The sequence below is a fragment of the Harmonia axyridis genome, chromosome 2 (assembly GCF_914767665.1).
Source record: "Harmonia axyridis chromosome 2, icHarAxyr1.1, whole genome shotgun sequence".
Classification (NCBI taxonomy): domain Eukaryota; kingdom Metazoa; phylum Arthropoda; class Insecta; order Coleoptera; family Coccinellidae; genus Harmonia; species Harmonia axyridis.
The window spans coordinates 9,887,502-10,000,000 of NC_059502.1; the positions used below are offsets into that span (position 1 = coordinate 9,887,502).

General features: G+C 32.2%; 18 protein-coding genes and 1 long non-coding RNA gene across 25 annotated transcripts in view; 7 read left to right on the plus strand and 12 right to left on the minus strand.

Annotated features, from left to right (window-relative positions):
* Window positions 1-353: 353 nt before the first annotated feature.
* LOC123674097 (ubiquitin carboxyl-terminal hydrolase 35) lies at window positions 354-14,909 on the minus strand. 2 transcript variants are annotated; one of them, XM_045608964.1, is made up of 8 exons: window positions 14,712-14,909; window positions 14,423-14,483; window positions 8,338-8,656; window positions 5,086-5,277; window positions 4,267-5,014; window positions 2,515-2,878; window positions 1,281-1,499; window positions 354-872 (listed from the first exon to the last, which is right to left on the minus strand). In XM_045608964.1, exons 3-8 carry the CDS (start codon window positions 8,644-8,646, stop codon window positions 650-652), a joined length of 2,055 nt encoding a protein of 684 aa, XP_045464920.1. In that variant the 5' UTR covers window positions 8,647-8,656; window positions 14,423-14,483; window positions 14,712-14,909; the 3' UTR covers window positions 354-649. The 2 variants fall into 2 exon arrangements, with proteins under 2 accessions (XP_045464920.1, XP_045464921.1); XM_045608965.1 differs by lacking the exon at window positions 14,423-14,483.
* A 155-nt stretch (window positions 14,910-15,064) lies between these two features.
* LOC123674101 (short/branched chain specific acyl-CoA dehydrogenase, mitochondrial) lies at window positions 15,065-18,275 on the plus strand. Of its 2 annotated transcripts, XM_045608970.1 has the most exons (8): window positions 15,065-15,253; window positions 15,325-15,477; window positions 15,833-15,986; window positions 16,039-16,139; window positions 16,198-16,404; window positions 16,488-16,658; window positions 16,751-17,059; window positions 17,370-18,275. In XM_045608970.1, exons 2-8 carry the CDS (start codon window positions 15,442-15,444, stop codon window positions 17,682-17,684), a joined length of 1,293 nt encoding a protein of 430 aa, XP_045464926.1. In that variant the 5' UTR covers window positions 15,065-15,253; window positions 15,325-15,441; the 3' UTR covers window positions 17,685-18,275. The 2 variants fall into 2 exon arrangements, with proteins under 2 accessions (XP_045464926.1, XP_045464927.1); XM_045608971.1 differs by lacking the exon at window positions 15,065-15,253 and having other exon boundaries at window positions 15,280-15,477.
* LOC123674106 (lipopolysaccharide-induced tumor necrosis factor-alpha factor homolog) lies at window positions 18,255-36,729 on the minus strand. The gene is made up of 3 exons (XM_045608976.1): window positions 36,269-36,729; window positions 25,522-25,678; window positions 18,255-18,651 (listed from the first exon to the last, which is right to left on the minus strand). The coding sequence occupies exons 1-3, from the start codon at window positions 36,393-36,395 to the stop codon at window positions 18,525-18,527; spliced, it is 411 nt and encodes a 136-aa protein (XP_045464932.1). The 5' UTR covers window positions 36,396-36,729; the 3' UTR covers window positions 18,255-18,524.
* A 3,508-nt stretch (window positions 36,730-40,237) lies between these two features.
* Window positions 40,238-41,648, minus strand: LOC123674102 (DNA/RNA-binding protein KIN17). Its single transcript, XM_045608972.1, has one exon. The coding sequence runs from the start codon at window positions 41,478-41,480 to the stop codon at window positions 40,326-40,328; it is 1,155 nt and encodes a 384-aa protein (XP_045464928.1). The 5' UTR covers window positions 41,481-41,648; the 3' UTR covers window positions 40,238-40,325.
* Window positions 41,649-41,746: 98 nt separating this feature from the next.
* On the plus strand, window positions 41,747-44,573 carry LOC123674100 (differentially expressed in FDCP 8 homolog). 2 transcript variants are annotated; one of them, XM_045608968.1, is made up of 6 exons: window positions 41,747-41,901; window positions 41,972-42,199; window positions 42,256-42,413; window positions 42,466-42,588; window positions 42,662-42,858; window positions 43,854-44,573. In XM_045608968.1, the coding sequence occupies exons 2-6, from the start codon at window positions 42,041-42,043 to the stop codon at window positions 44,528-44,530; spliced, it is 1,314 nt and encodes a 437-aa protein (XP_045464924.1). In that variant the 5' UTR covers window positions 41,747-41,901; window positions 41,972-42,040; the 3' UTR covers window positions 44,531-44,573. The 2 variants fall into 2 exon arrangements, with proteins under 2 accessions (XP_045464924.1, XP_045464923.1); XM_045608967.1 differs by having other exon boundaries at window positions 41,753-42,199.
* Window positions 44,574-45,034: 461 nt separating this feature from the next.
* Window positions 45,035-46,782, minus strand: LOC123674104 (inositol monophosphatase 1). Its single transcript, XM_045608974.1, has 3 exons — window positions 46,477-46,782; window positions 45,921-46,423; window positions 45,035-45,828 (listed from the first exon to the last, which is right to left on the minus strand). The coding sequence occupies exons 1-3, from the start codon at window positions 46,537-46,539 to the stop codon at window positions 45,567-45,569; spliced, it is 828 nt and encodes a 275-aa protein (XP_045464930.1). The 5' UTR covers window positions 46,540-46,782; the 3' UTR covers window positions 45,035-45,566.
* A 141-nt stretch (window positions 46,783-46,923) lies between these two features.
* Window positions 46,924-48,799, plus strand: LOC123674105. The gene is made up of 4 exons (XM_045608975.1): window positions 46,924-47,911; window positions 47,968-48,115; window positions 48,393-48,634; window positions 48,696-48,799. Exons 1-4 carry the CDS (start codon window positions 47,869-47,871, stop codon window positions 48,785-48,787), a joined length of 525 nt encoding a protein of 174 aa, XP_045464931.1. The 5' UTR covers window positions 46,924-47,868; the 3' UTR covers window positions 48,788-48,799.
* A 309-nt stretch (window positions 48,800-49,108) lies between these two features.
* LOC123674099 (polycomb protein SUZ12) lies at window positions 49,109-51,651 on the plus strand. Its single transcript, XM_045608966.1, has one exon. It carries the CDS (start codon window positions 49,432-49,434, stop codon window positions 51,445-51,447), a length of 2,016 nt encoding a protein of 671 aa, XP_045464922.1. The 5' UTR covers window positions 49,109-49,431; the 3' UTR covers window positions 51,448-51,651.
* A 632-nt stretch (window positions 51,652-52,283) lies between these two features.
* On the minus strand, window positions 52,284-53,369 carry LOC123674103 (distal membrane-arm assembly complex protein 2). The gene has a single exon (XM_045608973.1). The coding sequence runs from the start codon at window positions 53,250-53,252 to the stop codon at window positions 52,386-52,388; it is 867 nt and encodes a 288-aa protein (XP_045464929.1). The 5' UTR covers window positions 53,253-53,369; the 3' UTR covers window positions 52,284-52,385.
* Window positions 53,370-53,470: 101 nt separating this feature from the next.
* Window positions 53,471-58,203, plus strand: LOC123674096 (structure-specific endonuclease subunit SLX4). 2 transcript variants are annotated; one of them, XM_045608962.1, is made up of 4 exons: window positions 53,471-53,965; window positions 54,025-56,990; window positions 57,060-57,246; window positions 58,003-58,203. In XM_045608962.1, exons 1-4 carry the CDS (start codon window positions 53,576-53,578, stop codon window positions 58,075-58,077), a joined length of 3,618 nt encoding a protein of 1,205 aa, XP_045464918.1. In that variant the 5' UTR covers window positions 53,471-53,575; the 3' UTR covers window positions 58,078-58,203. The 2 variants fall into 2 exon arrangements, with proteins under 2 accessions (XP_045464918.1, XP_045464919.1); XM_045608963.1 differs by lacking the exon at window positions 53,471-53,965 and having other exon boundaries at window positions 54,073-54,212; window positions 54,281-56,990.
* Window positions 58,204-63,014: 4,811 nt separating this feature from the next.
* On the plus strand, window positions 63,015-69,140 carry LOC123674107 (leukocyte receptor cluster member 8 homolog). Of its 2 annotated transcripts, none has more exons than XM_045608978.1 (6): window positions 63,015-63,258; window positions 63,557-64,567; window positions 64,654-65,170; window positions 65,230-65,428; window positions 66,285-66,492; window positions 68,510-69,140. In XM_045608978.1, the coding sequence occupies exons 2-6, from the start codon at window positions 63,558-63,560 to the stop codon at window positions 68,670-68,672; spliced, it is 2,097 nt and encodes a 698-aa protein (XP_045464934.1). In that variant the 5' UTR covers window positions 63,015-63,258; window position 63,557; the 3' UTR covers window positions 68,673-69,140. The 2 variants fall into 2 exon arrangements, with proteins under 2 accessions (XP_045464934.1, XP_045464935.1); XM_045608979.1 differs by lacking the exon at window positions 63,015-63,258 and adding an exon at window positions 63,281-63,411.
* Window positions 69,141-70,339: 1,199 nt separating this feature from the next.
* LOC123674108 (mitochondrial import receptor subunit TOM20 homolog) lies at window positions 70,340-71,230 on the plus strand. Its single transcript, XM_045608980.1, has 2 exons — window positions 70,340-70,706; window positions 70,762-71,230. Exons 1-2 carry the CDS (start codon window positions 70,574-70,576, stop codon window positions 71,088-71,090), a joined length of 462 nt encoding a protein of 153 aa, XP_045464936.1. The 5' UTR covers window positions 70,340-70,573; the 3' UTR covers window positions 71,091-71,230.
* An 831-nt stretch (window positions 71,231-72,061) lies between these two features.
* Window positions 72,062-74,341, minus strand: LOC123674111 (cofilin/actin-depolymerizing factor homolog). The gene is made up of 3 exons (XM_045608983.1): window positions 73,971-74,341; window positions 72,450-72,772; window positions 72,062-72,289 (listed from the first exon to the last, which is right to left on the minus strand). The coding sequence occupies exons 1-3, from the start codon at window positions 73,971-73,973 to the stop codon at window positions 72,169-72,171; spliced, it is 447 nt and encodes a 148-aa protein (XP_045464939.1). The 5' UTR covers window positions 73,974-74,341; the 3' UTR covers window positions 72,062-72,168.
* A 1,366-nt stretch (window positions 74,342-75,707) lies between these two features.
* On the minus strand, window positions 75,708-79,998 carry LOC123674109 (RNA polymerase-associated protein Rtf1). Its single transcript, XM_045608981.1, has 8 exons — window positions 79,845-79,998; window positions 79,631-79,756; window positions 79,226-79,557; window positions 78,382-79,138; window positions 78,058-78,270; window positions 77,672-77,956; window positions 76,813-77,026; window positions 75,708-76,064 (listed from the first exon to the last, which is right to left on the minus strand). Exons 2-8 carry the CDS (start codon window positions 79,700-79,702, stop codon window positions 75,964-75,966), a joined length of 1,974 nt encoding a protein of 657 aa, XP_045464937.1. The 5' UTR covers window positions 79,703-79,756; window positions 79,845-79,998; the 3' UTR covers window positions 75,708-75,963.
* A 443-nt stretch (window positions 79,999-80,441) lies between these two features.
* On the minus strand, window positions 80,442-83,511 carry LOC123674110 (peptidyl-prolyl cis-trans isomerase E-like). Its single transcript, XM_045608982.1, has 6 exons — window positions 83,287-83,511; window positions 82,822-82,983; window positions 82,422-82,544; window positions 82,097-82,263; window positions 81,254-81,525; window positions 80,442-80,722 (listed from the first exon to the last, which is right to left on the minus strand). The coding sequence occupies exons 1-6, from the start codon at window positions 83,437-83,439 to the stop codon at window positions 80,469-80,471; spliced, it is 1,131 nt and encodes a 376-aa protein (XP_045464938.1). The 5' UTR covers window positions 83,440-83,511; the 3' UTR covers window positions 80,442-80,468.
* A 323-nt stretch (window positions 83,512-83,834) lies between these two features.
* LOC123674112 (TBC1 domain family member 14-like) lies at window positions 83,835-89,443 on the minus strand. Its single transcript, XM_045608984.1, has 5 exons — window positions 88,353-89,443; window positions 86,772-86,912; window positions 85,909-86,115; window positions 84,737-85,410; window positions 83,835-84,086 (listed from the first exon to the last, which is right to left on the minus strand). The coding sequence occupies exons 1-5, from the start codon at window positions 89,120-89,122 to the stop codon at window positions 83,884-83,886; spliced, it is 1,995 nt and encodes a 664-aa protein (XP_045464940.1). The 5' UTR covers window positions 89,123-89,443; the 3' UTR covers window positions 83,835-83,883.
* Window positions 89,444-89,746: 303 nt separating this feature from the next.
* Window positions 89,747-93,266, minus strand: LOC123674113 (actin-related protein 2). Of its 2 annotated transcripts, XM_045608985.1 has the most exons (8): window positions 93,105-93,266; window positions 92,941-93,051; window positions 92,865-92,879; window positions 92,217-92,375; window positions 91,588-91,716; window positions 91,120-91,308; window positions 90,248-90,472; window positions 89,747-90,186 (listed from the first exon to the last, which is right to left on the minus strand). In XM_045608985.1, the coding sequence occupies exons 1-8, from the start codon at window positions 93,150-93,152 to the stop codon at window positions 89,863-89,865; spliced, it is 1,200 nt and encodes a 399-aa protein (XP_045464941.1). In that variant the 5' UTR covers window positions 93,153-93,266; the 3' UTR covers window positions 89,747-89,862. The 2 variants fall into 2 exon arrangements, with proteins under 2 accessions (XP_045464941.1, XP_045464942.1); XM_045608986.1 differs by lacking the exon at window positions 92,865-92,879.
* A 325-nt stretch (window positions 93,267-93,591) lies between these two features.
* LOC123674114 lies at window positions 93,592-94,880 on the minus strand. The gene is made up of 3 exons (XR_006746577.1): window positions 94,460-94,880; window positions 94,095-94,236; window positions 93,592-93,770 (listed from the first exon to the last, which is right to left on the minus strand). It is a non-coding gene; the product is annotated as an uncharacterized LOC123674114 (long non-coding RNA).
* Window positions 94,881-98,379: 3,499 nt separating this feature from the next.
* The window catches only part of LOC123674115 (discoidin domain-containing receptor tyrosine kinase B-like), a 408,546-nt gene continuing 394,426 nt past the window's right edge, over window positions 98,380-112,499 (minus strand). The window contains exons 14-16 of the mRNA XM_045608987.1: window positions 100,762-100,854; window positions 100,275-100,416; window positions 98,380-100,119 (exon numbers count right to left, since the gene is read on the minus strand). Coding sequence (XP_045464943.1) covers window positions 99,817-100,119; window positions 100,275-100,416; window positions 100,762-100,854 — 538 coding nt within the window. The 3' untranslated portion in view covers window positions 98,380-99,816. The remainder of the gene's footprint in view (window positions 100,120-100,274; window positions 100,417-100,761; window positions 100,855-112,499) is intronic.

The following is a 112,499-nucleotide window of genomic DNA, read 5'->3' on the forward strand; positions in this document are numbered from 1 at the left end:
TAAAATGAGTTTAAAATTGATCACAATAACTTTGAAAATTTTATCCTATTGTGTAAAAATGTAACTAAGTGAGTACCACCAGGTGGAAGAGAATCAAATGACGTCAATAGACTGAACACTGATACAATCCGACAAACATTTAAATTGAGAACACATTTATTGGTTTTCAAGAACACTAATGAGTTAATTGAAGTCATGTATATTATATACTTTCACAATTGAATAATTTGGTTACATCTTTATAATAACAAAGATACAATCAACATTTGATGACTTGCCATTTTTTCAAAACAATTAAGCAAATATCACTGCTCCAAAAATAATTATTCAGATTTAGGAATAAATAAAGCAGATTAATATGTACAATTTTAATAATAAATATCGAAATTTTATAATAAGCGAATCCTTCAATCAAAATGAAAAATAAAAAAAACAATCAAAATTCTATTATTTTTGAAAATACAACGAAAATTTCATGTCCCATAACGAATACGTCCAAAACACAGTTACAAGCCACCTGGTATCCGTGGTGAACATAAAACAATCGAGAGGGAGTACCCCAAAGGACCCGCAACTCACTAAAAGTGTACCTACTTTTATATTACAATAAAACATTTACAAATATTACACGTTGTGCCACAGTCCCACCTCAAAACACGAACATGTTTGAAGACGAATCGGAAAAGCCATCTCCACTACCGGGTGGCGTCGAATCGTCATTATTTTTATTTTGCCTAGTGTTGTAAAAGTAGGTTGGTCTGCTCCTTTTATCATCTTCCTCTTTCTCTTCCATGTCCTTCTGAACTATGTCTTGTAACCTCACTGGTAAACCCGATTCTTCAATACTTTGGGGTTCTTCTGATTCTTGACTTCTGAAAAATCCATGAACGATTAATAAGAGAGAATTATCGATTCTTCTCAAGAGTGTCAATAGTTTTTGAACGTTATAAATCTCATGTATGAATTGTAATACAACACCTATACGTTGTCATTCTTTCAAACGGAAGAATCCACATTCCAAATAACTAGACGCCCTCTGATGGATAAATATCGCCCTAAGAAAACAAGTATCACAAAGAAGTGAACTGTCGTCAGCAACTTGGGCGTCAGCTCAACCGGAGAAAGAATTTATTTTCTGATTATCTTTTTTTTTATAACTGACTTGAATTACGAATTCAGTTTCTAGTTGATTCTGAATGAAAAAGCTAATAAGCATGTGGTGTGAGATTTATGAAAAGTGTATGATTACAAAATCAAATAGTATGTTTTAAAAAAATTACCTGTAGAATAAGATGTAGGGAGTTTCTGGTGGCTTCAAGTCGTAAATGTGGGACTGACTAAGTTTCTTAACTATATTGTCGTTGAATTTATACCATTGTTCGTCTTCCTTAGCAAGGGAATAATAATGTCCGTGATCAGCGTTGGTTCCATGGTGCACAACTGCGGCATATAACTCATATCCAACACCATTCAGTTGAATATACTCTTCCAATTTCACTCTGAAAATAAAACCATATGAATAAAGAGTTAAAAAAACAAGCACTGACTTGTTTGAAAAATGGATAAAAACGTGTTATGACCTTGAGACCCTCGAAAGACGTCCGATTTTGTACGTCAAATGGGCAGCTACGTTGGTATTTGAAGTATATCATAGAAAATAGAAATATTTTACGATTTCCCGCCATCGATCGTAACCTATATATTATCTAAAGTTTGAATCTTAGTTTGAATTCGAATTGAAACAATCAGAAATTACATTTTATTGTAGTAAAGTGCGTGTAGTGAACTGATTTACTTGTGGAAGTGATCCAATCATATAATTTGTAAACATAGCATGAAAATATGGAATTGTTGATGCAAGGACAATTCGATGGGCACTAAAAGATTTTCCCTTCACCTAAAAAATTTCTAAGTAGAGATAATTCGAGTTTATGATTCCAATACCAAACCTTCAAGACGACATCACACAAACGCCCCTGTCTTCTAATCTCCTCCATGCAGGGAAAAGCAAAAGGAAATTAATTGTTTTGTTGAAAAACCAATTTTTTTTCCCAGAAAAACGTTTTCAATGTATCCAAACTATATGCTGTTTCTAAATAAAATATATTATTTAATTTCTATTGTTTTAATAAACAAACATATCATTGTCCACTGTGGCCTCTGGCCAACTCAGTTGAAGTAAGTAGGAATCCCCAATTAAACTTCATTTCTATGATACTAAACGCTTTTTACAATCTGGCAACATAGCTGGCATTTTGACATAACAGATTCGAGAGTCTCAAGGTCATATACCTATTCGGCAGGATTACCCAGAAAAGATATTGAAAAGTTAGAGTAGTGTTGGAGTAGATGTATCACTCTTGGCTAAGTTGACGAATAAAGCCGAAATATCAAGAAAAAACGTATTTCTACCAGTTGAGCCAGGGTGAAGTAACAGCTCGAATAATTTCTCATCTCGACCTAAAGTCCACCACACACGACAACATTTATCGACATCGCCCGAACAAATCTCACCTGTGTAAAAGTTTAGTCTTCCTCTGCATCCTGAAGTCGTATTTGAAGTGTTTTAGGGTCATTATCAATCTGCGGGGCGCCTGTATGATTCTCGTCACCTTCTCGCCGTCCATCAAACCGCACTTGTCGCAATGGTACTGGTTCTGACCGCACAGCTTCTCCGGTCGCAGGTACAGGTCCAACAGGGCGGATACCGAATGCTTCTCTGCGTAACCGTCATCCTCCTCGTCGGGGAAACACAGCGGCAGCTCTCGAAAGTTGTCGATTTTCTCGCTGTGCGAGCTGCACTCGCCACAAGTAAACACAGTCATGGTCCTGCCACCGAACGATTGTTGGACTATCGTGTTCGGTAGTATGTTGGATTCTACGAGAGAAAAAAAAGAGATTTTAATATTCGACTCAACCACATGAAGACATAGGCGATAAGCTATGTATTATTATTGTATAAAGAGTAAGACAAAGATTGAATTCTATTCATCAGCGGCATCTACAAAGAAATAGCTATCTAAGAAAGTAAAGGGATGTACTGAAACAAATCTAATGTATGGCTATTTACTAGGGTAGGGTTACTATGGTTAGTAAGTTGGTGGTCCGTATATATCAAATTCCTCAAAAACCGGTGATTATTTCCTCAAACTTCAGAGTTATCTGTCACCAAAGCAACCGTACTTTTATTCTGGTTAGGTTTGGTAACCACGCCCACTCGGCTCGACAGTTGTCATTTTAATTTTCAGATTAATGTTTATGAACATTTTATATGAGATCTAACACTCAAAACTTTATTATTTTAATTATGAAACAAATACCCTTCAGAGCCATTAAGAACATTTAGTTGTTTACAAATCAAAAGAGATCAACTATTTATAACCTCCAAAATTCTGTCAAAGAAAAATTTGGTTGACCAATGACAAGTATCAAGCAGTCCGTAAATACGAAGCAGGTTACTTGAAACATTGAAAACCACTAGTAACCGCTCCGAAATTCTCGGCGATATACGGACCATACCCCTAGTGAGTTTGAGGAAATGATAACTATGAAACTAGAAAATAGGTTTTCCGAAAAACTTGTAAACTTGGTAAAGTTAATGAAATGTTTACAATAAAGTTGCGCCTTTCACTTTTACTTTAATTATCTAAGTTGATATCAATGAGTTCTACTACTGGGTAACAAGTTTAATGCTTTTTATCGAATGATAACGGTAGAAAAATGGGAATCCCAGTTGCTCTATAGCAGCTGATAAATGCATGACTTGGAAAAATTGAAAATCAGGTGAAAAGAATTCTATTCAGTTGAACTGAAGGCGTATTAATTAATTACCTGCATTAGAATACCACATGAAATTTTATATTGCCGTACTAATTTGAGAACCGTTTTGGTGAAACTATCTGAGCTTGTTTTTAATAACCTCAATACCTTGATGCCATGAATAGAAAACTGCAAAACGAATACTAAGTTTCGACATTCTTGAATTCTTCTTTTGCCACTATAAGGCAGGGCATTCCCATGTATCATTCCGCTATTCAAATTTTTTCAAGGTGCTACTTTATTAGAGGTTCAACTTTTAGATGAAACCCATTCAAAAAAGGAAATTATTACAGAAACATCAAGCATTGCATCAATTCTGTTAGACATTCATGTTAAAATGTCAACCTTTGTTGAGTTTATAGCCACAAATTCGTTATATTTTATCCCATTTGAAAAATAGGTGACCGAATTTTCAGTCCATTATTATCTTATATTATTAGTTCTTACCACTCGAGGTTGTGGCTTCATTCGTCTTTTCCTTCAATTCCTCCACTTCCTGCTCATGCAGAATGTCCAACAGGTGTAGTAAAAACTCGGAACTGTCATGTTGAAAACCTACTTGGAACCCAGCAGGTCTGGCTATACTCACAATGCTATTTGGTGAAAGCGTCATCCTATTCGAATACTGCAACAGCACAAACAAATCTTGAACGTTGTGGAACAAAGGCATGCCGTTATGATCGAGCATCAGTACGTTGTTCCTGAACAGTTTAGTCATGTACAAAGCCTGTATAACGCTGTTCAAATAGCATGTATTTCCGAGATTATTAAGTCCCACTTTGAAACCAGGTTTCCTGGAGATCTTCTTGACCTTTGGACCCCAAGTTTTATCAGCCACTATCACAGTTTTACATTCTGTGATTTCGGGTGTACTAAGAAATATTTCAAGTCTCTGGTAAGCACCCTGATAAGCTGGATAGTGGTCTCTGAGGTCGGAGCAGAGTTTTGCTATTTTTTTAAGGTACAAGTGACTATCTTCGGTGTTTTCCTTATCTAAGAAGGTAGCTACTTCATCTATTAGCGGAAATATTTTTTGGTACACCTCCATCGTGTTGTGTGCTTTCCCCAACATATGGAAGACAACAGGGCCAACGTTTTTCCTGAAATCCGGAAGGATCAGGAGTTTGAATAAAGGTTCTATGGTGACTAGAGTAACATCGATGAGTATGTTCACATGTTGTTCTTCTTCCAAAGCCTAAAATAAGAATTGATGTCAATATATGATGACTAAAAATATAACTATCATTGAGCAATTGAGCTACGTACCTCCATGAATGAAACAACCAGAGGACTAAGATTTGGAGTATATGTCCACTTGGTAAGCCACAGGCAAAGGTTGAGAAGCGCTCTCTCTAGTTTCACCTCCTTGTAACCAGAATTGAGGATCCACTTGACTGCGTCAGAAATCATTTCAGATGAGATCAACCGAAGGACAATAGACATGGCTGGAGACAAGTTCTATTGGAAGAAAATATTAGGTTAGAAATAATGAATATCATGCGAACGACACACCTTTCACAAATATAAAAGAGGAAACAGAATTCTTCGCTTTCCACATGCATATTTTTCTATAAAAGTTTTGTTCTAGTATTAATTTTGAAACCAATGAAAATGTTGTCAGCTAGTTTACTATTGCACTGAAAAACCACCAAAATAATGTCTGAATTATTATTTTTTAAATTGGAAATTCATAGTTATTAAGAAACAGGGTGTTGAAGTTGCTTCTAAAATTAATTTTTTCTGATATTTGAAGAAACTTTTTTTCATTCCTTTGAAATTTTGAAGGTATGCCTACAGGCAAATAGTTTCACTAGATTTGTAATTTTTGAAGTCCGGTGGCTTCCAAGGAGTACCTTAAATTAATTTTTTTCAATTTTTATAATTCATTTAGATGGAACAATTGATACAAGTTTTTTGAGTTATAATTCAAACCTATTATAATTTTTTACCTTTATAAAGATGATTTTACGTAATAAGTTGACATGCCATAAATGCTTTTCTAATTTTTGTGTAGCAAATGAAGCAAGATATGAAAAAACTCAGAAAACAAATAACCTGTATTTTAAATTGTTTTATATAAAAAATAATGAAAACTGAAGAAAAAAATCAATAAAAAAATTACCTGCCAAATCTCATCTTCGAATATAGGCAAGTTTTTTGTAATCACCCTGTATATTTCACTAACCGCCATGTCGAGAAAAATTATAAATCCAAATTAATTACTACTCAATAAAAATTTTGGTGAAACGGTAATAACAAAAATGTCCAGGTGAAAAAAACAACAGATTAGACCAATTCATGCATTTCAAACGCTGCTCTTTTCACTCTTGTACCTAATTACGTAGAAATTAGGCCATCAAAACAAAAAAATTGAAAAATAATGCTTCTTAGAAATCTTCAAATGATGTGGAAGTATTTAGGAAACAATTAAAACTTTCAGTAGGGCATCAAGTCGGTAAATCTAGTTCACTTCAACAAATAACAAACTTTGCAATGACTAAATAATAATTAGGAAGAATCAATCAACTTCGATAAAATATAATACGTCCAAATGTATAACATTACTGCAATGTCAATGTGATGTTTTCAGATTTTGTACATCTGTTTGTTTGAAAATCTGCCTTCTAAAATAGTTAACTAATTAATTCAACATTTCTTTCGAAATAATTGTTATTTTCGGATCAAATAATAATGGTATTTGCTTCGAAATCCGATGATTAATAATTTAACTATTCAAATCGATTATTCGCTTGAAAATTGAATAATCAAATCAATTTTGGCTGATCAAGAGACTTTTGAAAACTGATGAATTGGTAATTTAGATGAGTTTATATCTTCTTCGAATTCAGTTAATTAATCAATGTGATGAAAAGCTGAATAAGTTATGAAAATATTCGCTTCAAAATCAGTTATAATAAATAAATAAATAAGTTTATTGAAGCAAAAAAAAATTATAGAGTTAATCAATTACTTCAGTTAATAATTCGCTTGAATATGATCTGAAAAAGTATGATTTCAATCAAGTTACTGATTCAATATGCGCTTCGAAATTAGTTGGTTATATGTTAATTTTATTATTTATTTACAAATTACCGACCATCGATATAAATTCATTTTGGTTAGAGTGATTCAAATATGCAATAATTTCTATTTGTTGAGTGAACTAAGATATAGAAGAGAAAAAATACAGATAAAAAACATAACCATCTCACTCTGAACTATATGTACTGAATATAAAAATGAAACAAAAATTTAGTTAAAACAATATTCGCCTTTTTATTTTGAAATAAGGTTAGTAGTTGATAGGTGAGTTCGGTTATATATTAATTTTATTATTTATTTACAAATTACCGACCATCGATATAAATTCATTTTGGTTAGAGTGACTCAAATATGCAATAATTTCTATTTGTTGAGTGAACTAAAATATAAAAGAGAAAAAAATACAGATAAAAAACATAACCATCTCACTCTGAACTATATGTACTGAATATAAAAATGAAACAAAAATTTAGTTAAAACAATATTCGCCTTTTTATTTTAAAATAAGGTTAGTAGTTGATAGGTGAGTATTTGTTCAAAAAATAAAATATCACATAAAAATGAATATTGGTTTAAAAAGTTTACCAATCAAAAAATTTCAGAAAGAAATATCATATAAAAAAGAAAAAAGATCCCTGTGTAACCTAACCACCACAAAAGAAGAAAGGCTTAACACATATTTCATCTCGAAAGAAAAATGATACCTACAAAATGGTCTTCAGTCAGAATTAATTCTGTTAGAGTGATGCGAAAAATTCCTATTTGTTTCATTGATTGAGATATAGAAAAAAAGTCATGAAATGTCAGAAGTCAGAAATGAATAAATAAAATGGAATTAATCTTACTATAAACTACAGTAACTACACTACAATAACCTGTACAAATGAATGATCACCGGCAACCAAGAGTTGAGTTGAGTAAATTTCTATTTAAAAATAAGGTTTTTTTTTGAAAAACATGAAAGAAAGAACACCACGAAATAAAGAAACGTATGAGAGAAAAATATACCTATCTATCCTATCCATTGCGAAAAAAGCTACACAAAAAATCTAACTGTCCCAAAAAAAAGGACATCATTAAGAATAAAATTTGGTAGTGTGGCCTTATACCCACAATGTAATTATATCTATTTAGATAACTGAAATATATAACAAAAAAAGTGTTTGGTGAAAAACTAAAAAGTAAACAAGTAATAAATATAACTATCATTATATAAAATAGAAAAGTAAAACAAAAACTTTAACAAATCAATAAATGCTTCGGATTAACCTGATCAAGTTGATGACCTTAGAAAAAATGACCAGCGGGTTGATTAGATGAGCCACTTTCTATGTTAAAATAACTTTATTCTTCCAATTGGTCAATACCGAAAGTGTTGAAAAAAAAAGGGAAAAAAAGATACGTAGGGAAAGAAAGAAAAATTCAACATACTCGAAGCATACCTATTCAAATTAAAAAAAAGAAAACGGTACCAACCTTGTTGTTGTCCGAAATCTCGTTGTACAAAGCCCTCAGGGTGGCGTAGAGAAGGTCCAAATTGGAGCACTCCTGCCTCAGCAGGTCCTCCACCTTGTGCAGATCGGTGATGAACTTCTTGAAGCTGGCCGCTTCAGTAGGCACCGAACAGGTACCAAGACCGATCACCATGCTGATGCAGATCTCGTCCCTGCGGTGGCCATTCCTGCTGGCTATCTCGTGCTGGCGCAGCAGCAGCTGAAGGCGGGCGTCGGTACCGGCGGCGTCCGTGGCCGCGCCGTGATCAACCAACATCTGCTTCACGGCCATCCTGATCTTCCTGTGAATTTTCATCTTGGTCAGATCGGGAGCGTTAGACGGTGAAGGGGTGAAATAGAACAAGATGTAACTAGCCACGCGACGAACTAACTTGCTCTTGCGCGTCCTATGGTACAGACGTACCGCAAAACTGTCCGGCATTTGTTCGAGTCGAAATTTCGAAAATAAACCGACACAAAATGACGAGGCACAACATTTACTACCAGAGCACTTACGGACGCATTAACTTTATGCCTTTATCGACTAAACCCCCCCTGTAACTTTTCGAACTGAACCCCCCCACCCTTTTCATCTCGAAATACGCCCCTTTTCTAAATTTTTCATTGTGAAGAGAAAGACGAATTTTGAAAAAAAATAAAAAACGCAAAACAAAAAATAAATTTATGAAACGACATAAATATCGAATTATACACTACTCTTCGGTGACAAAATTCGATTTTTGAACGAAAAAATTCGAAATTGTATCGAAAAAATATATCGATAAAAGCCGGACAACAAGAGTTTCTTGAACTATTTCAACATCAAATTAATAAAGGTGTGGATGTTGACGAATTGTAACAACAATTTTGAAAAGATCATCGAATAAATGTTCGACAATCAAGGAATATACACAATATAATAGGAATGAATATTAAAACACATTTTGAATTTTCTTTTTTCATATCAAAACTATAAGTTATAAATTCGCAAAAAGGGTATAACGCGATGCTGATAAGTAAACTTTTTCAACTGAATTATAAAATTTCATCAATCAAAATGAAAACAAAAAATCAATCCAAAAAATGAGACAAACTAATAAAATTAAATTACTAAAATCATTTAATTCATAAAAAAAATCTAAATAAGAAAATAAAAACGATTTCATGAAATATTCACATTAATTTGGGAAAATCCCACCCTTTCCAGAAATAATAGTCAATCCCAAAATCTTAATTAAAACAAGAAAGTTGTGAGTTAAAGCAATTCAAAAGATTTTATAGATGAAAAACAAGAACCAACAAAAATTAAAAAGTACTTCAAGAATTTGCAACTAATAAGGCAAAAACAGAAATAATAATGACACGATCATTAAAAGTGTGTGAATAAACCAAATTAAATGACTTTCAGAAAAAAATTAAAGCCAAAGTAATGGTGTATTTATAGTTAGATATGCTGCACAATTTATATTCCATCTCCTTCCTGCTATGAGTGATATTTTGTAGATTTGAATACTAACAAAAATTAATTAATGAACTAAAATAAAAAAACGTATATTTCCAAAAATTCGATTAATTGCTTCAACATCCATCAAACTGACAGAAAATTGTATACCATATAGGTAATGAAGCAGTAGAAACATTTTGTCATAAAATGAATAAATTCATCCATAAATGAGTTTTTCAGCTTTTTATTTGCGGTTTTCAAAGGCAGATTAATATCAGTTCTGAACAACTTTATTTCATTTAATTTTTATTGGTGAAAGTGAAAAGGATAACGTAATTTGAAAATAGTATTTCACGAGGACAGTGGTGACCCTAGGGCGGAGGCAGGGGGTCCCAGGCCCCCCTAAAATTCTGCTGGGCCCCCCTAAATTTGACATACTAAGGCTAAAAAATTAGCAGAACTATAATTACGCTTTATTTGCCACGCCCCCAAAAAAAAATCCGCCCCCCTCTTGGCCACCCCTGGCGTTGCCACTGCACGAGGACAAAAATATTTAGCAACATAAAATACGTTGCCCTCAGAAACCGATGTCAATTGAGGTAGAAATTGTCGGGGGTACAATCCAGCTTAAAGAAGAATTCTACCATAAAAAAGAGATTACCAAAAACTGAAAACAATAAATATACGAATATACTTGTTGAAGATGGAAAAACCAAATGTCAGTCAATCGATGACTTGTTGACTAAGGTAATAAATCAATCAAGATCTGAACCGTAAACCCGTAGACCTGACCCACAAAAGAATCCTTTCAAAAAGCTTTCTTTAAATTTTCGAAATTTTAAATACACCAGTTCTTACTAAACTAATAAAAAATTTACATATTACTAATGATGGTAATTAAGAAACGCATTATTCTGCCGCAGGTAAGAATTGAAAGTCAGTTACCTGTCATTGTGGTTTATTATTGCTTTGGCACTGTTCGGGGCGAACAAAATTTTAACCCCCTAAACATTTTCAATTTGAAATGAGTGGAATCTAAATGTATATACAGGTGATTCAACAGATCATAACTTTATGAAGTAATATGTCTAGTTAAAATAAGAAGTTCTTTAAAATAAAAATCTCGAATGCTTTCGGATATGAACTAGTATTTTTCATGCTTAACTTAATTCTTTTATGCTGTATCACTCGAAAGTATTATTTCCAGAAGTCAATTGATTTCGATATTATTCTTGAATATTCAATTTTTTAATTCTGATGACTCGATCAAAATAAAATTTTTCATAAAGAGTAAAAATTGTTATTTTATATTTACTTACAAAAAAAGATTTGTTTTTACGGATTATTAGATCTTTTTTTCGGTACTCTTCTCGACTTTTCTATGGAAGCAATCTACCTTGAATATACCTTGAAACTATTTTTCAATATGAACATATGAAATATGGAAATTCAGATCTTCGATATTCTTCTTGAATTTCTATGACTGATGATGATGTTTACAGCTTGAAACTCTACAAGGAGCTTGAAATTATCATTTAATATAAACTCTCGAAATCTCAATACTGTCTGGCTTCTGGTCACGGAAAAATTTGGTAATTTTTTTCGATGTTTTCTTCAATTTTATACGGTTATGTTTACGCCATCAATACAAAATTTCGCATGAAGCTTTAAATAATTATTTTATGAAAACACGCAAATTCTGAACCCAATCGGATCATTCTGTAGACACGGAAATTTCTAGAATTTTTTTTTTTTCTTCAATAATTTTTTTGAATTTTCTATGGTTATGATGTGATCTACTTTAAATGCAGCACGAAACTTGAAATTGGTATTTCATATCAACACCCATGAAAATATTGGGTAATTTGGTAAATAAATCATTTGCTGCACCGCATTGATCGTTTTAGTTCGAGAATACAATCCATTAAAAGAAAATAATAGGATCAAATTTCGAAAATTTCTTATGTGATTAAAGAAATTTCAGATATATATTTTAATAGTTCAATCTTTTTAATTTTTCAATTTTTGGCGGTTTTGGAATGTGAAGAATTTACAAGCCATATATATCTTTCAAGAAAAGCACTGAATTAGTGACAGGGGCTCTTGAGCTCTCGCTCATTCATGCGCCCTTGAAGACAACAGAACTTTATATGGGTATATATGAGGAGTGATTTATTATAAGGCCATTATTGTCGATTATTTCATATAGATTTATTATGATCTCCTTTTTTTCTTTTAGTTCCTCTAGACCAGACGCTCTGAAGATACAATCCTTCTGAAATTTGGAATTCATGATGATTTTACAAGTATTAACTAAATTTCAACCTATTCCGATCATTTTGTTGTCACGAAAGTATTGATCTTTTTTTCCGATTTTCTGCTTGAATTTTCTATGGTTGTAATCTTAGAATATAGATAGAAGGAACTAGTCCGGGAGCCAGTAACAGATATACATGACCAAGTTCCTCTCAAACGGTAATTAGTAGAATGCATCAGATAATAGTAATAAAAAGCCTCGTGAACGTCAGCTGCGACTCTGTTGGGGGGAGAGCGGCGGCAGCCCCCCAAACACGAAGAAAAAAAAAATTCAGTCATTTCCTCCCAACTGAAAATTTGTCAAATTGAAGCTAACCCAATATCTAGACGAAAAAATACAATCAGCTGGCTTTAGCATGGTGGATTATACGTCAGCTGGTGCCTCAAACATGAACAAAAATATATATTTTTAATGACAGCTCTAACAGCGACTCTGATAATGAATCAGACAGTGCCACACTCGCGAGAAAAGGACTTTCTCCACATGTTGCACAGTAATATTTAGTTACTTCCACTCTCTGACTCAGTATCACAGTCGCTGTCAGAGCTGTCATTGAAAATATAATTTTTTTTTCATGTTTGAGGCACCAGCTGACGTATAATCCACCATGCTATAGCCAGCTGATTGTATTTTTTCATCTAGATATTGGGTTAGCTACAATTCGACAAATTTTCAGTTGGGAGGAAATGACTGAATTTATAATTTTTTTCTTCGTGTTTGGGGGGCTGCCGCCGCTCTTCCCCCCAGCAGAGTCGCAGCTGACGTTCACGAGGCTTCTTATTACTATTATCTGATGCATCTCACCAAGTATCTCTCGAGAGGAAATAATCAACCAAATTTGCACCTGGCTCCCGGACTAAACGGAAAGTAAACATTTTGGTGCTTTCCCGAATACAAGTGAGATGGAAGTTTAGTGTCGCCAATCACAATCATGCTAGCCGATAGCAGTTAGCACGCATAGGCTTGCAGATTTGATTGTTGAATGTTTTATCAGGAATCCTTTTTTCATAATGTCACAATAGCTAAATCATCAAACTGAGAAAAACATTGATCTTTTAGAAGTACAAAAGAATTTTCATAAATTAATCACATTGTAAACTATTTTTGAGCCTCAATTGACAATTTCGAAATGAATCAAATTATGTTATGCTACTGCTATAGTGTCCTGTCAAAAAAAGAACGGAGATTGTTAGAATCATAACAAATGCATCAGTTACAAGGCGATTACCGTTCCTCTTACGTTCTAAGGTTGTAATAGAGCAATCAACACAAAATTCTGAACAAACCTAGAAATATTACACGCAAAATCTGAATTTAATTCCATCGAAATATTGTTTTTTTTTTTCCAAAATTCTATTGAATTTCCTTTTGTTCTGGTGATGCAATCAACATGAAATTTCATATGACGCTTGAAATTGAATTAAAAATTTCGTCACCAACAAATTCCTAGTTTTAAATAATCAATTTTAAACGACCATATTTACGAAACCTCTAGTTGTATTTTTCAATTTGCTCCTTAATTTTTGTCCAATTGAATTCATGGGTCAATTCCTAGGATGACTGTGTTATAACAATCGGTGTTCAAAAACTGATTCAATCAGCAATAGTTTTCAAGAAATTGTCTCGACTGTGTTTTCAGAATAAGAAGCCAAAAATAGGTTCAACTTTCGAACAACTTAGAATCTTGAAATTTTCAGTTTTGGATCTCAAATGCTGCGGTTAGTTGGTTAATGGATAACCAACTAACCGCAGCATTTGAGATCCAAAACAGAAAATTTCAAGATGTTCTTCGTTAATTGGATTAATTAAAAAGATTTAACCTCAAATTATGTTAATTGGTTATTAGTTTTTTCTAATAATTCAGAAAATGTAGCATTGTACCAAGAGAAAATGATTGAGTGCATTTAAACAAACATCAAAGAGGAAAAAATACCTAGCTTTAGTTCCTTTTTCTTTTTGACAATAACTCATAGAGCTCTATTTTTATTTCTTTTTTTTTTTCAACCATGAGAAAAGATTTGAAATTGAAGGGTTTATAGACAGTCAATACTAATAAAGCTAATTTAAAAGCTAAATCATAGTATTTATCATTTGAAAATAGAACAATAGTAAAACAAGATCTATTGTTTACAAATAAGACATAAATTTACCAATTTCAACTTCCTGAATGAATATTTATTGCATTAATGTATTGTTTTTTAATTTTGTGTAGTATTTCTTAGTGATTATGATAAAAACGAAGAACAACTGAGCAGAGTTCTGAATAGACACCACCTAAAAATTATCTGATAAGACTATAACACTCACTTATTTCTTTAGGAGTTCAAAATGTATGTAGCCTTTATAATAGTTACACTTTCTCTGACACCTGAAACAAAACCAATTTGAAGGTTTCTAGATATGAATAAACCTGATACCATTTTGACATTTCAGAATCATTTGTTTATAAATGACTCAGGAATACATATTATAATCGTCGTACTCTATAAATACTTCTGCAATATGAATAGGGGTAATTTAAAAATAGACAATACATTTGTAATTGATTGAGATTTTACCAATGCATAACACAGATTTGAATAATAATGGTACTAACCTTGTATATTTATGAGATATTTATAATTTATGGTAGAACTTATCAAACATCAATAGAAAGGTACTGAAATAAGAGTATGGAATCCACAATCATTAAAGGCAGGTACTTGGGTATTCTGAAGATATCTGATGCATTTTTTATAATGAAAATAATTACTATTGAGTTCTAATAAACTGTCAAGATTTAAGCATGAATTAACAGAGAAATTTTATTGTCAGTTGTCAGTGTCAGATTTTTTACGATGACATTGACGTTCAACATTGCCAATGAACTAAAAATTAATTGGTGTGAATAATCCCAACTTAATTTTATAACTTTACGTATTAATATCACAGCTTAATTTAAAAAAATGTCTTGCGATTTGTTTCAAAATTCTAAGTTATCTAATTTTTGCAAAAATTTAGTTTGTTGGAAGAACTTTGCAATTTATTATCATCAACCAAAAATATCTCGAAAATTGAATATCTATTGAGTAATAAATTTAATTACTGATGATAATTTTATCACCGCAAAATGGAGTTATCGAAATATGAATGATGAAGGTAAACAACAATAGTTGTTTTTGATATCAGCATTTCGAAATATTTTTCCCAAGGAGAATGTTTGTTTTCAGAATGAAATAAAAAAAAGCATGCGCAAGTTCTGAACTTTTGAACTTTTAAATTTCAATGCAGTGGAAAAGAGGAGAGGATTCAATTCAGTAGTGAACAGTATTCTTTAGTATCTCATAATGATCTCCAACAAAATTTTGAATATATGCCAGCAGGTTTGTATATAAAGAATTTCTACCTATTTTTTTTTAGCTCCCTATAGATATCAATATTTTTATTTTTCTAATAAATAAATTAACTTTATTTATTCATATTAATAAATTTTGAGTTTAAACTTAGTTGTGGCCAGTGCTCTGAATACAATACAATACAATTTATTTGCATAAGTTACATGAAGAATCTCACAATTTTTTTAACTTAAGCAGAAAGATACGCAAAAGCGGACTGTGTAGCGACTACATAAGCCACCAAATAGATCGAAGAAAAGTTACAACCATCTTCATTTTTTTATTTTCATATTATTGTAATACTTTTTTGTATATTCAATAAACTTTGAATTATAATTTTCAGGTGTCTAGAAGGAATAACATTCCAGTAACGCAATTATTTAGACAATTTTCAAATCATCCAAATTTTAAAACTGAGGTCTGTTCAACATTGGATTCCATGAATCGATTACCCCTTACTGAACTAACAGAAAATGAAGTTGTCATGAAAGAAACTGGTTTGTAATAATAGAAATACAATTTTACATATTATTATTCTATAAATTTCAGTACAGAAATTGTCTAAGGAGCAGATTGGACCTTATGTTCGAGAAATGGAAGAAAAAGGAAGATTCAATGATTCTGTTATGGAAATGTTATTCCAAAATGGGGTATAATATCAGACATATTAACTATTATTAATTTCCTTCTTACTTCATCCTATTTTAGTTGCTTGGTATTGAAATAGAAGAATGTTATGGTGGGGCAGGTTGCAATTTCATGACAACAATTCTAACTGTTGAGGAAATATCTAAAGTTGATCCCTCCGTTTCTGCTTTAGTGGATATACACAACACCCTAGTCAATTCAATATTGATCAAGCTGGGTACACCAGAACAAAAACAGAATTACTTGCCTAAATTGGCTCAAAATATGGTGGGTAAATATGGAAATATTTCTTCATTGATGCTTCTTTTTGAGTCAAAAGGGTAATGTTATCAACTTTATTTCTTTTGAAGGTTGGTAGTTTTGCAATAACTGAACCTTCCTCAGGATCAGATGCTTTTGCATTAAAAACAACTGCAAAAAAAGATGGTTCTGATTATATTATAAATGGATCAAAAATGTGGATATCCAACGCCGATTTTGCTGGACTTTTCGTATTGTTTGCTAATGCAAATCCAATTGCAGTAAGTTGTACACAAATAGAAAGTCTAAAAATGAGGAATGATAAAGATTTTGAATAGTATCCAGTATTCACATTGTACTCTGTTTTATATAGGGATACAAAGGCATTACTTGTTTCCTTGTAGACCGGAACTTACCAGGAGTCTCTGTTGGAAAACCAGAAAAAAAACTAGGAATCTGCGCATCTGGAACTTGTATGGTTTCTTTCGATAATGTTCGAGTACCCGAAAGTGCAATTTTGGGAGAATTAGGGCAAGGGTACAAATACGCAGCAGGATTTCTGAATGAAAGCCGTATTGGCATTGCTGCTCAGCAACTTGGATTAGCACAAGGTTGCCTTGATGCCACCATCCCATATACTTTAGAAAGAAAGCAGTTTGGTCAACCAATATTTGAATTTCAAGTAAGTTATGTCAGGTTGAAAGAGGTCAAATACTCAAATAAAACATTTATTCAAAAATGAAAAGTCGAGAGGTTTTGAGCGCATGTGGATTTTTGATTCAATATACTTAATTCAGTATTCTGAACACAAATCTGAAGTCGAAACTTTTTGGTCTGTGATATGCATGAAATGATAGAAAAACGTGATATTTACTGCACAATGTCACAATGGAATAACTGTAAAATCTCTCCCTAATTATATTCATCTAAAGTGCACTTCTTAGTGTTGCCATTTCGTAATAATATTAATTCCAACATTTTCTTTTCCAAAGTCCATGCAACATCAAATAGCTCGAATTGCTACCCAAATCGAGAGTGCCAGACTGTTGGTATACAATGCATCTCGTATGGTGGAAGCTAAACTACCCTTTGCCAAGCAGGCAGCAATGGCCAAATTTTACGCTTCGGAGGTAGCTCAGGAGACCTGTCTGAAATGTATAGACTGGATGGGAGGTGTAGGTTTCAGTAAAGATTATATTCAAGAAAAATTTTATAGAGATTGTAAGATAGGTAGTATATATGAGGGAACTACAAATATGCAGTTGAATACCATAGCTAAACATATCAAAAAAGAATATCAAAATTAGTTTGGTGCTGTGTAATTTTTTTTTTCAATTTGTTTTCTATAGATTCATTTTTATATTTAATTAATGGATATTATTTTATAATTATTTTTATATGATCTTTATAGCTTTATAAAAAATGACAAATATCGCAAAGACTTGGAGCTATGCCATTCCATAACTAAAAATCAAGCTGTGGTGTTTTTAAAGACTTGCTTTTATATGTTATTTTGACTTTATTTTTATACAACTGAGTTAATAATTTGATATGAACTATGCTTTAAAATTCAATAAAGAATATTCTATATATTGTCACACAAATTTTGTATACTTGAGTATAGAAATTTCAGTTTCTAACAAGTGTAAGAGACTTCAAATTCAAAGTTGATTCAGAAACTCCCTGATTAAATCATAAACAGCAATTGAGTACTGAAAATGCTAGGAATATTGAAGTTGTTTACTGTTTTTGTGAGCTCTACTATTTTATTTTTTTATTGACTGACTTGTTAGCTATGGGTTTTTCCATTTTATTGAATTTAATATTTTTCTTCAATCTCAAAGATCATAATTTATTCTAACAATTTTGTTTCGATATTCAATAAAATACTGAATTTATTTCTGTTTTTTTTTAATTTCTTATACATTTTTTCACATATACTTTATTACCTATTATTTTGTTAATTCGAATTGGTAAAAATAATCAAAATGATGTATAAATGTGATAACAGATAATATAATAAAATAAAAGGATAGATAAACTTCCCTTTCTTGCATTGGCAAGAAGTGTTAATATAGATACTAATCAAATACAAGTGAATATAATAAAAATTTACATAATCACGAAATATTATTTCTGATTTTTATTTAAATGCTCAATGAGATATTGTTTCTCATAAAACCTCCCAAATAAGCGTCGCAGTTTGGACAATTGTGATGAATATCTCTGCACCTCTTCAGACAGCACGGTATAAGGCAACATCCAAGTGGACATCTGAAAAAAAAAAAGACGAAAAATAAATGTGTTGTTTGAAGGATGGACACTTTTCTAGTATTCACAGAATATATAAAAAAATGGGAAAGTGTAGACGTGAAGTCGAGAGCTTTTGAGCGGCCGTTCATTCTTGCGCAAAATAATAATAGGTACATATATAAGTTGTAATTGATAAATCAAATCTCATATACAATTCTGCGATCTCAAAAGCGCATGAATGACGAGTGCTCGAAAGCTCCGGATTTCATTTTAGTCCTTTTCTTATTTTTTCTATACAGGGTGATTCACCGTGTTTGCCACGTCTAATAAAACGATTATAGAAAACTAATCATAATAATGTGCTGAAAATTTGCGTATTGGGTTTTCTCCCTAAAATATTTAAAGATCTCTACAAATTCTGGTTATACCGGAAACAGACTACTACTTCCTCATTTCAAATGACACACCCAGTATATTATTGCATCATTAGATAGCATATTCGAACAGTGGCGTACCCAAGGGGAGGGATAAGGGGGATATATCCCCCCCCCCCCCAGAAGGAATATCCATTATATGTAACAACCTTATATATCACAATCTTATTATGAGTAAGTAAAATTCTTTGGAAAACTTCTTCAAAAGAAGGAAAATTTGAAATTGTTTTTTCTTTATCCCCCCCAAGGCTTATGTATGGGTACGCCACTGTATTTGAAGACAATTTCAGTAAGATGTCATGACTTGGTTATAAACCCAACGTTCCATGAGTTAATGGGATTCTTATGAAACAAATTGTGACATCGAGGACTCACATTTTTGTGAATATTTCTGCAGACAAGGTTTTCTTTAAAAGTTTTGACGAAAACTTTTTCATTTACGATTCTGCCAATATGTATTATTATAGGACTGTTTGCAGTATGGACCAAAGATGTACAGGGTGTTTATGAGAAGATCATGATCTTGGACAACTCAAATTCATCAAAACTCTAGATTTTAAAATTAAAACCTGTATTTTTTATTTTTTTGAACGAGCGTTCAAAAAGGTCAAAATGTAAGCAATCCTTAGAAGTCTTATTTGTTAAAAATATGTGTGAACGTTCTTTTTTAGCGCTGTTTCGAGCTTCAAACTTCTGTTATAGAACCGGCCCATATTGATAGCTGAGTTGAGTGTCTGATTAAATATGTATATATTAATTATAATTAAAGGTAATTATCTGGAAAGTTTTTAAGTAATGGTATTCACACAAAGTGGAAATGGTTTTCAAAGTATGATAACTACGTAAAAATTGTTTCATTAAAATGATTATTATTCTCATTTGGTGTTTTTCGGAATACACCAGGTATACAAACACGTCTTTTTCGAATTTACGGAGTTATTATTCATAGACTAGTGTTATTCAAAAGAAGATATTCGACTCGCATTACATTCAAATTAGATTTTTAAAAGAATAATTTTCATCGGGTTTGATTTTATTGCTAAAATTATTTTTTTTTTGGAAATAAATAATCTATTTCTGCATTACAGGAAAGTATTGTAAAATCGCTCTTCTTGCAAAATGACACTTTTTGAAATCACAAGGTTTATGACAACCTGCCCATCATTAGACCAAAGCTGTAGGACCTAAGTGATGGGTCTATTGTATTTTCAATTTGGTAGTAGGTACTACAATTGTGAATTTATACTTTGGTACTATACCTACTCATTGTATACACCTCATTTTCCGCACCTTTCCAAAAGTCTATTTTATGAATCAATAAATATTTCGTTGCTTTACAACAACAACAATTCTCAAGCATAAGCTTTTTTGTTTCAGTATATACGTGATTTAATCTTCTGAACTTAAATTTAAGGACCGTTCTCTGGAATATATTCTGTTGTTTAGAGGCGTTACCAGATGAAAATGACTTCCTTATTTTTCTCTTTTAAAAACAACAAGACTGAATTCCTATTAATGCAATCGTCACTAAATTCTACATATAAACATCCATTCTGTCATTTTGCAACTCATGTTCAAATTTTAGTTCGATCAGATGATTATTTTTTTCAAATATTGAGGCAACAAGATTTCATATGGGTATAGGAATTCTTCCGGAAACATCCTACAAATTTTGCATATTAATGAACTTAACCGAGAGATGCAAATAATGGAACCTACCCTGAAAATTGCATGTCTCTGGGACACTCCTTTTGAAAATTATCGTGAACATATAAAGCGACAGGACGACCAGAATCGATTTTGACCTCAAATTCTTTATCAGTAAATCGAACCTAATATTCGGGACCAATCTTGGCTGAAAATTGAAAGCATTTAGCTAAAATTAGTGTGTTTAGTTTGTTTGCGAAAAACGCGCCAAAACTACCAATAGGTACTTTACACATCATGTTGAATGAATCTTTTTTAGAACAATAGAATCTAAATTTATCTCGTGGTCAGTCGATTATAATCTCATCTATTCTACTAGCAATATGTGCAAAATAAATAATTTAACAGTTATTTTTGGTGATTATCTCTTTTTACGTGGGTGGTAGGTGTACATTAAAATAGATACGTCATTGTTAATCAAGATATCAAGAACAACTTCGGCATATTAAGGAAATTGCTTCAGACAAGGCGAAATTTAACCATAACGAATCTAGTGAATTCCCTAACACCAAGGCTGGACAGATATGTACCGTTTCGAGCGTTCTTTCCAAGAACTTTGTTCGCAGGTAAGTAAATCAATTAAATATATACATAAACATGGAAATATCAACTATATCGATCCAACAACTATCATTATTCATATTGACTGATTTGATGATCAGGTGATATCGAAGGTGACTTTGGTGAGCAGAAATGGCTCAACAATTAACAATTATATTATGTTCAGATAGATTTATTGATTGGAGAAATTTAAAGTTATACAGGGTAATTCACCGTGATACCATATTAGACGTATATGGAAGACTAATAATAATTTTGTGGTGAAAATTTGCATGTTGGGGTTTGAGACAATGATCTCTCTACCTAAAATATTTTCAGATCTCTACAACTTCCGATTATACCGGAAACAGAATACTATTTCAAATGGCACACCTAGTATATAATTATATAACTATAGATAGCTTTTTTGATGGAAATTTCAATAATTTGCCCTACCTTGTGTAAAAACTAAACGGTTCATGAGTTGATGGGATTCTTATGAAAAAAATGGTGGCGATAGGGACTCACAATTTTTGGAATATTTCTGCAAAAAAAGATTTTTTCAAAGAAACCTTTGTGATTTTAGATTTGACAAAAACGTAGTATTATAAGACTGTTTGCAGTTTGGACCAAAAATCTAGTATTCAAGAGACGATTATGAACTTGGACAACTCAAATTCATCAAAACTCAAGATTTTCAAATTAGAACCTATATATTTCATATAGGGGGTTACTTAAGCAAACCCTAAACCTAAATGAGAAATTTAAGAGTTATCGAGGAAGAACTTTAAATGAGGAAAAATCGCAATTTCTAACAGTGTGGAGTAATCTGTGACTATTCGATGTTTCGAAAACTAAACTCGACATTTAATGAAAAATTCATGCAAAATTTTAGGTGGCCGGTTTTTTTGCCAGTGAGTGTAGAATAATAATTTCAAGCTTCGTGTTTATAGGGTGACCAGGGCAATAGACGCATGAATGATGAACATTCAAAAGCTGCTTACTTCACGTCAGGGATTTCCCCATTTATTGACCAATTTCTAGTACACTAAACCCATCAATAAATCAAAAATATATACAATTTCTAGAACATAACTCCTATTCTTAAGAGATTAACTTGTCTCAAGCAGAAGTGAGAGAGAGGTACCTTTTCAGTAATGAGTCATTTTGACAATAAAGATAAGATAAACATCGACCCTACAAGAAGTAGAAAGTGTGAATCTAGAAATACATTAGCATCAATATTGTAAGGAATTTTTTTGCTGGGTGTGTTCACTGAAATGAATAGATATGGAGATAGAAATTTGGATCTAAAAATAAAGGGTGTTTTTTTAGAGCTATAGAACTTTAAATTTTAAATTGCAATAAAACAACGATGGATTATTCGATTGACATGAATTTTATTTATCTGCAAGATAATCTTGTGGCATTACATTTTAAATATGATTTCTGGCATATGACCGCCACGGCTGGCTCGGATGTAGTCTAATCTGGACGTCCAATTTTCGATGACTTTTTTCAACATTTGTGGCCGTATATCGGCAATAACACGGCGAATGTTGTCTTCCAAATGGTCAAAGGTTTGTGGCTTATCCGCATAGACCAATGACTTTACATAGCCCCACAAAAAGTAGTCTAGCGGTGTTAAATCACAAGATCTTGGAGGCCCATTCACAGATCCAAAACGTGAAATTAGGCGGTGACCAAACGTGTCTTTCAATAAATCGATTGTGGCACGAGCTGTGTGACATGTTGCGCCGTCTATATTACCTACTTCCAAGCCAATTAGTGTGCGCTCGTGTCGTCATCAACGTGACTATTTTGAAATGACGATAACTTTGTTCAATTCCATCCGATTTCCATGAAACAAAGCCTAAATAATCGAGCAATAGGTTCAGTAGCTCAGAGCCGTCACTAGCCAAACTGCCGCCCTGGGCAGAAACCCAATTTACCGCCCCAACAGAAGTCAACTCTGCAGAATGCAATAAATTAATATTGGGTAATTAAAAAATTGAAGGCATTTCCAAACAATTCCAAACCTGCTCAAAAATTAAATTCATTTTTGGATTAGTAAGATTAAATTTGATTTATCTACAAATCTGTTTATAAATGACATCTATTCTTCGCGACTTACATCGTAGATATAACGCAGTGCCGAAAAAATGCTTGAAAAATATAGGAATTATCGTGCTTACTTTTATTAACTTAAATCCTCAAATCCAAAGGTAAATTTGAAAGATTAAGAATATGATAACCTTTACTTTGCATATACATTAAATTAAACGATTGCAAAATATCATAATTGATTGTGGTATGAAATGAAAACACTTCTCATGTTTCTTTAGAATGCCTACGCTAATTTTTTCATGAAAATCATGAAATTTACACCGAAATCGACTACTTCATTAAAGATGGGTTTTATGAACGATTGTAACATCGTAGTGGCCTGGCCTTTGAATTATTTTTAATTCACTTATCGCAGGTTTGGAAACAGGGTTCATAAAACTTGAATAAGAAATGATAACAAACAATTTATGATGGTCGTTTTCGAAATTTCATTATATGGAATATTTGCCAGTACCTATTAGTGAAAAGAGGTAAAAAACATTTTAAAGGCCAAAGACTTTACGTGGATAAAGACCCTATATCTATGTATAGATTAATAATGAAACATTGCAATTCGAAGGAGAAAGGTGGTGCAAATTCCAAACCAAATATTAACATTTTTCCTCTCAATCACCAAAAAGAAATTGCAAAATTATTATCATATATAGAACTTAAATAGATACTTTATACGTATTATTTGAAATATTTTCAGAAGGTATACTGCTACCCTCATACAAATTACAATTTTTTTCAATAGTCCTCCAGTTAAAAATATCTTTCATACAACCAAACAAAAAAAAACTGTAGATGACGCGCGAGGAACATGCTATAAAAATATGAATTTGCTCAACTTTTAGAGATTAGCATGAGAAAAATCCATAAATATTCATCTAGAATCGTGACGTGAGATAAAAAATTCATGGCATGAAATAATTGATTTTTATTATTGTTATTTACATACAAATTCACTGAAGTTTTTCTGAACAACGGTCTCTTTCAACATAATTCGCTGTCAATACACAGATAAAAAACTTGAGGCATATAATCTCATTTCCACTTCTAAATAAAAAACTACATAAATTTGAAATAAGTTCTGCCAATAAGAAAGTTGATTTTTTTGAAAAGCTTAATTCAAGTAGATGACTCATCTGTTATTCAGTTTGTTTTTAGGTAAGGTGTTCTCAGCCAAATTCGAAATCTCAAGAGATTTCGCTGTTTTATTCTGGAATCACTGATTGGAACTCAGTGATCCCTGCCAAATACACCTTCCAGCTTCATAGTGGAGCATGGTGGCTATGCCATCTCTCGAGCAAGCAAAGAGCCACTACAGTTTCTTCTTGGGAGTATTGTGAAATTTTTACAATATATAAATTGATCCAACAAATAATTCGAATAATTTCGAGCTTCATGCAAAATTTCAAGTTGATCACATATTCAGAACTATAGAAAATTGATAATCAATTTTTCCCTGACTAGCGATTCAACGGGGCTGAGATATTGCGTTTATACATAGATTAACCATTTCAAACTTCGTGTTGATGGCCTAAGCAGAACCATAGAAAATTCTAGAAGAATATCGGAAGAAATTTGAAGAGAGAACCTACTGACATGAAGGCAGCAGATTTTGAGCGCTCCTTTTTTACCTTAAGATTGCAATTGGCTCATGAATTTTCTACACAGCTGGAGCGATATTGAGCGATTTTCTGTCAAAATTGGCAGTAGATAGGTACAAAAAAATGCTAAAAATCAAGAATATCCTCGAGAATTTTTCACGGGAATTCGATGCAAATCTCAAAGTATATATATTCATCAAATTTCAGCTGAATATCTTGACAAAAGCACGACAAAACTTTAACACCCCCTATTTTAAAAAAACGAAGCTTTTTCAGACTCATATTCATTCGACTTTTTTCCTTTACATCATCCAAATAATAACCCGTTTGTACATCCTATTTTGGAACACCCTGTAGGTATAATTATTCGCACCTACTTTCATTGAATATCAAAATACTTTTGTTTTCGAAACCTTCTCATCGGTCAGTTTGAAATGACCTTGAAAAGTCTTATAGACGTAAATTTTCACTTCTAAATATAAACGTCTTACCCCAATATACAAATGAGTGCACCAGCTATGTAGGCCATTCCTGATGGTCTCGATTTTGTTGTTGTAATAATTTCAGCGTGGCAATGTGGACATATCATATGAGTTGGATTTGGACCTATAGGAACTACTGTAGTCACTATTTCTGGACCTTTCGTAACTGAAAGAAAATGATGCAGATTTTAATAAATATCTTCAACATCGAAGAACTGAATCCGAATAAGGCGAGATTTTGTGGTGTTCGTTTTTAGATTCGTTCTAAATAAAGGAAATTTAATTTGAAAGGAAATATGTATAGACATACAAATGAAAATATTACTCATTTCCTCATAAATACCAGAATAACTCTACTGAAAGGAAAACAATCGTACCTACGATAAGCATCTCGTTGAGTGGTTTGGGAATATTTAAAAAATTAATAATTATGTAATCATTATCATATGACCCTCAAATTTTCACAATGTACTTGTTGTATGTGCAACAATAATTAATTAATTTCAAAATTAAATTAAAACATCTTTTCCCTCTCAGGGCTTTTCATGAAAATTGTTAAGACCATTCTACACTCTTTTCAAATGAACCAATCTGAAGCTCTAGTCAAGTTCTAATTATTGCTATACCAAACTTGACTCTGATTGGTCTGTCAGGTTTGTTGTTTTCAGATGTGCGCAAAACTAAAGCACTTTTGGGTCATTGTGAAGCACCTTCTCTCTCGGTCGGTATTATTTACTAGTGGAAAATTTTGAAATGTTGGGGCAAGTTAGTAATGTAAAGAATCTAAACCGTGTGCGTCGTTCAAAAACAACGGAGAATATTGCTTCTAGAGCCCGCAGATTTGTCGAAAACCAAGGTTTTTCGATTCCTCGTTGATCTTGACAATTTAAGCTAAGATTAATGATTTTTTATGGAATTGGAAGATATTGATGTGAACGAAGTTTATTTTAAACAATATGGCTAAACGTGGTACATTGCAACGAAACAATCGCAATTTTGTAAGAAAAGTTTCCTAGCTATGTTATTTCATCGAGATCTTGTAACTTAACATCCATTATAGGTAGTCTTTTTTATATGGAGCCACATGAATGATAAGGTATATGCCAATGCTCCACAATAGATTCGAGATATTGAAGATGGAATTCGTAAAATTATCAAGATCACACTGCCGGAAATGTGCGAAATGGAAAATTTCACAAAAAGGATATAGCAACCGTAGCCATGGCTGTCAATTGGCTAATATCACTTTCCATCATTGATGGCTTACCTTCACCTTCCTCTTTACAATGAAATAAACATCTATTGATTTCTCCTAAAAAATACACTCGAATTCAATTCAATTCAATATCAAAATGAAACCTTTTATTGGAGTCCGTTAGCTGAGAATTAATAAATAAATACCTGATAAAATGTAGGAACCTACATTCAATATCAGGAAGTTAAAAAAGTTGTACATAATCTGCAGGATAATATTAAACACTATATTTTCTACCGCGAGGTTATATCCTCACTAGTTTTAAAATTTAATTTAAAATTTAGATCATATAGTCCGGGTTTTAAAATCTGCTGAATGTTATTATTCATTATGAGACAGAGACTATTATAGTTGAATTATTTGGCTGGAAAAAAAAGAAATATAAAAAACCTTGGGTACTATTTTCTCACATTATTATCATTCAAAGCTTACTCATTCCAAGTGTTTACCCGCGAGAAATCTCAGTCTTTGTGTTTCAAAGATGAATGCAACTAAATATCAGGCGTGCTTCAAATTTGGAACTTAGATATTGCTCAATTAATCATATATGTATATTTTCCCAAAAGTAATCCCCAACATGTTATATTTAGAGCTAAATCACTAACACATTTCAATTCTAAGTGAGGAAAATGCTTTATGAATGTTTTCACGAACAAAGAATTTTGTTTGAAGCAGTTTTGTGAAAATATACACATTTTCGACAAATAGCCAATAATTCTTAATCGATGCGAAGGTGCAGTGTTGTTTCTTGAATTTATTAATTGGTTAGGCCCTATAGTTCTAGTGAAAAGTGTCCCTTCTAAATATTTATTTGATGAGGATATAAGCGTGGCATTATGATGAATTTTTAATTTACAATCAAAATTCAACAGATAATTTCAATGATAATGAGTACTGCTCTCTCTAGATGAAATTAATTAGGCGACATGAGAAAATATAATTACCATCGATAATTATCTAGAGAAATTATCGGATAGCTATTTAAATAAAAACTTTTCATATTCATCTATCTATAAAATTTTAAATACTCACAAACGTAAACTATTTGATCTGACATATTCTCAACTAGTTTTCACGGAAGCACAAGGAAACTAAGGACAAATAATGTTCGCAGCAGCTTAATATTTATAACTAACCAACCTGTGTGCAGATAATTTTTTTTTGTTGGCTTATGATAAATTCCGAATGTGTGCGGTGATAGGAAAAATAGATCGTTATGATTCATTTTCGATTAAGTTCCAGTGAAATTTTAATTACTCCCAAAACAAAGAAAGGGTTTATCTCATGAGATCAACAAAAAACAACAAGAAGTTGTATATAAAGAACGCAGTAGGTATATTTCCCTAAATTGCAGTCACTAACACAAATTCAACATTGACTATACTAAAGGGATATTAAATTAAGAACACCCAGTTGCTAATCGAACATTCACGACATATGCATTTCGTATGGTAATACAAGTATGGCTCAACAATTGGATACTAGAATTGTTGCTACTTTGTGTATTCCTGTTCATATGTTTTCCTATTTCTCTTTTCTATCTATTAGGTTATTATTTTGTACAACTACTTATTTTTGTTTCTATTAAACTGTACAGTATAATAAAGTTCTATAAAATGGTAAAATGTGAATTGACAAAAAAAAAAAATATTATACCATTAGTAAACATCTAGCTGATGAAAACTTATATGTAATTGAGTTATATTTGTGTTAATTTTTTTTCTTTTATTCAGCGTATCTCCAACTAATATCGTCATCAGGAGGAATTTAGTTTTGTGTTTGACGTAAATGTAACCTTTTCTTTTGGATATTCAATTTTATTTTTCATTTACGATTCCGATTTCCTCAAATTTTTCTCCTCCCCTGGACCCCTTTTTTCTAGGGGGTACCCGGTATCTGCACACATGTGCACTCCCAAAATAAAAATTCTCGCACCGCCACTGCCCTTATTCTCTGCCAGTGGCACCCCACTTCTTTTCTCGTTAATACCAAGCTTTAAAAAACGCGTGACAAAATTTCATACATAGAGTTAAGTATTGATCAATATATTGAAGGTCACTTGATGCTACATTGTTGCAGCACTTGCTCATCGCTGATCAGAATTCAAAAGCAATCGTCGATTTCGAACGCTGTTTGGAGCTGTTTAAGCGGAATAAACAGGCATTTTTGTGTTGATATGGGACAGAGCATGAAACATGGGTTCATCACAATCATTACAGTCCTGAGTACCTACAGGGAAAAAAATTTGGCTCTAATGAACTCTAATCACTTAACCGAGGTAGAAGTAATTTCGATGGCAAAGAAAAATCTTTCTTCATAAAAGGTATTGATGAGTGATGGAGTATATTCCATGTATCACGCTTAGAGGTGGCTATGTTGACTAATTAAGTAGAATTTCTAATAAAAAATAGGGCTTGTTGAATGACTTGTTATAATGGTATTTATCGAAAAAGAAAATCGAACCGTCCAAGCATGTAGAGGGTGTTTTTTTAGAGCTATAGAACTTTAAATTGCAATAAAACAACAATGGATTATTTGATTGACATGAATTTTATTTATCCGCAAGATAATCTTGTGGCATTACATTTTAAATATGATTTCTGGCATATGACCGCCACGGCTGGCTCGGATGTAGTCCAATCTGGACGTCCAATTTTCGATGACTTTTTCCAACATTTGTGGCCGTATATCGGCAATAACACGGCGAATGTTGTCTTCCAAATGGTCAAGGGTTTGTGGCTTCTCTGCATAGACTAATGACTTTACATAGCCCCACAGAAAGTAGTCTAGCGGTGTTAAATCGCAAGATCTTGGAGGCCAATTCACAGGTCCAAAACGTGAAATTAGGCGGTCACCAAACGTGTCTTTCAATAAATCGATTGTGGCACGAGCTGTGTGACATGTTGCGCCGTCTTGTTGGAACCACAACTCCTGGACATCATGGTTGTTCAATTCAGGAATGAAAAAGTTAGTAATCATGGCTTTATACCGATCACCATTGACTGTAACGTTCTGGCCATCATCGTTTTTGAAGAAGTACGGACCAATGATTCCACCAGCCCATAAAGCGCACCAAACAGTCAGTTTTCTGGATGTAACGGTGTTTCGACATACACTTGAGGATTAGCTTCACTCCAAATGCGGCAGTTTTGTTTGTTGACTTAACCATTCAACCAGAAGTGCGCTTCATCGCTAAACAAAATAAAATGGACGTAGTGCGCGATACGTATTCCACACAGAACCATTATTTTCGAAATAAAACTGCACTATTTGCAAGCGTTGTTCATGATGAATTGCCAAACCAAACTGAGAATAAATCACTTGACAGCTGTTAAATCGGTAGCCATCTTGAACAGTTATGTCAACTTAAAGTTATATACCTCGAAAAAAAAAAAACACCCTATATTTATCATTTTTAATTGCTTTTTCAGTTGCTCAAGCAAAATGATTTTATGGCATGTCACAGACTTAAATGTTTCAACTCCAGATTTGCGTTTAGAAAGACTAAATGAACCATATAAATTCCATGCGAAATATCTAGAAAAAATCAAATGGAAACGAATTTGAACGAGCACGCAGAAGTTCCTGACTTGACGTCTGTGTTCTCGGGAAATATAGATTGGGGTCGGTTTCTACGACAACGTTTTTTTTTTCGCGGTTAAGCTACAATTCCAGAAAGTTTACCAAACAAATATTTACGAATTAGTGACCTCCTTTTGTCAATTTCATCGAATATTCATGGGAAGTACTAATATACTTCTCTATTGATTTATACAGTAATACATTCTTTAACAATTTGCTTCTTTGTGGGTTTGCAGCTAAATAATCAATATTTTCGTGGAATTATGCATCATTATTTTCCTCTATACTTGGGCTACTTACTAATTACAACTGTCTGTCATTTACTCATTTGTCATTAGGGTTTTTTTATTCTCTCTTATACCTTTGGGAGAAATTTTATTATGACCATAATTAATATACAGGTTGTTTCTGAATAACGAATAGATATTCTAGGATCTTATTTGCCAGACGATATTGAAAGACAATATTAAGCACTCTATTTATGAGATTTATACAAAATTTATGAAACACTATATTTTCCTTAAAATGAGCAAAGCACTGTCCTGAAGTCTGGAGCTTCTGAACGCTAGTTCATGCAAGTGCAAATCACACCCTTGAAGAGAAGGTACATAAGTTTATGTGGCATCCAACTATTCAATTGAAGAGCGCTCAAAAGCTCCTGTGTTTTCCTCCTTTTTTTCTGGTATTCTGCTGCAATTTTCTATAGTTTTGAAGCTGCTATTAGCACGAAATTTTCCATGTAGATTAAAATGATCATTTTATATTAACGTGCAAAATCTCAACCCTATTGGATCTGTTATCATGAAAATATCAGATATCCCTTTTCCAATATTCTTCTTGAATTTTTTATGATACTCATGATGTGATCACCTAGAAATTGTGCACCGAGCTAGAAATTGTTATCAATGATATTCATATCATGCATGTTATTGTCATATCAACACCCACATTTTCAACTCTGTCGGTTTCGTGGTCACGAAATTATTAACAAGAAAACAATTCCAACGACCATAACAGGCCAATTGAAAAGTCCCCGGTCTACCATAGTAAAACACATTTTTTTTGGCAAAATTCGTCTTTATTATTCAACATAGTTGCCTTCGAGGGCGACACAGCGATTATAGCAATATTCCAACTTTTCGATACCATTTTTCAGTACGATTTGTCTTTCGCTTCAAAATAGGCCTCAGTTTCAGCGATTACTTCTTCATCAAAATACTCGATCAAATAGATATCGATTGCATAATAAATTGCATAAGGGATAAACTTCGTCATAATCATTCAATTTTTACTACCGTGAAGAATACACATAACCTCTAAACTATTTTTATGTTCCAGTATCATTTCCAATTTTACTTTCTAATTAGAGCTACAACTTTATGGACACATCATTCCGGTTGAACTCGTTGAAACTATCGAATTCTTGTTGTTGTGGCATTGATATTATGAAATTTTTTATGGGAATATCTGAGAGAGCGATCAAGAGGTTACGATGATAGAGCCCAAAAAAATATGTTGCATAATTAGGTACAATCACTTTGTTTTTTTATCAACCAAATTAGGTCAATTTGGTTTCGATGGTAATTATTCTCGAACTGCACATAGAATAGCTCGCTATCTGGGAGCTTCACTTTTGAACTCTTTTTGCATTTTATTTGACAAGTAAAATGCCATTACACAACGTGCCTCAAATCGTTAAATTCATTACAAAAAAAGTGAATATTCATTTGTAGACACAGTTCGACTTTTATTTTCAACAAGACGGCACAACGTAATGAACAAAACAATCGCAAACATGGCCCCAAAGAAAAAATTTAAAGGCGTAAATAGGAAAAATTACAACCAGTTGTAATTGCAGTTAGCTGATAATAGTTATTCTGACAAATTGACGAATTCCTGCAGTAGGTACTTAGTTAATGTGAGGTATAACACACCATTGGTATGGGTGCATCTCATTCCCAGAAGCTTCCGACGTCACTTTTGACGTATTGTTTTGTTATCCATCGCATTAAAGTAGTCATTAAAATAAGGCAGAATCAATGTTTTATCACTAATAATATTGTATTTCACAGTTTGATTGAAACTTGTTTACCCAAACGCATTTTCGAAAAATTTCATGTTCACTGTTAATTGCGTGAGACCTAGTATTAAATATGGGAATAGCTTAGTCACATAGGTCTTAATTGAAAACGTAAACACAAACTTCAAACAGATTATTATTTCACTGAAAATTACTTTCATAATACCGTCAAGTTGATTACTTGAACCTATTCATTAATCATTACACGAAAAAACGAGGTGTTTTTCAAATAAGTAGGTACCTACTTCAATAATCTCTAAAATATTCGGCTGAAATTTTGTGTCAACAAATAGAAATCGCAAATACCTATGTGTTGTATAAAAGTCAACTTTATACCTACTCCTCTCATCAAAAAAAAAATATGAAAGCACTGACATAAAGTGAACACAAACTTTGAACAGACCAGTGGCGACGCTAGAGGGGGTCCACACCTCGAAAATACGAGAAATTCATTCATGCGAATGAAAAATCAGATAAACGACATTTGGCAGAACAAATTAATTTTTCAAAATGATGCTCTTGATTGGTCTTTTTTATATAGCGCCACCTTAATGAAGAAAAAGGAACAATTCTCTATACAGGGTGGCCACTTTTTTAATGGGATTGTATTGGTAACTTTTAAACCATAAGAGTTAGAAGGTCGGTCAAATGGAGAATAAGTTGCATGCATAGAAGCATTATCAAGCAGTTCAAACAAATCGAGATTATCAGGGCCGGTTTTCGAGATATCATAAGAAAAGTAAATTATGTCATTTTGATTTTTCTTTTTTTCCGACTTTATTTCAAATATCATCAGAAAATGTTACAGGAATTTTTTTTCGACAGTAAATTATCCTCAATTTGACGTAATCAGATTTCGTATCCAACGTTTCGTACTCTCTGGGCCACCCTCAACCTAATTTTTTTCAATACGGATCTGCATATTTTATGACATTTTTCGAAATAACTTTTAACGCTGAATTCAACGATATATCATACAATGTCATTCAAAGTTGATTTTCAGGTGATTTTGACCCTTCTATGCATGAAACTCTTTCTCCATTTGACCGACCTTCTAACTCTTATGGTTTAAAAGTTACCAATACAATCCCATTAAAAAAGTGGCCACCCTGTATAGTTACCAGAATTATCTAATCAGTGAACACAATATTATTTAGGCATCTTATACGCATATTCAATCAGATATCAATTTATCATTTAACGCAAAATGATGGGAAAAACAACAATTAGATAAATCCATCGTTTTCTGGAAACCTTATGCTCTAGATCTAGAAAACTACCGTATTCTTCAGTTAATCAGTGAGATTTATTCAAATATTACTGAGCCAGTACAAATCCAACTCGGCATTAGTGCTTTTCTGGATTTTTTTCGAACCGATCACGACCGTTATGTTTGCATATTTGCATTTATTTTCATTTCTGCTACAGATCAAGGTCTTTTATTTTGAGGATCGTTTTATTATGACGTATGTGAGTTTATCCAAGCACATCATCATAAAAGAGATTAACAATCTTTTGTTGCGAAGAGTGAATTCGTCCATCTTCGGAAAGGCCCGAAACTGATATCATAACAACTTTTGGTTGTTGTCCTTGTATTCCTAAATGGTTAATGAATAACGTCAATTATGCTGCTCAAATCGATAATGTATATTCCAATTATCTATCGGGAGAGAGATTGCTTCATAAAATCATTGGGTTTAACATTTTTTGAATATCGTTTCATTTTGAATTTACCCTAATTTCAGTAATTTCTGTGGATTATTTGAAGCAGAATCTTTAAATACTTGAAAGCAATAAGAAGAGTTTGTTCGTTTACCCAATGGCACCTATGCTTTTGAAATATCCTCTACGAAGGATTCCTCAAGCAAGAAGTCTATTTGTCTATAATGGGGATTACCCATGCAGATACTGACCTTGCTCAACGCTGGCGTTGTAAGAGTACTAGAGTAGGAAAATACAAAATTATAATATACCGGGTGTCCCAAGTTATCGTATACAAGCAATATCTAGCTTATTTGACAAGATAATAAAAAAAATGGTTTGAATAACATCGTAGTACCTTCCTATAATGATGTATAAAAAAGGTTCATACATTTGACAGCCCTGTGGTAGCTACCCTTCACTTTTTATTTTCAAATGGCACCCCCTGTATATTGACAGTGAAAATTGCGTGTCATTCTATTTGGAATGCAATGATCGATAGGCCATACTTAATATTTTTTTTAGTAATAACAACAAAAATATTAATTCGGTTCATTAAATTGTACTTTTTAGGATGAAGATTTCGCATAATAGCCGTGCAGAGTCATTTCCCACAGTCCAGGATGATTCTGCACACTAATAGACTAATGAAATCGAGCCTTTGAAAAGTCGTTACCATGGAAACGCATCAAATATAGGGTTATCCAATAGAAATAATACAATTCAAAATTATTATACTCGTAATTTAAACACTTCGTATTATTTTTTTAATTTTCTTATGTCATCGTGTTCACTAGGTTATGTCACTCAATCATGGAAAGATACATGCTTCAATAACGTTTAAAAATTGTTAAATTGTTTTATCCAAATGCATTTGTGAATACTGACAGAAATTTAAGAATAATTCATGGACAAAATTATTCAGTTAATTGAATCACTAATAAATTGTTATATTGTAGACGAATTCAATTGAAAGTGAAATTTCTATGAAAAAAAATACCAGTACCAAATACTGAGCCGTACTTGGTACCACTTTCAAATTTTCCTACAATACGACGAAAAGTGAGTCGATTAACTGAATAATTCAGTCCAAAAATTCTTCCTAAATTTCACTCAGTATTCACAAATAGGCACTGATTTTGATCGAATAAAGTCAGAACTTTAGTATTGCATTTATACTGGTAGTTTTTGCTTTTCAGTAAAGAGAGAGAGGATAACTATAACAGTCAAGTGTACAGTGACTTTATTAAGTCACTATAGTCTACTACAGTGACTTAATAAACCACAGTGGCGACAAGCGTGGTCTCCTTTTTGATTGGCTGAGCCTAAATATGGCGGCTTTTTGTTTACATTGTTCTTTTACTCGATTTTTGGAATTCATTCAAAATTTGAGGCCCATTTTATTTAGTCACTGTAGTATTCTCCAGTTAAATAAATTTCCTCTTTATACAATTAACTATTATCAGGCCCAATAATTGTAATTATGACGTGTGTCAGTTCAGTTCAGTGAATTGTCACCACCATGTTTAATTAAGTCACTGAAGTCTAGTGCAACCAGCTTGTATTTGAAATCGCTTTAAAAGTCTTGGACTGACATAAGAAATCTCAAAAATTAAAACACGGTTTATAACCATCTTAAATTGTATGTAATAAAATACGCTCTATACCTATATCAAATGTTGAATGTTGATGCCAAATTTCAGGTGGATCGCATCATCATCGGATCATCAGAATAGAACCACAGATTAGTTACTCTGTGATAGAACCCCTCATTTAGATAAACTAACATTAACATAACAAATCACATCTCATATACATTTCTGTGGTCTCCTAGGGCGCAATAGGCGCGACAAAGTACGAACGTTCAATAGCTCCTGACGTCAAGTCAGTGCTTTTCTTCAGGTATCAAGATATTTTTCATTGAAAGAGGTACTAATCAACCATGGTCGAATTTGCATTGTTTTGCTAACTTGTATCGAGATATTTTACGATAGATGAGGAAATATGAACACAACTCTAAATGAAAGATTTGCAGTGTTTTCTGCGATTGAAAACAATCACACAATCAATGTTGTTACTGTTGGAGCCTTCCGAGAAGAAGAAGAAGAAAAAAAAGATAACGGTACCCTTTCACTTACGACTGTTCTGTGCAACATAAGGGCTGGAAGGGGGCACCCCTCGCAAGGCTTCAGCATAGCTTGGTGGTGCAGTTGGAGGTGGCCTCTCATTGTACGGCGGAGGGCTGTTTCCGTACTCCTTGTTCATTTCGGGGGAAAAAATCACACACACAAGATCACTCGATTCGATTTCAGTACGATACACAAAAACTACGATTTTCTCTGCGATAAATGCTGCAGATCTATTGCCTACCAATTTCGGCTAACAACTGGACTGCTGTTGAAGGTGTTAGTCGCTTGGCGCAAGTTCCTGGCGTTTGAACTTATTTAAAACTGTGATGTAAGAGCCAGAGAAGTTGGTCCGAAGGCTTGCCTCGCTTTCTACACGCTAGTTTCTGAATGGGAAACGCCAGATCTAGAACGTCGAACAGGTTGTTGTTGCAATTTTCTTTACGGGGCTTCGGTCGCGTATCTGTCTATTCTTCTTGACTGCTGTGAAATTGGGTACGTGCCCGCTTTTGCGTTCGAAATTCGCCAGGTGTCAGTGTACGGGGGGCGGGCGATAATGCCCGACTAGAGATAGAAGCCCTGCATATGTTGATTTGTGGTCACAGGGGCCCCTGACGGGAAAGTTTTGGGGTAGTTTTGATTTCTTCGGTTCTATATATTTTTGGGGTTGCCGAATCCGAATCTGAGGTTTGCCACCAAAATTTCGTTACCGAACATTGAAAAAAATGCAAAAAAAAGTAAAAAAAATCATTTTTTGGCGGGTTTTTGCATATGACTCGAAAAATATCAATTTTTCGTGAATGGCCTTATCATGCAAAAACGAAGTACCTACATATTCTAACAAATTCCTTTTAACAAGATTTTTGTCCGATAAACCTGGCTCAAAGGATAGTTGAATATTGGCGTATTTTATCTGTATCTGTCTTTTTCCACTACAAAACTTCAATTTATTATAAGGGCAGGGATAAAGTTTCGGAGTAGTTTTGATTTCTTCAATTTTATATGTTTTCTAGGGTGCCGAATCCGAATCTGATGTTTGCCACAAAAATTTCTTGAATATAGAAAAAAATACTAAACAAAAAATTTCATTTTTTGGCGGTTTTTTGCATATAACTCGGAAAATATCATTTTTTTATGACCTTCCCAACAAAAACAAAGTAAATAATATTACCTACAAATTTCTTCAATCAAGATTTCTCGTCCGATAAACAGTTCTGGCTCAAACTATAGTTGAAAATTGGAGTATTTTATGTGTCTCTACAAAAACCCACTTTTTGTAATCTGTGAACTTCAGATAATTGAAATATTCGGTGACCATCAAGGTCTCCGGATTTAACTCCGTTAGATTTTTTCAACATTTTCAAATTGATAAATGTTGTTCTTTCAATTTGTCAAAGGAAAAAATATGACGGTGTTAAATCCGGAGACCTTGACGGCCACCGATAAGTTCACACATTATCATAAACAATCATTTGGTTGATTTGCCATGTGAAACTGAAACTTTTTATGATTTTTATAGTTTGATCAGAAAATTATATTTATCTCATATATATAGGTACTATATATTTTTGAAGAGGAAAAAAAGGGGTCTTATTTGTTATAGAAATTTTCATGGTTTCCATTTAAAAAAAACATCATAAGTTTGTATTACCTAGAACTTCAAAACTAATTAAAATAAAAAACAAATGATTAGATACACCAATGGATTCTACTAAGAAAAAGTGTCTGTAGAATGTTTTTGTTTCATATACATATATAGCACCAGTAGGTAATAAAAAGTTATGAGAACTTTTCATTTCAGGCCATTTTCCAATTTTCTCCGATAACTTGAAAACAGTTGAATTTATGAGATTGTGGTTTTCACCAAAATCACCGCTCAATAGACAACAAATTTGGAACATCCTATTCATAAACAATACGATTGATTCACATCGCCTCACATTGAAGCACTCAGTACATTTGCTCAACTGCACCTACGTATTATTAAATGAGAAATTCCATTTCAAGCCAAGGACAAATGCATTGTTTCAAGCCAATCTCTTCAAATATTTACCAGACTCATCGATTCTGAAGAAAATTAGTATCCTTGAGGTAGATATTTGCATAAGGGTCATAGTTCACAAGACGCTTATGCAATTAGAAGCATTAGATACAAGAAATTGATAAATCGTGGGTGTTTGGATGAAGTTTTTTTTTCATTGGGCAAATGACAATATTTTGATATACCTACACATTTCTCCAAATTATATTACGTAGGTTATAATTTATTTCAATGAACGTTTCAATAAATTATCTCTATATCAGAGAGATGTGAATCGACTAGGTATGAATATAAAGTCAACCACTGATGAAATCTAAAAAAAAAAATTTTTTAATAAAGTATCTTTCCAGTAGGTAATTCCTTAGGTGCATTACAGCAAAAACCAAATACTAAATTTTCATTTTTCCAAAATTCAAAAGAACTTAAATGTTTATAAAAACTTCATTGTATCGATCCGAATGTCCCGAATATCCCTGCCGAATTCAATCAAATTCTACTATAGTATATCCAAAGTCACTTGAACTAGTCCATAAAAACTCTTGGCCATAGATGTCCCTTTGAAGTGGATACCGTGATCTGCTAAATACCTGGGTTTATTTGAAAGTACTGTTAGGCAATAAATTCACTGGCCCCAAAGAAATTTCTCGAAACTTGGACAACCCTTGTATAATCGAAATATTCAGCTTCCTCCAAGAGACTTTGGATATATTATACTAAAACTCGAATTAACGAGATCCTGGTTGCATTAACATGCATGGAGCGGAAAGTTTCAAGAAACCACTTACTACTCGATCCAAATATCCATACCTACAAATTTTTGTCAACATCGAACGCGAAATGGACAACAAGCTCCAATAAATAACAAAAATTTGAATTTCCCGCTATTTATTTTTCGTCCATAACGCCATCTATAACTTACGGGATCTTTGACTAAAAAGAGAAGTTCGGATAAAAATTTAGTTCGCATCACAGAATACTAAATATATAAGAAGTGCTAACGCCGTGTTAAATCAAGGCAACAATATGGCCGATATTTTGTCCGCCATCATGTAGTGTAATATGGCGGGAAAATTTGAATATGAAGGTATGACAATTCATTGAAATTGTTGGAATATTATTAGTATTTATTTTAGATTATGTTGTTATAATTTCGAATTAAAACAGAAAAATATCATCGAAAAGTTTTATTTATCAAAGGAAATTTACATATTTGCTTAAAATAATAATTATTTATAAAAATCAATACATAATATACATTATATCGCATATTTATTGTTCTGTGGTTCGCAATTGACCTTGACCATCTCGTTGTTATCTCTGTCTACAACTCAACGATAAAATAAATAAGCTTGATTGTGGCGCCCTTATTGACAGTACATGTAACTACCGATGTTGATTCGGCGCATTTGGTACCTTTGATCATAATTCGAAACAATTTCACAATTTGAATGAAAACCTACACTGAAAATTGTACTTTTCACTAGGCTATCCGACTTCCGTCTTCCCTCGATAAAAAAAGTTATACTTTCATCCCCCAATAACACTGACTATTTTCCTCAGTCATTTTTTGAAAGTATTCGGGCGATTTTTTCTTACAGACAATAGATATAAAATTTTAAAAGTGTTCTTTTGTAGGTGTTATTATTTATCACGATTTTTGAAATCGTTAAATTCAGTTACACTTGTAGCTATCAAATGATATCAATATTATAAATTCGATTATCTATAATATTTTCTTTCAGTTATACGCCATTTTCAGGCAAAATTATTGCGTTTACTTTCTCCGTTTACCTGATTTTGAGGTTTTACTCGAAATATATGGTCCATTTGAAAGAGAAAGTCTAATTAAAGTTAAAAATGCGCGCTTTACAACAATTTTCCAGAGAATTCCTTTTTTTTTGAGGAATCTCTAATTGGGATTGATGAGAAAAAAACCAAAAGATAAATCAAAATATATATTGAAATGTATTATTCTATTTATTTACATATTTACAATATAAACTTAGTTTCTGTTAACCTATTAAATTATTATTCATCTACTTTACAAAAATCTTCATAAGGTAGGTCAAGTTTTCTACCCTTCAGTGGTCCTTTCTCAATTTCAACACTAGCGCAAAATTTATCAACATTCAATGAAAGAAGTGTTGCTCTCTCTCCCCTATAAGCACCATTCACAATTAAAATCGGTTTACCAATTGCAGGAATTACAGTTTCAAGAAATTCTTGGTCAATTTTAATTTTTTTACCAGTGTCAATTAATTTAACAATAGCATGATATTTATTTATTACTTCCTTTACTACACCTTTTTTTTTGTAAAAATCTGGACCCAAAGTGGTTGTTAAAATTTTAACAATTATTCCTTCTGTGATCCAGTAATCTTTCCTATTTTTTTGTTCTCTTTTCTTTTCCTCAATTTCTCGTATTTCATCGAGAGCTGTTTTTCTAGAATCCTCTTTGATTTTTTTTCTACTTTGAGAGACATCTTTCTCAACTTTCCTTTTGATACTACTGAATGGATTTGATATTTTCTCCGATTCTCTTTTAGAAAGCTTGATATCCAGTTTTAGAATTTCTTCTTCGTTATTGCGTACCAATTCCGATTTTTTTTCCTCTTGAGGTTCTTTGAGGGCTTCTTTTTCTCGAGCCAATTTTGCCTGCTTCTCAATGAATTGAAGATTTCTTTCTTCATCATCTTTTTCCATTTTCTGCTTCTTCAGTTTTTTCTGCTCCTTCATTATTGTTTCTGGATCTCTATCGATATATGTTATATACCATCCTTGCTCCGTTTCATCAACAACACATTTTCCAGTCTTTCCTAGCCATTTGACGAATCCAGTTAGAGTAACCCATCGTGTTGAATTCATATGTACATGATTTTTGTCTGAGATATACTCCTGATAAACACGATTAGCATTGACTCTTTTAGTTCCGAATTGCCTTTTCAAAATTTGCAAATATTCTTTTTGGAAATCAAATGAAAATTCATCCATAAACCTCTTGGAATTATCAGCAAAGAGAAGTAGTTGTCTTTGATGAGATTCAGACATTGTGTGGCATTTGAAACCATTTTCATCCCTGCATTGCTTCTGACACATTTGGCAATACCATCTCAACTTCTGCAGACCTTTGGCTTTCATTTTGTTAGCCAAATATTTTGGCGTACCTACTTCTGCTCGTGGCATCTTTTTAAATTTTTATTTTAACTGATAACTTGGGGCACAAAACAACTACGACTTGTCAAAACGGACGTTTATAACGTAAAAACCACTGTTAATTCTACTCTGGTCTCTGTTATGTTGTATGTGGTTATTATGACATATAATAATATTATAGGTTATTTAGGTCTATGGTCTTAGAGTATAGAATAATAGAATATTTTATATTCTATGACACAGTCTAAGGGATATCACAAGCATAGACTACGTACAGTACCTATATGTTCTATGATCACAACAGTGTTCTGTGGTCACAACCATAGATAGGCTACACTACGTAAACAATAATAAATATTCATTTATTGTAACAAAAGCGATTAATATATTAAAAATGATCGAATAACATTAATTGACCTGAAATATACTCAAAATAAACTATTTTCTGACTGTAAATACTGTAAATGTTCATTTGAAATTGTCCTCTAATGTACTTATCTCTTATGGAATATCTATTTCAGTTGTTATGATAAGAAAAGAAGAAAGAGATAAATTTTATCAACATTCAATCAAACTTGTTTCAATTTGAAATGACAATGATTGATATTGAAGAAGAGGAAATTGGGGGTGTTGCTCCCTTAGATCGTCCAGAATCCGCATCTTCTGTATCCATTGATAGTGTAGAAAGTATGAACGGTGATATACCTATTGCTTTAGAAGCAGAAGAGCTACAATTAGCTCTTAACAAGGTAAATAAACTACGAGTATTAGCTCTTAAAATACCTATTATTTTAATTGTACTCAGGAAGCTACTGAAGAGGAATTACTTAAGGCAATCATGCGATGCAAAAACTTAGTTCTAGAAACAGATGAATGTTCGCTTGAGAGAAAATGGATAGTGAGACATTTGATTGAATTAAGATTACGTTTGCAAGAATGTAGGGAAGCTGCTACCGATCCAGAGTAAGACGATGTAAAGTTTTCCAAGAAGTGCTTTATTAGTTTTCAATTTTAGACATCCAAGAAATAAGTCTAGTGGGGTTTCTAAGAGAACTATTAAGGGACACCATTTTATTTTACAACCATTATTAAGAAGTACTACTTCCAGATATTGTGACCATTGCACATCAACAATTTGGTATTTCATAAAGCTTTTATTTATTATTCTTACCCAATACCTTTATTACATTTTTTTAATATTCTTTTTGAAGGTGTTTGGTCCAAGCTTGGTACGAATGTCAAGATTGCTCTTATTCATGTCATTACAAATGTATGTCCTCGGTTTTAAGAGAATGTGCACATGTAGTGACAAGTGAAAGAGGGGCCTTTGAAATGGAAATTTGTCCTGAAGTTGGATTATCTGCTCAAAGATATAAGTGCGCAGAATGTAAAGCACATTTAGAATTGAGTAAGTCTCTGAATTAATGTTGAGAGTTGTTTACATAATAAATATAAATTTAACAAACTAATCAATTTTTGATTACAAAAAGTTATGCAATATACTAAAATTAAGTCTAATGTCATCTACTAGCAATACCCAAAGGAATCACTTGCATTTTGAGGATTTTTACAGGTAAATAACAAGTGTGTTTTGTATCAGTTTTTGTTGGCATGCACGTATTATATCTTCAATGGTGTTCGTTTTGGATATTAACTCAAAAAAACTTTCCGATTATTTTGGCTTGCTATTTTATACTTATCAAACTTTGTAAATGTTTAGTATATTGCATGGCAAATGTGTGTTTTATTCAATATGTTATGGTATATTGTTTTAAATAGTGAAACTTTGTAATTATTCAGTCTTTGGCATGGTGTACTTCACAAGGCATGAATACTTAATAGAAATATGTTGTAATCCATAATACTGTCCATTAGTTATTTAAATTTAGGTGTAATCTCTTTTGAATACAAAATTTATTTAAAAAAATGTCCTATATGCCTTTGAATATTTTACAGAAGTTATTTTGGGGAATCAAAAATATTATGTCAGAACAGAAATAAAAAGTTTATAGTTATTTGAGCATTATAGGAATAGGTCTTTCTTGTTAAAAATTAATTGAATAAAGACCTTTATTAATTTTATATTCATCCCAATTTATCGTATTCTCGTCAAAGTAATCGCTAATTAGACATTCAGCCTACATATTTTCTAATTGAAACATTCTCTAAATATCTTTCACGAAATTAGATTTTCAATGCCGAATTTCAGACAGATGTCCAATGAACAAGCAAAAAGCACTAAAAAAGATATTAGCTCAGTCTTGTACCACCCTAGCAAAAAAAATTTGATGTGATTTTAAAATCTTTTAAAATGATCAATTCCCAATATTTCTTGAATGTTATTTCAAATTAGTATGTGTGAATGAGAAAGAAAACTTCGAATAATACTTGATTTACTTTCAGACAAAGGATACAATGATCCAAAACGTTGTGACTACAATGGATTATATTACTGCTCAGGCTGTCACTGGAATAGTCTTGCAATAATACCTGCTCGTGTGGTGCACAATTGGGACTTCACACCCAAGCCAGTATGCCAGGCAACTCTTCAACAGCTGAAAGTGGCTTCGAACAGACCTATCATAAACCTGGAATCCCTAAATCCAAAACTGTTCAATTTCGTCCACGAGCTTAATCTTTTGGGGAGACTAAGAAACGATCTATATGGAATGAGAAAATATCTTCTTGTGTGTCGTATAGCTAATGAAGATCATTTGCTATGGAAAGAAATCGATGTTCCCCACTTGTTGGAAACCACAAATATGTACAGTCTGCAGGACCTGGTGGATGTGCATTCAGGAGAAATATTCATCAAGATACAGACCTGGATTGACACATTTACCAAACACATCAAAGTGGATTGCGAAATATGCAAAGGGCGGGGTCATATCTGTGAAGTTTGTTCCAACGATCAACCTTTGTATCCTTTCGAATCAAACGCCGTGACTTGTGAAGACTGTCATGGTGTTTTCCACAAAAACTGCTTCAACAGAAAGAACAATTGTCCGAAATGTATTCGTTTAAAAGAAAGGGACAATCACATGAAAGATATCAATTGTGTTGATGATGATGATGAATAACTGTGATATGTAAGGGATGAATCAAAATATAATCTTAATTTTATTGTGTTTGTTTTCGACATTTTCTCGATGGACTTTTAGATTTTTACTAATGAGTTTTATGGTGTTTGACGTTTTTTAAATAAAAGCATATGTTTTTTTATCATGACCATCTCCACGATAAATGTTTTGTGAGCTCACTGAATATCCCACAGCATCTTAAATTATTAGAAAAAAAAACTGAAAATATATAGGGTGTTACACCATTAACGCGATGCTCTATTAAAATTAAGCGCTGAAATTTTCGAACTTTTTTTATACTTACCGTAATAGAGCGTCGCGTCAATGGTAGAACACCCTGTATATGTCTTTCGTAGGAAAACCAAAGTTGCCTTCGAATAGACCCTTTATCAATGAAATTATCTCTCTCTAACTAACAGTACAAAATTATGACTTCCCAGTTAAAAGATTATTAATTTGTAGTAAGTATTATTCATGTGGAATGTTTTTCAAAATTGTAAAAAACCCATCTGACCAATATTTAATTGTTTTCATCCTGACACAAATATACATTTAAAATTATTTTTTACCCTGCCTCAATTTTGGAATAAGTACAGTTAGTTATAAACAATAGAATATTAGAATACATGTATAAAGGATTAATCACTATAACGTTTGTATACATCAACAAATTCAATATGTATCTATAAATAAAATTTAACAAAAAAACAGATCTACATAATCAAAACAATCCTTAAAAATTAAAATATCTTTGGCTGTTGGAAGTTATTAAGTAGACATTTGGTATGTTTTCACTTTAAGCCTAGTAGATTTAAGTACAACATAAATATGAAACACCTCCACTTTAGGGACAACTTCCAGTAAGCTGGAAAAACCAAATTGTATTTTCCCCAGCAATATGATAAGTAGAGGCTTTCTAAATGCATTACAGTTAGTGGTCCTTTCTAGAATAGATAAACATACAACAAATGGTATTATAATACCTATATCTTAATATTTATGATTAACTGATGGTTATAACTGGTTGAAAGTTGTTTTAGTCCACTGGTGTAGGATGAAATTGGGCCAATTTAGCAGAAAGCTGTTCTGCTAGCTGCTTAGAACTAGCGACCAGAACTCTTCTGGAAAGTCTATCTATTGTTCCACCAGAGGGATCCATGATGACACCACCTGCTTCGGTGACTAAAAGTTCCCCCGCAGCTATATCCCAAACATGAATACCAAATTCGAAATATGCATCGGCTGCTCCCAGAGCAACCATAGCCATATTCAAAGCAGCAGACCCAGTAGAACGCATTCTAGAAATAAATATTTTCTAAAAATTTGAAAAAGTCCTCTATCAAATGTGAAACTAATTTCTATATATATCGAGTTGATTTTCTTTACCCACCCATGTGCAATGTCGATTAAGGTGTCTATATTTTGCATTGAAACTTTTTTTCTATCTGCATCTCTGCTAGTTCCAATCTCATACATAATCAAAGCTTCATTCAAATTGAGTTTTCCAGAAACTTTCATTTCTTTATTGTTGTAAAAAGCGCCCTTATTTTTTTGAGCAGTAAATAACTGTTCCAACATGGGATTATATATTATAGCAACAACAGGTTCCTTCTTAATGAACAAAGCCAAAGAAATGCATGAGTGAGGAAACAAGTGAACAAAATTCAGTGTACCATCTATTGGGTCAATAATCCAAGTGGGAGCATCTGTTAGTTCCACTTTTTTACCATCAGCAGTGGATTCTTCACCAATGAAAAGATGATCTGGGAATTGTTTTGAAAGAGTTTTTATTACCAATTCTTCTACAGCTCTATCCGTTTCAGTAACCAAATCGATGTCACATGATTTTATATTGACCGTTTTGTTTCTATTGTTGAAATTACTTTTTATCATCTGAAAAATATAATGCCCAATTCAACTTGCTGATAATGATTAAAAAATATTACCTCCCCAGCCTGTTTAGCTACGGATAAGGCGTTGTTGAAAAAAGTTTCTGCATCGGAAGACATAATTTTGGCCACCTAGGATGTTTTCCTACTTCTTATTAGAACAGTTTACGTTTACTTTCGAGAAAGCTGGGATAAAAATTATAATTTATATTACCATTGAGATGGTAATCTTTGTTTATAAAATTTGATATTAGATAACATTGCAACGTAAATTAAACATAGATAAGTGAAACATAGAGTATAATTAAAAGAAACCCTACCCAGCTCGACAACAAAATTAGGATTTTTTTTCTTATCTCTTGTGATATAAAAGGTCATCGGACATAAATATAATATTTCCTTAATTTCATCATGGAATATGATAATATTGGTAGAAGAAGTCAATCGTCAACATTATTGGTTAAACTTCAGAAATTAAATTTTTTTTACTGGAAGATGCGTTGCATTTGAAAAGATAGATATTTTAAGACATTTTTCAATTGTTGTTATTGCTACTTATACGTGGTATATTATTTCGTTCTGCACCATAATAGTATATTATGGTGAAAATATATGAATTATGGTATTTACACTGTGATAGTACTTGAGGTATCAAGAACGGTAAAGTTTATTTTACCGATCGAAGACATTGGAGCTATGAAACTGGATTTCAATTAATGTCTGAGATCGATAATAATTCTTGACGTTAGCGATGTTTATAGCTTCTTTTCAGTATTTTTTTTATTGATTTGGAAAAATTCATTTCCATCTAATTTACTAATTACCTAAACTTGTACCAGCTCTAAGATTCAGAGAGGTCTCGCAGAGGCATAAGTGAGTTGGAATAAAAAACAATTAGAATAATATGAAAGGGATATTATTTATGCTAGATCATTTTTGAATATCATTAATACTCAAGACATTATTTCCAAAAATAATTCTACTCATCTATATAACTAGATGATTATACGTTTAAATTCAATGAATGAGTCTTATAGACTTGATTTAAGTTCAGAAAATACCTGAATTTCATTGAATGTGGAATATAATTATTAGATGAGAATGAAAGCCGATGACTCCCAGAGTCTTGCAATAATTGATTATAACTAGGCGACGTTTAGAATGCTTCTTAGAGGAATGAATTAATCTAAAATATTTGATGGGGAAAATGTCAGGGTAAGGGGAAAATCATTATTTGTTTAATTCAATTTTGGAAATAGTTCACTGCATCATATTTTATGGAATAACTTCGCGAAATTAATGAACAAACCAATTAAATGGACATTCTGTGAAGTTCTAGCAATTTAGAATAACCCGCATTAATGCGTGAACTGTTAATTAAGCGCTTAGAGAAGAGCAATAATAATACTCGCTTCATTTTAATTGATCTTAAGAAGTGAACCGTTGAAGATGGGTTTAAGGCATCTATTTATGTACTATACGTTAAATTATGGTGGGTACATTATTTCGATATTATACTTATTATTACCTATTAACACCTATGTTTAGTTTCAACAGTTTCATGTCTTCAAATAACTGATTTGTTCGTACCAAGTGAAGCTACAGATGAGGCAGTGTTAGATTGTAGATATTCTTTAGAATGGAATGAAACATTATATGATGTTAAATGGTATAAAGATGGATCTAACTTCTTCAGGTGAGTGATGTTTGTTACTTAATTCATTCGAAATAACTAACCAATTTTGTTATGTGTGATTTTCAAATAATAATACTATAAATATACCTATAAAATATTCGAAATTCAAAAATTTACAACATATAGGACTTCGAGAACCTCTGTTGCCGAATTTTTGTGTTGTATTAATGGTTATAATTCCTTAAAATATGTACACATATTTTGTTAATTGAATAAAAACTACATATGGAATTTGCAGTGCTTAAATAAAATATGAAACAAGAACTGAAATTTTTAGATGTCAACCGGATGGAAAAATAACAGAATATCCTGTTGACGGAGTGAATCTTTTAAGCAATTCTGAATCAGCTAAAGTTGGATCTTGCACTTTGAAGTTAATAGAATTGACTGACGACAGCACTGGTGAATATAATTGCGAGGTCACTCTAGATTTTCCATTCCATCAAAAAATCAGAGCATCTCATTTACAATTTGTAAATGTCACCTCCAATCGAAACGACAGCCTAATAATTATAGAGGGTATGTTTACTGTACTATCTTTATTTATATTTTATCGACTTTTAAATTATTTTATTTTCAGGTTCAGAACAAATCAATGCAGCGAGAAAATCAACAATTTCAGTCATACTAATCTTTTTTGTATTACTTGTAAATATATTTATAAAAAACTGAATTTGCAAACGATTTATATAACCACCATATAATATCCCACTAAGTCTTATCGTGAATGTCCACCTTTAAAAAGCCAATTAAAATTCCCGCCAAGTAAATTCTATGCATTGAAACACAGAAAATTTATTTGAATTTATTGAAATCAAAAAGTTGAAATATTTATTTGTTAAATTCCTCATTCACTTATATATACATAATACTTATCGAAATTCCCTTCAAGCAAAGTTAAATATAAAAAGAATATGGGTCATTGAGACTGGGCCTTGTAGTCGATGCCGTGAATAAAAATTATTTCATTTTGTTAGGTTAAGTTGCAAAAAATATGTTGTTCTGTGCATTTTGTTAATGTGATGTTTGTGCCGTTTGTGGTCAACTTGAACGTTATTTATCAGGCGTCGTTTTTTATTAGTTTTTAAATAAAAAATAGAAATAGAAGTTTTATTTGGTGCAAAGGTGCAAAAATAAAGATAAAATTGCTACCATTTAAAAGTGACAAAGAAAAAACAATTTGAGAGGAGAAGAAAGGTTAACAGCCGATTGCAAAAATGATTTCCTTGTGTGATATACAATTTATATTGAATTAAATATCTGCACGCAATTCGCGCGAAAACAAAATTCCTTTTCAACCTGCTTAAGAAACAACAATGCCTCCCAAGAAACGTGATAAGGAAGCTGAGGCAGCAAAGGCTCCAAGAATTGATCACATACAAGCTGATCATGAATTGTTCCTTCAAGCATTCGAAAAACCGACTCAAATATATCGATATTTGCGTACCAGAAATTTGTGTTCGCCAATATTCCTCAACCGTACTTTAACTTACATGAAATATAGGATGTCAAGAACCCACAAGAATAGAAAAAATTTTAAAGTAGATGACATGCTAGAAAAGATAACCAAAGCAAAAGATAACAATGTGATTCAACCTGGTTTTATTAATATAACATTTTTAAGTTTTAATGACCAAAACTTGAGGTCTCAAGGTAATATTGCTGAAGTAGAGATAATACTTTTAAAAATTAGTCATAAAAAAAGGAAGGAAAGTTCTGCTCCTTGTATGCAGGTATCTTTGGGTACTGCTGAAGTTCCTATTAATCCCTCAAATGACTCATTTCCAAATACTGCCTCAACTATTAGCATATCAACAGAGAAATTCAATTCTAACGGAGGCCCCTTAGCAAAATCTCACATTTTGTTGTTTAGATTGCAAATTAAGAAATCTCCATTGAATAATGATAATGAAGAACCTGAGAATAAGAGGATGAAAATTGATAGTGATAACTCCATTGAATCACAGTTATATGGTGCTGAATTAACAGTTTATGATAAACATAACCGATGTTATCTAACAGATGGTGATTATGATGTTGTTGTTACAAATTTTGTAAGCAACTCCCCTAAGAAACATTCAAATTGGGAGAATATCAGTGATCTAATTGATACTTGCAACAACTTGGATGCATTTATGAAAGACCCCATTTTGAAATTCAAACTCAATTGGTCTTCTGAAGCACTAGCTAAAATAGTGGATAGACCTAAACCGTATTCCCATTCTGAGAACAAGGAAAATATACCGGTTACTCAACTTAAAAAGTCTGAAAAGATTCAGATTGTATATCAATTTGTTTACAATAACAATTCCAGACAACAGACAGAAGCTTGCGAAGATTTACACTGTCCTTGGTGTAGCCTCAACTGTGATCAACTTTATACACTCCTCAAGCATCTGAAACTGTGTCATTCCAGATTCACCTTCACCTATGTTCCAATTTCTGTCGGTGCCCGAATTGATGTTGCAATAAATGAACTTTATGATGGTTCTTATACCGGAAGCCCCCACGATCTAATCATACAACCTTCAGTGTGTTCATTTTCAAGGAATGGACCTGTTCGTCGAGCTTCAGTCACCCATATTCTTGTGTGTCATCCAAAGCGCCCTAAATCGAGTTTATCTGAATTCATTGAGTTAGACGACTGTGAATATGACGGACAAAGGCCTTTCATCACCGGACACAACAGACTCTATCATCATACAACGACATGCCTACCTATTTACCCAAAAGAAATGGATGTTGATTCAGAAGGTGAGAATGATCCTGAATGGTTGAGAAATAAAACCATGACCATGATAGACGAGTTCACAGATGTGAATGAAGGTGAAAAGGAATTGATGAAAATGTGGAACTTGCACGTTATGAAGTACGGATTTGTCGGAAATTGTCAAATTCCTCTTGCCTGCCAGATGTTTGTACAGCAGAAGGGCAAGGAACTACTACTTAGAAACCTCTACAAGAACTTTGTTGTGCACATGTCAAATTTATTCGATTTTGGCTTAGTTAGTGCAGTTTGTATGTATACAACAATCCAGAAACTACAAGAGATGGTTGCAGAAACTATGGCCTTAAGCACTGTACTCAAAGAATCCAGAGAAGCGCAAATAGATAACTGGTCAAAAACGGGATGTGTATTCAGTAAAGAAAAATGTATTGTGAGAACTCCAAATGGGAGAAAGACAGGGACAGTGGGAAATCCAAGGAGGAAGGGACTTTCTACACCTTCAAGTGAGAACTATTGTAAAAGAAGTTCGGAGAGTGGGGAACCTACTAGAAAACGACTTTCTTTATCTTTGAACAAGAATGAGGTGAAGACAAACAGTAGTTAAAAAAATTTGTTGTTTGAAAAGTTTTATATCTTATTATAAATCTAAATAATTTATACAGGTTGAAATGTTTGTTTCAAATATTTGATTGTTCATCTTTACTCGCGCATAATAATTTTTTTCTTGATTTCTTTAATTTATAGTTACCCTTGAATCTTTTTCTTTGAGAAATATTATGTAGCATATTGAAATATACAGTTATTTGAAGTATTGTTTTTTTCTAAATCAAGTTTCCTAAAATTTTTTCTTGTAGGTATATCCAAGTATAAGAAGTCAAATACATTGTAAAATTAAGTGTTTTTTTTTTTAAACATACATTGAGAAAAAACATGGAGCATATTGAAATATAGTTAACTAGACACTCAATACTTGGCTTCAAAAGATGCATGTCAAGTTTAAGTAATACTACTACTACATTTATTGTTTGCAATATCGATAAAAACAAGTTTCGTGCATGGATAAAACACTTAATGGGAAAAATACTGAGCAAGCAAAGCAATGGCTTGATAAGTGTATTTTAAACTCTACTCCATAGACTTTGAATTTGGCTCTAATGATTAAGTGATTGCCAAGCCAATTTTAAAAACGAGTCTTTCTACAGAAAAGGTTTGAGGAGTTAATTGTTTTGGAGTATGTGTATCACTTTTGAAGCTGACTATATTGACGAACGATGTCAAATATTTAAGAAAAAATGTATTTTTACTGACTAGGCTCAAGAAATAATCGAAAAATACTGGGACATTTGTAGGTATGATTTTGTTGCTATGAAACTCCAAAATATAATTAGAAAAAAATCAGTATAGTGTACAGTCAATTCAAACTTAAATAAAACGAGAAAATTTCAAATCACAGCAGGATTTTTTTTATTATAGAAACAATTCTAATCAGAAGTTGTTTTCATTTAAATACTTATAAATTACTTTAAAATTGGTTTTTTTATGCTAATCATCTTCTGCGAAATCTCCAACTTTAATTTCTAATTGTGGTAAGTATTCTTGAAGTAACAGTACTGTCATTTCATACTGTGTAGATCTGAGAATATCATCTAAGTATAAAATCTTCAGTTTTTCCATTTTCCAGAGAGCAACTAATCCTCTCTCTGTAATGTTAGGGCAATTTCGTAAGTCTAAGTAAACAAGTGATTTATAATGTGCACCGCAGATAGTATCTATACACCAATCATCTAAATTTTCGCAATCATTTAAACTTAGCCATTTCAAAAACTTGAGCTCTTGAAAATTTTGCAAGGCTTCATAATAAATGTCTGTATTTGTACAATCAATTGCTTCTATATATTTATTTCTAACATAATATTCTGGTAGATTATAGTTTTTATTCTCATCGGCTTTAATCCATACATCATCTCCGTGGAATTTGATAGCACCTCCTCTATATACAATAAAATGGGCAGCTGCTAATTCATTCCCCAAAATTTTATTTCGGTCTTGCAAATATGACTGCTCAAATTTCTTTTTCGCTATATTTATTTTTTTCCACCACTTTCTAATTCCTTCGAAAGAATAATCAAATGGTGTTTGAAGACTTTTGACAACTTCAACATTATTGGTATCTTGGTAGAAAACCCTGAGTGATTTGAAATATTGTTTGTTTTCTTCATGAGGATATTCACGCCATTTCAAATCTTCTTTAGTTACTTTGCTGACATCATAGTCATCCGGTACCTTCATTTGAGAAGCAATTTCTTTATTTGCTACATCTTTGGAAAAGGCCACTTTGAAATTTCGCCATATATTACATTCGTTGTAAATAAACCACCGAAATAAATCAGTTTTCGAATAAAAATTCATAATACTATTTATATATATAGCTCCCTTGCTAAATTTAATAATCAGGAAATCAGGTATTTTATTAATTCATAATAATAATGTTCATCAAAATTAACCCCTCAAAATATGTATTGAACATAGAAAAGAAATAAGATATGTTGAGTGAGTGATTGACATACTCTCTACTGTCAAAATTTGTTATCTACCAGAGCCAAATGTCTCTTTTTTGTTCAAGCTCTTAGTTCTAGTTCTATTAGTTCAAGATATAAAAAAATTAACCTCAATTTCCAAATTAGACTTCAAATTTGCATTTGTCTATTTATTGAACGAAGCAAGTATACAAAATGTCAAAGTTTAAAAAAACTGGTGCTAAGACAAATGATAATTTGAATATTTCAAAAGATGATTTCGAATCTCCAGTTGTGTTCAAGAAATTCAAACCATCTAATAAAATCATCAATACCAAACGAGCCAATAATAAAAAAACGAAAAAACAATTAACGTTACATCAAGTTTACCAAGATAATTTCAAATATTCTGATGTCGATTCGGAACAATTACAACTTGCGTTAGCATTGTCCAGGTCAATGAGTGAAATACATAATGAATGCAGTGAAAAAGAGGAGTTTCCTTTAGCTTCTCAAAATGATGGAAAGAAAAAGACACTATTAGAATTTGGTTTCAGAACAAATAAACCCAAAATAAATGTGGAAAATAAAATATTAAGGAAAGAAGTGAGTAGGAAAATTTTTTGTATAATCAAATACTATCAATTAAAAAATATGTTTTTCAGCCTTTAAAAACTAATAAAAAATCAAAATTTCGGTTTATAACTCCTATTCTTATGATGAGAACAGAAGAAGACCGGAAATCTTTAGTACAATTGAAATTATCAGCATTGATTGCACAAAATCCAGTAGATTCTTGTTATATTCCAAAAGGCCCTCCAGAGATTTCGAGTGAAGAACTTGAAAAAATAAGGTGTATACAATGTTCAATTTTTTTTTTTGATCAGAAAAATACGTCATCCGATAAAGATCTTTTTCTAGTACCACATTTAAATATTGAAGGATCGAGAGCTAAAACTGGTTCATTATTGAAGGATTGGAAGAAAATTCCCTTACGAGATCATACTCCAGAACGTTCAAAAATTAAAAAATTACATTCAGTTGAAATCTCTGAAATTAAGACTTTTGAGAATAACGAATCAAGAGTTATTTTGCATTCAAACATAATGAAGCTGCCAAAACCAGAAGGAAAGGATGAACTTCAGAATTCTTTCATTAATTCTCAGTTGTCAGTAGAGTACTATGAGAGTCCTGTTTCACCTGATTTATTTGATAGTTATTGCAGTTCATCAGAAAATAAGGCATTGTCACCTTCAGAAAAATCCTTAAGAAACACAAAAAAAGATATTGAAAATATATCCACTCAAACAAAAACAGTATATGAAAATAAGATGGAAAGTGTAATAGAGGAAAATTTCCTATCAGATTTCAATAGTTTTACAAATGAAGGTTGTAAAGTGCATTTGGAAAAAACTATTGAACAAGAAAGCAAGAGTTCTTATTACAATAATGTAGAATTGTCAAAAAATGAATATGAGGAAAAAAAATTTGATAATGGTATTGATTTGAAATTAAAAAAAAGACCTGAAATTTGTTTATCTGTTTCAAGCATGAGTAAAAATAAAATACAAAATTTAGAACCTCAATCAAAGGATAGAGGAGAATTATATGAAAATAATGATTCTTTTAATGTGCATACTGTTGTTGTTAGTTCAGATGAAGAATTTTCTGTTCTAGAAAATTCATTAGTCAAAGCAGAAAGATCATTAAAAGTTGTAAAGAATTTTAATGAAGATTTAGATCCACTTGAAAAATATGATCCTGATATTACTAAAGATTCTAAAATGTCGAATAGAATATTGCAAAATGATCTATATTGCCTAGATGACAAAGAAGACATAGACTGTCCATTGAATATTTCTGATATTGTGAATAATGCAAAGAAAAAATATTCAAATGAAATAGTTTTTAGTTCTGATGAAGAAAGAATCGAATGTTTGTCGGATAGTTTGAAAAAACTAAGAAAAAAATATATTAATTCTTCATTTGATACTTCGCTGAAAATATATAACAATTATCAATCTGATGCCTTAAAAGAACGCAATTTATTTGAAAGAGACACATCAAATTATTCTCATCATTTCGATTCAAACAAAGACATTGAAGAAAAGGAAATCAACCAAAGAAGTTTGCATTGCTTTCCAAACCTTGTGAATAAATGTGATAATTTAGCTGATATTATTTCTAGTTCAGATGAAGAAAATTTCAATAGAATAATAGATGAGAAATTTATTAATAATAAGTTTTTGGAAGTAAAAAATGATCTTCAAAGTATCAATAGAGAAAAAGTATCATTTGAAGTCACTGAAAAAGTTGGGGAGCAATCTGAAGGAGACAAGGAAAAAACCCTCAATGCTAATACTGAGGACTTCGAAATGCCTGAAAGAATATTGTCACCTGATAGTGATAATAATATCGAATCAGACTATATACATTTTATGGATGATAAAGAAATGGAGTGTCCTTTTAATATTTCTAAAATTGTCAACAATGTGAAGAAAAAATATTTGGATGAAATTATTTCCTCCTCCAGTAAAAAAACAAAAATTGAACATTCATCTGATAGTCTCAAACTGAAAAAATTTAGTGAAAAATATAATAATATGAGTAATTGTTCCTTTGATGTTTCACTTGAAAAATTCAACAATGCTCAGTTCAGTTCTTCTGGAGAACACAATTTATCTGAAAAACCATCATCAGATTCATCTAGTCATCTCAAATTAATAGAATTTGATAAAGAAAAGGAATTTAGTGATGGAAGTTCAGTTTGTTCCCCAAATTATTTTAATGAAGGTAGTAAATTTGTAGATAGTATCATCTTGAGTTCAGATGGTGATAATTCCAATACTGAAATTGATGGAGAATTTATAGCGTCAGATATCAAATCCTTGGACATTTTATGCAACTCCCAAATGGACTATTCTTCTGAGAAGTCCAATATAATGAAATCTGAATTATCACCAAATCTTAACCAATCAGATATATTGAGCTCAAGGAAATATAGCTCTCTTGATACTAAAAAACCTGAAGAATTGTCAGATAACTTCAGTGAATCTTTACTAGATCATTTTTTTGAAGGAAATTTTCACAATAGTAAAAATAACAGTTCAGGATCTGAAGAAATATATAACTCTGTTGAATCTCATATTCAAACAGGAGAATGTTGGAATTTCAAGTCAGCTAAGGTCAATAACGAGCATGAAGACTCAGATGTGAAATCTAAAACACCACTGCGAAAATACACAAGTTTTATTGAAAACTCCACACCATCAAAAATGACTAATTTCTCAAAACATAAAAGTGAGTCAAATATAACTCCGAATAGAAAATTTGTTATAAAGACAACAGATATTACCCCAATGGCAGATTACAATGCCTTCAGTACACCCGAAATAGTTCAAGAATTAGGGAAATTTGGTTTGAAACCATTGAAAAGAAAAAGAGGGATAAATCTACTAGAACATATTTATGAAACTACTCATCCAAAAGTGAAAGCCCATCAAACTGATGTGAAAACTTTGCCTTTAGTAAAGAGAAGGAGAAGTGATGAAAGTCAGAAGATAAAAAACCTTGATAGGGAGAATCTCAAGTCAGAAGTATTGAACAGATGGTCTGGGTCAATTTCTGAAAGGTGAGCAATCAAAGTATTTTATTCTTGTGTTTTCTAATAGATACGACGTAAATTTCATTTTGCTTTCAGTGAAGCAATATTTGAGAGACAGCGATCAACAAAATTACCAACATGTCAAGTACCTCTACAGATTGTTTGGCATAATTTTTTGAATGAAAATCCCAAAATTTTGGAAAATATTTTACTTTACGAGCCTTTGCAAATTGAAGTGATTCATAAAATGCTGAAGGAATTGGGTTACAAATTTCATTTACAGGTTGGTTGAATTTAAATTTTCACATTATATAATATTATTATTATATTATATTATTATCATAAGAAAACACCGGGAATTAATCATTCAAAGAGTGTGCTAAGAAGGATTGCCTGAATTTTCATTATTGCTGTTGCTAGCATCTTTCTCTATATTCACATGCAGTTTGAGAGTTGTCAAATCATTTGGTTTGTTTACACTGCTCCATTTTGTCAGTCCATCTCAAGTCTGTTTTGCTTTCTTTACAATGGAAAAAAATTATGAAGTAAGATTTCTTCAAATAACCAATGATAATGGAATTCTGAGTATCTAAGCTTAAAATATAAAGTCATTCAATGAATAAGATTAGAGCTGTAGAAACAAAACTCATGAAATTAACACCACAAACAAAACTTATAGAAGAACCATAGTATTCCCTGGATATGACTCTGGCTGACTTTAAAACCCAAATTTCCATTTTTCAGTTGACACCGGTGTTACATCCTGGAAATTAAGTTATAATTTGAATGACAATTCTACAAATTATTTGAAAAAGGGCTTACTTTGAAAGCAATAAAATAAATTTGGATTGATAATAAATATTTTGTGTTTGATTGATAAATTTCTGGTATATAGTAGTAGGCATTGTAACCTAAAATGGGTGAATATATCTATAGTGTTCGAAGAACATCATCTTATAGTCATCTTGTCTTTTTTAGAATAATAATTTAATTTTTTTGCAAATGAAAACAAAAATTTCAATTATTATTTTTTCCACAGGATTTGATAACATTTATGGATCAGAAATGCATAACTATTCGAGTGGCCCAAACTCAACATATTAAAGTGAAATGATTTTTTCTTTCCATAAATTTCAATTTATGGTTGTACATTCTATACATATAATACATATATTTTATTTATATTTTGTATTTCAAAAATGTATCTTTTAGGGAATAAAAATCTGTTATTATATGTTTATTAATTGTTGTTATCATTTTTAGTAGAAAAAATAAATAACCATGAAAATAACTCATAAGGAAAACATTTCTTGTAATTAATATATTTTTTAAGTGAGTTGGAATAAACTGATAAATTGTTGCTTTGTTTAGTTGAAGTGACGGTATTTATTTATTTATTCATAAACCAGCAAACACAAATTGAAATGAAGGAAAAGAATAAATAGAAACAAATGAATATTTCAAAATCCTTTGAAAAACAAGAAAACAGTTACCTCAAAGACTATTTTAACTGGATTTGCCTTTACAAATAAAGCATGATAGTATATATATGAAATTGTATAGTGTTACGACAAATGAAAGAATGGCTAATGTAACAATAAAAATCGACAACTTTATATTAAAAAAAAAAATTTAAGGAATATTCAAAATACACTATTATTTAATTTGTTCATTTGAATGTTTAAAATTTTGTTTTGATTTATGTGTTTAGATATCGGGTTTGAAGGCACTGACCCCTAACTGTTTTTTATAACTGATACGAAAAAAAACTAATTGAAGACATTACAATAATGACTAGCAATTACTTAACAAATTTGAGGTAAAAATCTAGAACGAAGCTCTTCTTTTTCTTTGTTTGCGTACTACATCTCTGATTTTGTCCCAGCAACGCATACAGTAGTATAACATGCATGTCGATTTACCATACTCTTTCAGAAATGTTAGCTTGCCTTCCACAGAAACGCCACAACAATCTTTTTCATCATCGAATTTGTAATGAAAGGTTTCTTGCATACACAACACTTAGCATAGGTATCCCTACGTACAAGATTGATAAAATATCCGCACCCCCAACAATGTCTACGTATTTCCATTTTGAAAGGAAGAAAATAAACACAAAGAAGCAGATGTTTGAAAGCACTTGTTTTTTCTTGCAGAATGAAAACTAGCCTTGAGGATAGCGGCCATTATTAGCATATACCTATACTTAAAAAAAAAAGGATTCAGAAGAATTTTTATTATGGTTTTTAGTTTTTATTCCACAACATAATATGAAAAAAAAAATCGCCTAATAAATATTATTACTGCTGGGTTTGAATCCAGATTATTTTAAATTCGAATGAAATTTTCAAAAATTGCCAAATTACTGCGAAGTCAAGTATTTTAGAAATATATTGTGACTAGTCCGCATTCGCGGTCACTTAAGAAAATAATAAATGAAAATATACGATAATTATCAGAACATGATGATAACATAATCTCTAAAATAATAAGATGTTATAACAAACAGAAATTAGGCCAAATGATATAACTCTAATGGATATTACAAAAAAAAATTATTATTTTATTTTTTCATATAAATGTTAACAATAATGAATTCAGTTTTCAATACACTAATCACTGTAGTAATTACAATTTGTGACGAACTTAAGTAAGAAATCTAAATTGTACTTCCTCTGGATTTCAATAATTTCCTTCAAACTGGCACTAAATATCTGGTCTATCCATTGTTGGGTGTCTACGTAAACCACTGTTTATTCGAGCTTCATTTGCCATACGTATAAACTGTGATGTTTGTTTCAGTTTCTCCTTGCAGTCAACGCAATAGAAGAACAAGTTTGGAATGCCATCATTTAAAATTTCCTTTTCCTCCATAGACATGCCACAACAATTTCCTGCCTTTGTAGTGCTGAAATGTATAACGTCCTTGCATTCGCAGCAAATGACATAGGTATCGTAATGATCAAGATCAATTGATATACTACAAATTTTACACCTACGTGTATCCATTTTGGCAGGTTTTAAAATGAGAGTATCACTCGATGCATATGTTTGAACATATATATGTTTTTTGTTTCCAGTATAAAAACGACATAAAAGCGAGTTTTGTGAACAGCCAATTGAGAATATACAGGATGGCCATTTGAAAACGAAACAGACGAGATTACAGACGAAATAAAGTTTTTCGATAGAAATGCTCGGACAGGTCGATTTCTGTTTCGAGGGGGACAACTTAAGATGTAGGTTACGGACGCATAGCGCTTCAACCCTTGCTGCTACAACCCCCACCCCCAATTTTTGAATAGGGAAGATGGGGTGAGTGATACCTCAATTTAAAGGTATTTTTATACTGATTTCAGCACAGTAATTGTTTTTTCATTTTATGCATTAGTTCTCGAAATATTCATGCGTTAGTTAGTTAGGAAGGAAGCCACAGTCATGGTTGTTTTGAAGCTCAAAATGTCGATTTTTCACAAAACACTACAAGTGCCATGAAAACAACACTTCATTTTTAAATACTTAGTTAAGAATATTTCGAGAACTAATGCATAAAATGAAAAAACAATTACTGTGCTGAAATCAGTATAAAAATACCTTTCAAATGAGGTATCACTCACCCCATCTTCCCTATTCAAAATTTGGGGGTGAGGGTTGTAGTAGCAAGGGTTGAAGCGCTATGCGTCCGTAACCTACATCTTAAGTTGTCCCCCTCGAAACAGAAATCGACCTGTCCGAGCATTTCTATCGAAAAACTTTATTTCGTCTGTAATCTCGTCTGTTTCGTTTTCAAATGGCCACCCTGTATGTTGGAGATTTTCGTGATTTCCAAATATATTCTAGTTGTTTTGAAACGCCGAAATACCTAATTTAAAATTTAATCATAATATTCACTCCGGAAAACTGGTTTCATAGACTAGAAAAACACTGCAATTTTTCATTATGATTTATTTTCCATAACAAACTACGTATCTCAACTTGTTAACAAATTTTATACTATTATTTATTTACTATTCCAACGCGTAATATCTCACCACGTAACGAAAAAAATATTAATTGGTCTATGTAATTTTTTTAATTGAATTTTCATCATCCGGCTATTTTCGGAAACGGGATCTTACAAAATACGAATGAAAACTTCAAGAAATCATATCTCCGAAACTTTTAAGCTATTGGACTTTCCGGTACCATCGTAGGCATTTTCAATTTCAAGATTGTTGTTTATTTTCTGAGAAATAATTTTTCTTTTAAATCTGTTTCCTTGATATTTTTTTTGTCCTTAAAATTCATGGATCGTGTTCTCGAGCTAGGAAGAAATTTTACCAAATTTCCGAGAGAATATTTGAGCGCTCGTCATTCATGCGATATTAGGTTTTTTCCGATATTCTGCTTGAAAATTCTATGGCTTCGATAACGTATTAACACGAAATTTTGCACCGAATTTGAAATTGTTAATCTATACAAATATACCCACAAAATCTCATCTTGATCGAATCTGTTTTGACCATAGAAATGTTTTGACTGAAATTTTGCGTATATCTTTTCCAATATTCTTCTTCAATTTTCTATGACTCCTGATGAACTACATCGTCAAATCTATTTTTCTACATTCAGGCAAAAAGCAAAACTTTATTGAACTCTATTTAAAGGGAAAAAAAGTTCTTTATTGCACTAGTGCAATAAAGTTTTTATTGCACTCATATCTGTCAAATATTTCAGCCTGAAGGAAATAACGATGTACAGTAACCAAGTACTTGTACGTTTACAGCAGTTACAAATCAAGAAGTGGATTTAAAAAGTACTTCACTACGAAATATTCATATTGAAAATTGCACCAATTGTTCATCCACTTTCAACATTGAGGGTAAAAATAAAGTTTGAGTTAAATTGTTCGCAACGTATTAGTTCCTGCTTCAATGCAAATCGATATTAATAATAAAGTATTCAAGTTGCGCTTTTCATTTTCCTACACCTAGTGCCGCACCTCAATAAATCATTTTTTGCTTTTTGCATGAACGTAGAAAAAATGTTGTATGCAACTCGTGCAAAAATTGTTTATTGCACTCGACGTGAAATTGTCCGACGAGGCCTTTAGGCCGAGTTGGACAACACGTCGAGTGCAATAAACAATTTTTGCACGAGTTGCATACAACATACAACTTTTTGCACTTGTTGCATAAATAACTATTATCTTGAATCATATCACATAATATTCAAGTTGATCGGTTTACGAGAACTGATAACTGAACGAACTTTTCTGGTTACCATATTATATGAAAGAATTATTATTGTTATCCTATAACAATTAAGATGATCCCTGCATAATAAATTCTAAGTATTGTATGATGGGGTTTTGATTTATAAAATTATTATAATGAAACAATTATATTTTCACATTGAATCGTTTTAAATAAGATATTTAAAGAAAAATATAAATATAACTCCGATTAAATTCTACACAAACACAACAATGATAAAATAGAATATTTTAGTACAACTCTTATATAGAAATAAACAGATACAAAAAATATGCAAAATGTTTTCGAATGTTTTACTCTTCCCTATCTTCATCGCCCAATATTGGAAATTCATGAGGGCTAGTGCATCTCAGTTCAATTGATTCTTCAAGAACTTTAGAATCTTCCATCATTCTTCTACAATAGTCGCAAATAAAGTTTAATATTCTGTTTTCATTTTCTAGGATTCGTTTATCCGCCGGTTTCAGTAGAGAACAGTTGTTTTTCGCGTTCTCACTGTAATGGAAGTAGCCCAAGCAGCAATCACAGCTTACTGTATTTGATGAAGAAATATCAACTTCCTTACTACAATATTCACAACATTTTTTATCGTTGTCCATTTTGATGCTTAGTTGAGAGGTTGAGACTGAACTTTTAATTAATGAATTCAGATTTCGTTTGTATCTATATAGGTACAACAGATTGTGGACATGTGAAAATTATTCTGAACTACGAAAATAAGTGAAGGATCAATTAAAAACTTTTTACTAGGGATATTTCGTCAAGAATATTTGGAATTCTATGTTTCAAGTATTGTATTCTATGATTGACTGTGCCCTTGTTATAAACTCTGTTATCTGTGGTTATTAGTAACAACTGTTAATTGCCTACTACGGATATTATTAATTTGTAAATGTCTATTTGAATTAATATATTGGTGATAGTGCGGTGAAAATTTTCTAGACTTTCGTAATTCACGAAAAGTGTAACTTTGTTATAGCGAACAATTTTCATATGATTTATTTTCTTAGGTAACCCATCCAAGTAGTATAGTTCGTAAGGTGAGTAGAAAATGGCGTCTTCTCACAGATGGTAAATTATTACTTTCAATTGACATATCTGATTGAAGTTTCATTTGAGATTTCTAGTTTCGTTAAATATTTTGGAACAATTAGTGGATAAGACTTTTTTTTAACTCGACTATTAAACTTTTGGTATGAAATAGATATTGAAACGAGAAGGCAATCAAATTATTTCTTATTTGTCAAGGTTTTGAAGAATGACTTGATTGCCTAATTCATCACTTTTTGATGTAGGTTGAAGAAATTTGATAAATTATCTAAGCTTAGCGTTTTCCAGGATGGCTGAAGGTGCTCCAATGATGGCTGAAACTTCCAACTCAGAAACCAACTCTGCTCAAGCTAATCTTCTTCAGCAAGCTCAACAAAACTGGATGTATTATCAGCATTATAACAATATTGCATCACAGCAATATGCTGATTACTACCAGTATTGGTCTCACATGGGTGGAAATCCATATGTTTATCCACAATTGATGAACATGAAAAAAGACGAAATTCCTGTAAATCCACCTTTGCCTAAAGGACCCCCACCCCCTGTGTCTCAACCTCTTTCTGTGCGGCCACCTTTATTAAGTTCACCCAAACAATTTGGTAACATACGATTCAATATTAACGGCAAACGTCCATTAGCACCTAGTACTTTCCAACAAAATACATCGTTAAATAGCGGCGCGGCAAAAAAAAAACGTAAACGTAATAGGAACAACCAGCAGCAGCAGCAACAGCAACTTCAACAGTATAATTTCAATAACCCTAATAGTAATCTACCCCCATTGCCACCTCCAGAATCGAATGTCCCCAAGCCGGAACCTCCACCAGAATTGCCCCCCGATCCCCCAGCACCTCCAGCGACAGAAACAGATGATAAACCCCAAACAGTTATAAAAAACAATATGGTAAATGAAGTAAGTAATAATCCAACTGCAGAATGGTCTGATAGTTTGAAAAAATATGTTAGTGATAGTTACGCAAAATGTAAGACTGTAATTGACAAAAACCAAGTAGAAATAATTTTGAAAGGAAAGATTACTCAGGCCATTAACTCAGGACAAATGAATAAAGATTGGAGTAAAGAACCACTTCCAAGTATACACAGTGAACGTATGACCCTTGTACCAAAACCTAGTCCACAAAAAAAATTGCCATCAACTGTGGGAGCAAGATTGGGCACTAGAGCTTCCACCTTGAGAAAAAAGAGCAGATCAAGTTCCAGATCACGATCTAGATCTAAATCTCCTTTCACTAGGAAATCAAGATCTAGAAGTCCTAAATGGCGTAGATCATCAAGGTATGTTTAAATATATATTTTTACATTTTTTGAACTACTACCAAGTAGTTTTAATTACTTATTAATATCTTATTTATTTTTTACAGTAGTTCCAGTTTAGAAGACCAGAAAAGAACCAAGTCACCTACTACGAATCGAGGTAAATTAGCTGATAGATTAGGTCCTTCAAAAAAAATGACTGCCAAACAACTGAAAAAGGCCAAAGCAAAAGAGAAAAAAGCTCAATTTTTAACAAATTTCAATTCTGGTTTGGAAGAGAATAAAGAAATTTTGAAGCAAAGAGCTGAACGTTTCAGTAACTCGAGCAATGAGAAAATACATTTGCATAACCTTCCGCCAGTAACAAAACAACAAGTAATGGTCATTGACAAGTTTTCTGATGATACCAGTGCAGACTTCGACTGGGAGCAAATTCACGTTGTGGGTACTTGTCAAGATTTGGAAAAATCTTTTCTGCGTCTTACTAAGGCCCCAGAAGCTTGTGAAGTGCGACCTGTTCAAGTACTCAGATTATCTTTGCAAAATGTAAAGGAAAAATGGATGAAAAAGCAAGATTATTATTATACCTGTGATCAGCTCAAGTCAATCAGACAGGATTTAACGGTAAGTTGATTAATCCAATGATAAATACTCATTATCTTATTAATTTTTAATTATTTCAGGTACAAGGTGTCAGAAGTGAATTCACTGTTGAAGTTTATGAAACACATGCTCGAATTGCTCTAGAAAAAGGGGATCATGAAGAATTTAATCAATGTCAAACGCAGCTAAAGATGCTGTATGCAGATTTAGGGGGGGCAAATAGAAATGAATTTACTGCTTATAGGATACTCTATTACATATTCACGAAGAATAATATGGGTAAATATACTCAACCTTATACTTTCTAAATACTTATTTTCATTATAAGGGTTGTCAGAGTCTTGAACATATTTCAACAGTTGACTCTTGCATAGGCTATTTAGTAATAAAAAAAATTATTTACCGATTCCAACTAACAAGCTTACGGATTATGTGACGTCACTAAATCAATTGAAAATGCAGTCATCAATATTGTTTGAGTTTTCCACATATGCTTTTCATAAAAAATCATTCAACAAATGAAATATCTCAAAACTAATTAAATTAGGTTAGAAACTTCATTTTTCTTGATGAAAATCATGTGATGAGGAACAAAGTACATTGAACGAACTTACAATGACTTCAATGTTCAGTATTTTGCTGTGAATTTCAACGTTTCCTACGATCTACCAGTTTTTGAAGAGTTTGAACCGATTATTTTTCTCTATAGAAAAATCGTTGAAAACATTGGATATTTAAAATAACATTGCATTCTAACCCTGCTATAGTAAGAATGTAATGAACCTTTACAATTAATGCTACATAGAAATGATCTTCAATAAAGAAACCACAATAACTAAAAAAAAGTGATGAAACCAAAAGATATCACTAAGTTTTCTTTACCTTTGGTAGCCTTAGATGCAAAATATAATAGAGGTTGACTAAGAAGTAGGAATGATTAATGAAATGGTCTCATCTAAATTCTTTTGAAATAACTGTATGATTGCGACTTTTTAACAAAGCAGATTTTTATAGAACTTCCATTTTATATCAACTGTTGGAAATTGTGGAAAAACTTTCTATATATAATTAGGACAAATCTCTTAACTCTTTTTTTTTTTTTTTTTTCAATTTCAATATGAAATTTCTTTTCCAGATTTGATGACAATCCTAAAAACACTCTCGTTAGAGGAGAAAAAGGATGAATGTATAAGCTTTGCTTTGAAATTGAGGTCGGCTTGGGGACTTGGTAATTTCCATAGGTTTTTTAAACTGTACTCTGTGGCACCTCTTATGTCAGGCTTTCTTGTAGATTGGTTTATAGAACGCGAACGTAAAGACTATTTAAAAAGTATAATCAAAAGGTAAGTTTAGAGTTTTTTTATTTGAATTTGCAGGTTTGTATTTGATGCATTTCATCCAAAATGGAAGTCTTTTTTTGTTTGTTCTGTTTTTTACTCAATTGATTCTAATCAGAGTATTGGTAAGTATTGTGTAAAACAAGGAAAATTATAGAAACCTATAATTAGGATTATACACTCTCCATTTATTATTTTCAACCTTATCCACCAAGTTCAAATTTATTTTTTCCTTTTACATGATTTCATAAACGTGTTATAAGAATTTAATCATTTGAACTTTCTAAAATTCTAGAGTTTTACCGGGTTTTAATAGTTTCATAGTTAGGGACTGTTTTATGAAATTTACATTGCACAAAAAATTAACAGTAGTAGGATTATAATATTATAGTTTATACTTGTTGAATTTTTTTACTCCGCTCTTATGAATCTTTGTGAGGCTCTCCAAAAGCTTCATAGCTTGTGTGTCCTTTCAAACTTATTGCTTATCATTACTATCAAACTTTAGAAGTCATTTAGTGATGTTTTCTCAAAAATGATATGATTTCGTAATCTATTAAACTTTACTAGTTATTTTTTGATCTGTCAGAGGAAACTGATAGTTTGGATATTTTAAGTTATTGCACCATTGTCTAAAAGTGTTAAGCTTGACTTCGCGTCTACTTCGAAGACATGAAAATATAAATATGTTTTCGACTTTGACAAGGATACAATAAATACACATGAAGGGGTTGTTTCATGATAATGCAAAATTTACTGCAGTATTAATTTTACTGCAATGAGAGTACGGCATTTTTTAATCTTCGCTATTATAATGGGGACCCTTAATTACTTTGAAACGGTAAGGTTTTCATTGAAGCTTTGATTAGATGTATCTAAATACTTTAGTTCCTTATACGGTCTGTAATAAATAAAATTTAATTATTTCTTTCAAGATATGTTATTAACTCGCAAGATATTATTATTATATTTAGATGGTATAGATAGACTTGTGTATGGCCAGAATCTTATAATCCTCCTAAGAGATAGGTTCTTTCATACTCATGAATTTTTTTTTGTACTTCAGAATTACTGAAAATGTGAAGATAAAGTTTGGCTCACTTTGTGCTAGATCAATATTTCCAATAATAAAGTTTTTTATCTTTTGGGAAGAAAATTCACAGTTGGTTTTGAAATATTGTAGCATCCAATAGAGAATTATTGCAACATATAAAAAAAATAACTTTTATTAAAGGATCCTCTAACGCGATATTAAAAAGGGGACTATTGCACAGCCTTGTTAGCAAAAGGGAAAGTCAGTAAAGTAACAGATCTTTAGATTATTTTTTGTCACACAGGTTTGTGATCTTTCAGTCAATAATCAAATAATTTATCAGGTAAAATTGAAATATTGAAGATGAAAGAACAAATATAGTTAGCAATATTAGCTGGGGTCAGTGATGGGGATAACAATAATACATTTGGTGTAAAAGATATATCAAAACCAATTGAGCCCTTTTTTTATTTTGATCATACAATAGACAAGCAATTTTATTTGAATAATTTTAACAAAATTTGATTACACTACCGCATTGATCCTTTTAGATCACAAGAACGCAATTCCTGGGGGTTCAATACAAATGATAAAATATAAGTTTCTCAAAAGCTTGACTTCATTATTTTGTTCAACTATACAGAAACAAATAATTGTTGGTTTTGATTGCTGTTTGATGTTGACAGCAAATATTTGAAATCCATCTAAATTGAAAAATATTTCCTGAAAAATTCATGATTTACAACAAAGAACTTAAAACATATGTTGTTAAAGAATAATAACAGTTAGATTATCATGAATTTGTAGATTTAATTAATTGATTACTTGTAGCATTCATTAATATCGACAATTCCTTCATAAAAATGTAATCGGGTGTTGCAAACCTTTCGTAATAAATTAGGTTGATTAGAAAATCTTTCCTAAATAGTCGGCTTGTCTTCACATTTTCAACTATGCAACATATCCATACTAATAATTTTTTATGTTTAGCTACCGTCAAAGCATCCCACTAACTTTCCTGTTAGAAGAGTTGGCGTTCAATACCCGGGAAGACTGTTTGCAATTTCTTCTGCCTTTTGGTTTGACATTCACCGATGATACGCAAAATTTTATCGATTGTAAAATCAGTATGTCTGCGTTGCCAAATATATAAGAGCAGAATAGATCTTTGCGAGGAGAGTGAGTTATCGATGGAAGAAGATGGATTGTGCTGTGTTTTGAGTTTCTGAGTTGGAATTAGTAAACAGGACACTTCAGATGAATGAATAACTACGAATTTAGTTGTTGGATCGATTGGGACGCGTACCATTTTCTCGTTTAATTCCTTTTTGAATCTCTGTTAGAGATGTTGATCTTCCTTGAATGAATATTCGTCTTCCGATCGTTATTTTCTATGAATTTTGAGTGGGTAAAATCTAAAGACCCTTTTACAACTTCTGCAGGTACACGTTGTACCTTAATTCCCAGTAAGGACAGTGTTGAAAGTCGTCTATATTATTCGATATGCATATATGACTTTTCGACATTGCTGTTTTATTATTTGTATATTTTGTATATAATATTTAAGTATGAATTCAAAAGATATTAAATTATACATAAATAGATAAATTAAGTACAAAAATTGTTTCAATTATCCTGAATGAAAAATATACATAGCAGACAATCAATACTAAAATAAAATATGTCATGAAAATAGCCGCCAAGTAGGAACTGAAAATCAAGTATAACTCCATAACATTTCAAAAATTATCGCATAGATAAAACAACAATTAGTTGAATCCAATAATAATTACTTTTTGGGTTTGGTCAAGGACAAACATTTTTGAACCCTACTGAAATTAACCTGAAGAAGCTACAGTGTTGGCGAAACAATTGTTAATATACAATATAATTTCGTTTAACAAATTAATTCTCCTTAGACACGACTTTTAAAATATTTGTACTAAATCCAATACTGTTTTACCTAAGACCTAACCCAAATAATATCAAAGTTATGAATTTTTCAAAAGTCCCTTCTGATGTTTAAAGTAATCATAGCTCATTTAAATTAATTATAAGATTATGAACAACAATATGAAATCAGTTTGGTTGCCTCTTCAATAGGTTATGATGAGTTGCAGACACAAGTTTTATAAAATTCAAAGGAAAAGATTCGATTCACTGATGACCAATGTGTGGTCAAACCATTTTGTCCGTCCGTAAACACGATTACTCTCTCACGAGTCTCGTACCTAATATAGCTTAAGGAACAAAGAATGAAGATTCCCCCATAATATCGCTACTTTCGTACGATGTTGATTACTGCGAAGTATTGCCAAACCACTCTGGAATCTGGATAAATTAAACTCATGCATGCCAAAACATATAGGAATAACTAAAGTCAATAATTCCTACGAGGCCGAGACTTCCTAATCTCGCATTATAAAAAGCGATAAAAAAATGTGTATGATTTGACGAAATGTATTTTTCTATGATTTCTATTATTGATGGTTTCGAAGTAATAATAACATTTTTTAAATAATAAATATCACTATTATCATTATAGATAACAATACTTCACTTTTTTTTCAATACTTCACATATTTTTTTCATTACTAGTGAAACATCTTTCAGAAACAAATGTTTTATTGTAGTAATTGATCAAATTATTGCTACAAATTTATTGTGAATAATAATTTTTTTGGATAACAGTGGAAAACCCCATAGACAAACTAATCTATTAGTTTATCTATGGAAAACCCTTTTATCCATTTTTGTTTTGAGCGATACTCTTTTTGATATTAAATGATCGCAGTCGTTGAAGTTCTATTTTTTCAACAAATGATGAAATACTGTCATTTCCTTAGTTCTGTTAAATCATCAAACGAAATCACCTTAAATTTCAAGTGGACCGAATGAAGTCAGTTCCAGAAATTTTCGTACGTTAGGTTTTCAGAACTGTCGATGACTGTCATTGTCAATTCTTTTATCGCCTCGCTTCTTCCACGGAACTAGCCATTTTTTGGTTAGTTTTAATGTTAGCTTTGTAGGTGGTATTCAACACAAATTTTTGAAATGGAAATGATATCTCCCAAAGCTGCCATCGGTATTGCTGCTGGAGTATGTGGTACATTGTTCTTAGGTTATTGTATTTATTTTGATCAAAAGAGGCATAGTGACCCTGATTTCAAGAAAAAGTTACGTGAACGTAAGTAGATCCAACACATTAACATTGAGGAAAAGAAATTGCACTCTTATTTTAGGAAGGCGTTTGAAGAAAGCTGTGTCAAGTGGAGGAAAACGCTCAAATACAGTGTTCCCTGATATGAAAGATCATGAGGCTGTTCAAAAATTCTTCTTACAAGAGATTCAATTAGGAGAAGAGTTGTTGGCTGCTGGTGATCTCGAAAATGGCGTAGATCATTTAGGTAATGCTGTCGCTGTTTGTGGACAGCCTAATGATCTTTTACAAGTTCTACAACAAACATTACAACCACAAGTGTTCCACCTATTAGTACAAAGGTTGCCTGCTGTGGCACCACGATTAATGAAAGCACAAACTAGTTCAATGCAGGAAGATGATGTGGAATGAAGCTGTTAATAATTGAAGTAGTATCATCTAATTATGAAAACCTTGTTGAAAATATTATTGATCTGTTCTTTATGAAACAAATTTGTAGTGAATTCATGTTTTTGGTTACTTTAGAAATATAAGTTCCTACGTTTTGATGATGTTCCGTTTTTGCAATTGATATTTCACCAGCAGATCAAACTATGTAGACATATATTTAATGAACATCACCAATGAAATAATTTCTGGAAGTTCACCTCTCTTTTTTTTTTGGTGAAACTTCTAAAATTTATGAGAACATTTTTTTTGAAATCTCATAGGTTTTCACCATTTTTTAAAGAAACTCTTTCTTGGTGTGATCATTTTGAAGGAATTGTTATTTTTATCTTAAAATTTGAAATATACCATCTTTGAGGAGGAAATGTTCTTTCATTCTAAAATTTCCTCTGGATAATCAAAATGAGAGTATTTTGAAATGTATTGGGACAATAAACAAAAAATTTGACATCCTTTATCTTCATCTACAGCTTAAACTGATCAGAAAGTTTTGCATCTTAAAATATGTAATTGCAATATTTATCTGAATTCTTTTTTTAATTACTAGAATAATAAAAATAACTAATTTTTGCATTAACAAAACTGGAGGAATTAAATTTTCCCTATATGTTTTGAACAGGAAGTTATAACAAAATAAAATGAGGTAATTTCCATACATATATTTGTGGAAATTACTGTTTTATTGACTCTCAAACTACTAGGAGCACCATTATCGCTCATAAAAAAATTACATTTCAGCTTGAATTAGGATATTGATTTATTCCTATGCATTCTTTCCCACTGACTTTAGCAACTTTGGTTAATTCAATTTTTGATAAACAGGTATGGGATTTTAATGACTAAACATTTATTGTTTAATTTTTATTTAATACTGAAAAAACATATAAAGGGATGTTACAGATTTGAAAATGATAATTCAATGAAACAGAGAGAACTAGGATTGAAAATGAAGCTTTATTAAATATCCAAATACTTATAAATATATCACACCTTGGTAGGTAGGTGCGTGAGTAGACAGTCGTAGCAAAAGAATTTAATCAAACTACTGACGATCGGTGGATCTCAGTTTTTCTTCCACTGCTTCTTGGCTAGCCTCTGATAATTCTGTGGCTTGAATACATTTTTGTACTCCTACTAAAGATTTCTTAAGGGCTTCAAATGAGCTGAAAATAAATACAACATTAAAGTAAGAATTTAATTGAAACAAAATTCAGAAATTTCCATAAATAAATTGTGTAGTTTCAAGTTTTTCCATATCAAAATTGAAGAGCTATAATATCTCATGAAAAAAGAAATTAAGTATGTAGTGTAAAAAGAACCTACCTAGAGTATAACATCTTCTTCTTGACTTTGGCAGTCTCAGGGCACCAGGAGATCAAAAATAGTTTTTGTTTTTTGGAAGATTCAGAGGTACCTTGGCATTGGTGCATATATTCAAAGTCGAAAAGACCATAGCGACATTCACCCTCCCCACCAGCTTGCAGATGTGTGAGGAAGTCTTCGTAGGAATCGTTCCTTGCACCAATTTTTTCCACATCAATTTGGGTGTCATTTTTGATGTGGAAGATTACATAGCGGTGCTTCTTATCTTTCTTTATTTCTTCATAGGTGATTTTACATGCGTCAGATACCGTTACTCCTGACGCCTGAAAAAAAAATACAGAGGGTTAACTTCAATGAGGAAAATTTAAGGATGACACCTATTTTCTGGGATAGATTAAACAGATACAAAATGAGTTACGAATATAGGAATAGGAGAAAATTAAAGTATGGCAAAAATTCAATAATATAATCCATACAATTTCATAACATTGTAATTTTTTTGAGGCTTGAAAGAAAGTAAGAAGTAATCACATCATAAACATTATTTTCCGAAAATTCATTACGAACCTATTTGTATTAAAAAAAAATTACCCTCTTAACTGATAATTTTTTTTAATACAATATCTAATATATATTTTCGTGGATACGCCAAATAAATACAAAAACATATCTTAATATTGAAAAATTAAAATATCGCAAAAATCCAATAGAATTTCGAAACGTTGACTTTTTATTGAGGCGTGAAAGGGAAAGTAATCATATCAAGAAGATTCTTTTCCGAAAATGCATTTTAGATATCATATGCCAAAGGAAAATTACAAGTTAGAGGAGAATTCGCTGAACTTTTCCGTAAATAGGCGAAATGAGATTCGGAGCCAAAATGATGAGAAAGATAATTGACATATCGATCAAAAAACCGGAAAAGCCGATTATTCTGATAAAATGAATTTCACTCTTTTAGATCTTTTTGGTACTATTGACAAAAAATTAGTTGATGTCTTGTCAAGCACTGCCAAATATAGTAGGCAAGAACACTTAATTCTATTTATAAACTCACAGGAGATCATTTTGTCTCTCCGAATTTATCTTGATAAATAAAGAATATTTAATTTTCTCAACCCCTGATAAAATGAACTATGGTTTTAGAACGGAACAAACTTTGGATATGACTGCAGTAACAAGATAAGATTGATATGAGTCATAAAATAGACAGGGAGAAATCTCGGAATTCAAAATTTTCATAAAAACTGTTGGAAATGATAAAAAACTGAAGAGGAACGGGAAAGAACATTAATTGAATGATGTATTACAAATATTAATTAATTTATCGATTCAATATAAAATAATTGAAGAGGGGGCCACTTCCTTCATGAAGGATTTCCCTTTTGAAGAAGTATTTCGGCAAATGAGTATGCATATCAATATGGCTGCCGGTTTAAGGTTTGTCATGTCAAAATTGAAGAAAAACTTAAATTTATGTTATAAATGTAATAACAATAAATTTCATAAACATGTACTCACCATGTTTAATTATTTCAAGAGTACTTAATCTAACGACTAATCACTGCAACAAACAGTTTGGCTGTTAGAACTTACAATAAAGTTACGCACCGGACAACCGAACAGCGACAAGAGCAGACGTCGACTCGTTTTCTATCAGAACTGATAATACGCATGCGTTTCGCGAAATGATTTAATGCAAAATACTTTTCTCCAATGAATAAAAAGTGTACAAATGATCTCGATTAATGAAATATAGCCCTTTACGGAATTCAAAAATAAATACAAGAATGAGTGTAAGAATGGAACTCTATCAAAATAAATTACAATGTTTGTTTTGACTCGGAAAATTCTTATTTGAAATTGAAAGCCCACAATTATTATTGTATCGAGAAATGAAAAGTTTCCTTCGGCTTTCAGTCGTTTATATAAGCAAGAGTTTGTCAATTACCAAAAAAAATATTGTAATTCCCTATAATCGTTTAATTGTTTTACGGTTTTTGCATTTTGAAAAGAAAACAGGATAATTATGAGTCACAAATTTCAGCCAATGCTGACGCTCCATTCCTCAAATGCCCATAAATGGTCAAACTGTGTTCATTTCAAAATGGTGGCAGAAACTAAGGTCCCGGCACGCCCCTTTATTGATTTTTGAAAAATGTTTGTTGCACGAAGTGAAATTTCTGCAATGTTCAGAACAAAAAGAACTAACACTTTAAAAGCTTTCATCATTTTATTTGATTGATCGATAGTTTATTTCAAATACAAGATGTAATACTCTAGAAATGATACCATATATGGTGTAATCATGATTCTTTATAATTTGATGACATGATGAACATTATTAACATCAAATTCTTTCAGTATGCCTTCCGTTAATCAACAGTAAGGAAGCCGGCAGTATTTATATTTACTATTTATTTTAATATTGCTATGCATTTTGACTCGGACGTTCAAACGGCTTTATTTATTTTTTGTCTCTACTCAAGTTGCATGAATCTTTGGATTAAGACCAACCCTTGCCGAAAGATAAAGCATTGAGGGTCGGGCACATCATAATATTATAAATCCTTTTCTCCTTAAAATTATCAAACCTTGTAGAATGAAATATTTATTTCTCTATTGAATTCATCATACATTTCTGCAACAAAATGAGAATTTGCTCATTGTAAAAATCCGAAAATGACAAGTCTCAGAGAATGTTTTTACACTATTGAGAATAAAAAGATTTTCGTCGTTCACTTTCAATATTTCAGTTGAATCCAGTAGAATTTGACAACTGTAAGTAAAATAAATTCTTCACAAATAATTATTAGATTACTAAAAGCTTCGTAGAATTCTTTTCACTTTTACCAAGAATTTATCTTTATTTTTTACAATTCGAGAAAGTCAACAAAAATATACATCTAACACTAGCCACTATAGGTTAATTGAATAAATCTGAAATAATTACTTTCTCCACTTCAAATAATTGAAAGCTTTTAATTTATGTATGATAATTAAATTCAAAGTTGAAACATGTTTTTCAAATTCCTCATATTACGTTGAAGAATATGTCACTTCTACAATTTCCAAGATGAAATATATATTGTTATATGGAACACCGAAGTTCAAAGAATAGATAAGATTTTCTGCTGAGAGTTAGAAATTCTTGCAAAAACATAGGTTTAAGGATGACACAATGGTTTCATATGCAAGCAAAAGATTATTTGTAACACTGGGCTTTTTATCAAAAAGCTTGGGTTTAAAAACAAAATATAAAAGAAAAAAATAGTAAAATGTATTTTCAAAGCTGAATTAATTTACAAAAAATAAGTTATTCAAAAATACAAATGAAAAAGAACATGTTTCAATTTTACTACAAATACGTTGAAATAAGTCAAAATCAAAATATTAATCTTATCACATATATAATAATAATTTTTTTTTTGAACAATCAGCTCTTCATACTAGATGGATAGCTCTTGCATAAAATTAAAAGGACCAGAGGCCATTGGTCAAACTTTAAATCATACTATATGAGACCTCTTTTCTTCTTGTAGGCCTCAAGATTAAGACTCCTCCTTGGAGCTAAGTCGTTGCTTACTGCTTTAGGCATTACCATAACTGGATTAGCTGCAACAATTAAAAATATTGAAGTTATTGAATGCCATAGAATAAAGACTAGTTTTTGCGTTTCAAGACTTGTTGGATGATTCTCAGGGTTGACAGACAAAAGGATATTGGTCAACAGTTACTGACTTTTAAAAATTATAAATGAATAATGTCAGTGCAATCTAAATGAGTTAATTCTGCACATAACGATTTGTTCATGTTAATAACTACTAAGGGTATGGTCCGTATATCGCCTTGGTTACTATAGTAAGTGAGTTGGTGGTCCCTATATATCAAATTCCTCAAAAACCGGTGACTATTTTCTCAAACTTCGGGGGGTTATGTCACCAGAGCAATCGTACTTTTATTCTGGTTAGGTTCGGTAACCACGCCCTCTCCGGTTGGCAGTTGTCATTTTAATTTTCAGATTATTGTTTATGAATATTTTCCATGACATCTAACATTCAAAAACTTCATTATTTTAATTATGAAACAAATACTATTAAGAGCCATTAAGAACAATTAGTTATTTACAAATTAAAAGAGATCAACCATTTATAACCTCTAAAATCTGTCAATGAAAAATTCAGTTGATCATTGACAAATGTCAAGCGATCCGTAAATACGAAGCAGGTTACCTCAAACATTGTAAACTACTAATAACCGTTCTTAAATTCTCGGCGATATACGGACCATACCCTAAATGAATATTATTGAATCAATGCCTTGAAGTCAATATGAACAACTTATTGTGTAAATATATATTTACCTGGTAATGGTAGCTCAAGGTCAATTTTAATATCAAAGTCGTGAGCTGAAAAGAGGTCATCATGTGTAACTTGAGCTGGTTTGGATTTCGGCTTGGGAGTCTCTTTCTGTACAGGGGTCTCTTCTGGTTGAGGTTCGGGAGCTGATGAAGTATCTGTTTGTGGTCTGAAGTTCATGGTAGGTTTTGTGGAACGTCTAGTGAATGGATCATCAACCTGAAAAGAACAAGTTTGTTAATTAACTTCGATGTTGTTAAGTTAGGATTTCTCAACAAATTTTGATGGTACAGAGTTCAAATTCTTCTGTAAAATTTCATAGATTATTCGAAAAAATTTTCTAAATCTCTCAAACTATTTGATAAAGCACACAAAAGTGGATGTTTTCAATCTGCATGAATATTTCTCAAAAAAATAATAATCAAAGAAGACACATTCTAAACTGCAAATTCACATCAATTGGACATGTATACAATAAAGTTTCATATACGAAAGTGTTATTATTGATTTCTGTTGTGAAGATCATAAACTTATTATTATGTGATAGCATTTCATTATAAAGATTCCTTTGATTCATAACATCCTTACTCTAGGAATCTGTTTGGTTCAGTATTGTTTGAATTCCCTTTCTATAACTAAACATAAAGGAACAAATATGCAAATAACTAGTGTTCACAGCAAATTGAAGTAATCATAAGATCACAATGCAGTTTAATTTTCATCGTTCAATAATTCTGCATGAATTATTAGGGTTTTAGAGAATGAAACCTCAAGGTTCCACTGTTAGAATATGGTAAAGGTCAATGATAGAAAATGAGTCGTGAATGGAAAGTAGAAGATAAATAACTCAAGAGAAATATTCACCTTTTTTCCTTTATTTGCCTTGAGTTCTGCCATAATTGCTTTTTCAGCTTCTTCTATATTCCTTTTCCTATTACGATCATTGATGTAAGAGATGCTAGATATCGTAGAGGTCCTAACTTTATCAAGATGTGAAGCTCTTTCCTCTAATTCTGCCAATTTTTGACTCAGCTCTCTTGCCAAGTCTTCATCTCCTCTGCAATGGGCAGATTCTCTTTCTTTCATTAGTTCCGTTTTCTTCATTGCATAATTATATGGATTTTGTTTGAATCTTTCCTTTTCTTTGATCTGAAAATGAATTAGTTTAATTATAATATCTAATATAATAAGTTGTGCATCGGTTCAAGAATAATAATATGTTTTGGCAAAAAATATAATTAGGTACTCACAATTCTTTCTATGTCTTGTTCATTGAATTCATAGTGTATTGCTTCTTTAATATCAGCTTGTTTCTGGTCAATAATTTGTTTGGTAGGAAAAGGTTGACCCGCTGCTGTAGTTGCTTCAACCCATTTATGATATTCAGCATCAGTAAATTCCTGATTTGAAATAAATTCCAATCTGAAAACTCGGTCTTGATTACCATGCCTAACTCTGACACCCTGAAAAAAGGATAACATAATTATATTGCCAAATATAAAAAAAATATATCTTTGCGAATTATGAGATGATGATTTCATTACATATGAGTAACTCCACACTCATCGACATACCTTATTTGTTCTAGTATTTCCTAGGACATAAACCTTTGCAGTTTCATAAACACCTATTATTTCTGCAACTCTATAAATTGATAGATTTCCTTGTTGACCAATACCGATTTTAACGAAACAGCCTTTAGCTATTCTATCGAAAAATGGCATGTGAACAAATCTTTCTAGTTTATGTCTTGAAAGACGAATCAAGTTTATTTCTTCTCTGGTTGGCACATGCACTTGAGTCTTTTCCTCTTGTTGTTCCTCATTATCACTTGAGCTAGAACTAGAAGAGGAACGTGATCTGGACCTAGCAGAAGTAGGAGATTGTCTTGATTTTTCTTTTGAATCTTCATTTTCAGACTCGCTGTCACTATCATCCGAGTAAACATCTGATGCTTTTAACTTAGTTTTCTTCTCTTCTGCTTCTTTCTCATCCTTTTTCCTTTGTTCTTCTTTTTTCTTCTCTTCAGCCTCTTCACGTTTTTGCTTGTCTTCTCTTCTTGCTTTCAGTTCAGCCATAGCATTCATACGTTTATCCATTTTTCCTCTATTTTCTTCAATGTTTTTCTTTCTTTCCTTACTACGTTCTTTATGATCAATAGAACTGAAATCAGTTTGGAGATCACTTTGATCTTTATCAGAATCCTTTTCATATTTTCTAGGTGCTTCTTCTTTCTTTTCCTTTACTTTCTTTTCTTTGTGTTTTTTAGCAGGTTTATCTTTTGCTCTCTCTGCCTTCTTAGCTTGTCTCAACTTCTTATTTATTTCAAACCTATTTAAAAAGTATATAAATATTTAATATATCATGCAATCAACATTATTCTTTGGATTGATTAACTATGGTATTACAAATACTCACCTAGTTTTCATTTCCTCTCTTCTTTCAATACGTTTGAATAGCTCGGTCTCTCTCTCCTTCTCCGTTAAACTAGCTAAATGTGCCCTATCTTCTTCATCACCCATCATTTGGTCATCATATCCATCATTGAATTCCTCTTCTTCAGAAGAACTGGAATCAGAGACTTCCCCTTCTTCAGGTTCTGAGTTACTGTTACCACCACTGTCTGAATCTGTATAAGTAGGACTCCCTTTATGTTTTTTTGTTGTAATTTCATTTTCTGAATCTGAATCGGAAAATGGTTCAGGTGATTTTCGTTTTCTACCCTTTTTGTTAGACAAACTCAACAGTTCCTAAAAAATGAATGGAAGACCTTGTTACCTTCAATTCAGGTGATTGAATGATTGTATAGTTAGGTATACTTACAGAATCCACATCGTTATCCGAATTATCACTACAATCACTATAAATTGGAGCTTGATTCTTACGTTTAGCCATGATCAGTCAAATAAGTGCAACTTGTAAGAAACGAATGAGGTAGTTTCCAATAATCTGAAGTTAAACAGTTTGTATAGTAATCAACATCGATTCATAATCTCAATTAAATAAACCACATTTTATACAAAATCTCAATAAATACCTTATATCATTATCTCCTATAACTGGGCCTACATAAATATATTCGCACTTAAACGACAATTCATGTCATTTAGTGTCAATTTTTAAGTGTCGTCAAGCCTAAAAAAGTATTTTCCTCAGAATGTGTTTCGATGTTGCCAACCTAATCAGAATGCGATAGTTCATCTCCGAGCCACCTATCGGCGGAGAAGGGTAAGTTCATGGGTAGGGTCAAAAGCTTAGCAAAAGCAAAATTTCTTAGCATTATAATCGCAGAATTACCTTTTTTGTAAAATTCGTTTACGCACAATCGTTGAGTTCATGCAGTAAGCTCAACAAATATAAACTTTCTTTTGAGACACCTTGTAATATAATTCAATGAACGCATTGTAACATAATATAATATATACAACATTTTAGTTTTGTATTATTGAAAAAATTTAGTGATTTTTTTTATGAATTTATGAAATGTACAGATATACAATGGTTACTACAGCTTTATTACAATGTATGTATAGGTGTATGGATTGATGTAAACAAAATTGAATCCATAGTTGCAGATTAGAAGTAAGACCATAACCGTTTTGAGTGGAGTTCGAATATTATAAAATCAATTAAATGTTTTAAGAATTATATAATGAGATAATTAGAAAGGTTTACATCTAATTGTTTTTTTGTGACAAATACAAGGTGGCATCTCGCCACAGTCTGAAATTATTATTACATCTAATGGTTTGCCTATTTTACGACCATATCCATTTATTTTTACTAGGACGTCAATACCCTTCGTTACTTTACCGAAAACTTCATTTTTTCTGTCTAATTCCGGCATAGGACAGAGTGTTAGACATAATTTCAAGTTATTCGAATGTGTTTCATCTCTGATCATCGATATAGTACCTGGAAATAAAAATTAATTAATCAAAAATTACACAAAAAAACAGCGACGTGTGAAATGAAAAAAAATGTATTCTAATAGGCACTGAACTTTTTAGTTTCTTGTATTTTGTCGTATCACAAAAAACAACTCTCGAAATCCTTCGGAAAATTCAAATTATTGTAAATATTTATTCATCACAGATTTGTGATGAATAAATGTATTATTATTATTGGTGCTTATTTTCCTGATAGCAATGATTCATGTAGATTTGATAAACTCGTATAATGATCACAAAAGAGTAGAGCTCCAAGAACCACCCTGTATCTCGAAAACAAAGCATTTTCAGGCTCATGTTTATAGGACTTTTTACTTTAGAAATCACCCAAGGAATCTCTCATTTTCGTTTGTACCTTCAATTTCAAGTACATTCTGTATATTATATGTATAAGTATATTATGTATAATAAAGTCACTTAACTTAAGTATCTACTTTAATGCAATTAAGATACTGTTATCTGACAGTTCTGATTTTAGAATAATTGATTAACTCACCTGCTCTGCTATGTTTCATTTTGAAAATCTTACGAACGGGTTTCGTGTTTCTTTTCCCTTTATTCTCAGTTTTATTGTTTGTAATGAAATTACTTTCGAAATATCTATCTTTCACAATACGTTGTACTATAATGTTCTTCTTAGTCTGTTGACTGTATTTCTCACAAAAATCTACAAAATTGTGTACATGCAAAGGAGCGATTTCGTGGTATAATTCGATTGTGATTCTTCCGAGGTATTCACCATTCTGCATAGTAAAATCCATGAAACACCTAATGATGATAATTGAGAGAATATAATTAGTAACCAAGAAGAGCAATCCATCAGAGACCTGCTATAAGTAAAATTCAATTTGGCGCCTATTTTGGCACGTTGTTTGTCATGAGGGTAAATGTTGTGACTTCTTCAATTTATTTCAGTTGTTTTTTTTTTAACAGCGTATAACCAACAGAAAAATTTACACTTCAGCTATGATGACATAGAGCCTACAGAATATATCTCTAAGAGTATATATTCTATAGTTGTGCCAACCGACACCATTAAAAAGTCACGTGATCTGAACTGCCTAGTTCACCTTGAATCAAAATTGCCGCCTTTTTTAAATAGTAGGACGACCTTCAAAATTAGACTCCTCCCCGGTGCACAAGCAAATTTGGTAATTAGAACCCCCTCTCAAGAAGTGGGATTGGGACGCCACTTCGATCATTAAAATGCCCTACCACCATGAGAATTATTAAATATAATTTTTTTTTTTTTAATGTTCCACTATTGAAATGTTTTTCGCAACCATTGTTTTGTGGTGAACCCTCTCAAGCTGGGGGGTTATTGAAAAACAAAACTTACTCAATATGATTGGAGATTTTTGGGAATCCGATACTTATAGAAGGCTGGGCTTTGACTTCTTCATCCAAATCTCTTTTTTTTAATACTGTTAAAGGATAATGTGCAGCTTTTCTTAAAGAGTCTAGGAAATGTCTCCACTCTTTAGGTTTGTATGCATAATAGGATTTCTGAAAGGATGTTTAAAAAGGATCACAGGAAAAAATTCCAGCGCCATTATTATTCTAAGGTCTAAACGAAGAGTTCTCTAAGTGAGATATAGAGTTGAAAAGTATTTTAACTTTGATACAAAGTTTCAGAAGAAGACTCCAAAGAATACGGTACTTACTACTGCTATGATTCTTTTGTGAAACTCTTTGTTTTGTTTTACTATTTTTAACATATTTCCTTTTTGACCTTGCCAATTGGACATATGGAAGTTAGCGGCACTATTCACAGTATCTGTGAAACCCTGAAATTAAAGCATTTTGATCCTAATCTTTTGAATAACTGAAAAAAAGCAATAGAAATAGTTATTTTTGAGTGCTCGCACTATCATTTTCTTATTATTTGTCATAAGCACCATAATTGCAATGATGAACCAGCAAAAATAAGAATTATCAAGAAGTAAAAGCCTATGGCAGTGTTACACCAAATGTAGGGGTCGGCGACATCATGTAATGTGTTTTTTGAAACAATTAACTTTTTGTTTTTGATAATTTATAATAAAAGAAATTTTCAATACTAACCCCAAGCCTGTCCATTTCTATCAAACGCATCATAAAGTGCTTGTTTTGTTTGTCAATCATCATAGCTTGATGAGCATCCTTATAACAAATTAGGGGCTTGAATTTGACAGAAAGATCTAAATAGGGCGGTCTCGCATCTACTATCGGTTTGGCGTAAAAACACTGAAATATGAGGAATGTTATTGATAATGATAGAGATTAAAAAGTCAGAAATTCAATAACCCATTGATTATTGGCCCCTAAAATTCATGGATCGGATTTCTAAGCACACAGCAGCAGATTTCCCTTTTTCGTCCGAGAAATTTTCAGTTAACGATGTGGAATTTGCAGAAATCAAGAATTGAATAAAAATAGCACTGAAAATTATTTGCATTCAATTCAGTAGAAAAGTTAAAGTATGCAATGTTGGTGCTTCTTGCTTAAGAATACGATCGCTAAATTTCAGATTCAATACAAAATACTTACCCTCTTCCTATGTTCATTGTATTCTCTCAAGTCGCTCATCCAAACATGCTTTTCAACTCCAGCTTTGTTATATCTAGGTATTGTAGTAGGCACAAATTTTGTACATCGACATGGCAAACATGCACATACTTTTCCTTTATCGTATTTTTCCATAAGTTTTTTTATCACACAAAATTTTTAAAGTATATTATGTTCAATTGACATCCAACATTACAAATGTCAAAAATATAATGAGAACACTTCAAATTTCACATAAAGATTATTCATTTTTTTATGCTACTCCAAAAAACGAGTTTTCTTCAAATGTAGTTAACCTCTTGCCAAAAAATTTAGTGTAAGAAATGGTTCTTTAAGGGTTCAGCAGACTTAAGGTCAACTCGAAGAGATATGAAAACAAAAGACCATTTTTCAAATAATTTCAATTTAGAATTTTGTGATAATTGCAATTTATTTTCATAAAACGATTCCAGTAGTTCATTATCAAATGAATGAGAGCAAACTTCTATTTTTGGGGTTTAAATTTGTTTGGCAAAAAAATAATTCACAGATAAACAATCAATAATTTATTCGGTATATGAAAAAAATATAATTATACAGTTAACTTTCATGTTTGTGTTTATACAATGAGATTTGTCGTTCAACTATCTGATTGAAAGTTGTTTTCCCAATATTCACTGAGATATTTTGAATACTTCTAAATAAATTTTCAGAAGAAATATTGTCAGGTAATCGAGTAAGAAATTGGGCACCATCCAAGAAATCCATTTTCATTAATGTATCTTGATATAAATACAATATACCTGCAAAAATTTGAATACTTTAACATAAGTCAACTATTAGTAAATTCTCGAAAAATTTTCAAAGGAGCAACCCACCTAACTAACTCATGCTAAACAAAAATATCTGAATTTTTGATTAAATTTGAGTTAAAGAACTCGGCCTAACGGCCTCGTCGGACAATTTCATGTCGAGTGCAATAAACAATTTTTGCACGAGTTGCATACAACATTTTTTCTACGTTCATGCAAAAAGCAAAGAATGTAGGTGTAGGAAAATGAAAAGCGCAACTTGAATACTTTATTATCAATATCGATTTGCAATGAAACAGGAACTAATACGTTACGAACAATTTAACTCAAACTTTATTTTTACCCTCAATGTTGAAAGTGAATGAACAATTGGTGACAGCACGTTGAAGTAGAATGACAGATGAGTGCAATAAAAACTTTATTGCACTAGTGCAATAAAGAACTTCTTTTTCCACTGAATATAGTTCAATAAAGTTTTGCTTTTTGCATGAATGTAGAAAAAATCATTCAATGAGATAAGACATTATTGAAAAGCTGAACATAGCTATTTTCTGATTGTATTGTTGAAATAAGTGAATTCTTGATATTTGTAGATCTATAACTCCATTAATATTAATCGAGTGATATTGAACGAAACTTACCTAACGCTGTTCGGAAAATGAACTCGTATCCATCTCTGAGGAAGACATCCCATATTCGACAGGCAACATCCAATGGCATAGCTCTAGCAAATATCGTATAAATCCAGTCCAACAAATACAAATCTGGAGTGAGGCCCGACTTTTGAAAATGAGCAAATAATTTTGGTAGGTTATAGTTGAACAACTCATGAAAGGCTTCAAAATAAGCCAACATCTGATTTTGATTCAGAGTAAAGGCCGATAGGTGGAGTGGTTGATTCAACAAATTGGCAAAACATATAAAAGCACTGTTCAGTTCCAAGTTTAGGATCAAGATAGCGGCAACATATGACATACCTTGAACGTAACCCACATCTGGCCTGTAACAGACGTAGGCAGCTAAAAGAGAATGTAATATTTCCGAGTATGGTCCTCCTTCTTGAAAAATACAAAGATGAGGAAATGTCCTTGAAATATCTAGTTTTATAGCATCAAGGCTGCGTTCTTGATTACTAGGTGACTCATTAGATTCTTTGTTAGGACTTTTCAATTTCCTTTTTGCTCTAGCAAGGCATATTTCGTATAGCTGTTGGGTTAGATTCAATTCGTTGCCAATTGCCAAACTCCATACTTTTCCTCTAATATTCGATGGAAGACCTTGCCACCATAGCTCTCTAGTTTTTTTATTATCTCTCCTGGAAGATCATTTGATATACTTGTTTGGAAATGTGAAATATACTTTTTCATCTTAGAATAAATATTATAACTGGATATTTATTACAGGATGTCAAAGTTAATCAGTTTGTTTTAATTATCCAGAAACTGATTTTGGTAAAAACTTGGTACGTTTATTTGCAGTGAAATGAAATGAATGAAACTCAATAAAAAAAAAATTAGAAAATTTTACTGGTGTCCAATTATTTTCCCTACTCATGCTAATTTGCTTAACCTCTAGGGAACGATTAGTGTTATTCTAAACACATTTAAAAAAATTTCCTATTATCGCCAATAATCATGCAAAGTTTCAGCCAAAATGGTTTTGGGTGATTAATAAAAAACTGATTTTTCCTGATAACTTTGACACCCTGTATTTCAAAAACAAAACAAGTTACAACACATACTTGAAAGAGAAAAAACATATTTTTGCCTGAAAACCGATTCTCAACATTTGGAGGTTCAAATCCAATACTTACATTGCTTCCCAATTTGGTAAAACTTTTTGAGCAAAGTATTTTGCAGCATTAGCCAATCCTTCTTCTTGTTGTAGCTGCTTTTTTTCCTGTTTTTTCTTATTTGCAGAATGCATAGCCTCTTTTCTTTTAGCTGCAGCTAATATAGCTTTATATTCTTCTCTATGCTTCTCCTCTTCCTCTAAAGATTTTGCAGGCACATTTGGAGGTCTTGAAAAAATTGAAATTAGACAATTAAAAACCACCATTTTGAAGTGGAGGGTTTATATTCGTTTGTTGTTGTTAATGATATTTACAATATAACATGATTTTTAACATCAACTCTCCTATTGTAAGAAGCTGGCTTCTGATTTTGCAATTTGTTGTAGTGATTTATAAATCTAAGATAGCAACATCTTTACTTTATATTTATATATTATATATTTTGACATATATACTTAAAGAATTCAAATATAAAATTTCTAAAAATTATGGAGAAGTACAAGGACAACTAAATACCAATATGAATTTATGGATTGTTATGACTGTAACCTCAGGTGACTTATCCAAGCTTTCACTTTTTTAGATACAGGATTATGAAGATCACTTAACAAAAGTAAATTATAATAAATTATTTCAAAATTTTTTAATAAAATTTCATTGGTATAATATTATTAGACCGATACTATAAATATTACAAATGAATGATGACAATTTGTATATTTTCATAAAAGCTGTCAATGTCAGATTTCAGTAATTAGTTTTAATGAAATTTAAAAAGAATGTTTTAATATTTCATATTTTCTAGCTGTGATCTAGATTGGCGAAAACTATTTTAATCTATTCATCTTTTGACAAATTTATATCTATAATATCATGATAAATACCTTGAGTATTGAAATAATGCGGATGAACTTGCTACATTTGGATGAGATAATGATGAGATTTCTTGATTATTACTCCCAAAAAATTTGAAAACATTTCCTATGGACGAAGGTACATCAGTCTTCCAACCAAGTAGGATATTTCTGAAAAGAGGAATATATTACCATTTCTACAAAATAATCCAGTCACTTAAAATAATAATCGAAACTGCTGGATTCCAATAAGCAATAACCTAATTCTATTAAAGCTGGTATATTTGGAACATATTTTTCCGGATAAACTTGCAAATTTAGTGATTGAAGAATACGATATAAGATTATGAGTTTCGCATAGAAATAACAGTGTTCTATTGGCACCTTCCAATCACTGGTTATACCTTGGACATTGAGGGTGGGAAACCAAAGACTCAAGTGACATTTGTTACAGTCTACAAGAAAAATAAATCGAGATTCCTCAAGTAAAATGATAATGGTTCCATTGGAAAATGGTAGCTAATATCAATACTAGATATAAAAGAAATGATTGTCATGAATCCTAATCATTTACAGTCCAATACATTTGAATAAGGTGAGACTACAATAATTAGGAACAGTAAAACAAAATTTGTCCAAAAAATTATTATTCTCTATGAAAAAAAACCTCATTTTATAGAAATGAGAAGTACTTTTTTCCACTCTAATACTTACCAAGATTGTTGTTTTTGAAATTGATGCATGTAAACCAGGTTTCCGACAGGTAAAGAGGAAATATGTACTATCATTTATTATCGCTGCCTTCAATATTACCTATTTAATAACTCAAAAAATATTATTCGAAAAATACTATTGAATAATAAATCAAATTTAATCAGAGAACCAAAATACACCTCTAAGAAAGTACCAACCCAACAAAATAACAAGACACAAAAACATGTGAAGCTTATATGTAACATGTATCAAAATCCTCGGTTATATAGGTGAAACATATTTCCAAATTGCGAGAACAACTAAAATTCATCAAACTATTCTAATATCTTTTACATCAAGCAAAACAAATAATTAAAATTTGTATTTGTCTCTAAACAGCACCATTTTAGATAAAATAAAAAATAAAGTAATTTTCATGAATCTTGTTTTATTATTTCATCTATAATGAATTTTAACCACTACAGTTCAATATTAAACTTTTCGAATAATAGACAAGATACATTTTCGAAACCTCCATGAAATATTCACAACCCAAATAAAATCCAATATAAAACTATCATCCACAAACCAATCAAGGTTTTCCCTGGAAACTAGAAAAGACAAACCTGAGAGTTTATTGAATTTTGATGATCTAATTCTCAAGATACGAATTTTGTCTTGCTGTTGCATAGTAAAATTATTATAATTCACCTATAACTTAGAATCCGACAGTGCTGTTTTTGAGAAATATACAAAATAACTCATTCAGTGAATGAAACAACATAGCATAAAAATAACTAGAAAAAATTTAAATTTATTCAATTAATAATGCCACGCCACTAATTTTCTATGCTACATGACTTCCTTGAATGAAATTCACATAAAGGAGTGTGTAAAAATCAATGAAGCTTTATTTACCTGTTAATAAAATTTGTCAGTTTTCTCTTCGATGTCCATCCTGAATTAACATCATATGTACAGGGAGTTCTTCCATCTGATTCCGAACTATTAGTTGATAAAAATTGACAATGTGTAGGCACTGCATTCGATAATTGTTCAGATGTAAATATATGCTTTAATTGTTCACATTCATTACTTCTAATTTCTGTTGAAATTTGTTCATTTTGGTTGAGATCTTTACTTGAAATATTATTAGTTCCCAAATTCTTTCCTATGTGAGATTGTGAGAGGTTTGTGAGATTTGTCGATTGACTATTAGAAGCAAAAGATATGTTTTCAAAGGCTTCATTAAGCGGAGATTTTCTTCCATTTTTATTAAAATTATTGAATTGAGTATTCTTAGATTCACATTTTTTACACGAATTAGATAAATACATCCTATTATTTCTTGTTTTATCACATTTTTCTGGCCATGTTTTGAACCATGAATCACTTAGAGGATAAGGAGTAGAACAGCAACAGGAAATATTCTGATATTGATCACATAAACTAGAGATTTCTCCTTCATTATGAGTATTTTTGAAACTATCAGGTAGACTTTTAACTTCAGCGTCCTCGGATGATGAACAATCAGTTTTTTGACCCATAGATTGGTCTGATGAATGTGAGCTACATTGCAACACACAGTTGTCCTCAATTATATCATCCTGGACCAAAACGTTACTTTCATTTTCAGTATTGACAAAATCAGAGAGTACATTACTCTTACGATAATGTTCAATTTTCATCCCTTTAACATCAGTCAACTCTTATTAAATGAATATAATAATTAGATAATATAGCTAGGTATAACCTTCAATATCAACTTTTGTCACTTAAGAACTGATTACTTTGCAACATATTGAAACCGAATCAAGTAAACATTAAAATTTGATTGCAATGAACGATGATTAAATCGAGAAGAATTTTTCATATTAATAGGTACGAAAAGTCATCATATAAGATGATTAATACTTGTGATATTTATTTATCACTTTCTACAAACGAAAACATTTCTGAAGTTTAGACAGATTCATCATTTTGCGCATGTCCAAACTTTTTAATGATAAGGAATAATTGAACCTTATTGGAAATGAATGGATTAGGGCATTTTCGAATTAATTAATGTCCGCTAATTGATAATGAAAATTTCATAGGTATGACACAAAATTATCTTCGTGTCATAGGTTATCTGTTACTATTTTCTTATTGATAAGCCTGGATTTCTCTTGATTACTAATCAACAATATAAATTGATTTGTTAAAAGTTTTTGAGCATTTTCTTGACTCTATATTGTCTTGTACACTTTTATTTTCAGGTGGTTTATTGATTTTACAGGTATAAGGTTATAAAAACATAATTTAATGAGGAATGATTTTGAACATCATTTATTTCATAATGAGTTGTTACAGAACATTTTTGAGGGCTTATATAATACAAAAAAACTTAATATAAAAAAAAAGGAAAAATATATCTCAATGTACACATTTATGCAGCTCTTGTACTCAATTTCTTCAATACTTTCAATCCCTGCTCTTCATACTCTTCTTTTGACATCCAAAATTCATCTCGATCCTTCACAACATCTGCTAATACAGCCCCTCCAATGAAAACCATATCTTTCCTTCTAGGAGGATCTTCAATGCGAATTTTGAATTTATTCAACTTTGAAGTGTCATTCTTTAAAACTCTTTCTAGATATAATTGTTTTATTTCTCTTTCTAGGCGGGATGGTAATCCAGGATACATTGTTGATCCTCCAGACAAAACAATATGTTTGTAGAGTTCTGGTCGCATATCTATGTCGGCAGCCTGAAAAAAACAAGGAAAATTGTTAATTTTCACCAAGAAAACTACATTTCTTAACGATTACCTGAATAGTATTGAAAACCATTTCAGCTATTCCCTGTCCTTCAACATTTATAAGATGGGGCTGAAATAGTGCTTCAGGAGCTTCAAATCTCTCTCCTCCCACTTTAATAACTCTTCCATCTGGTAAAGTATAAGGTTCAACTAATACTGTTGTTTCTAATGCTAGCCTCTGTTCCATTTCTATGTCATAGCTAATGTAACACAATTTTTCCTTCATCATTCTGACCTAAAATTCTCAACATCATAAAATTTCCAAAAAAAAATTTTCAGCTGCATGATTTTAAAATGCTTCGCAGCAAATGAAAGATTAACATGGAGCTTTTAGAAGTTAATAAAAATATCATAGGTTAGGAATATACTCAGATTTTATATTGTAAAGACATCATTTTTTGCACAATTATGAAATGTGCAAACAACTTTTTTCATTTTTTTTTACAAACCATTTACAGGGTGTTACCAAAGAAGTACGAAAGTTTATAGGGGCTCTTTCATATAAACACAAGACTTTCCTAGGGAAAGTACATGCTTCGAACAAATCTGCTGCAAATGGAATTGAAAAAATGTAGTAGGTGGCTGTAGCGATTTTTCATTTCTTTAATTATTCAGCAATTTCAAGCAAAACATTTTTTTTTCTTATTTTTGAAAGCGTTTCCTTTTCAAGGAAAGGCTTAAGAACATTTGTTCACATGAAAGACTCCCTTCAATTTTTGACAAAGATTCACTCCCTTGAAATTTTCGTACTTATTTGTCGTTCATGTCTCTTGAGGGGTTTACTCTATATGTTTCTCCATAAATTCCATTAATAATAACAATAATATTAGGCATAAAATGAATAAGCAGATAAGTCTTGGCCATGATCAATCATCAGTTTACCGTTTCAAAATCTGCAGAATGGTTGAAGGCATATCCTCTCAATAGTAACAATTTAATAAGATAACGAGTAATATCTCTACCAGCTATATCTAACCTCCGTGTCAAATGTGGAAGAGCATATTCTTCATAAACAGGACAAATGTGCGTGACACCATCTCCAGAGTCAATGACTACACCAGATAATAATCCCTGAAAATTGAAACTTCATATAACAGTTAATATTATTGTAGATAGAGATGAATTTTTAGTTAGTACAAAGTTTGAATAAAATTGAAGGAAGACAGGATAACATGATTTAGAAGTGTAAAGGTGAGGTCAACAACGACGGAAAATAAGTTGAATAATTCAAGCTAATTGACAAATATACTTATGTGATAGATAATCAAAAATTGAACTAGACTAGTTTTAGTTGAGTGTTTGATTTTACATTACATAAAACTATCAATTTTTTTTTTTACTGCAAATTACCTGAGCATATAAGGTTAAAACAGCTTGTATTGCAACATAAGCACCAGCAAAGCCATATTTTTCAAACATAACCTCAATCATTCTTTCCCGGTTCTTGAGCGGATTCATTGGAGGCTCAGTGAGCAAAATCTGCAAAAAAATTGTAATAAGAAAAAGTACATTCTTATGGCAACATCAAATTCTTATTTGTTCATAGTAATAGAACTCTAAATAAAAGATATAAGCTGATTTTTCAATTTTATTTTTGTGTGCTTATTTATGTCCAAAAGGCTGAAGGACCTTAGGTCGATGGCCATTTGTTTGTTTATGAACAATAAAGGACTGTTACTACTACTATGTCCAAATTTTGGGAGTAAAAATTGGAAATGAGTTCAATGGTTCTTTTTTAGATAAATTATTTGAATGAATTAGGTATAAATTCAAATACCTAGTTATAGTCATACAAATTAAAGAATTCATTGCATCAAAGTGTTATGACTAATAGCTACTTCCTGTTTGATAAGAAAATTACTCATTCTTTTAAATTTATTATACAATATTTAATGCTTTTATGAACACTAAACAATAATTTTTTTTTTCTTCATCTTAATGCATATCAAAAAACAGAATATCGAATTGACTTCACTTACTTTGGTGTCTTTGGGCTCCAAATTCATTTTTTTTGGTCCAAAAGTATAATCCCATACATGGCACATATCTTCCCAATTTTTGACAATTCCATTTTCCATAGGGTAATTGACTTCCAGAAGGGATCTCAAAGCTGAAGCTTCATCTCCTACCATTAAATCCTAGAAATAAAATACTTTTATGATAAACTGGAGTTAATAAGGAAAAAGATAGCCACCAAGTCCACTCTACTTACTGGAAGTGTACTAGCAGCTCCCTTAAGCATGAAAAGAGTTATTATACTTGGATTAATTGAATTACAAGGTTCTTCACTGAGATTCATTATGAATAATACAAAAGAAAAATCAAATTTATATGAATTGAATTCATGTTCGAGGTTATCGATCATAAGTTGAACTTATGCTAGAAGGTGGAATCAAAAATATTAGTCGTACTGAAAAACTCAAATCATATTTGCTTTGGCTTCTAGCACACCTAGCTGTAGCTTGAAGCATATAATGATATAATTAGGTAAGCGAATACAACACTAAAAAACCTACAATTCAAAACATTACGAAAGTGCTGATTAAGTCACGGGTAAATCGATTAATTAGTGATTAAATAACACGAAAATATTTACAGGTAAATGCAAAACTAAGAAAATGACTCACGTTTACATGTAGGCCCTAAAATTGAAAATTGTTTTCTGAAATTTATGTACAATTTGAGTTTGTCTAGAATACTTGCCTTAACTTCAATATCTCCTATTTTATTAACAGCCCTTATGATAGGTCTTCCAACCATGGATGGAAATATATGAGCAGGAAAATTGCTTCCGGCATACCCGCACTTGACAAACTGTAAAACGAAAAAGAGGGATTCGGATAATGTTTAGGTGAGTTTCTTCTTACCCCAGTGCCATTATCACAAACAATAACTTTTCTTCCTTGACTATCCATTACTGACAAGTGGGCTTTTTATTCAATTTTGTTGAAAAATTTACAAGAATCTAAAATGACAGCTCATAGTTTCGTTTACCACACCTAAACAAATCTTATTGGAATGACATGACGCAACATTGGGACTACTTCTGATATCAAGCATAGAACAAGTATGTATAGAATGGAAACTCTCATGATAAAATTAACACTGCTTTCAGCGACCTCTTGCGGTTGTTTGTGAAATTATAAAATGAGCGCGCGAAAATTTGAAATGCTTTGTATTGAAAATATTTCAATTCAATTCAAGATTTTGAATGTGAAAATAAACAACGTACGAAAATAAGGTAATAAGCATTTCTTTTTGAATGAGCTATATTACCATTATATTCCTGTACGAGTTCTTTCACATCCAATATATTTGACAAGAATAGAGGCTTAAGTTCAGAGAAAACACAAATTCATATAAAAAAATCATCTATTTAAAATTTTACATTTTTTTAAATATTTCTAGTATGCCAAATTTTTAATGTGTCCTTCACAATTGCATATTCAGGCTATCAAACAGCTTATCCATAAAAATCATCAGCTCTGCAGTGCCCACAGCCTCTAGTGTCAATTAATTGTTGTCCTCGATATCTGTAGGAAGCAAAACATTCATAAGTACTTATATTTTCATCAAATTTATTGCAATAAATAGTTCTTAATTGACTCAATCAGAATTGAAAACTTTAATATACCATTTGTTTAAAATGTTGGAACTCACAACTACTTCCAAAAGTGTGCCCGATTAAAAGCTGTTGGAGAAACATAATTCATCAGTCTACTGAAATTTGCTGATGAATTAAGTTTCTCTACATTTTTTAGCCGCTCTTTGTATGATGAAACTTTTTTTGGATAATTCTCAGTTTTCTACTCTGATCAATCAGACATTTTGATAGATAACGTTCATTTTCAGTTAACCTTTTTCTATATATTATTGAAGTTTTCTGAGGGTGCTTAAAATTCTTCAAAGTCTCTGTTGATACTTCCCTCTCAACATCACTTTGGAGATGTATTCCTTCAGTGTCATGAACTTCTCCATCTTCCCCTTGATTTGAAGATCCTGTGAAATATAAATAGAAAAGTAAATAATAATTTTCTTGCCAATCATATATATTTATATATACATATGCAAAACTACTATTGAGGGTAAGTTTTTAAACAAAGATAATATTTATGGACAGCCGAAACATTCGTCTACGGTTAGCACTTCTCCTTGAGGACTATACTTAATCGCTTATCGTTTAACTTTTACACAGAAGAAAATATAACAAAATTTAACTCACCAGGAAGAAATAATTCAGGGATAGCAGTTGTCAAATTCCTTTAAGGCTATCTAATTTCACTTCTTACAAATTTGTTGAGGAGTTTTAGAGTTGAGCAATGGATAACTAACTTTTTCGAGCCAAAGTTTGAAAATTGTTGGCTGCTTCTCTTCATTCGAAAACGATGACGTTTACTATACATATCTCCACAGTTAGGAACACAATATTTGTTGGATTTCAAAGTTGACTGCGACATAATAAATCTCTTACCAAAAATAAGGTTCGACGGATCAACTGAAAATTTTTGAGGTTAAGTAAATAATTCTCGAGGTAAACAGAAAATCAGCGATGCGAGCGGTCTCTGGAAGGTGTTGGTGGAACTAAATTACTGTTTCAGAGTTTAGTACCTCAGTTTCTCCTCTATATATACTTACTCTATGATATCAAGTCTGAATGACTAATGGACTTTTCAACTAAACGAAATATTACTTGATGGGTTCCATTTTATGAAACCTACATTTGGATACTATGGATATTCTTAAGGTATTCTATATTGTGTTCCCAAGGAGGATATATATTATTGAAAGGAATATTAAAATTTAGAGTAATGGCGCGACAGGCTTGCAAAGCCAGTGGATATCACATGGGAGTTACACAAACAAAAATTAGAGAGCGAATATTGGAATATAAGATATATGAGCAGGAATAGGAAATAATGTTTACCATTGTTTAAACAATGGTAAAATAGACTATTGTACAGGGTGTTTCCCAATTGTGGGGTAAAACTTCAGGAGGTGATAGAACTCAACAAAATGAGGAAAAGTCCCTAATAAACATAATACGTCCGAAAATGATAACTCTTTTTGATTTATTATACATTTTCTGCGATAATGTTTGAATACATCGATTGATTTGAATGGAAAACTGGTCACATGCGCAACTTTTAATTTTCTCAGAAAAATTGAGGGGTGATGAATGAAATTCCCGTTAATTATTTTTTTTTAAATTCGAGAAAAATTTCGACGGTTTTTTCCCGAGAACAGCTTACCTTATCGAAAAACAAGGGATACATTTTTCACGTAAAATTTATCGGATTTTTAGAAAAAAAACTGTCGACATTTTGCTCGAACGTCAGAAAAAATGCACGTTCAAAATTAGGAAAGTAAAACGCTTCATTTATTCGATTATGTATACATTTTCAGGAATTCCTATGTACTTTTAAGGCAAAAATCGATTTTATTTGGCAAAAAATCAAATTTTATGGCCATTTTACTATAGTCCAATGAAATGAATGATATAGGTAATGAAAGACAACTGAAATTCGATCAATTTATTTTCTATTTATAATAAGTAAATGAACATTTTATGTACAAGAAAACACATAATCGACATGCTAATTAAATATAAACGATTTTTATGATATGTATGACTTAAACACCTATAAGGCTGGTCTCAAGCAACCGATGTATCTTCCTGAATTTCTATCCTGAATTCATAATATGATTTCAAGATGAGAAATTGTCTCAATATTCTAAAATTAGAATGTATGTGCAAGTTCGTGATTTTCAGATTAACATGAATTCAGAAAGATATTATGGTTGCTTGTGGCAAGCTTGAAAGAATTATTACAGAAAAAGATAAAAATTACAGAGGGAAATGGATATACACCAATGGAAGGATTGTGATTGAGATAATATGATTTTCGATTAAATTATTTTAAAGTTAAGTCGTTTCTATATAATTATGTATGGTCAGTGCATGTTAAAAAATTTCGAAAGAACTAAATATTAATTCTGTTTGGAGAAATGTATTGAAATTATTGAAAATATAGTGTTTAATTTGGTATCTGGCTTTTGTTGAAAGAGTTGGCAGACATTTCTCATGAAATCTTAATAATATTTATAATATTAATTCGACAACACGATGAAAAACTTGTGGGATAACTAAAAACTATTCCCGAAAGCAATTGCTGAGAAATTATTTGAGAAGGATCACAGTAGATTTAATCAATAACTGCTGAACCCATGCCAATTTTTACTTATTGTATGGAATAGTAAAATAACCCTCAGAGCAATAAAATACATAGAAAAATGACCAGCCCTAGTTCATACTGTTGAGAAGCCAAATATTTTCATCATTTGTATCTCTGATCAGCCTGATATCCGAAGATATAGGTATGTTACTATGGTAACAACTCGTGGCAAATAAAAACAAGCCCAACATTTTTACTTTAAAAGAAAGGGAGAGATAAAGCATCTTTTCTTTTTCATTACTCTGAGCATAAAGTAGAATAATTCAAGAATTTTCTGAACCATGAGTGTTATTTTGTTGGGGATTTCCAATTATCGAATATATCATTGATGAGCTTAAAACCTACAACTAGAAGATGAAACAAGCACTTTTCCTTGATTCCTTGACATTGTTTTCGAACAATTATTCCAGTAATATTACTTGGAAAAATTTGAAGTAAAATGTATATTCGGAATATCTTGCCATGTTCGAATCTTAAAAAGAAGAGGAAAAACTTAAGAATGTTTTCGTCGATTTATCGATTAAATGTAATTGCTGTATTGAAGCTCATTAAACGAAAATGATCAAAATTAATGAGAAATGTTTGTAAAATCGAATACTTTTTCAAGTAAAAGATAGATAGTTTTCAGAACACTTTATGATCTGGAGAAAGTTCGAATAAAGGAATAATGAATTAGTCGAGTGCTAACGACCCTGCAAAATTTTCTTTTGGATCATATTATCGATACCATTGAAGAACTATTTAAAGAACAGTGAACAAAAGCCAACTATGTGCTTTGTTATTGTGGCGCAATATTATGAATTTTATCTAAGCATGAAATCCATGCACTGATTGTCACGTGCTTTGATTTTTCGTTTACAGGCATATGCCCACTTGATTTTCTGGAAGCAGTCAAATGGAACAAATACGATTAATTTTATTCTTTTTGGTTCTTCGACTTCAGTCACAGATGTCAATTGGAACATATGCCAGACGAATTACCTGAAACTCACATGAAACTAAACCGAAAAAGTGTGTACATACATTGTATGTAGCCTAGCTATATATGTTTTTTCAATTTACATAATTTCACCAGACAGCTTCTAATAGAAAATACAATTCAATCATCTCGTAAATTACTCCACTTAGAACTAAATATTTTATACCTATCTAAAATAACGCTATGACTGTATACATTTTCCGTTTCCTTCGCATATTTGGATTTTTCACATTGGTAATTATGGAAACTGACGTACGACTAATAGAGCGAAAACTTTTATTGAAAAAAAGTAGCATTTTTCGGATTGTTCCACGAAAATGAGGGAAATTTCGAAAAAAACGAAAAAAGAAACAGAAATATCTTATAATAGACAATCTTGAAAGATTTCTGTTAAGACGTTTCAAAATGAAGTAGCGAAAGATTATTCGATGGCTCAGCACTATTAGGTCAATCATTAGTTCTGTTCATTATATACTTAGACATTATAGACTTGTATGAAATGATTACCGAAAAGCTAGAACATTCATCTTGTCATCTCCTTTGTTTCCAATTTTAAGATAAATATCTTGACTGCATCATTAGAGAGAGAAAGATTGAGCCTCATATCATGTGACCACGAGGGAGAGGGTAAAGATGTTTGAATTCAACCAATGAAAAGGAGAGCCGAACTACGTCATCAATATGGTTCAATATGTTCAACCAATCAAAACATCGGTTGGTTGGTTTGGCCTCTGGTGTTAATATCTCACCTTTCTGTTAGAGTCGATTCCTCTCTCTATGCGCTATCTACTTATTATTAGATCATTGTTCTGACTATAGTGATTGACCCAATAGTGCTGAACCATCAAATGGAAGGTTTTTCTTCCATTTGAAGGTTTCATCAGGTGAGGTTGGAGTTTTGGAAAAAGTAGTGATTTTGATTGAAACAACTTTGATTTTTCCAGTTTTCTTAGTTGAGTTTTCGTTTATAAAATGAATATTATGGTTTGATGTACTGAAAAATGTGAATAACAAAGTTCTTGAATTCCACCAGCGTCTTCCTTAGTGCATCGTGAGTAACCCAACAGCTGAGAAGCAATTCAAGAAATCCCAAGCAATCTTCATTCACACTGAACACCGTTAGACTTTACAAACCTTACAACTAGATATTCTAAATTAGTTGACTAGAATGTACAAATAACATTATAATATCGAAAAGGTATTAAATTCATTCATTGTAAGTGAATCCATTTAAGTAGAAAAATCTACTATCTTCAAAAGGTATAGTACAAGAACAGGACACAAGAGGAAAACTAAAATTGTAATTTATAGAGAGGAGGTGCCTATCTTAAACCTGTATGTTTTGAATCGACATTTCGAGGAAGCACGTAATTCAAAGTGAGGGCTTCAAGTCTAGTCTACGATTTACAATTTTCATTTCTCGATTATGAAACTCCTCGATTTTTAAAGTCTATCAATTGAAAAAACTGTAACACACAAACGAGTAGAAGATGAAATCAGAAATGCTGGTATTTTTATATTCTAGTTTTGTTTTTTTTTAATGAATTTGTGATTTTTCGTCCAACAAAACGAGTTATAACTATATTAGAACATATTAGGCGAAATTGTCAATGATATCAGTCTAATATCAGATTGGATTTGGGAAAAAGTCCACGGATAAATTTTCTGAACTATAGAAAGAACTTACATGGAAGATCATACCGAGTGGCCCACATGAAAGATCCTTGCCTAACATTTTCTGAAAAATGGACATATTTGGTGAAAAACACTGTCTAATGAATTTCAGTTAACGTATCATCCATTTCATTTAACATATAGTAGTATTTTTGTTGTTATCGATATTGCGAGATCATTGACGATTGCGCGTTATTTCAAGAAGATATGGTTCCTCAGCATACATTATGGTATGCAATATCACAATTAGTTCATTTATTTGTAATTATAAGTATCAAAAAATGAGACGACAAGAATGTGCAACATGTATTTACAAGATTAAATTTTATCGAACGACAGAATAGATGGCGCAGACTTGTGCGAATAGCAATTTCAAAATTTCAGGAAAAGAGAAAACATATATACACGAGGTGGGGTACAGTACATCACTTAAAAAATTAAGTTACATAATTTTCATTGAACAGGGTTCGAAATAAGCTTACCCAGTTCAATGTTTAGCTATCTTTCGTTTGCTGTATCTATTCCGCGTCATTTTCTAGAACTTTTGGTTACAGTCGGGAAAATATAGTCTTGAATCTCGTCGAACATCTAATAGAAAAAGAACATTTATCACTTGAGAAACACAAAGAAGAATTATCAGTTAAAACTGCACCGTTATAGGTCCATATAGAATACTGTTAGATTTTTGCTCTTCTATGTGTTCCCAGGCATGAAGCCCAGATTCTTCCTTTGGAGGAAGAGATGAATCTCACTGAATTTAGGTCGATCGCAGGCATTTCTTTTCCAACATTCGCCCATGAGATCGTAGATTTCCCGAGGACATGCAGCTGGCCTTGGTAGGTATCTTTGACACCCGTCGTTTTGATACCAATGGTTAGAATTTTCTACCACTTGCTCACTGGTCAGCTCGGCGTATGGTTGTTGGGTGCAGAACATTAGAATTTCCCAAAGTGTAACAGCGAACGCCCATACATCACTCTTAGTTGTTTGTTTGCCCTGAAAAGGAAGAAATTAGTATTTAAAAAACTTCATCAGAGTCCGAATATCTTAGTCTTGTCTTGAAGCCCTTATGTAGATGTTTAAAATGATTTTCAGTTGATAACGTTTAATAATATTAATTGAATCATGAAAGGTTCAAAAGCTTTTCTTACCAGAAGCAAGCTTTCCCAGGACATCCAACGAAGTGGCAGTTTAGTTTTGGTATCACTGATGTAGTAGTCTCCTTCGTATCTATCACAGTACATAGCATGGTCTGAAATTTTCACCGTGAAGGATTTGTCGATAACGCAGTTTCTGTAAGCAAAGAATAAAGTATTATGAACTATTGTCACAATAATACATTTTCTTGATACGTGTTACAAAATTTCAAATTGCGAGAAATGAGTAGTAGCAAACATTCTGCAATTAAAAATGTATTTCCTCTAACAGAATTGTATAGGTATCTACTTATAGGTCAAGAACCCCATACAATTGTGCTGAAAATTTATTACATTGTTAGATATTCCGTTAGTTTCATATGAATATTTGAGGCAAGAATTACAAATTCTATTAGAAATTATCACAAATTGGCGAATGCGCAGGTGCTCTTTAAAAGCAGTAAATCGGTGAGATTATTTTTCCTAAACAACTTTAACTCACCTGGCAGCTAAGTCTCGATGTACTAAATCTAGAGTTTCTAGGTATCTCATTCCTGATGCAATTTGAGTTGCCAGATAAATCAAACAACCATAGCTGTAACAAAAAAAAAAAAAAATAATTAAAGACTAACATCTATTTAAACTGAAAAAAAACTATATCGACATAAAAACGACAAAATATTTTTGATGGCTGAGGTTCTAAGGATCTATTGAGAAGTTGAATAATTTACACATATTAATGTGCAAATTATTCAAAAGGGATTCACATTGGTGTTGACATAGGAGCCCACTCTGCAACTTGTTTTAGAATATAACGGGTGTTTTTTTCGAGGTATATAACTTTAAGTTGGCATTACTGTTCAAGATAGCGACCGATTTAACAGCTGGCTAGTGATTCATTCTCAGTTTGGTTTGGCAATTCACCATGAATAGACTCACGCCTGAACAACGCTTGCAAATAGTGCGATTTTATTTTGAAAATAATGGTTCTGTGCGGAATACGTATCGCGCACTACGTCCATTTTATTTTGTTTAGCGATGAAGCGCACTTCTGGTTGAATGGCTACGTCAACAAACAAAACTGCCGCATTTGGAGTGAAGCTAATCCTCAAGTGTATGTCGAAACACCGTTACATTCAGAAAAACTGACTGTTTGGTGCGATTTATGGGCTGGTGGTCCGTACTTCTTCAAAAACGATGATAGCCAGAACGTTACAGTCAATGGTGATCGGTATAGAGCCATGATTACTAACTTTTTCATTCCTGAATTGAACAACCATGATGTCCAGGAGCTGTGGTTCCAACAAGACGGCACAACATGTCACACAGCTCGTGCACAATCGATTTGTTGAAAGACACGTTTGGTGACCGCCTAATTTCACGTTTTGGACTTGTGAATTGGCCTCCAAGATCTTGTGATTTAACACCGCTAGACTACTTTCTGTGGGGCTATGTAAAGTCGTTGATTTATGCGGATAAGCCACAAACCCTTGACCATTTGGAAGACAACATTCGCCGTGTTATTGCCGATATACGGCCACAAATGTTGGAAAAAGTCATCGAAAATTGGACGTTCAGATTGGACTACATCCGAGCCAGCCGTGGCGGTCATATGCCAGAAATCATATTTAAAATGTAATGCCACAAGATTATCTTGCGGATAAATAAAATTCATGTCAATCGAATAATCCATCATTGTTTTATTGCAATTTAAAGTTCTATAGCTCTAAAAAAAAACACCCTTTACTAATCTATACTTCTTATTTTCACCAGATTCGATCTATTTTACAACCGAATGTGAGAATAATCTTAATTTTAGCAATCACAACTGTACGAGTGCCATACAAAAAGCAGAAAAGCCAATGAATATGCATTGAAAACTTTTTATGGATAATTCCGAAAATATACCGTTTCTAGTGCCCTATAAACTCGGCAAGGCGAACAGACATGTCTGGCTGAATTATTAATGAAATAATGGCCATATATTATGCAATGGCAGCGCGATAAGGTCGGATGAGTTTATAGGATCACGTCGGTTAATTTCCGTTCGGTAATGTTTAATAATATGACCGCTCCATGGAGCCCGGGAAAGGGCTTAAGGCGGGGAACCCCCTCCCCTTGTTCCAGAAGGGATGATTTCCGATCCGTGAAAAGTTTCTGAATGGAATCAACGGAAAATAGGACGCCTCGGTATTGTCCGCGGTTTTGTGATTGTCGACCGTTCTGGACATGTGGCATGGAAGGAAATAGGAAGATGAAATATTGTTTAGGCTGGGTCACAAAGAAGGAGTCTCTTGTGGCGATCGAAAATGCTTGAACGGGTTGAAGGAAGATTCCAAATTTTGATGATTATTTCCCTCATTCTGAAATAGTCGAATTATAAACCACTACAACACACGTACTATGGTATGTATCTATAGTTGTAGAGTAGAGGTCTTAGAATTGAGCCTTGAGGTACTTCTGCTTCTACTTCTCTATTGACAGATACTGCGTCATCTATTCTAACGCAGAAATTTCTGTCTCTTAGATAGTTTCTTATTATTTTGCAGGTTTCTGGTAATACGTAAATAGGGATTCACGGCTTGGCTCGAGCTCATCTTGATTTCAAGTCAAGTATAGTTTTTCAATCTCAAGTCAAGTATTTATTCATTAAGTACTTGAATCATATCAAGCTACTTTTATTTTGTAGGGTCACACCAATAATAGAATGATGAAATGAGAAGAAACCTTGCAAAAAACACTTTATTTTATTAAACTTATTGTATGAAAGAACCCTAAATATCTACTTTTTCGAAAAAGAAACATAAATTAAATCACGATAACATAATAAAATGAAAAAGTTTCTCAATATTCAAAAACCTCCAGGCTTTGTTTGATTTCATAATTTTACATCTAGAATCTAAGGCACATGAGGCATTTTATAGATTTGTCGCCTAACCTATTACGGGTTTTTGTAACTGTAAGAGCAGCTTTGGAAAATTGTCTTTCAACAGGAGCTGAAGATGCTGGCGTAGATAAAAAAATTTTGTTTGGTAATTTTGGCCAAGTTTGGAAAGATATTTTTGAAACTACCAAAATCTACCAATAGATTTCATAGAAATGTGAGAAACTACTAATAAAGTCACACTGGCGAATGCTTCAGTCTCTCCGCGCTCTCCCCTTATTTAGTCTAAGCGCGCACGAGATTGCAGAAATACGAGTATATGCTGTGCGACGCGTACATATCAAGCTCAAGTAATATCGAGTAGCTTGATAACAAATCAAGCAATAAATATCTAAAATCAAGTCAAGTCAATCTCAAGTATGTAATTTTTAACGTGCTTGATTTTCAAGTCAAGTAGTTGGTTAAAATGTCAAGATACTTGGCTTTATGAATCCCTACCGCGGAATATGACCAAATATATTCACGAATTAAAAAAAAAATCATTGTATTCGTTTGATAATAGTAAGTTATTCTCAGCCTCTTGCGGAAATTTGAATATTCAATTAGAACTTGAATAAAAACTTTGCCGTTCATATTTATCATCAAAATTCTTTCCACAAAGAGATATATTTCATAAAATAGAGGAAACAATGAAGTCTCATAGGTAATTTGCAATAATTCTTATTATAATCATTTATTCAAACAAAATATAAACGAAGAACATAGGTAACCGCGTATTCGTATCTCTAGAGATCCAGAATCTCAAGATGCAGCGAATGTATAAAATCCGTAGATTAAATATATCGTACAAACTTCCCTTCTTGCTCCACGCGTTGGCTCGGAACTGAACCCTAATGTGCATTTCAACTTTTTCCTGTGCTCCATTGCATCCAAGTCTGAATATATTTGTGGATAATGCCCGAAAACGGACAACATGGGTGGAAAATTCAATTTCAAAAAACGGATGTATCCGAAATGAACGTCTGGGCAAAGCGCCAGATACTCTAATAGAGGAAATCTGATAGTTATTAAACTTGAGACTGCTTCACCGGTGCTCGGCTCTTAAAAGCATCTCCTTTTTCTTTTTGAATGAAACATGAAAGGCGGAAGTTCATTTTGCATTTATCCGAAAGGCCGATAATCAAAACAAAAACGAGAAAACCACTGACGTGCAGTCGGGAACTTTTGCACGATTATAAAAAGATTCTTTGTTCAACATATTTAATTGGATATTCTGAACACAAATCTAACATTGGAACTTCCTAGGTTGTGACAAGCATTGAAAACAAAATAAAATGAAATGGAATATAAAAAAAAATAATTCTATATGTCGCCATTCCATTTATAACATCCTAACATTTCATTCAATAACCAACCACCGAAAACACGTTTTTTATATATACACTGAGAGAAATTCATATTTTTTTTTATCAATAAAGCACTTATTAGGAGGTTATTTATTCACAACTATTACAGCAGATTTATATTTAATATATTCTTTAGTAGTTAAATTATGCATTCAAAAAAGTTTATTAATAGAGAATAAAATATTTGTTTACAAGGTATTTGATAATATTTAATAAATTTCGGTGATAAATAATTTATATGAACTTACGTTATCTCCACAACATAAGATTCATTGTGTAATTTTCGAATGGTAGTTAACGAACATTTGCTATTTATGAATCAACTCTTACAAGACTGCAATAATTTATTCACTCCGAATATAGGATTTATTAATAATTAACAATCATAATTTTAGCGATCCAATCTGTGGGAAAGTTTAAGGACACATCCCTCAAAGAGAAGCGCATATCCTTGAAGGATCTGTCCTTGAACTTTTCCTTTGATTTGAATTTCCTTTTTAAACATAAAATCTGTGTTACTATGGGCTTTTTGAACGCCGTTTCGCACATCTGTACTGAATTTTGGGTTTAGATTGTTTGTACCTGCTAATTACTAGTGATTGTGGCAAAACAGTAGTTAGAGTGAACAGATGCAATCAAGATGACTAGGGTTCAAACCCGGATACCCTCAATATGTACTCTAAAAAATTACCTAGGTTGGCAAACGGTTCTCCTCAGACCCTAACAATCGGATGATAGAAACAATTAAAATAATCATCTAAGAAATATGTTAACCATTCCTGAATTGAAATTTTATTTTTACTCAGCATGGATACATATTACACATAAATAAGGTTTATTAGTTATTACACAATGATATATTAACCTCAACTATATTTATTTCCTTCAAATGGATATTTTTTCAGCATTATTAATATAAGTTATGCGTAAATAAATGAAGTGTAATAATAAATGATGATTATTGGTGGGATTTCAAATGAATTATTTATTTCCATGAAACTAATATTTGTTTGTCCATATATCCAATAAATGATTTATTAACTATAATGCATTTTCGATAATATCAAATGAACACATCTCTCAGTGTATACATTTTATAATTACAAATTCTTGGACCACATGCACACTTCTGCAGCGTCCAGTAACAATAATAACCAAAATTCCTACATTTTTATCAACTCCGCGACACTACCACTCTTCATCACCGACTTTTCCCATCTCCCTAATATTGTTTATCCTATCACCGAATTTCCCCACGGTATAATATGAATGAATACCTCTTCCGCATCCACCGGATGCACAACTTCCAGCCTTCCCCCTCTCCTAATGAAGTAGGTCTACATGCACGTATCCAGATAGTAGTAAATATTTATTAGGACGATTCCTGAAAACATGGTTCCAGCTAATTGGCGGCTTTAGTTAAATCCCCCCTCTCTCTCCCTCTCCCGGCATAAAATCTCCTCTTCCGTTTCCGTATTTTGTATTTTCATATATCTCCCCGCGGTCCCCCGCATTACATATCTAATTCTATGAGAGATAGACACCGAATTGCTCGTATATGTGGGATTTATTACTTTGTTCATGAAATTGTGAGGCATCCGGATATCTCTCGAAGTGGGTAGATCTGAGGAGTATGGGCTTTTGAGACTCCTCAAGTGAACTGTTTTTGTAGGATGGCTCATCTAGAACGATACGTATTCATGAGTACGTTCCGTTATTTTGCATGTAATGTTCAATATTTGGCATGAGAGACGTTTGAGAGCGAATTATTCTTGCGTCTTGGTTTTGGATTGGCGGGATTTGTATGGAGATTAGAATGGGGAATGGCGAGGGATGGGATTGACCTATATGATTAACTTGGGTTCTTTGGGATATAAGTGCAGGGTTTATGGTGGTATAAAAATTTCAGATTCGAGTTTTCGACGTCAGATCGATGATGTGAAATTGGGAGCTTTCGGGCGATAGTCATTCATGCGCCAATTGCGCTTTTGGGGACCACATATACCTATACACTTAGGGATTTACGGCTTGGCTTGATTTCCAAGCTACTTGGCTTGAGCTCGACTTGATTTCCAAGCTACTTGGCTTGAGCTCGATTTGATTTCAAGTCCAGCTCAAGTCAAGTGGTAGTTTTTCAATCTCAAGTCAAGTATTTATTCATCAAGTACTTGAATCTTATCAAGCTACTCGATTTTTAGCAGTTTTATTAATCAATACATCACATCAATTAAAAATGATGAAATGAGAAGGAACCTTGCAAAAAACACTCTCATTTATTGAATTTATTATATAAAATAACCGAAAATATCAACTTTTTTGAAATAGAAACATAAATTGAATCACTATAAATCATAACAAAATAAAAAATAATGAAAAATTAAAGTTTCTTAATAATGCAAAACCTCCAGGCTTTGTTTGATTTCATAATTTTCCATCCAGGATCTAAGATACATGATGCATCCTATAGATTTGCCGCCTAACCTATTGCAGGTTTTGTAACTGTAAGAGCAGCTCTGGAAAATTGTCTTTCAACAGAAGCTGAAGATGCTGGCGTTGATAAAAAATCCTTGGCCATTTTGGCTAAGTTTGAAAAGATATTCCTGAAACTACCAAAATCTACCAATAGATTTCATAGAAATGTGAGAAAACTATTATAAAGTAACAATGGCGAATGCTTCAGTCTCTCGGCGCTAGAGGAATCCTCTTATTTAGTGTAAGCGCGCACGAGATTGTAGAAATATATACCGTGTGACGCGTGCATATCGAGATCAGGTAATATCAAGTAGCTTGATATCAAGTCAAACAATAAATATCTAAAATCAAGTCAAGCCAAGCTCAAGTATGTAATTTTTCACAAGCTTGATTTTCGAGTCAAGTAGTTGGTTAAAATGTCAAGCTACTTGGCTTGATGAATTCCTATACATAATTTTCTTCAAAAAAAAAAAAAAAACGGACGCCAAGGACGTTTTATAGACAGATTTGTGATATTTATTATTCTTTCTCATGCCTTGAAATTATGATGGTCGAAAAATATTTTTCAGTACGGCACATTTCGAATATAACTTTCACTTTCTTTTGAATGGAACACTTCGTATATTTTTCCAAATGTAATGTAGAATAAGGTGTAGAATATCTAGGCTTCATAAACATTTTTTGATTGTAGATCGCCAAGTTCCATTTTCGAATAATTGAACTTTAAAAATTTTAAGTAGCAGGAACACACTGTATAATTGACTAAATGTAACAACAACAAAGAATAATGCCTTCAATAGTATCTCATATTCACATCTTGATTACTCAGAATAGTGATGATTATTAAGGATAACGTTATTTACTGTTTAAAAATGAAGAACAAATGAGAGTTTTTTTTTCAGGGGCTTCAGGAGTCAAAACTAGCCTTAAGAAAAACTGGGGCCTATTGCACATTTTGTATGGAAAGACTTGGACTATAACATATAAAAAATTCAGCCAATTTGAAAGGGTGCTACTTTCTCTAATAAAGTGAAATTATTGATCATATTGACCCTGTGACGTCATCGATGACGTTGTTGGAATTAATTTATATATTTGTAATACTACATGGTTTTTTTGCAAAACATAACATGCATAACATCTTTTGTTTCAAGGAGCAATCGCTGGAAAAGTAGTTGCCCATTGAATATTAATATTCTCTTATTAAAAAAATATTTGAATATTTTTTTCAGATATCTCGAACGACGCAAACGTTCACATCCGCATTGAGACACATCAATGAAATTCCTCTCATACCGTTCCAATGATATCTTTTCATTTCCCAGGTTTTCGCATTATGCCCCCATTTGATATACCGGATTCCCGGGCTGCATTATTGGCAGCGAATTTCAATTTATTCCCGTAGCGAATTTTCTACATCCCGCCAACCATTAAAATCCTCAAAGGTGGAAACTTTTCATAATAAGAAATTCCTTCTTGCGCAAAAAATGCCTCCTTCGCCCGATGCCTGTGCGCTTTCACGTGATTCGCCTTATTACGTTTTTTAATTTGAAAAACTAACAGGATTCATTAAACATATTCTCTGCCCGAGTGAAATTCGCCCAGGCCCGCTGTTCCGTCTTTCGTACGCCGCCGTCGGGACGGCGGCGTCTTATTCAGGTTGTTATTAATTTTTCAAAAGACGGATGACGACAGTGTGCGGTATTTTGATCGCAGAGGACGTGATTCATAACGGTTCGGGGCTTCCTGTCGATATTCCTTGAAAAGGATTTCGTCCTTTGAGGGATATTTTCCCGTCTTTCGTGTCTTCTATTGTTGTTGACTATCGGAGGTAACGTCGGTTCGGGTCGACCGGCTATCTTGGATTTTTTTTTTTTAATTTGGTTTAGTTCATTATCACGAATTATGAAAAATTGTTAAGCGTTTTTGAATAAGAACATCGCAGGACGTTTAAGGAAGCGGAAATACTTAAAATAGTAATAGAGGTGATTCTAGATATTAGGTCAATTGAGAAGTCCCCGGCTGATGCACAGATGGCGGTGCTAGTATTAAATCCAGTGTATTTTTAGTTAGTACCAATCTTCAAACGATACGTGTCAAAATTCGACAGCAGACCGACCAGTAGTTTGTGAAATATTACGTTGTGAGTGTAGCTAATTTTGTTATTTGCAAAAGACGAAACAAAAAAAAGAATTTCGTGGGCTGATGAAATATTGCTTTTTGAAGGGAAAAAATACAGTTGAAGTAAAATCTTTGCTTGATGAAGAGTTTCCGGGGTCTACACCAAGAAAATCAACCATCATTGATTTGTATGCTAAGTTTAAACGTGGCGAAATGAGCACTGAAGACGGCGAATGAAGTGGACGCCCAGAAAGAGGCTGTAACCTACGAAAAAATCAAAAAATAATTTTGAATGACCGTAAGGTGAAGTTGATCGAGAAAGCAGACAAGCGAGCTCACAATCCATCAAAAGCAACAACGTGTTAATGATTCTGAGCAGTGTTTGAAGCTGTTTAAGTGCAATAAACCTGAATTTTTGCATCGATATGTGACAATGGATTAAACATAGCTCCATTATTTCACTTCGGAGTCCAATCGACAGTCAGCTAAGTGGACTGCAGACGACAAACCGAATACAAAGCGAGGAAAAACACAACAGTCAGATGGCAAGGTTATGGCATCAGTATTCTGGGATGTGCAAGGCATAATATTCATTGATTACCTTCAAAAGGGCCAGACAACCAACAGCGATTATTATATAGTGTTGTTGTATCGTTTGAAGGATTAAATCGTTAAAAAACGGCCCCATTTGAAAAAAAAGGTGCTGTTTCATCAAGACAATGCGCCGTGTCACAAACCAATGAAAACAATGCAAATGCGAATTGCTTCTGCATCTACCGTATTTGCCAGATCTGGCCCCAACGACTTTTTCCTCTTCTCAGACCTCAAAAGAATGCTCGTTAGAAGAAATTTAGCGCCAATGAAGAAGTAATCGCCGAAACTGAGGCTTATTTTGACGCGAAAGACAAATCGTACCACAAAAATGGTATCGAACAGTTGGAAGATCGCCATAATCGTTGTATCGCCCTCGAAAGCAACTATGTTGAATAATAAAATCAAATTTTGCCAAAAAATGTGTTTTACTATGGTAGACCGGGGGCTTTTCAATTGGCCTGTTATTAAAAATTAAAAGTATTATTGGAAAACCCTTTTTAATTCGCGCAGCACATATGAAAGAAACTCGCCAAATGAAATGAATAAAAGATAATGTTTCAAGGGATGGATCACCCGGAAAAATTCCTTCAGAACTTTATTATCGCAAGGTCCAAAAGGCATATGGATCTCAGTAAGAACATGCTGCACCTGCTCACCGACTTTAATTGATGAAGGTTATTATCGAATCCGGAAGCACCTAATATTGTCAGGAACTGATTAGTGTTGATTTTGAAGGAGAAGAAAGAAACTCCTGTTTACCTGATAACAGCATGTCTCGAAATTACAAACCAATGCAGATAACACTTTGGACTGAGAAAGTAGGAGTGAGAAAGTAACTTCTTTGAAGTCAATTCAGAAACTGGAATGAATTAGAAGTCTAGAAATGGAAGGCGAGCTGTGGATGGTGCAGTGATGAGAACAGCTTTGAAAGGGGCAAATAGAAATCAAGATTGCTGTAACACAGTATGTAATCATTCATAAATAGATAATGCTCACACTCAAAAGAATAAAAGTATCGAGGAAAGTCCTACCAAAATTAGCAACAAGAACGAATATAAAAATCTCTTCAAGCTGACTTTTGAATGTCCAATTTCCGATATAATACATATTGAGGAAGAGAGTTGAGGATGGTGATCATCATTATCAAAATAAACTAACTTGCCTTGCTATCATAGCGGATTCGCCAATCAGACCTCTCAATCCATTCACACAATGAGATAGATGTTTATTATTGCATCAAATCGGATGTGCAGTGCACATCTTTGGGCAGCATGTATCGGACATACCTCAAAGCATTCAAGCACTGCGGTTTCACACTGAAGTGGAACCATCAATAATCATTCCCTGGCCACAATAACCAATTTGTTATATATACAACAATCAATATCCTATCCTCGATTCCATTACCATGCCTTAATGGATTAATGCATAGGGAATTTTCGTCGCCGTTGCTAGCAGTAGGCAATGCATTTGCATCAATCAGTCTGATGAACCATCGGCATAATTGGTTTGATTCACAGCACTTCGGATCTTTCAACTGATAATCCAATTAGTATTGCTAATTCCGGAATATCTAAGCCAGAAAATCCACATGTTCTGTGGTAGTCACGCAGCGATGAAAGCCCCGGTATGTTCTATGTTCACATCCAACTGTGAAACTTTCAGTTCAGTCTACCGTAAACTCTGCCTACTTACAAAATGTCAATTCGGTCGGATCTATTAGGTGTACAACTTTGCTTCCGCCGTTTTGCAATAGGTGGCTGTAACGGTAAGTGGTAGTCGAAATAAATAGATCGTAGATGCCGTACAATAAGCTTAGGTATTTGTAAATATAACGCCATCGAAATATTAGTCGATTTGTGTCTGAATCATAAAGTTATTCTCGATTGAACATGTCAACTTACGAGCCAAATTCTCGTCATCTGCGGGACGTTTAATTTTCTGCTTTAATATAAAGACATCTGCAGATGAGGCTCATCGAATCCTCTCAAATACTTATGATGAGGCCGCTATTAGTGGAAGAGTGAGCCGAGAGTGGTTTTAACGCTTCAAGAACGGTGATTTTGTAGTCGAAGACCAGCATGGCGGTGGAAGAGAGAAGGTTTTCGAAGATGCAGAATTGGAGGCATTACTTGATCCAGACTCGTGTCAAAAGCAACAAGAATTGACAGGATCGTTGGGAGTAACGCAACAAGCCATTTCAAAACGCCTGAAAGTCATGGGAATGATTCAGAAACAAGGAAATTGGGTACCGTACGAGTTGAAGCCAAGAGATGCTGAACGATTGTGCTTGTGAACAGCTGCTTGCAAGGCAAAGACGGAAGGGATTTCTGAATCGCATGTGACTGGAGGCGAAAATGGGTTCATTACGATAATCCCAAGCGCATAAAACATGGGGAGATTCCGTCAATGCGTCCACGTCGACAGCCAAACCGAATATTTATGGTTCCAGGGTCATGCTCAGGGTTCCATGGGACCAGCTCGGCGTAAAGTATTATAAGTTGTTGAAACCGACTGAAACAATCATAGGCGATCGTTATCGGAAGCAATTAATGCGTTTGAGCCGAACACTGAGAGACAAACGGCCGCAATACAACGAGAGACGTCATAAAGATATTTTACAGCATGACAATGCTCGACCCTATGTTGCGAAAGTGGTCAAGGCATACTTGGAAACGTTGAAATATGAAGTTCTACCCCACCCGATGTATTCTCCAGTCGTTGCTCCTTCTCACTTGTTTCGATCAATGGCACACAGCCTGG

What these genes read in the sequence shown, in the direction of transcription:
- LOC123674097 (XM_045608965.1), bottom strand. Translation starts at nt 8,646, where the DNA reads ATGGCCGTGAAGCAGATGTTGGTTGATCACGGCGCGGCCACGGACGCC. An exon ending in TGAAGCCACAACCTCGAGTG is followed by an intron (nt 2,879 to 4,266) that starts GTAAGAACTAAT and finishes TTTCTCTCGTAG; the next exon opens with AATCCAACATACTACCGAAC. An exon ending in CCCTACATCTTATTCTACAG is followed by an intron (nt 873 to 1,280) that starts GTAATTTTTTTA and finishes TGGATTTTTCAG; the next exon opens with AAGTCAAGAATCAGAAGAAC.
- LOC123674101 (XM_045608970.1), top strand. Translation starts at nt 15,442, where the DNA reads ATGATCTCCAACAAAATTTTGAATATATGCCAGCAG. An exon ending in AGTTGTCATGAAAGAAACTG is followed by an intron (nt 15,987 to 16,038) that starts GTTTGTAATAAT and finishes TATAAATTTCAG; the next exon opens with TACAGAAATTGTCTAAGGAG. An exon ending in AAATGTTATTCCAAAATGGG is followed by an intron (nt 16,140 to 16,197) that starts GTATAATATCAG and finishes ATCCTATTTTAG; the next exon opens with TTGCTTGGTATTGAAATAGA.
- LOC123674106 (XM_045608976.1), bottom strand. Translation starts at nt 36,395, where the DNA reads ATGAACAAGGAGTACGGAAACAGCCCTCCGCCGTACAATGAGAGGCCA. An exon ending in TTATGTTGCACAGAACAGTC is followed by an intron (nt 25,679 to 36,268) that starts GTAAGTGAAAGG and finishes ATTTTCTTTCAG; the next exon opens with TTACGAAAGGTCCAGAAATA. An exon ending in GCACTCATTTGTATATTGGG is followed by an intron (nt 18,652 to 25,521) that starts GTAAGACGTTTA and finishes TTTTTTTTTCAG; the next exon opens with ATGTCCACTTGGATGTTGCC.
- LOC123674102 (XM_045608972.1), bottom strand. Translation starts at nt 41,480, where the DNA reads ATGCCACGAGCAGAAGTAGGTACGCCAAAATATTTGGCTAACAAAATG.
- LOC123674100 (XM_045608968.1), top strand. Translation starts at nt 42,041, where the DNA reads ATGACAATGATTGATATTGAAGAAGAGGAAATTGGGGGTGTTGCTCCC. An exon ending in TACAATTAGCTCTTAACAAG is followed by an intron (nt 42,200 to 42,255) that starts GTAAATAAACTA and finishes AATTGTACTCAG; the next exon opens with GAAGCTACTGAAGAGGAATT. An exon ending in GAAGCTGCTACCGATCCAGA is followed by an intron (nt 42,414 to 42,465) that starts GTAAGACGATGT and finishes TTTCAATTTTAG; the next exon opens with ACATCCAAGAAATAAGTCTA.
- LOC123674104 (XM_045608974.1), bottom strand. Translation starts at nt 46,539, where the DNA reads ATGTCTTCCGATGCAGAAACTTTTTTCAACAACGCCTTATCCGTAGCT. An exon ending in TAGCTAAACAGGCTGGGGAG is followed by an intron (nt 46,424 to 46,476) that starts GTAATATTTTTT and finishes TATATTTTTCAG; the next exon opens with ATGATAAAAAGTAATTTCAA. An exon ending in TTAATCGACATTGCACATGG is followed by an intron (nt 45,829 to 45,920) that starts GTGGGTAAAGAA and finishes ATTTATTTCTAG; the next exon opens with AATGCGTTCTACTGGGTCTG.
- LOC123674105 (XM_045608975.1), top strand. Translation starts at nt 47,869, where the DNA reads ATGGGTTTAAGGCATCTATTTATGTACTATACGTTAAATTATG. An exon ending in GTACTATACGTTAAATTATG is followed by an intron (nt 47,912 to 47,967) that starts GTGGGTACATTA and finishes ACCTATGTTTAG; the next exon opens with TTTCAACAGTTTCATGTCTT. An exon ending in GATGGATCTAACTTCTTCAG is followed by an intron (nt 48,116 to 48,392) that starts GTGAGTGATGTT and finishes TGAAATTTTTAG; the next exon opens with ATGTCAACCGGATGGAAAAA.
- LOC123674099 (XM_045608966.1), top strand. Translation starts at nt 49,432, where the DNA reads ATGCCTCCCAAGAAACGTGATAAGGAAGCTGAGGCAGCAAAGGCTCCA.
- LOC123674103 (XM_045608973.1), bottom strand. Translation starts at nt 53,252, where the DNA reads ATGAATTTTTATTCGAAAACTGATTTATTTCGGTGGTTTATTTACAAC.
- LOC123674096 (XM_045608962.1), top strand. Translation starts at nt 53,576, where the DNA reads ATGTCAAAGTTTAAAAAAACTGGTGCTAAGACAAATGATAATTTGAAT. An exon ending in ATAAAATATTAAGGAAAGAA is followed by an intron (nt 53,966 to 54,024) that starts GTGAGTAGGAAA and finishes TATGTTTTTCAG; the next exon opens with CCTTTAAAAACTAATAAAAA. An exon ending in TCTGGGTCAATTTCTGAAAG is followed by an intron (nt 56,991 to 57,059) that starts GTGAGCAATCAA and finishes TTTTGCTTTCAG; the next exon opens with TGAAGCAATATTTGAGAGAC.
- LOC123674107 (XM_045608978.1), top strand. Translation starts at nt 63,558, where the DNA reads ATGGCTGAAGGTGCTCCAATGATGGCTGAAACTTCCAACTCAGAAACC. An exon ending in AAATGGCGTAGATCATCAAG is followed by an intron (nt 64,568 to 64,653) that starts GTATGTTTAAAT and finishes TATTTTTTACAG; the next exon opens with TAGTTCCAGTTTAGAAGACC. An exon ending in CAATCAGACAGGATTTAACG is followed by an intron (nt 65,171 to 65,229) that starts GTAAGTTGATTA and finishes TAATTATTTCAG; the next exon opens with GTACAAGGTGTCAGAAGTGA.
- LOC123674108 (XM_045608980.1), top strand. Translation starts at nt 70,574, where the DNA reads ATGGAAATGATATCTCCCAAAGCTGCCATCGGTATTGCTGCTGGAGTA. An exon ending in CAAGAAAAAGTTACGTGAAC is followed by an intron (nt 70,707 to 70,761) that starts GTAAGTAGATCC and finishes CTCTTATTTTAG; the next exon opens with GAAGGCGTTTGAAGAAAGCT.
- LOC123674111 (XM_045608983.1), bottom strand. An exon ending in AAGAAGATGTTATACTCTAG is followed by an intron (nt 72,290 to 72,449) that starts GTAGGTTCTTTT and finishes ATTTATTTTCAG; the next exon opens with CTCATTTGAAGCCCTTAAGA.
- LOC123674109 (XM_045608981.1), bottom strand. Translation starts at nt 79,702, where the DNA reads ATGGCTAAACGTAAGAATCAAGCTCCAATTTATAGTGATTGTAGTGAT. An exon ending in CGGATAACGATGTGGATTCT is followed by an intron (nt 79,558 to 79,630) that starts GTAAGTATACCT and finishes TTCATTTTTTAG; the next exon opens with GAACTGTTGAGTTTGTCTAA. An exon ending in CCTTGAGCTACCATTACCAG is followed by an intron (nt 76,065 to 76,812) that starts GTAAATATATAT and finishes TAATTGTTGCAG; the next exon opens with CTAATCCAGTTATGGTAATG.
- LOC123674110 (XM_045608982.1), bottom strand. Translation starts at nt 83,439, where the DNA reads ATGGAAAAATACGATAAAGGAAAAGTATGTGCATGTTTGCCATGTCGA. An exon ending in ACAAAAGAATCATAGCAGTA is followed by an intron (nt 82,264 to 82,421) that starts GTAAGTACCGTA and finishes ACATCCTTTCAG; the next exon opens with AAATCCTATTATGCATACAA. An exon ending in AATGAAACATAGCAGAGCAG is followed by an intron (nt 80,723 to 81,253) that starts GTGAGTTAATCA and finishes TTTTATTTCCAG; the next exon opens with GTACTATATCGATGATCAGA.
- LOC123674112 (XM_045608984.1), bottom strand. Translation starts at nt 89,122, where the DNA reads ATGAAAATTGAACATTATCGTAAGAGTAATGTACTCTCTGATTTTGTC. An exon ending in CTGACAAATTTTATTAACAG is followed by an intron (nt 86,913 to 88,352) that starts GTAAATAAAGCT and finishes TCCTCTTTTCAG; the next exon opens with AAATATCCTACTTGGTTGGA. An exon ending in TTACCAAATTGGGAAGCAAT is followed by an intron (nt 85,411 to 85,908) that starts GTAAGTATTGGA and finishes ATGATCTTCCAG; the next exon opens with GAGAGATAATAAAAAAACTA.
- LOC123674113 (XM_045608985.1), bottom strand. Translation starts at nt 93,152, where the DNA reads ATGGATAGTCAAGGAAGAAAAGTTATTGTTTGTGATAATGGCACTGGG. An exon ending in TTTGTGATAATGGCACTGGG is followed by an intron (nt 93,052 to 93,104) that starts GTAAGAAGAAAC and finishes TTCGTTTTACAG; the next exon opens with TTTGTCAAGTGCGGGTATGC. An exon ending in ATTCTGCAGATTTTGAAACG is followed by an intron (nt 90,473 to 91,119) that starts GTAAACTGATGA and finishes TGAGAATTTTAG; the next exon opens with GTCAGAATGATGAAGGAAAA.